The sequence below is a fragment of the Clinocottus analis genome, unplaced genomic scaffold (genome assembly GCF_023055335.1).
Source record: "Clinocottus analis isolate CAN_PGR_092001 unplaced genomic scaffold, fCliAna1.0.p SCAF_22, whole genome shotgun sequence".
NCBI lineage: Eukaryota > Metazoa > Chordata > Actinopteri > Perciformes > Cottidae > Clinocottus > Clinocottus analis.
The window spans coordinates 953,010-1,097,188 of record NW_027175954.1 but is presented as its reverse complement, the minus strand read 5'-3'; the positions used below and the strand labels follow the sequence as shown (position 1 = coordinate 1,097,188).

Genomic DNA, 144,179 nt, shown 5'->3' with positions numbered 1-144,179 from the left:
CGTTGACGACGGCGGCGGTGATTATGGCTGCGAGGAATGTTCAGCGTATTCGGTCTTTGTCATTCTTCGTCGTCGCTCAGAGGTTGTGATGCAACCCTCAAAAAGCCACGCAGACAATTTATTTTGTCAATTTTAAAGGACAAGGGATCTTTAGTTGGAGATAGCAACATGAGATTCGCTGTGGGGACCAACGCCGTCACACATAAGTACAATTGAGCTAATTAGATCCAGTAGAGTCTCAGCTTTACGGTTATATATTCCCCCCAAAAAGTACTTTTGATGTATACTGCCTGTTTTTTTTAACCCCAGACTGCGTGGGATTAGCATAAAGTGTCTCTCGACTCATAGACCCAAAGCACCTTTTAAGATTAGTGCGAACATACTGCAGCAGGCTGCCGTGCAAAGTGATCGCTTGTTAGTAAATTCAAACATAACGACACGGTAAACGCACAGACTGTTCGTCGTGTTCGAAAGTTGCTTTTCTTCGTTTCATCGGCGCATTAACTTTATTTCCTGGTTAATCAAGATGTGCAAGCCCCTCAGTGTGTTTACCATAAAACGTCTTGAATCTCAGACATTTTTGTAGACTTCAAAGGCAAAAAAAAAAAAAAAAGAAGTCGATCGATGTCGGCACCTTCGCGCTGTTGTTTTTCATCATTTTTTACAGAATAAAGTCGGAAGTCAGAATGTGTGCGATCTGAGATCAGAAGTTTGGGCCGTCAAAGTCGTTTTATATAACGTTGCAAACGCCACACAGTCGTAGTGAGGTTATGTGGATAAATGCTGTTTGTCAATTAACAACGGATGAATGCAATGTTGTGTTAAAATGCATGTGATGACAGTATTCATTTAGACAAAGTGTGCAGAACCTGCATGTCTGTGTTAGGCTAACGTGAGCGTGCGTGTGTGTTTTTTTTAATTTATTTTTAGCTCAACCCTAGGTGAGAGGGCTGATTAGCATCCGTGATTAGGTATTTATGAGGCTCTGCTAATCAGCGAGACGAACATCTTCGCTGTGGGAGCCGCCGAGTGTATTTACAACATTTTTCTCCAGAAGTTTGAAGCGGAGGGACGGCTCTGCTCGCGTTGTACAACGTTCATCCATTTCAAGGTTCAGAGAAACACAAAGTCCATACAAGTCTGATGTAACAGGACGAAGACTTTGCTGGTGGTTTAATTTGATTAGTTTGCAACAAAAAGAAGAGCAATCTTTTTTAATTTCCTCTTAACTTAATAGCAAAAAAAGGACAAAATGTTCATCCTATAAAGGCTGACGAGGCAAAATGAAGCGGCGCGTTCTTTCAGATGGAGAGTTGAAATTGAGAAACTCCAGTTGAGCCGTAATAGAAAACACAACAGAGGTACATTGCAGACAAACAAGTCCTCCAGGTTGTGTGTCTCTCTAGGTAATCTCCAGCAGCAGACTCTCTCCCGGCGTACACACCTCTGCTATTGATTAGCTCATTAACAAACAAACAAAAAAAAACGCACACACTCTCCGCCGCACTGACCGTAAAACTTCTGTGTTCCACATCGACCGATTGACTCTTCTGTCTTTTTTCTTTCTGCTCCTCCCCTCTCTGCTCTCCTACTTCACTTCCTCGATCACTCGCTCCTCGCCGGCTTTCTCTCCTTAATGAAAGGAGAAGATAGGATCTCGGGGCCGGCTCATTAACGCACACATCCCCAATTAACTGTCACCCTCGGAGGGATGGAGGGGAGGAAGAGAATGCACGGAGGCGCCGCGCAGACGGAGCAGGGACGCTTATTACAATTTTTTAAAAGAAGCAACATAATTTGCGACTGTGTGCGAGAGCGGGACAGTCAATAAAGTCCAGTTTATGAACGCTGTGTGCTCTTAACGACCTGGAGGATGATTGACGTGGGAAAGATGGCCGACGACGTTGTGTCCATTGTCGCTTTTTTTAAAAAAAAAAAAAACTTTTTAAAGCACGGCTCCATACTGTGAGGCTCGAGCCGTGCGAGCGCCCCGCCGTTCGGGGGAGCGCCGCGGCCCGGCTGGGCCTAACGGGTCCATCAGCCGGCGATAAGCCTGTTCGCTCTGCCTCTCTCATTTCCAGACCAATCAGCTTTAATGTCACTAGAGCGTTGGCGCCATTTGGAGCAGGCACTGCGGCGGCGGCGGCTACTTAACATGATTACAGCCTATAAAGGTATTTTCACGTTCGGCCATGTTTTATTTTTATTGAATAGAGAGTAAAGGGAAATGAGTGAGCTTATTTTAAACTGAATGGCACTCACTGCACCACAACAACACTATTGACTGCGGGGTGTATGAAAATAAAAATCGTTACGGCTGATTTAAAAAAAAAGAGAGGACATTTTAGAGAGCCATCAATTTATTCAAATCATCGTAGTTATCGTGTTGGACATAATCGAGCCGCCCCGTGATGCAGAATAAAGACCAGCGCAGTTATGAAAGAACGCTCCGTTAACATGCTGAGCCGAAGAGTTTTTGGATGAATGTTTTTCTTTAATCTTTCCCAGTGGAAAATGGTTTATTTTTGCATTATTGAAGAAAAAAAAAAGAAAAACCCTCTTGATCATGACTTTCATTTGTTTTTTGCTTTTTTTTTCAATCCTAAATGACTAAGTATGATCTCTACATGTGTGTTAGAGTTGAGATCAATACAAATAAATGTGAAACCGGAAAAAAAAAAGTCTGTTATTCAATATTTTTTGGGAGGAGGCTCACTTTGCTCACTGACTGAAACAAAACACTCCTGATACATCGCTGATGGCTATGAAGATAAACACGAGCAAAGCACTAATAAACAGTAAACACAGAGGGCTGATGGGAATACCAGACTGAATACATTAGCCGCTCGCTTTCCCCGCGACTTTGTGTTGAAACCTTCGGAGAGAAAATCTCCGAGTTAGTTTCTCCCGGAGAAAGCAGAGAATGTTGACTCTGATTTCTCCTGACAGTTTCCTGTCCTGCTTGCCCCCGGGGTGTGTGTGTCTGTGTGTGTGTCTGTGTGTGTGTCTGTGTGTGTGTCTGTGTGTGTGCGCGCTTGTCGGCGTCACCGGCTCCTCTGGTCGATCGGAACATATGTCTGCTGTCTCCATGGTAACTTGATACGCCGAAGAGGAAGAAGAAGAAGAAGAAGAAGACGGAGAAGAAGGAGAAGAAGGAGAACACAAAGACGAAGAAGAAGAAGACGAAGAAGACTCAAAAGAAGGAGAAGAAGGAGACGACTCAGAAGAAGAAGACTCAGAAGAAGACTCAGAAGACTCAGAAGAAGAAGACTCAGAAGAAGAAGAAGAAGAAGACGAAGACGAAGAAGACTCAAAAGAAGGAGAAGAAGGAGACGACTCAGAAGAAGAAGACTCAGCAGAAGACTCAGAAGACTCAGAAGAAGAAGACTCAGAAGAAGGAGAAGAAGATGAAGAAGACGAAGACGAAGAAGACGAAGACGAAGAAGACGAAGAAGACTCAAAAGAAGGAGAAGAAGGAGACGACTCAGAAGAAGAAGACTCAGAAGACTCAGAAGAAGAAGACTCAGAAGAAGAAGACTCAGAAGAAGAAGAAGACTCAGAAGAAGAAGACGAAGAAGACGAAGAAGAAGAAGACGAAGAAGAAGAAGACGAAGAAGACTCAAAAGAAGGAGAAGAAGGAGACGACTCAGAAGAAGGAGAAGAAGGAGACGACTCAGAAGAAGAAGACTCAGAAGAAGACTCAGAAGACTCAGAAGAAGAAGACTCAGAAGAAGAAGACTCAGAAGACTCAGAAGACTCAGAAGAAGAAGAAGAAGATGAAGATGATGTCAGAGGAGCTGGACTGCGTGTTTGCAAAGAGTTGTTGTACCAAAGCATTTTTCCTGCCGCGTGCGGTCGGATGACTGAAGGCTTGAACATCAGCGGGTGCGGAGGCGGGTAAAAAAGAAGCACGGTTACGACTCAAATGTGGCGGTCAACGGCATCGTGGGGGCGACGTCCGGCGCCGGGGCTACAGTGAAGCATGATGGGATGAGAAAAAGACAATTTTATTTACGCAGCTGCAACAATGCTTTTGTTTTTTTTATCAAGCTGAATTGGTGGAGTGACATTTTCTCTTCACTTTCCCCTCGGTAATTAAAGATAAGAGGGAAGCAAGGGGTGCAGATCTGTATCAAGGTTGCTGCAAAGCTTCATGCTTTGATTATTCTCTGTACACACACACACACACACACACACACACACACACACACACACACACACACACACACACACACACACACGTGTATTTATGTCTGCTTGTAATTAGCCAACTAATTTTATCGGCCCAAAGAAATGTCACTCTGACACACAGGCGGCGTTTGGAGAAGACTACTTAAGTGTCGTTAGATTTATTCACTTGATCTCGTCGCGATGCACTGGAACAAAAACACGATGTTTAAGCTTCAAATTTGTAGTTTGAGTTTAAAAAAAGCATTTTTTCATCTCGTACTGTGTGTCTTTATATACCTGTAGTCGCCCTGTGTCTGAAGTTTTTATCATGATTTATAGCATTATTTGTAATAAAATACATTCACATACTTTTACATTTTGGGAAAACACAATTGTTCAAATGGTTCTCACCGAATATCTGAAGCAAAAAGACACCGCGCGCTGTTCTCTTCAGAGATATTTATCAAGGCAAATGGTTTTTGGGCACAGGTCTTCTCAGGGTTATTTACCTATTATCTCTTTAATAAGCAAAGTAAAAAATAAATGACGATGGCCAAAGCGTAGACATACTCTAGTAGTTAAAGCCCAACCAAATGCAACCAAAAGAAAAGATACCTTTTTAAACAAAATGTGTGTTACATGCTGTTGGAGAGCGCCTGAGATGCTTACATCTCAACAAATCCCCAAATAGATGAATAAATAGCCGGAAAAAAAGTACCTGGAAAACTAGCATTCAGTCGTGATATCCATGTTGATGAACACAGTGCGACTGCACATTGAGTTCATTTAGAAAATCTCACCTGTTGCAGGAACTAAAACCCTGTTTAACAGCACGGTTAGTTTATGCTTGGAGTCCTAAACACATGCAGCACATCATGTTTTATTTTTTGAGCTCTGGCTGTAAATCCCCTCTGCATTAAGAAAAAAAAAAGAGAAAATATGTTGCCTGGGATATTAATGGTGAGGACTCCAGCCCGGTGGACGGGTTTATTCTGTAATAGTCCAGCCTTTTGTTTAATTCTTCAGAGGTCAGTCACTCCACTCATAACTAGCTGAGTAATAACCCGTCAATCACACATCAAAGGTGACGCTCGGGGCAGAGCCTTAATGCTTAATATATTTATTTTCTCCTCCGTGGCAAAGAAGTAATTAAAAACCAAACATTTGAAAGGAAAAACATGTGATGAAATTGCGGTTTAAGGCTTAAAGGCTCATGGGAAGGCACCCACAATCTTGATAAACTCCTGCTGGAGGTAGAACAAAGCACCCAAAATGTGTTTCATATTCTCTACATGCGAAATTAATACAATTTTCGTGACTGCAAAATAGGTTGCATTGATGGATATTGTGACACTTGTCACAATATCCATCCAGTTGTCCGATCGGGCGAGTGAAAAAATAACTTTACCTCTCATTTGCACGCCGGTACGCTGCAACAAATATAATTTGCTGTCCTGTTTTCCAGGTTGTGGAAAGATATTTAGAACAAGGCTTCCAAATGAGTTATAATTTAATTTCAGGTTTATTATTAGGTTCGAGTCAAAGATGGCCGCAACTCCACCTCCTCGGCCGCCGCCTCGAGGTACACGAGTATTAATACGAGCTGGAGGAGATGATTCATTTAGGCTGACATGTTCTGCATGACTTCAAGGTTTCAGGAAGAACTAGAATAAATATGATTGTCTGATATGAAATCATGCACTAATGCAGCTTTATCTGACATCTGATATTCAAGAGTCCACATTTAATGATCCTATTTTCTTGCACGGTTTGCGTGGGCGGCGTTAACTTTCATTCGATTGTTTTGTTTTACTCTGCTTGTGTTTACTTTTGATGTAATTAATTTAAGCGGCCGCGGGGCCGCCGCAGTCTCTGCGGGTTTGTTTTGGGTGGTTAGCCGCTCTAATGGAAGCTCGGAGAAGTGTGTAAGACTGCGCCTCTGCTCCCTGGCCTCGACTTTGTTATCAGATGACGCCCAACAAAAACAAAAGGAGAGGATTTAATTGCCAAATTGTGCAAATCTCTGTTGATTTTGATCTATTTGTAGGCCTACTTTTTTCCTTTTTCGGACGTGTCCCTTTGGCCGTCGGGCACGAACACACTTCAGCTACCTCCCCAAAGGGCAAGCGGCTGACGAGCGTTTAATGGCGAGCCCTCACGCTGTGAATAAAAGTGCAAGATAAAGCCCGGTTAAATGAAAAATATGCTTATACAAGTCTAATGTGACGGAGGGCATGGAGCTGCCGTACACAGGTGGAAAGAAGTGAATGGGAACACTTGAATGTCATCATGTCTTCATTTTATGATATATAGTTATTCTATAGCGTATATATTTTTACATATTTTGCACATTTTTATATATATATTCAGCTATTCTGTTATTATCAGATATATTCAGCTATATTCTGTTTTTTTCATACATTCAACTATTCTGTTATTTTCAAATATCTTCAGCTCTATTTAGCTTTTTTCATATATTTAGCTATTCTGTTCAGCTTTTTTAAAGCTATTTTAAGCTATATTCCACAATGTGCGGCTTTATTCAGCTATTTTTTTTAAAATATTTAAGCTTTAAGCTTCAGCCTTTTGCATTCCAACGCATTTTCAGCAGGAAATGCTCTTTCTAGTTTAAATTGAACTTCCTTATTGGGTGCAACAATTTTCCCCTTGGGGATTAATAAAGTATCTATCTATCTATCTATCTATCTATCTATCTATCTATCTATCTATCTATCTATCTATCTATCTATCTATCTATCTATCTATCTATCTATCTATCTATCTATCTATCTGACATCATGCTGCTCGGGTAAAAGTTGAGGCAAACATTTTTCAAAGTAATCAAAGGAGTTCTTTGAACCTTTAGTTGCGTCTTAAGTTTTCAAGTCGACAACTGCAACTAATCCCATGTTGAGTGTATTCATGCGTGCGAGGATCAGGTTGATCAGTCGTTCAGTAAGAACACAGTTCCCCCGTTCGATGTACACAGTCATTTGTTAATTACTGCCCAGACACATGAATACTGCTTTAAAGACGGTAAACAAAAAGCTGATTAGAATATAAATATGGATGGAATAAATTATCTGTTGGTAGCTGTACTCTCTCTCTTTCTCTGTCACCCTCTCGTCCCTCATCCTCCTCCTGACTGCAGAAAAATGCCAAAATCTGCATTTAAATTGAAAGCTATTCATCTGCATATTTCTGATTATTCAATTAATTTGCCTTCTGTTTTTTTTATTTTCCTTCTTTTTCTTCCACCGTACCAATCAGCAGCCCTGACATGCAGTGGAATTGTTTGTTGTTGACGCAGTCGCTGGGACAGTGTTTTGTGTATGAACCGAGGTATGAGGGGGTGGAGGTGGGATCTGAAAAGAGGCAAAGGTGTGAATGAAAACCGTATTGGACCCTTTTCGATTTTTCTATTCATCTCTGCCGCCGCTTTTCGAGGTGGACTGGCGAGAAATCAATGCAGCCGAGTGGATGAGGGAGGAGAGAGGAGAGGAGGGAACAAGAAGGAGACAAAAAAAAGAAAGAAAGTCCCCTCATTAGCGCCGGAGAGCGGCGACGGAGACGGGGTCAACTGATCTGTGACCTGCATGTCGCCACCTCACCAGAGGCCCATCTGTCACATCTGAGGCCTCTATTTCCAAAATGAAGTTGCAAAGATCGGTGCAAAGTAGCATGTAATGTCTGCAGGGACGTGGGGACGTGGGGGGGAGCTGTCTTGAAGAGCCTGGGAGAGTTCAAAAGTGAAGTGTGAGAGAGAGAGCGGTGATTAATCGTTACCCTCTCAGACAGCCGCAGATAACACAGGCGGCTCATCAAATATGGAAATGAGAATGCGGGGCGGCTTCTCCGGGTTGTGGCTTTTCTTGTGGCTTGCTTTTCTTTTCTTTTTTTTTTCCTGCGTCGCAATCATCCAAATTAGTCCCATTAAAAAAAAAAATTAAAAAAAAGTCCGTACAGTCTGTTACACCGACGTGATTAATACGGTTTCATTTAATCAGGATTGGTGCATTTACATTCATAAGAATAATGTGATTATTGGTGAATATTTTAAACGGTTCTCACGATGGGCTGTGAGAGTAAGTTACCGCCACAATGCGGCTTTATCTCCTCATGTCTAAATGAAATGAATATGTATGTTGTATGTGTTAAAAAAATGAATGTCTCGCTTTGGCTGTTGTTGCTCCTGGTAACCCGGTGCTTTTTTGGACGAGCCGAGTGTGGCAGACGGGGACGAGGGAGGGAGGGAGGGAGAGAGGGAGAGAAGGAGTGGGTGATGATTGACAACTAGATTGGTGGAAAAAGAAAGTCGTCTGTGTGTAGAAGTCTGCCGGTTATTTATCTGGCATCATTCTCGTGGTCTTTTTTCTTTCGTGTGGCACTTTTCAAACAGTACAGCATGTGTGCAAAAAAAAAAATTAGTGTAAAAAAACAGGTGAGCGTGACGGATACGGGGAAGAGCCGCCTGTTAATCCGTTGATCTTAAGCTGAGAACAGACGGCTTTACTGGCCTCCTTGTCAGAGTGACATCCATTTTGCATATTATATTTTTCCACGCCGCCGCTGTAAACGCATCCGCTCGTCGCAGAGATCTTAAAAAGATGACTGACACTCTGCATTACGACGCTTACTGGAAGACTTTTACGTTGATTGGCTGCGAGCAAAAACAACAACAACAACAACATATAAATAGTTTTTCTATACATGAGCAGTAAAAAAAGATTAAATGCAGTTTGACTGGAGAGGTTTCAATGCTACTTACGATCGCGTTATTTCGGTCGAAAGCGTCCTCCTTTCTCCAGGAACCATGGCATGTTTATTGCCCAGCGCGTGAAAAAACCATGACGGATAAATGACATTTCCACAAGGCTCGTACGTCACACGTTGCCTCTGATCTCGTGAGGCCTCGGCCGCGTGTTTTTCGACTTATCCCTCCCCCGCACGTTCGCGGCCTCCACTCTCGACTCTCGTGCGCTCTTGCGAGAGGAGCGCGATTGTCATTCGGGCGGCGTGCGGCTCCTCGGTTGGATGAGGTCACGGTGAAGCCCCGCCCTGCATCTCAAGCCGGGGACGTATCGATTTCCTTTAATTGGACGGGCAAATGAAAGGAGGGGGAAGATCGGGGTAGCGCTCCTCGTCTCCATTGTTGAGCTCTGTCCTTCTTGGCTTCAAAATCTTACAGCTATGATTCTTACCGTCGATGGCTGGGAAACAAACACACATGTTCTTCCATCTCGGCCTGTTTTTTTTTTTTTTTTAATATTACGTTATTTTCCTGCGTGAGTTCAGCTGACTGTTGTTTTCAGATATATAAACAGCACCGTGTCGTTGTCATAAAGGTCAGATATGGTTGAACACGCCCAATAAGGAAGCGTGAATATGCAGATGTGCATTGATAAGGTCGATATTTGAATAAAGCTGATTTTAAGAAGGCAACCTCTCTTGACCTTTTTCAGTAAATTGTTTGAGAATGTTTCCGTCCAAGAGGAAAGACGCGTGTCGCTACATGTGTGGCCCTTTGCATTAAAACCTGCTTCTCGTTTAACCATCAAAAAAATGCATTTTTTTCCACCTGTGACTAAACTTTTTAGCCCTCATATGCATTTATTTTAGATAAATCTGGCCTTTTAAAGGTGACAACAAGCAGAAATGACGCGACCACGTCAACATGTTACCAGCTGAGAATACAACGTCAGAACCAAGTACCTGTACCTTTTTATAGGACATGCATGCTAACTTCATTTAATTTAATGTGCGTATATTTGTGAAACAACTGTTCCTCAATTCAAGACTCCTCAACCAGTTTTTTTGCCTTCATTACAAACCGTAGCATGTTTTCCGACTTCCCTACACCCGTTTCAACACCTCTAGTTTGTGTACCAGCACAAGAAAGTTCTTGGTTTTATTATTTTGTATACAAAAACACGGCACATTTACGCGTGAAACGCACAAAAAGAGCAGCTGTCGTGAGGAATTCTGCATTTATGGGTTATTTTAAACGTGAAACTTCTGTGATGCCGATCACTAATGTTGAAGGCTTTACGCTGCGACGTGAAATGTAAAAGATCTGGACGGCAGAAGAGCATACAAGGAACTGATACGTTATGTACGACACCATTACACACACACACACACGCATGTGTTACAGGCGTTGAGAGCTCCATGGTAACTAACAGTGTTTTTCTTTGATGTGTGTTGTCCCATGTTCCCCGAGCCCCGTGTTCTAATGACACACAAACACACAAAGGCGGCCGCTGGATGCGAGCAGCGGCCTGAGCGTGTGTGGCAAAGCGTTCAGAAAGAAAGCACCAGGCGCCGTCGGGGGGGGGAGATGAAGCCACAGAGCCGAGGCACGATCGGACCGAGCGACGCGAGGAAAGCCGGCGTGATTAGAAGCGGCCTTTCGGTCCGGCGTCCGGGCCGTGAGGCGGACGGATTCAGAAGGAATTGAAAGCTCAGAAGCGTGCCGCCGCGAGGTTTAGTCTGCGTTCTTCAGATGCGTCGGCCGATGCGTTTTGAGACAGTCGTCTTACTTACGAGGCAGATTAGTGGAGACATTTTGAATTATTGGACTCCTTTTTTTTTTTTTAAAGAAAGTATTTAATTTCCAAAATATAACAGGTGGTTAACCGGCTCAATGTAAATTACGCTCACCTGGCATCGCGGTAGGTAGGTAGGTAGGTAGGTAGGTAGGTAGGTAGGTAGGTAGGTAGGTAGGTAGGTAGGTAGGTAGGTAGGTACTTTATTCATCCCCAACTGTGGCAGCAAGCAAAGTTACACACAAATATTAGGTATTAAAAATACAAATACTCAATTTAAGATAATTAAACAATAAAATGCAAAGTATATAAAGTGTATAGAAGTATATACAATGAAATAGAAGTACGTACATAATGTAAATCCTTCTTTTTTATATATTTGTTTTTACAATTGAAAATAGTCCTAACTTCTTGGATAATGAACCAATTAAAGATGGCAGCAGGCCACGTTTAAATCTCTGAAACACCAGCGTGGTCGTGTGAACTGGCGGCCCAGCGGTCTAAGGCGCTTAACACATAACCGCAACAAATCCGGCTGCAGTCCGTCGTTGCGTGTCATCCTCCGCCCCGCCCTGAATTTATTCTCTCCATCCTCTTGACTGTATGCGATCATGAAGGGCCAATAAATACTGAAGAAGAGGCGGCGTCTTGTCTTGCTGTGTCTTTTAAAGCACCTTGTGAACGCTTGTTTTTAAAGGCGCTATAGAAATAAAGGTAATGTGATTATAAATCTTATGTGGTAGCTTTAACTTTATTGTGATGTCGCCTTAGTTTTTAGGATGGGAGTAAAAGGGAGATTAGATTTTTCTGTTGAAAAAAGGCCAACACAAGTAACAGCTTGCAGGATAATCACTTAAGACTGGAATTAATGTTTTATATTAATAGTTTAGGAACTTACTTTAGGAAAAACAATGACAGAAATGTCTTTTTTCAACGACTAAAATATGTAGATTTCTTGCTTTTTTTCATATTTTTTCCCCATCATACTAAATTTACTCTCTTTGTGGTTTCACTGGCAAAACAAGACATTTCATGACCTCACTTTAAACTTTGGGAATGTTATTTTCTCGATACCTTTTGACATTTAATTAGCCGAACAATAGATCAGTTATTCTAGAAAATAATCCCCAGATAATGCCAATAATCGTAAGTTATCGCCCCGATTGGTTAATAGTATGATAAAGTGACTTATGGTGTCATTTCTCTAACTCGACAAAGTGGATTTAGTGTTAAATTATTCTTTAAAAAGGCTCCATGAAAGCAGAATGAACCCGCTGAGCTCACATTTAATGGGAATCCCACCAGATGAAGTTTTTTTTGAAGTGGAGCCGAAAACAAAACTTTTTAATGCCCTAAAAAAAAAAAAATCAATCAACCCTAAAACTTCTTTTCGCAGCGTGCTGGCTGGCGGTCAAGCGTTGCCCGCCAGCTACTGTTGCTGCATTTGTTTTTTGTACATTTGCTTTTTTTCAGAGCAGCGTTGAAACGGCAACGTCTTGGGGCGCGTTTCTCTGCAGCGGCGTTTAGCTTCGCTTTAGCATCGCGCAGTCAGCCGGCAAATGTCATTAGTTCAGTTCATCCTCCGCTTCACCCCGTGGAGATTTGTCACTGTTCACACAGAAGCAAACAGCCCAGTTCACCTCCGCCTGGTGTGTGTGTCTGTGTGTGTGTGTGTGTGTGTGTGAGGAAGCACACTAATTGGTTTATCAAGTAGGTTTTACTTTCTTTCTTTCTTCTTTTTTTCCTGCGTCAACGCTGCTTTCCAATGTCATATAGCTAAATTCTTTTAAATTCCCCAATAATAATGCTGAGCTCAAGTGGGATTAATTTTTAATATATATATATATATATATTTTTAAGTTATTCAGCTCCAAATCACATTGTGAACGTTAGCCTTTCAGTAAAAAAAAAAAAGTGTCTGTTCGAAATGATATAATGTCGTATTACAGGTTTTTTTTTGTCCTCTGAAAAGAAATTGAGGAAGACACTTAAGTCCAGCGTATTTCCCGTCGCCGTATATTTCACGAGCGTCCTCGTGATACTCGTCAAACGGAGATCTGTGCGTCTTCCTGGCGCGGGACATCCCCCTCTGACGCCTCGATATCTTTCCCGGCGTGTCGTTGGGACTCTGCTCCTCGCTACCTTCCTCCATCCCTGCGACGCTTTAATTACTTTATCCCTCGTTCTCTCTCATCCCTTTCTCCTTCACTCCATCGCCCCGAGCTGCTCCTCATTCCTTTTAATTAATCCACACAGATTTAGACACCTTCACCCTGCTGTGAATGAGACACACACACACACACACACACACACACACACACACAAACACACGCACTTGACAATCCCCTCTAGACAATAACAACTTTAAGTGTTCTTGCTTCACTTTGAAAGTTTTTCTCTGGAGATGGACGTAAAAAGCCAGGTCGTATTGTTTGATATTGTGTATTGTCTTTTGATAACTGTGTGTGTGTGTGTGTGTGTGTGTGTGTGTGTGTGTGTGTGTGTGTGTGTGTGTGTGTGTGTGTGTGTGTGTGTCTGTGTGTGTCTGTCTGTCTGTGTGTGTGTGCTCAGGGCCCCAATGGAAGCATGCAGCTCATGGAGACCGAGTTCTCCAAAACTCTGGGCGAGATGGTGGCGCTGCACCTGCACCACCAGAAGAGCATGCCGGCGTTCCTCTCCGCCGTGACCCTTGACCTCTTCAGCCGACAAACCACCATCTGAAGGAGCTCGACACCGACACAGGGCGCAGGGGGCCTCGGCAGACTTAAAGATGGGATTGGGTTTTGTAATTTCCTGTTTTCCCGCTCTCTTTCTTGCCTTCCTCCCCCGCCGCCCCTCATACAATATTCAGAGTGTTTCAACAGCTCTGACGTATGAAGTGCCGTCAGTGCCGTGTGTTGTGGGGGACGAGCACCTCCTTTGATGGAGTACTTCCATCTTGTATTAAAAAAAAAAAAAAGCTTTAGAAAGCAGCTCGGTCGCCCTATTTGTACGCTGAATATTTCATCAACGAGACATCGAGACGTATGTTCTTTCTCGACGTGACAGAGTTGTCTCTAAATGACTCGCGCGCCTCTGATATTCACGTTTTGGATCATGTTTTTTTTTTTTTTTTTTTCCACAAGTGTGGCAGTTTGGAGTGCGCTCCCCGCCGCGATAAACACACAGTGTGGATAAACGCTCATGTGGTCCTCTGGATGTGCACCAGGTGCATTCTGGTCTTCACCGCGACGGAGTCTTTGACTCTTTTTGTTCCCTCTTATTCAACATGTTTCACACGCGTGTGTTGTGGTTCCAAGCGGTCCGATCCCGTGAGAATACAACACATCTGTGTTCTTTTCTTCTTCTTTCCCTTCTCTCATTGGGAAGTATAAAACATTTTAATTTAGTTTTCTACCTTTTGATTTAGTCATGCCATAAACAGTTTTGTTGTATTTTATTTTTGAATCATTTTGTTCATGATTTATTTCCTTGAATTGAAGATAAAGTTCACTCAAGTTCCCCGTCCTTGTTTCTGTCCTTTTCCTCACCGTTAGAAGAGACTATTCAGCCCTCATCTATTGAAGGTGACGATGCAAATAAGGAGACAAAATAAGAAAATATTTTCCTTTCATCACATTTTAAACTTGACCGTGAGAAAAGAAACGATTCACTAACACGTCTGCAAACACCTCACCAAAGTCAAAGTGTTAAAACTTCAACCCGAACGGGTCGTTAGGCTCCTCGAAAAAGGAAGAAAACAAAAAAGGAATCCTTCTTTTTAATTATGCAACTGTTTCACAATTTCATTACTGCGTCATCGAATCTCTCTCATGCGAGCCAACGGAAAAACGCTTCGGTCCGCATTGAAGTTCTCGTTGTTCGATTCTGTTTCATCGTGGGGTTGAACGTCGTTTCCTCTCCCCACGAGCCTCCGACACACTTTGTTAAGAGCAGCAGATCACCAGGGACGCTTTTAAAGTCTGAAACTAAAAAATGCATTCATTCCTTTATTACTCTGTAACCTTTTTGACACAGGAAAACAAAGTCCTCGGTGAAGAACCGTCGACTCTTCCAGTTTTTGCATTTTCGCTAATGGTCTTGTGCGTCGGCGAGGGTACGGACTGCAGATGAGACGAGGGGGAAGTTTCCAACGACAAATGGCAGAAATAAACACGGGCTGGAGAAGAGGAAGCAGGGGAGCGCCGTCAAATACCACGGAGAAACAAAAGGAAGTGAGCGCGGAATAAAGCGCCGGTGTGAGAACTCCAGCTGGTGCAGCCATATGTCTCATGGGGAAACATATTCTCCTGCTCCGTAACATGCCACATAGTCTGCTTGTTTGTTTGTTTGTTTGTTTTTTTCCCCCCCCTCGCACTCATTCTTTTTCACAACACATCTTCCGCACACCCCCGCAGCTCTCGCCTAGAGGTAATATTCTACAGGGCTTTACATAAGCCGTGCCAGACACACAGTGCCGGAGCGATACGACGCTCTCGCGCAGGCCGGGTGTCACTTCCTGTGTCTTCCTCGTTCTCATTCAATAAAACGACTGTGCTGCCTGTCGAAGTGCAAACGTGATCGATAAAGTGTGTGTGTGTGTGACGTTAACTGATGATTAGCGCTCTGTTGTCTCTGTTCGGTCTAATTATGTTCTTAAAACAGTGACGCGATACAACCTCGAGTCGCCTCGGTCACGTTTACACGCCGGCGTCAAAGTCCGGGCTCGATTTTTTTTTTTTGCGGCTTTTTCCTTCCGCATCGGTCGGAGGTGTCACAACCCGGCTGTAACAAAAGAGGAAGACGACGAGCAGCTGCTAACGACAACAAAATATATATTTTAGGATGAAGTAAAGGAACAAAAGTACAAATCATCAAAAGATGCCAGTGTCCGTGACACACCGAGCGAGCCAAAGGCTGAGGGCCTTTTAAAGGCCGGGTCCAGGTGCGGCTCATCTCGACAATCAGCACCTGTGACAGATCATCGAAACAGCGACCCCTAGGGCACGGGAGGAGGGTCGTCACAGAGGCGTATGACCCCTGGCAGCCACCGTAGATGCAAAAACGTCATCATCCAAAGCGGCTTCCGAAGAGCCGATTCACTCGGTTCGTCGACACAAAAAGCGCTCGACCGAGTGAGGATCGCGAAACGAAGAATGCACGCACAATAAGACGGTCGTGGTCATTTCTCGCAGATAAAATCAAAATAAAACGCACGTCGAGGCCTCTTATTAAGGAAAGAGATGCAGAGCGATTGCATCCGGCGAGATGCCGCGTCGGCTATTCGTGCGTCTTCATTTCCATCGCAGGTAGAATCTGAATGCTGTTTTTTCTTCTCTTTTTTTTCTTTGCGTTGCAGTCATTTGAGGGAAACGTGATATGATATCCACCGCCATCATTTCCCCACAGCAGAGAAACTGAGCGGGATTCAAAGACCTCGAACCTGCCTGAACGCGGATGCCATGAACCTTCTTGGATGTGGAACGTGATGCATCGCCAGGTCAAGGTCACCTGTACGGCCACGGGTCAGCCAACAGGAAGCCGTTGAGCTGAAGCACGAGGTCACGACTCCTCTGTGTGGTATTGTGCTCACACGACGGCCTCCATGGTTGGCTCCGTGTCATTTAAACGGAGGAAGGTGTCGACGGCAGCTGAAGAAGCGACCGCGTTGCTCCTCTTGATCCTCCTCTTGATCCTCCTCTTCCACAGCTGTCTTCTTCTGTTCTTTGAGTTTTTGCCTACGGAGGAAAAAAATAAAATGTACGATTTTGTCCATCTCCCCCCCCCTCTCCCTCACATTTCATTATTCCACTACCTGTGTAACCTTAATTGTCGTTCTTCCCCTTCATCGTCTCCGCTCTGTCTGTCCACTCTTTTATTCATTCCTTTATCTTTATTTCATCAGCCCATCATCTCTCAGTCGAAAACAATTAGTGCACCCGCTGATATCTCATGAACTATAAATGAAGCGCGAGGCCGAGTTTTTTGAAATGCCAAAGCTTGAGCTTTATAAACTCTGCAGCGTGCGTCAGATTCCTCTCGCCAATCCTCATCAAGCGGTAAACAATCATTTCCAAAAAAGGCGTTTTTATTATTTTTTTTAAAATTCATTTTTTATTTGTGGCAGGAATCATTTCGAGGCAGCACTAAATCTTTAAAAGCAATCCTCATGCATGTTTAATTTATTTAAAAAAAAGTGTAGGAGTGACATTTCAACTTCATTGCTCAGAAAATTTTATTCATTTTATTTTTTCACCACAGAGAAATATTGATAAGCGAGTCCCGCTGCGAAGAGACATCCCCCCAGAACAGAGACGAGTCTCAGCTGGAAACAGAGAGGCCTCTGGGACAGAAGGAGAGAGAAGGAGAGAGAAAGAGAGAGAGAGAGAGACGGGGACCTGTCAAGGCTGCTCTCTTTCATCTCTAATCCCTCTATTCTCCCAATCCATACCTTTCCTCGCTAAATTCTTCATCTGGAATCGCACAGGAAGCTCTGCATCTTTATCTCTGAAGTGTTTCTTTCTCCCACTTCTCTCTCTCTCTCTCTCTCTCTCTCTCTCTCTCTCTCTCTCTCTCTCTCTCCCTCCTCTAAAGTCCCAGCAGACGGAGACGGAGCAGCTGTCGCGCTTCGGTTCAGATCCCAGTTTCTGTTCCTCGGGTTCCTCTAAGAGTAGAATAATCATGACGCTGTACTCGCTAAGAAAGCTGTGTGAGAGGAAAAGACAACAAGCCTGTGTACATGCAGGGATGTGTGGTGGGACATCTCCCCCATGAGAGCCGTTTTCACACTTTTAGACTCAACATTGACCTGAAGTAGCGGTTGGGATTGTCGCCGGGTCATATTTTCTATCTGTCGCAATAACAAGTAAACATCATCACAGTTTGCAGACAACATCCTGGTTCCCTGTCTGACCTGCTGTACTTCCTGTATCTGTGCGCTCATCCTCTTTCTCTTGTATATGTGGGATTATTTCCAACTGTGGTGAACACACACACACACACACAAAAAAAAGGGCAAAGTTTCCGTTTCACCGTCCAGATCAAGCAGGTAATTTAATCTGATTTAACCTTTTGACCTCTCTAGTGTCTGAACATCTGACTGCTGGTGGATTTCGTGCCCTCTCTGGTCTCCACCGTCGTCTTCACCCCCAGCAAACGCTGACTCGAGTAACATCACTGAAAGCAATTTATCAGATTTCACGAAGCTCCCTCCAGAGGCGCAGGAAAAAAAAGTTTACTTTTTCCTTGAGACATCCAGTCGTTCTCCCTGAGACTCTGATGTGTACAGTTGAGTTTCCCTTTGACTGAAATGACCTTTTTTTTTCAAAATGCAGGTGTAATTTACTTCATCAAATGTGCCTAAAGATGAACCACGACCTTTTTTGATTCGGGGCCTCAGTGTGGACATGAGACGTGAGCAAGGGCCCGTAGGTTTGGTCTCATTGTTAACGACACGGACACAAGCTGAACACGTAGCCTCGTCTGCACACGCATGATTTATCATAATTCAATTAAAACAGGTGCACAGTGTTGACGCTGTCAGCCGTGATGAAACTCCTCGACACAGGATCAAGTTAAGACCTCACCTGTAGCTCTGACGGTCCAGCTGCTGCTTCCTCAACCGGCACTACATCTGACCTGGATGTGTGGGTAGTTAGCCTACTGCTAGCTAACTAGCAAGAGGAAGCGCTTTCAACAACGTGCTCCTTCCTCATGACGATAACACGACAATAAAATCTTTTTCTGCAGGTGGATTTTTGTGCTTTTCTCCCGCTTGCTGACCCTTGAGGCTCCTCTGGAAAGACGGGAGTCTGTTCAGCAGCGGCGCTCATGGTTTTCTCTTCCCTCCCAGTGGACGAGCATCGAATTATTTACCTGCAAGGTTAAATCACGGAGAAAGCAAAACAGACCGCTCGAGTTTTTATTAGAATTTATTGGATTTTGTTTTTTTAAAAAGTACATATGAAAGCAAACTGAAAGATGCTTTAATGGCAACAAAAATAATAAACAAAGTCCCTTTAAGCAGCACGATGGAGCTTAATATGGAGATGGTTGTTTACAGACACGATCATCTTGACCAACAATGCTTGAGTTTCACAATATAATCTTCATAATCATCAAATACGCTAAAAAAACGGCACTAAACCCGCTGGAATGGCTTCAGCTTACATGTTTTTTAGTAAGAAATGTATCACATGATCGATAAGGCTGACAATAACTTCTTTTAAATCACTTGTTAAAACCCATTTTTATAGAATTGCTTTTATGTTTTTATTTTTTACTTTCATGATCTATTGTGCAGTTCTTTTGTCCCCATGGTTTTGTTTGTATATTTTATGTATTTGTTTGTTTTCTACAGTTCTTTTTGGCTATTTGTTTGGTTTGGTAGTGTTCAATGCTCTTATGGTATGGTCTGTTTTGTTTCCCGCCATTTGGGTGTTTAAGCTTTGCAGATATGTGAAAGCACTTTGTAAACCCTGTTTTTAAAAGTGCTATATACATAAAGTAGGAAACATACCTTATTTGTAGCAAACAAACAATCTTAGATTAGGTAATTCTGAATTATAAGGTATAAATAATAATAAATTGTAGTATTTTCTCGGCCTGTTCTTTCCTTTATGAACATTCCAGCGTTTTAATATCCTCTATCTCTCACTTCACCATAGAAGCTACAAGTTAGCTTTCTCCAAGTCACTCGCGATGATATTCCCGACTTATATCCCGATAACGCAAATTTACAATCAATCTTTTTAACGTTATCTTGGAGAAAAAGTCACATCATCCCACCCACAGTCGTCTAATTAGCCAATACATGCAGTAACCTGTCTGTTAGCGATGAGCTACGGACTCATGATCACCCTCTGGCGCGACCGCTAGCCCGAGGCTAATGGCGCGGTAATGCGCTCCGACGTGGTCGGGGGGGGTTGCGTTTTGGCCGGAGCGGAGTTCACCCCTCTGGTGATGGAGCGGCTCCACCGACACATCTCCCTCCCGTTCATTTACAACCTTTTTTCTTTTTTTTTTTGGTTTTTGGAGCCGTCGCAGCGGCGATGAACGTCTGGCAGGCGTGATTCTCAACAGCCGCCGCCTCTAAATCCTCGCTCCCCATCCGGTGTGCATGAGCGGCGGATCAGAGGGCCGGTGGAAGTGAGCGGGCGGGTCTCCGGGCAGACTTCAAGGCCGGCTGCCAGAAGCCGCGGAGTGACAGTTTGGCTAATTAGAGCGCTTTTAATTTGCACTGCCTTGATCTTTCGTCTTAACCTCCTTCAGTCTGGCGCCGCGTGCGCGCCGGTGTGCGTTTGTACAGTTTTGGAGCAAGTTTTCAGTGTCACCTTGTGTGGTAATTTGGAAAAAAAAAAAAAAAAAAGTGCAAGAGAGAGTCTGACGAAGCCGTCGGCTCAAAAGGAGACTTATCGGTCGTTTAGCCTTCGTCGCGCTTCGTCCATCCTCTACTCCTCGTTCTCTGCTTTTTTTTTTTCTTCACATTTTGCATAATATAGTAATACGCGAGTGTGATTCAGTTCAATGCTCTCACCCCGCGCTGCCTGTTTGTCTGCATCTGGGCCATAATTATCCGCGGGTACGCGCTGCTCGCGGTCTCTAAATGAAAAGCAGATCACTTTCAGGGTCAACGAGCTCCAGCTCCAGTTGTTCAGTCGGTGTCTTGCGTTTTTAAAACGAAACGCAATTAGCCTCGCTTTAAAAAAAAACAACAGCGTTTAGATCGTATCTCCTCGATGCTCGGCGCTCTTAAGATATTTAAACAGGAGCCGGTTAGATCCTTCCACCCGGTCAAAGAGGAGATAAGCACTGTAACCGCTGACCTAATAACTCATAAGTCATGTTGTTCGCCTCTCAGCCAGCCCCGACCTTTCCACAGTGTTCTCTCACTTACACTGTACATTATTAATGCTGCTCGGCCTGTCTGCTGTGTGTGTGTGTGTGTGTGTGTGTGTGTGTGTGTGTGTGTGTGTGTGTGTGTGTGTGAGATGCAGGCTCCTCTCTTTAGCGGCTTGATTTTAATACGTAGTAATCCAGCGGCGAGAACGTTTCCCCCGTGACGACTCTTAACATCGCGCTCCATCAAGCCGCCTCCTTTTTTTTTTTTCACGGGCTGACCCGCACGAGGCGCCGACGGCGAGCCCGATTCCCATTTTTTTAAAAGGTTATTTCACAAAGACAGACGCCACCCCGAGGCTCTCCAGAGATATCAAAACACTGGAAAATGAGCAAAGAACCCCGTCTCTGTGTCCTCGTTTATCTTCCTTTGCCCCTTATCCTTAATTCAGTTTCCTGCTTCTTTTCCGGGTATTTTCTTTTTTTTTTTTTCTTCTTCTCCAATTTGTTTTCTGTCTTCATATATTTTCTCCCCTCCGTCTCTGCCCGGAAGTGTCACCGCAAATGCCACGTGGAGAATGAGAGAGGGGGAGTTATTGTTCGTGCCTGGGGAGGCCTCTTTTTCTTTTTCTTTTTTTCTGTGCTCGTTGACGGCTGTCGAGTGATGTGGGAGGGGGTCGTAGACACACACACACACACACACACACACACACACACACACACATAAAAAGACAGATATGTTTGGTCACTACTACTTGTGTTCCCACTTCTTGACGGGCGGGCGAGCTGGAGGCGGCCCCTCCCTCTCTCCGCTCGCCGTCAGCCTGCTTTGATAAGACGGCGTGGAGGGAAAGGGCAGCTCCTCCTCCTCCGCCACCGACCGACCCACCGCCGCCGCTTCAGAACCGAGACTTAAGTGGTGCGGCTTCTCTGCCGCAATACCGCCAGTTGTTTGTCTGCCCTTTTTCAACCGCCCCGTGCGGGACTGAAGCCTCCCCCCCCCTGGGGGACGCTCTTCAATAAGCCGCACCGCGTCCCGACCGCGATCGCTGCGTTTCTGCAAATATCACGTGTTTTTTTTTTTTCAAAGTTCAACGACCAGAATCGTCTCTCCTGGTGGAGGAACTTTCAGGTGAAGCAACCGCGGCGTCTCGGCGTGTGAACGGGGGCGGTTGCGTCTTGTTCTCGTTTTGCGCGACAAGTGCGACGTACCCGAGCGCTTTGAGAGCTCGCCGGGGCTCTTGAGAGCGAGATCTGAGGAAAATGAGGTTTTTTTTTTGGTTTTTTTTCCGGGGGAAAAGAAAGATGATGTAACCGGGGAGACATACCAAACTCACCTGCCCTGGGTTAAAATCACACAGGGACAGATGGGAGATGTGAGGATAATGAAAAGAAACCTGTTAGGACATGTTCTCGCCCTGATCGCCGCCCGGCCCCCCCGCCGGCAGACCCGTAAGCCGCTTGTGCCGCAGCGGTGTGAAGATAAGGAGTAATGAACCTCTTCTGTGTTGGACCCAAGTGTCAATTTTCTCAGCTCACGATGGAATAGGACATGAATTACACCTCCATTATGAATCCAAGGGGCTATTTCACCTGGAGAGATAAGCCCGGTGCCGGCGCATTGTGTTGTCGGCCTGTGCCATTTTGCTTTGGACAATGACGTGCTATTAGAAATTACAAATGTAGCGTACTTTTTTTATGTTTTTGGAGGGTCTTCTGGATCAATTACATGCCCCTCGACTCTGAGAACATTTTTCTTTTAATAAAACCGACATTTGGGATTTTCCAAAATGGTTATTCGCCTAAAATGACAGTTGGATGAGAAAATCAATACCACTCTCTCTCTCTCTCTCTCTCTCTCTCTCTCTCTCTCTCTCTCTCTCTCCCCTCTGGGAGTCCGGTGGACTTTCTCGAAGCACATTTGTGTCCCTCTTCACAGGAGGGCGTGTGTTTGTACCCGTGTTGCACCCGAGTGTCGGCTCATACATGGAGCTGGAGCCCCGCTGTATCTTATGCATAAAATTACTCTACATATCTGGTTAATCTCTAACGCTGCGTTCACACCAAACAGTTCACCCGTTAGACAATAAAAGTGTGTTCACCTTTGGTGTCAGAGGGGGGCGTGGCTTATCTCCGTGGCTTTATATTAACCCCTATTTCCACGCAAAAATCGCTTTTTTTGCAACGCAGCGCGTCTGTGCATTGACTTTGCGTGTAATCTAATCGCGCGTCAAATTTGCGGCGCGTTTGGTGTGAACGCAGCATAAGAATACAGTTAGCGATGTGCTTTCTACGTGCTGTGTGTTGCTGTAGTTGTGCGATGCGCGTTACGTTCACGAGACCCCAGCGTTAGCATAGCTCTCGCGCGGCTTACAAGTTGCATCTGAACACAAACGTAGATAGCAATTTGGGGTTTCATGGATAATTGGCGAACCAACTGGGTGAAGTGACTTTAACAGACTTACCACTCGCCTCCGCTCCCAGTCTTTATGCTAAGCTAAGCTAATCACCTCGCGGCTGTACCTTCCTGCTAAACAGAGATTAGTTGGAAGAAAGCACATCAGCGTATTCCCCAAAAGGTCAAACTATACCTTTCCATCATGTTTCAAAGTTCTATAAAAGTCTGCATTTTGGAAAGTTATATCTGACAACAGCAATGTTTTTCATGCTGAACATAACTCTCAGACTGTACTGTCTCTGATGTGGGTCACGCTCCAAACACCCTGGAGTCTCCTGCATGCCACTATATTGTGTACATTGTGTTGTTTTCACAATGATACTGATGTCGGTGTCAGGAATCAGCTTGTTCCCGCGCTCATTTACTCAAACTCGTAACGACTGAGATTCACTAGATGCCACCGTGTTGCACTCATGCAGCCACTTTCCCACCGCATCGATTCGCTGAGCTGTGAGGTGGAGAGGGAGTTGTGCGATGATGAGTGTGAAGTTACGGCTGTGAACAGAGCGGTGTCCACTTTATCTGTCTGGGACTAAATGCTGCAAGTCTTCAAGAACAAAGTCTTGCTTGTAGCCTGCAAATGAAAGCTTTTTAATGTTGTAAATATCTTCTAACGTCTTACCGATGCCATTAATCAGTCACAATTCTTATTGTCACTTAAACAAGTGTCATGTTGTGTATAGATGTATATTAATATGTGTCATTCTGAAAGCATGTGTTATGTTCATCAGGTATTCCTTTGTTTTTAAGTCATATTTGGCACTATAATGGTTTTATTAAGTACTTATATCAGCACTTGGGGGGAAAAAAAGTGCGTCTCTGCCGAGTACTTTCTCACTTAAATACAGAAAAGCGGTTGTGTTTTTGTGAGGGTCGTTTCGTATTTAAAAAACAACTTTTTCCCTCAGTTGGCCGCAGCATCACTCCGCATCATAAGTGTTATAACGCGTGCGTGTGAGAGTGGAGGGCGGCGTCCTCGTCTTTGCGGCGCTTTCCGTCCCGCAGAGCGATGCACTTACCTGCTTCCCGCGCAGCGAAGCTTCTTCGTTAAAAGTCTCCGAATGAAATTGGACGGCGTAACGACAGAAAATTGGCCGCGTGGGAAGAAAAATATCAAGTTAAGAGCTCCTTTTTTTTTTTCTTTCTTCTCATCGGTAAAGGCAGCCTCGTTATAGATGATGACGGTTCAACCTCGTCCAACCTTTTGTTGGGCACAAAACATCCTGAAATAGCTGTAGAAGTATTGTTACATCACCCGCATTGTGTCGACCGGCTGTGTAGTTCCTTCACGTACACAAAAAAAACATTGTCTTTATGATTTCAAGTTATTTTAAATGCTTAATGTTCTCGGCCTATTAAACACCACATTCCTCATCCTGTACACTCCTCTTCAGATGGATCACTTGCAGCTGTCAAATAAAAATCCAGCAAAGCCAGCATAATAATTCATCTCGCCAAGGACACGCTCCGAATACTCCTTTCATCCACGGAGCCAATACAACATGACTTTACTTCCTTTTTCTCTTCTTTTTTAAAAAAAAAAGTCTTTCTCAAAGCAGTATTTGGGCGCCTCGGGTTTGTCAGTATCCATTTTTATCCCGAGTTTTGCTCGGGCGCATTTGGCTCACATTCGAAATTTACCCAGTTTTCGCTTGGACGGAGACATCCAAAAATGTGCAGATATGCCAAAAAATATTATTATTTCTTTTTTAAACATGGGTTTTTAAATTTATTTAACAGGATTATATTTAACTACAAGCCCAAAACTGTTCACAGATACCAGTCAGTCAAGGATTAACCAATTTGAATTATTCATTATTGGGGTGTTTTCATACAAACTGGCTACAAATTGTGTGTAAAAACATTAATTATTGACCTCTGTATGACTTAATAACATATTTGATGGCAGGACACTGTCAGATTAGTTTCCTCACTTGCCTCTCGTTGGAGTCGTTCAGATAGTTTTGGGTAAATTGGCCTCTAGGAGACGAGTAACAGACACATTGCTGTTGAACTTTTCCGCCACGCCGTGGGCTCTTTTGTCACGCAACGTTTCCGCTCGTCTACTCAAACGCCTCGACGTCTGCTCGGGTGATCGCTGCTCCGTCCCGTGCCGAGACGTTTGTAGAGATTCACACGGTGCCTTCAGGGTGGATCGGCCATAACGTCTCGTGGTCCCTCGGTTTGTTCCAAGTACTTTACCTCGTGTGGCAAAATACCTGCGACGCTCATGAATTCCCCACCGGCCTCAGTCTCGACGCCGTGATGAGCGCCTCAAACGCAGCGTCCTTCACCTTCATGGTGTCGGTTGGAGACGGGCATGGGGGACGAAACCCGGGGCAGTGAAACCAAAAACTGTCTGTGTTGCAAGGTGCCACTCGAGGTCAAGCTAGAAAATGTTATTTTTGAGCTCTGCGGGGCTGTTTGCTCTTGTCAGTTCGGCCCCGACGAGCCGAGCCGTGGGTCACAAACGGGTCCAGAACCTGCAGGATTTTTACGGCTAAACCATACGTCTGAGTCAGAGAACCTCAACTTCATTCACTGGAAGTATTGTTCTCATTTCACCTGTGTTGCGATCCCGATGCTCGGCCTTCAGATTCTCTCTACGGGTTCAGATTAAACCAAACCTCTTCTGAAGACGCAGCAAAGGGTTAAGTGATCCTGTGACTTTAACACGGACACGTTTTACACCTTAAACTACAGCTACGCTGCTGAAAGAGCCACGGCATGACTCTTATTGGCAGTTTTTTTTCATCATTCTCTGAAACAGTATCCTTATTATTCGGGATGTAATCCAGAATAATCTGGAACACTGACTATCAACGGCCTCAATGGCGCTACTTTTATTGGCAACTTTTGACGTGTGTGTGGTCTGTGGATTGTTCACAGCGATACGGAAGGAAATGTTTCTTTTGAAGGTAACTTTTCAACACTCGGCACCACAATTTATTTCCCCGGGGTCGTGGTGCGGTGGAAGCAGACATGTCAGAGACTGATATCTGGAAACCTTAACAAACTGCACCCCCCTGAAAACAAACGGTCCATTGCGTAATACCTGCTTATGATTTTGGCAAGCCGACACGTTGAGGACGTAGCAGAAATGTGAAAAGTCCTGAGTGTGTTTGGAAACTCCCGCCATACGTACGGTTTCTCCAGAAAAGGAGACGGTGAAAGAAAAGCTATTTTATTGTGCTCATTTAAATTTTTTGACATGAAAAGAAAGAAAGCCTTTGAGAGATCCTAGGGCAGAGCGTTCTCTCTCTCTCCTCTTTCTCTCTCGCTCTCTCGCTCCTGAGTCATTCACAAGAAGAGCGCAACACAAGCATCCACTGAGGATTTCCTTGCATCACGCTCTCCGTTGTTTCTGTCTGTCGTCAGTATAGGACCTCTATTTATTTCCACTTTCTAGGCATTTTAGTTTCAAAAAACAGTTTATGCTCTTCACGCTTCAGAGAACAGCAGCGCTGACGATGATGAGGGTCACTGGCGACCGGTCGCCTTCGTCGTTGTCCGCTTCCAGACGAGCTCTGCTACTCTCTGACGCGTGAACACATTCAGGCCATTATTGTTCATAAACAGAACAGGAAGAAGAAGAAGAAGAAGAAAAAAAACAGTACTATAATACATCGCTACATTGATATTACTGTTACTCAAAGAATGCTCAAGTGAGGCTTAAGAATCAAGCAATTAGAAAAAATTGCAGTCAGGAAAGTATAAGTTAAGAAACCAGGAAAGTCTTCGATTTTTCAAAGCAATGCTTCAGTTAAAAAGATTAAAGAAAAAGAATCGAATGTTTTAAGGCTGTTGTTAAGTTAAAGCCACAATCTGGGACGTGTGATGCAGAAACAAACCGCGGCTCGTCGGCCTCCTTTCGGATCAGAGCTGGATTGTTTGCAGCCGCAGAGGATCCGCGTTACAGCTGCTGCAGTATGAGGAGAGAGAGGGGAAAAGAAGGGAAAAAACTGTCTTTTTTTTAACTATTTTTTTCGGGAAACCACACTAATGAATGTGCTTCTGCAGCGCTCCAAACAGCTGTGGTGATTTCACTAACCCACGATCATGGCTTTAACTGGGCTTAATGACTTGAGCATTCTGAACTCATTATATAGCAGAGAAACAGTTGTATACAGTGTTTCCATTCAACTTTTTCATTGTTGTTTCAGTGGTGTCGTTTTTTCATCATTGGAGTCAATCCTGTCTCCATTCAAAGAGTCCTCGTGAGCGTTTTTTGTAACTATAAACTGGCGGTCAATGCCGTGAGAAAAACTTCAAGCAAATTCAAAATCCACTGAATTCGAAATGTTCTCGACTCCTGAGAACGCGTCCTCTGAAATGAGTTGCTGTCGCACAGAATACACAGCGGTATACTTTATCACATTTTTACTCCTCGCTCCAGCCTCCAGTATTCAGATCCTGCAGATATTGCAGATATAATAATACATGTTAGTCTCTTTTCACCACGCTAGTGATACTCGTCACGTTTCACTACAACACTTCTAAAATATCAAGAACATTTTCCCAGTGAAAACCTTCGATAAGGCAAAACCCCATCGCTATTACTTCAATAGACGTCTGCGGCGGCAAAATTTGGGGCGTCTCCGCGGCCAACATTTGGTTCAATTGGTGACACAAAACTGGTGTGAGGAAAGTCGTCCATGAGAATCTGCCCTGAGTGGTCAGATCTTGCCAAATATTCACTTATTTACGTCCAGTTTTGAAACCCGTCAGACAGATGAGAACACGGTTGGAAAACAGCTTGTACATCAGAAAACAGAGATTTCCAGCTGCGAAACGGTATTAATTTCTCAAAGAATACATTCATCTGTGTGTGTGTGGTTGTGTGTGGATACACATGAGAGTGTGTATGCGTGTGCTAGAGTTGTCACTGTGAGGATGATGGTGGGTAATTATCAGCTGGGGCCGGGGCAAGAGGGGGGGGGGGGGGGGTCTATAGAGGTCAATTTACTACCACAGTACTTTGGTCTTAGACATGATTGGAGGAGAGAAGGGAGCCGTGAGCCAATGGGGGGAGGGTTGTTTTGTGCAAATTGTCGTTCGTCCTGGCAAACTGATGTGTGTCGATGTGAAGGAGAAGAGGTCTGTAAATAGTATTTAAAATCATTTCAAATACTTGTTTGTGATTTGTCATGTTGGCACAATGGCACCACAGTGGAACCAGAGGAACCCCCCCTCAACCCCGACCCCGACCCCAACCCCAACCCCCCGGCACAAGTACAAACCTTGGAGATATGGGAGGATAGGAAACAAAAATAAATGATTTGTTGATAAAAACACAGTGGAGCTACAGTGTATCGGGAAGCTGAGAGTTTTAGCTCTTTTTTTTTCCTAAGAGTCGTTTTTTTTTTTTGATTTTTGAACAGTGCAGATATGTTTTTCCCCCTTCGGGAATTCAGAGACATTCATTTGAAGATTTAGAATTTTTTTCGATTTTCCAAAAATCAAAAACGTACCGTTGTAAGTGAGCAGGTAGGTAACTAACTTGGGATTCTCGTTTCTGAAAAGTCTGAAAGATTAAAAAAAAAACATGTTGTACAAACAAAACAGTCACCTCTGTTGCAAATATAGAACTTCTCTCTCTCATCTGTACAGCGGTCCCTCTTTAGGAGGATGAGGAGCAGGTGTAGCGGGGGATGGAGGGAGGAAGGAGGGGGTTCACCAAGAGAAACGACGGGCCTGTTTTTCCCGCTCGGCGGAGAGCAACGTTCCTCTCGGTGGGGGGGGAAAAAAGAAGAACTCAAATGTCTCGTCCGTTATCCTGTTTGTCTCTGTTGGCGTCCACTTCTCGGCTGAGAGGGTTGGTTTTTTTTTTCCCCGAAAACAGTCAAAAACACAGTCACACGACACGGAGCCATGCCATAGTCAAATAATAGAATACTAATGATGTGGAGCATTAGGACTAATAAGAAAGACCAGTAATGTAGTAAGAATAATTAATAGTAATAACATATCATTCTAGGTTTTTTTTTAAATCTCTATATAAAAACAGTGGCGAGGAGGAGTTGGTACACAGTTGGGGCTCTACTTTCCCCCCCACTTGGTGGATTTGGCACATTGAACTCACTTCCCGGTGAGAAGCTACCTACTCGTTCTCAGCACGGTTGAATATTACTGTTGCCTGGCGACCCATCCAGAATTTGTCATATTTGGATGTTTTAAATCTTTGAAAATGTCTTCTTTTTTTTTTTTTTCCTCAAAGCAAAACCGCCAAAAAAAGACAACCTTCCTTGGGAAAAAAAAAAAGCAAAAAATCGTAATCAATCCACCGCGGTGATAATAATTGGAGAGGTTAATCTGCCGCGGTCGGATTTGATGAACATCGGTCTCCGGGCAGATTAGAAGCGTCGCCGGGCTGTTCGGGATGGGTTGCCGGGCAACATTTAAGGTAATTCTTTTTTTCTTCATTCAAAACTTAGTACAAATAGCTACATAAGTCTGAGCTATAATGTTTATTACATTACAAAAAGTAACTCAGTCTCTCTATAAGCTATGGTTTCTGTTCAATATAATATATTTGTTTGGTCCTCCTTCATGTTCTCAGAAGCAAAGGCTCGGTTTGTGTAAAGTGTGTGTGTGTATATCTATTTATATATATAGATGTATGTGTGCAGTTTGAATCTGTAGATCCTGTAAGTTGTGTGTGTGTGTTTGTGTGTATTTACAGGTTGTTTTTTTGTATCAGTCTGTGTTGTTATTTTCCATCTTCAAAGTGTTTGGGGTCTTCAGGTCTTCTGCTGGGCGGACACGCCCTTCCAGTAGTCCAGTATGTCGTGAAGATCCTCGTCCTTGGCGAACTGGACCTTTCGCCGCAGGGCGTGTCCGGCCGCCACGTACCCCTCGTCCTCCATGGACGCCTGCCGGTGCCTCTTGCGGTGCAACTTGAACCGCTCCCACAGACCCAGGGTCGGGGTGCAGAGGAGCCCCTCGTCCTCCTCGTCCTCGTCCGGGCTGGAGCAGTAGCTGAGGTTGTGGTACTGGGGCGAGAGCGGGTAGTGCGGCGAGAGCTGGGAGTAGGCCAGCTCCCGCTGCTTGGCCTGCCTGGTGAGGGTGAGGGGGTCCAGCATGGAGGGCTTGCGGCCGCCCGGGTGGTGGTGGAGCTCCTGCAGGATCTGCGGGTGGTGCTGCAGCTCCTGGAGGTGCTGCTGGGAGCCGGGATAGGAGTGACGGTGCTCGTTGTACTGGCGGATCCTCTGCGCTTCGGCTCGCAAGATGGCCGCCGCCGGGGTGACCGTACGAATGGCCTCTCCGCCTCCCCTTTCTGCCCTTTCCGCCCTTTCACCCCTTTCTCCCCTTTCTCCACGCTCTCCTCGCTCTCCGGTTGAGCTCCTCTCGATGTAGCGGGTCTCCGACGAGTGGTAGCCTCCCTCCGAGCGGAACGAGCGAGGGCTCCGGGCCGAGCCAGGGGAAGAGGAGGTGCTGGGCCTTTTGGAGGTTGGAGGCGCCTCCATGCTGTGGTGTCGCTGCAAGGAGTGATGATAGCTTCGCCCCCTCTCCTCCCTTCCTCCTCTTCCTCCCTTATAGACCGGAGAGAGGAACTCGCTTCCTCGTTCTCTCTCCCCTTGCTCAGAGAGAAGCACCAGCTGGGGCTCCGCAGTAGAAACCGCCCCTCCGCCTGCAGAAGACGGGGATTTCATCCCCTGCTGGAAGGAGGTAGACTCCGATTTGAGGGCATCGATGCAGTTGTTGATGATCTGGTTGACTTTGTCAACTTCTTTCGCAATGGTCGAGATCTCCGCCACTGAGCCCTGGGGATTCGCTTGCGGCGACATCTCCCGCTCTCGCTCCCGCTCTCGGTCTCTCTCCCGTTCGATGCCGGACCCTCTCACCTCCATGTAGTTCAGTTTGGCGGGCTTGTGCACCGGCGTTTCGATCACCTCCTGCAGCTTGTACGGATCGATCTCGCCTCCCTGAGGAAGGTAGGGCATCCTGGACAGGCTGTCCCCGGCGCCGAGCTTCTGGGATCCTCCGCTCCCGCCCTCGATATCCCCCTCGCCGCCGTATTTGAGCTCTATCAGAGTCCTTTGGATCCTGCTCATCTTCCTCTCCTTCTCCTGCATGATCCTTTTCTTCCTCAGGCAGTGGACCACAAGGCCAAGAAAGATTAGCATGCCGAACAAACAGCCCAGAATAGTCATAATGTAGTGGGTGGCTGACGACTGATTGGCCGGGCTCTCTTCTCCGGCCCGGCGGCCAGTGGAGATGGTCAGACATGTGTGGTTGAAGCGCAAGGCGTTCCTTATAGAAACCACACAGTACGTGTAGTCGGTGTTGGGCTTCAAGTCCTTGAGCTCAATATCTTCCCTTATATTTTTCAGATTCTGGATATCTGTGAAGAAGCTGTTGTTATAAAGCACCAGGATGTACATTTTCCTGTACGGGTGAGGGATCTGAATCGTGATCACGGCCCTCGAATGAAGCACCTGCTTCAGCATCATGATCGGCTTGGTGTCGGAGAAAATGGGGCTCAGGTTGATGACCTCATCGGGGGGAGTCCCCGAAGCGCAATCGTCCAATCCGCAGGGGGAGGCGAAATCCGGGGGCAGGGTGGTGGAGTCCGCCATGCCGTTCGTGTAGTAGGTCGTCACGATGCTGCCGTCGTCGGTGCAGACCAGACTGAGCACGTGAAGGGCGTTGCGTTGGGAGGGCATGCGGGGGTTCTGGCTCAGGAGGTTGTAGCCGAAGAACCCCTGAGGGGAGTCGCACACCATCCTCTCGCTGGTCCGGTTGGGGAAGGCGGCGAGCCAGCGCAGGAAACCCAGCAGCTCGCAGGAGCAGTTGAAGGGGTTGGTGTAAAGTTCACACGTGGTCAGCTTCGAGAGGCCAGAGAACAAACTACCGTCCAGCACCTGGATCCTGGAAAAAGGGACAAAGGGGAAATCGTAAAATTCTTTAGATAGAAACTTCACACTCTCACAGCTGGGAATCTGTCAACAAATGTTTTCACCAACGAAGGATTGCACGTCAGACTCATGATGGACAAATGGGGCAAAAAATATGTACAATTTGTATCTGACAATACTCACAATGCAACTTGATCCCCAGCAGTTCAGAGGTTAGATATATATCATGCTTCTATCTACTATCATTGGGTTTGGCGGAGACCAGGGGCTCACTTCTGTCTGACTCCAAACCCCAAGATTTTATAATTATTCAAGCGTAGAAGTCTTCATACCCAAGTGATATCAATGGAGCCAATTGATCATACGTTGGATTGGTAATTTTTGCACGTTTTCCACGTTTGCAGAAGTGTTCCTCAAGACCTGGAAACAGACTTTAATGATCAAAAATCCGCAGGCTCTCGCTTTGAATCCACTTGTTGCTCAGTCTTCTTGTAAATATTTCCCAAAATACCTTCCAACAAGCCCCAAAGAGCTGTTAAACCTTCATTCTGCTGTTGCTATTTTAAGTCGAGAGATCAATACCGTTTACGGTACCAATCGTATGGAGAAGACAGTTATTCCCACAGAGAAAGAAGTAGCTCCACTTCTATTGGAAGAATGGCGTGTTGCGGCATTGGAACATGGTTTAATGAGGATACTGTCAGCAAGAGGGAAAAAAAAAACTTATTTATGCGTCTTCTGCAATGCTTTTCTACAGCAAGTCTGCAAAACATCAGTGCAAATCGGTGAATTTAGAAAGCAGCCCTTGATCTTTGATCATGGCTTGACGACACCAAGCCTGACATGTATTATCATGTTTCGGCTGCATTTAAGGAACTTAATATATTCTCCTATCTAAAAATGTTTCAAATCGTTTTAAGTTCGCATCATACACCAATGAAGTAAAAGTTTTAAAGACATCATATAGTATATTCACAGCAAGGAAACTCAGCAAATTATCACATCTTGACACAATCATTAAATTATTAAAAGTGCTGAGGATTCTTTCCTCAAAGTTACGCAATTGATTAATCGACTAATTGCTTCAGCGCCACAACAGCATGTTTTCCTCTCCTCATCTCATTAGACACGTAAACGCGGACCCAGGTCGATACCTGTTCATGGAGAGGTCTATGTTCTCTATGTTGGGGCACTCCCAGAAGGTGTTGAGCGTCACGCTCTCGATGAGGTTGGCCTGCAGGTAGAGGTACTGCAGCTTGCCCAGACCACGCAGCATTCCCTCCGTCAGGTTCCTCAACTTGTTAAAACCCATCTGGAGAACCTGGAGAGGCAAACACAAGTGGGATTATTCTAATCTCCCAAGAGCCGGCCAGCGCCAAGCATCACACGCGCTACAAGCTGGAAACACGCAGAAACAAACAGACGACGGTTCAGTACAATTCATGTTTCACATGCTGATCTAAGCCTCTGTGCTGTGCTCAATTTACTAAGATCTTTTTTGTTCACATTTTACCTCCTGGCACCGCTCCAGCAGCTCGGGTAGTGCATGTGTATGCGCGCCAGCTCATTATGGCTGCGTTCAGCTCAGTTTGGTGAAAAACACTTTTGCCCGAATGCTTTTCTGGAAGCCATAATGAGCGAGCGCTTTCTTTCTTGTTTTTCCTGTGCGTCCATCTGTGGGTACAATTCTGGAGTAAATTAGACGCTTTGCTCAAATAAAAGTAGCAGCAGTAGCACAGGGGGGGAAATACTCCCCTTGATACGTCCTTCATTCATAAATAGCAATCGTTATTATGAAGTATTGGGTGATATCAGAATTGCTTGAATATGAATAACTTAAGAATGTTCAGTAGCCACATTATCCCCTTTTTCTATTTAGAAAGTGATGCATTAATGTTGCTGCTCGTTAAAATGGAGCTATTTTATGCTAAACGAATATTTTATGCCGATCAACATTTTATGCCTAAAACATTAAGTATACTATGTATGTACAAATAAATGTAGATGGGTTAAAATACGTGTAAGTGTGTTTGTTGCGTAATCAAGTACACTGTAAAAACTGGGATTTGCTTTGATTAATATCTCCTAAATAAATAACAGTAACCTTTCCATAATAAAAATGATTATGTTCCTTTTTTAATTGCATTGAGCTTGATTCAAGATTTTTTAATTGTTTAATTATTAATTACATTTTACTTCATTTTGTGAGAATAAAATCAGCTGAGAATCACTGAGTAGACTTTAATTTTATTTCATCAGTAAAGTCCAAGATGCAGGAAATTGATGAATTTTACTTATTTAGAGATCTTTGTTTTTAAACAACGTCCACTTACGCCTATCGGTTATGCTACGTACTTGAAGTAAGCTTGTTACGTCATACACCACGTTAAAATAACTCAACACTGACTTTCGGTTTCACACAGGACATTAACAACGGCCTCCTGGGTGAAAGTCCTGCATGTTTTGATGCTACTGGTGCCATACCTACAAGAACATCACAGATTTAAACTACTGTGTTTAATATATGTATCCTAACATACCCAAATATCTCAAAACTGACCTAAAAACACAGTTTATGGTGAATGCATGTTCCTGTATCTGCATCCATGAAGGTCCTCGATGCCTCAGCTCACCTGCAGGTTGAATTGTGCCGAGAACGCTCCGTCTTCCACGTAGCTGATGTCGTTCTTGGTGAGGTTCAGGTAGGTGAGGTTGCCAAAGCGACTGAGCGAAGAATAATGGACCGATCGTATCTTGTTCTCATTCAGCCTCAGATCCACAATAGTGCTGTTGAGATAAGTGCGAAAGGCTTTTAGATTTTATTTTTGGACCACGAGGCAAAAAAAAAAAAAAAAAAAGTGACAATCGACGAGACTCTTTCGTCCTGAAGTTTCCTGACCTGTTGATGTGGGAGGGGATGGCCTCGTACGGCGGCTGGTTCATGCTGCAGATGGCCAGCCACACGAAGCCCTTCTCGCCTTCGATGAGCCAGCAGTCGGCCGTGACCGTCGGCAAGCGCGCTATCGACAGCAGGGCGAGCCAACACAGGAAGGAGCCGGCGGTGGACAGGACCGCCGACGAACCCCCGGCCACGTCGCGCCTCTGCCGTCCCCGCCTCGTCCTCTGGGCCATTCGGGACGCCGTCGCGATATCCATTGGAGAAAGCCGAGCGGAGACGCTTGCCATCTAACATTTATTCACGCAGGCCAGCGCCATTTGAAAAGGGGGAGCCGGGGCTTGTTTGTACAGTAATATCTCTTTTCTTTGAATCCGATTTGTGTCTATACCGCGATAGAAGTCACAGCATGGTTGAAATGTCCCCGTTTCCCTTTTCGCCCGACGTGTAATTGTACGTTAATAAAACTGGTGTCGGGGATCCGTGATTCATCAAAGCGGAAATGATAAATGCAGGAATGGGACGTTGCTCTTCATTGGCAGTGTGCGTGTCGAGGTAAACTGTATCAGCTGTTCAATTACGGGGTCGCATTTGATTTGTTATGTACAAATTGGCAGGAGGAAGTCGTCCCGGTGCCAGATTGGCTGCTGCTCATGTCTTCTGTGGCCGTCCGCATCTCTCATTGGACAAGCACCTCTTTTCTTTCTTCCTCATTGCTCGCTGCTCTGCACTCGGCGTGAGAACTCGTCCCTGGAGGGAAGAGGAAAAGGAGGGTGGGAAGAGAGAGAGAGAGAGAGAGAGAGATGGGAGGAGGGTGTTAGAAAAGACTTGCTAATGAAACACAGCGGTTTATACCAACAAACACAACCCTGTTACCAGCATGATGAGATCGGGGGTAGTTATTTCTTCTTATATAACCGGCTGGCACACAAACACACTCAAATGTATGCTTGCACACGCACTTCCTATGCTCAAAAGACCTTTCTTGACAAGTCCAATTAGCGCACGTTGGTGCAGAGACACAATAGACACCTGCAAATCTTTAAAAAAAAAACACACACACCACTCGTCGATGCACTTTTTTTTATTTGTGCCACGCTATTAGCCTCGGGGCCTTCATAGCCCCGGGCTAAGAATGGACCTTACCCCGATACTGTATCTAATTAATTAATCTGCTCTAAATAAAACACTTCCTGGGAGGAGGAGGGTGTGTGTGTGTGTGTGTGTGGAGGGGGGGGGAATAAAAACAGCTGATGCCTGATGGAACGGGAGGGGAAGAGGGAAAAAAGGGCTCGCAAAGAGCTGCAGAACAGCGAGGAGGAGGATGAAGCAGTGGGTGCAAGAGAGTGGCGAGATGGAGCGAGGTGGAGGAGGGGGGATAAGGCAGTAAGAAGATAAAGAGGCAGTGATTCTGTGAGAGAAAGAGTAGGCTTCGGGGGGGAAGAGAGAGGGGTGTAGAGTGGCTCTCTGTCTGGGAGATTTGCTGGAATAGTGGCTCCCCTCTTCTCTTTGAGAGGCTTTTTCTCAGCTGTAAGAGCAACAAACAGGATGTGACATTATGGAGGCGAAGAAGACGAAGGAGTGGGAAGGAGCAAAAGGTCCGGCCTCTTCCTCTCGAAGCCTCTCTTGGCCCCGCAGTTCCCTCCTTATTGATTACAGATGAATGCCGAGGCAGAGAGGTGCGTCACCTCTAATCTGTGAAGGAGAGCAAATCTCTCTTTGAGAACGGGACAAAGCCTCTCTGAACTTTTTTTTTTTCCGGTGTCCTTGTGGAGGAGCGAAAAGGCCCCGATGTCGCATCCTGTCTCGCCGCCGTTCCGCGAGCTTCAATGACTCCTTATCTCTCCGTAGAGAGGGCCTCTTTGATATTTCTTCTTCGCACCAAAAAAAACCACATTCATCACGTATACTCTCAGGCAATTATGATTTACTGTCGGTCCTTACAACACACTTCATTATCCACGATGTTGACCGAAGCTCCCTCCTTTTATCTTTCCAGCTTCTTAGCGGTAATCTCCGCTGTCGCCAACGAGACAACGGTTCTGTGCCGATGCTTTGCATGTGTAACGTCCTCCATGTTCACGATCTAATTGGTGCGCGTTATCGCGCTGCCATTTGCTAATTGGTGCTGAACAGAGCACAGCTGATGAGAATGTCTTCAGTTGTGTGGATATCTAGTTAGAAACCAAAACTATTTGACGAATTATCATTTTTTTTAGCCTGATGACGGCCCTAGATTAAAGGTAGGGTCGGTTATCTGCCTCTAAGACATTTTCGATAAAAAATCTCATTACATCCTGGCGGCAATCAATGAATTCAATGTTTGGAGAAAAAAAAAAAGAAAAAGTCTCGTATCTATGGCAGTCGCAGGACTTTAATGAGGCGGGCTGAGCGTGCTGATTGGACAGCCAGCTTCCTGCCTCTCTGTGTGCTCTCTTTGCTCTTCGTGGGAGTCTTCGTCAAGCTGCTAGCTTGACAGCTGTGAGTATTAACGATAGCCGTGTTTCTCGCCAAACTGTTTGAGCTAGCAAAACCCAGTAGGGCTGTTCTTTTTTTATAAAAATATATATATATCTCGGTCGGAGAAGCTTTAAAATATAGCTCTCAAGATTACCGACCCGAGCTTTTAAAAGTTAAGGGATTAACGAAGTTACCCAGCAGGAGTTTGTAGTTTGACACCTGGAGGAACAGAGGACGAAGGCGTTGAAATAAAACTCAACATGGCGACAGCTAGTGGCGCTAACAGCGCTAACGAGGCAACGCAAACAACAAAAGCAGACATCTTGATCTTTACACAGAAAATAGTTGTTTTCTGCTATGCTACTGCTCTGAAATTTGAATTTAGCACCTTTTAAAAGATGTGACTATCACCCAGACTGATGCCTCTATTGTAAATGTGAACAAAGAACGGTACAAAACTAAATGCTTGTGGTTTCTGCAATTAATTTGCTGGTAATGAAGACGCATTCAGAAGCCTTTTCATGATGAACGCCCCTCGTAAATCAAGACGCGTGGCTTTCCTCGACGCAGTAATAACTTACACACTTTTAATAATGCGAGCTATTAGCGTTGATGATCCTGGCCCTGGTATTACTTTGCGTTGCATGATCCAAACTATATTTTGTGACTTTGCTCGTCCCTCAAATGGCCTCCGAGAGTCGACCTGGTGACATTTAAACTGCGATCGTCCAGGTGTCTCTCTGCAGCAGAACCCAGAAGTCCGGACTTCATAGTCTCTCGATGTAAAACGTCCCCAAAAAAAAAAAAGCACACGGGCGTGTGTGAGCGTTTGTGGGTGTTTACGCAACAGCAAAAGCTTTTTTTCCACCCAGTCAGCGCAATCTATAATTGATGGTGAGACTTCCTTCCCACGTAGCGTGAGACAATCCACCCAGTAAGGCCACCAGAGAAAGGCTAGGAGCTGCTGCCAGCCACTCGCACAAACAAACAAAGGCACATATGCGCAGGAAACCGTCCGTTTCTGCTGACCGTGGGTTAATCTCGAGTAAACAAACGGCTGAGGACGGGGGGGGGGGGGACGACACGGGGGCGTAGCGAGGAGGCGGAGCGCCCGAACATTTTAGTTAACATGCAGAGACGGCGGATTTCTGCCTGACCTCTTTTATTATTTTCCAAAGGTAAAGCGACGTCTGCTGAAGGGCCGGGAGCCCCGGACGGGGCAGAAATAGATACCGGAGAGCGGTTACCGGTTTGCACTTGACCTCCTTTTGTAGTAAATACACTTGTTGTAGCTTAACGTGATGCATGCAGGAGGAACCGCTAAGAGTCTGTCGACCTCTTTTCCATTTTGCATCATTCATCGCCTTCCCACACACACACACACACACACACACACACACACGTGCTGAGAACAGCCGTGTGGAATATTCCAGCACTCGGCATCATGACCGTCTCGCTCTCCGGTCGTGTCACACTCAAAGATTTATAGTGTACAAAGCGTCACATGGAGAGAGAGAGAGGGAGAGAGAGAGAGAGAGAGAAGAGGTGGACTCTAACCTTGCTCTCCTGACAGGGTGACGGCGATGTGGCGTCAGGGAGGGCGAGGTGCTTTCAGGATAAATGTGTGTGGATGTATATGTTGTTTTTTTTTTTTTAGGGAAGAATGAAAAAATATGTGGAGGCGAAATGAGAAAAAAAAACACCCCGAGAGAGTGTGAAGAGCAGTGCTTGGCGACTTTGAGACAGCGGTGCGTCACCTTGCCCACACACACACACACACGCGCGCACACACACACACACTGCCGAGGACACTGAGCCTCTCTACTGTGTGTTTTCTGAGTAACACTCTTGTTTTATTCAGCACATCTACAGTACAGAGGCCAAAAGCAGCCAAACTGGCTGTAAACAAGACTGGAGATAAAACGACAAAGTCCAGTGTCCTTGGAGTCAACGAGTCGAGATAGTACTAATAAACTTCACATCTTCACACACTCCGTTGATCAGGATCTCAGCGATGGAAGCGCAGCAGAGGAGGGAATTTGAAATCAAAACCCGCCTTCTTCAAAGTTTGAAAGCTCCTGCATGGTTTATTGTATTTCCTCTCAGGCCTCTCGGTGTCACAGACGTGTCCGACAACGGCAACCAAGAGCAACACCGTGAGCCAGACAGAGTTGAGCGTGAGGAAATGCAATAAAGTTGTTGAAGGAAGGTTAGAGTTGTCTTCTTTCTCTGCCAGAAGAGCTGCATTTGCAGTCCTGTTTCTTTTTGATGCAGGTACTTAAAACATCTCGGGGACATCTGCTTGAAGGTTGAAGGAAGAGGTGTTTACATTGAGACGCATAGCTTTCATTTTTTTGTTCGATTTGTCCTTTTTTAAGAGGTTATTGTATTAAAATAGCAAAATTAGGGGCTTGTGCATCTTTATGTATGCATCCTCTGAAGCTGTTGCTCATTTAACCCCCAAAAAACCCTCAAATTGTCTTTATAATTAGTTTTTTGTACGGATTGATATGGTCTTTCTCTCATGGAAGTCTCCTCACCGTTCCTCTTGTCTTTCTCTCCGTCACAGTTCAAAGTTCAACGAGGCAAATCAAGTCTGACTTCATCATTATTTTGGCGGGAAACTCGTGTTGTTGCTCAACCGCGGTGATTTCCCTCCATCAGAGTTGAACCGGGACGTTTGCGACGAATGTTTTTCCCCGTACTTAGTTTCGTTGCATTTCTGAAACCCGCATGGTCGGATGTTCTCTCGCTGCTGAAATTAATGTAGTGTAACATTTCATTATCAGCCTAACGATGGCCAAAACTAAGTCGCGATGAACCCGAATTATCCGTTTACTTAAATAGATTTCCATCCCCGGCGTCCCACCCCGACACGCCGGCGTCCAGCCCTTCATTCCTCCGTGTGGCTGACGAGCAGCACTTAAGAGATGGGTTCTCCTCCGGGGCGAGTCTGAGAGCGAGGCAGAAATATGAGCACATCCATCACGGGCTGACGTTCATATGTACGCACATACACATGGACAGGAGAGCCATGACACACACACACACACACACACACACAGCAGTACTCCCATTATATGCCATCTCAAACCGGTGGGGGAAAAGAGCAGCAAGCAACAAAGTTACAAGAAGCCATCAACAGGAATATGAGGAGGAAGCAGGAAGACAAATGACCTGTGATGCCCACGTGTGTGTGTGTGTGTGTGTGTGTGTGTGTGTGTGTGTGTGTGTGTGTGTGTGTGTGTGTGTGTGTGTGTGTGGCTGTGTGTGGCTTCACACTAAATCCATAATGTATTTGCATGCAAGCAGAAATTCTCAGCCAATGCTCTCACGACGAAAGAAAAAAGTGGGCGTCGGCCTCCTGGCCAGTGTGGCATCAGGCCGCTGTGTTATTTATAAAGTTATAATCCCAAACCCCCCTTTTTTTTTTTTTTTTTTTTTTTTGGATACTACTTCCAGGCTGCAATGCGATAGCCGTTTAAAGTCCCTGGTTTTTATCGGTGGTGACGGGTTTCCTCCGTTCCAACGCTGAGTTCAGTGAATGCAAATAATCCGGCTCATTTCCACGTGATTGATATCGGGCCTGGCTGCTTACAGTTGGCTGTGTTTACACGGAGCGCCGCGGCGTTTCTGTTGATGCAAACACGACGTTTCCTTCTGCTGGTGTCTCACTTTCAACTAGCGGAAAGACAACAGAGTGCTTTTTTTTTTTTATTGCAGTGTTTTGTCATTGCAGTGAGTGTTAACTGGGATGTTAAGACGGCGTTTTATCGACCTTTGGTGTGTAAATACGGACTTAACAGCAACGACGGGTCTTTTTTTTAATTCCGGCTCACAGAAAAACATTTCTTAGGTCGTAGTTTACGCACATAAACAGCTGAAATAGGTCCAATGTGGGCATACAGCGAGTCGCAACCTGAATCTTACAGCTTTGGCTTGTAGGTGTAAAACCCTCCCAGTAGAATAGCGGTTGGCATGACATCGTTTTCTGAGGATGAGGAGGAGCGAATCATCCCGTTTTGTTGTGTTCAGGAGGCAGGATGATGATTTATTCATGTGAAGTTTTTATTCTCTTGGTTCATGATCAGACTCGGGGGTCAAAGCTCTGAATCGGTACACAAACTATTGACAGGTTATAATGTTCAGCGACTACGTCTGCAGGGTCTCAGTCATGTCATACAACTACACAAGGAGTTATCAGCAGTTTGCCGGTGGCGGATATCATTTTGGGCTTTCTTCTGTACATTGTCGTCTTGTTATCAGCTGATCAGAAGGCTCTGTCCTGCGGTAGTTATCTACCTTTTTATCTGTTGGTGAGTCGCGTTAGCTATTTTTAGCCGTTTGCCATCCTCTTTGCTTTTGCCGAGGAACGTTTTCAAAGACAATTGGGCACAAGAGACTCGTTCCTGCACACACTATTATTAGATATTATATAACTTATCCGTGAGCACAGGACGAGGGTGCGCGGGGGGGGGGGACATCATTTTTCTTCGACATCGTTGTGGCGAGTGTGGACTTTATACTCCTGAGAGACGAATCGTCAATCAAACGGGCGGCTCGGTGTCATTTACCGTGCACTCTCGCGCCCTCGCTTCTTTTCAGAGCGAAAGCTCGCGGCGCGGCCGGCGCGGCGCGACGCGCTGCAGGCTCCCTCCGTCTCCGACGCCGCGGTTGTTAAAACAGCAGAACTGTCTCGTATCAGACTCGTGTGATAAAAGCTGCGATGCGCTCCAGTCGTTGAGCCGCATCAGACATCCCCAGCACGTCTCCGGGCCCTTAAATGTCAGTCAAACACTGCACCCGCCCCCCGAGAGGCCTAACACACTCTGTTACAACATATAGTCCATGTCCAAAAATGATCCACAATAGCTGTTTTATAGTTTCATATTTCCGTTCTCCCTCCGCTTCAGCTCCCTCCCGCTGCTCCGCAGGCTCCCCGTCATCCATCTGCAGCTCCTCCTGATGCCGGATGTTGACGTATAGCGCTCTATTTTTAGGATCGCTCCCAAATAATTTAGATATTTCTTTATGTAACACTGAAATGTGGACGTTAGCCGCCGCGCACAGCGCTTCCCCTTTTGTTGCCCTCGAGGCCCGACGGGGACGCGAGAGAGGATCTTTGTGATGCTCCTCCGGCTGCAGCGTGTGAATGCGTCTGCCTTAAAGAGCTGGGAAAAAACTCAGAAACTAATTTCTCTGCCGGAGTTCAAAGCCTTTGTTTGAGCTGTTCCAGATGCATCCGTGAGAGTTGTCTTTGCTCTGATCCAGTTGTTTTCTGTTGTTTTGTTTTCTGATGCCCCCAGAACCACCTCCTCCTCCTCCTCATCCTCCTCCTCTTCCTCCCTGGTTCATGGATTTAAAACTTCTTCTATAGTCGCCCGCCTTGTTGCTGCGGCGTTTTGGACCGCAGAAGGTCTAACCCGGTCAGATATCGACTTCACCGCGTTCCCTTCGCCGGCTCTTTTAACTCCGAAGCTTATTGACGCGAAGATGTCGCGCTCGCTCGCGGACGAGCTCGTGGAGGAAGGACTCCGCTCTCGCCGGCCGCCTCGGGACTTCACGTCAAACCGCATCACGCAAAATGTTTCCGGGCGCGGCGCACGACGTGGCGCGTAAGAGCGCCCGCGCACGGACGCACTCGATGAACGACACGCGTGATTTCTTTACGATCGATGGAGGTGGATTAGATCAGATTAGGGAGCGAGAGGAAGTGAGGAGGAAACAAAGAGACGAGAGGGTCGGACCAAGAAGCAGCTACAACTACACTTCTCATGGCGAGCGTCTGGTTTGTGTGTAATTTGTTTTGACTCCATCCATACTCACCCCCCCCTCCCCCCACACCGCTCATCTATAAGAAGAGTGATTGACTTTTACAGAAATAAAGCTACAACATCACACATCCCTCGAAGGGGGAACGAAAGCCCTCTCGTCTCCTCTCTCCTCCGCCTCTGGGGTTTTTTTTTCTTGATGGCTGGTGGAGTTTTGGGGGGTTGAGCTGACGTCCAGACCTCGGCGTGATGGACATTTCTATAAGAGATATGAGAACACGGAGCGTGACGGACATTTCTATTATAGAAATATTCCACCGCCTGCTACGAAGCCCGTGGTGTCGACAGAAAGAGAGAGAGGGAGGGAGAGAGAGAGGGGAGAGATTCACGGTAGTTGAAGGCAATTGAGACAAAAATTGGGGAAAAAAAAATGCTTTTCATACAAGATTTGATTCTTCTCATCACGGTATAACATCTCCGTCTTTTCAGAGTCTCTCCCTGTCTGTCTCTCCATCTCTGTCTTTGCAGCGTGGGGGGGGGGGGGGGGGGGGGGTTATGCCAGAATAATAGGCACCGCCGATATGAATCTCCTCCACCGGCCCCGCAGTGCTCCACTTGTCACTCCCCTGCAGAGGGAAGTGAACATGTGAGACGCCGCGGATGATCCTCCGTGGCGAGGCGATGTGTGGTTACGTAACTCGTTTAGTATTCAGAGAGGGAGAAAAGAGGAGAGAAAGGGAAGAGAACGGGGACAGAGGGAAGATGGGGAAGGCGGCGGTGGGAAGAGCCGGAGCCGCATTGAAAAGGGAGTCGAGAGAATGAGAGCAAGGGGGAGTGGAAATACCTCTACGTGTGTGTTTGTTTCATCCTTTCGGTGCTTTTCATGCTCACGTTGAGAGATGATGTCGATGCGACAATTACAACGCGACAAAGCGAGGTTCATTCTGTGGCTTTTGTGGAGAAAATTGACCTCGAGGTGCGATTGAACCTCACGGATGCTCCGTGTGGTTGTTTGAATCGAGCCGGCCATCTTGTTAGCTGCCGCCGCTAACGGAGAGGCGTAGCATCCACTCGGGGCGGACGATGCGAGATTATTGTTCCTCGTTACATCGGTCCTCACGCGGCCACAAACACGCGTGTTACGCTCTTTACCGTCCCCCTCGCCTCTTTTCCCTCCTGCTCTCTCGGCGCTTCACCGCATCGCTTGAAAAGGAAGGAAAGAGTACAGCGACCGTCCGCCAGTTTGCGTCGCCGTCGCTAAACCGCTCCGTCCGGGAGAGTCAGTCATTAAACAACGCATGGATCTGGCCGTTGATGTCATTACAGTCCATGAGCACTCGCGTGCGCCCGCAGGTGAGACGAGGTGACCAGATGCAGCGCTGGAGACGGCGTGAAGGGCACATCCCAAAAATGACCATCATCACCTGACAAAGCACCTTCTTCCAAAAGCTGATGCACGAACACAAGCCTGCGCACAAAAACAAACACGTACACAGGTGTGTGTGTGTGTGTGTGTGTGTGTGTGTGTGTGTGTGTGTGTGTAGTCTGTCTCTCTGGGTAGGCAGTAGGCCAGAGAGGGTTTTAACACGCTTAATGGGATTTCACACTCCGAAGTACACACACGTACACACACTCTCGGACACACTAATGTTGAAGATAAACATGTCTGAAAGCTATGTGTGAACCCAGACAAATAAACACACACACACACACACACACACACACTCATGCACTCTCTGATATAAAAGGATTTGTCAGGCTCCCACATTGTACACATGCAAAACTAATGGACGCCAATATCCACACGGTAGCATCATTGTTGCTCCTCTCCAGAAGACGAGGCTTCACACACACAGACACACACACACACAGACACACACACACACCTGCCGGCATGGAAAAACGCAGACGCACAGGAAGCTGCATCCTCTGTGCGACGATGCCTTTGTGTGTGTGTGTGTGTGTGTGTGTGCAGTGGTCATTGTGGCCGTTAGCGTAGCTCTGTGTCGAGTGTGAAATACGTTTTCTTCTTCTTCTTCTTCCTCTTTTCTTCTCAGAGGATGAGGACGGTGGCGTCTTGGTATTCACAGCTGTTGCTATAGATCCTGACGGTGAGTCACGGCGACGCAAAAAAAGTGTCAAGACGTTTTCAAACTCTACTTCTGGAGCATAATCCACACGCGCAGCACAAGTGTTTGAATCCAGCGTGAGGCCCAAACCACAACACGCAGGCCAAAATCTACTCGCTCCAATGGACCCACAAATGAAGATTTGGTCGACGTGCAAGTCCACAAATGTGGACCTCTTGTGTACTAACTACACAAAAGAAGCTGCCGTCTTCGCGGCGTCATGGATCAACACCAACAACCGCAGCTTCACGGTGGGATTCTTGCGAACATAAGCGCCGCGATCCAAAGAAAAAGTGCAGAAAGAAAAGCATTTGAAATGACCAGCTGTGTCGCGCTGTGCCGGAGCGAAGCCCGGTCCACTAAACGCCGCGTTGTGCGACCGTGGTGTCCGTCGTAGCTGCTGTTGTCTGTCTGAGCTGGTGCCGCACCTCTTTCACCAGGGCGGCACATTCATTTCACGGCGCTCCGTTCTGGTCCAAGCGCTCGCTTAACTGCTGGGAGTCGACTGAAGCTGCTTCAAACTTCTCTCAGCCACCTTCTCAAGGCTGCAGGCGCTGAGTGTTTGATAGTCGGTAGATTGATTTTGTGTGTGTGTGTGTGCGTGTGTGCGTGTGTGAGTTATTCCACTAAAGAGCACACATCTGTTTAGACGGATAATCCTACGAAAACGCTCGCGTTGCGGATCAATCTCACCGCTCCTCCGGAGTAATAGCTCTCCGAGGAAAGCGGCGCCGAGAATTCGAACCGAGCGCCGCGGTTATTTGTTGTCTTCGGAGCGTGCGGTTAACACGTGGGACCCCTTTCGCCGAGAGAGAGAGAGAGAGAGAGAGAGAGAGAGAGAGAGAGAGAGAGAGAGAGAGAGACTTCGGGGTAATAGAAAGCAGAGCTTACGGCTCTGGGAGGTGGAGCGTGTTATGGCCTGTCTGAAAACTTTTGCAAAGTTTGGCTTTAGAACTTTGCCAGACAAATGACCGCGACGACATGCCATAACTCACGGAGGAAAAGCATCTCTCGCTCTCTCTTTCTACAGTATCTGACACACACACACACACACACACACTTGTGCACACACACACACACACAGCAGCAGCTGAAGTGGCATCACTCAGACACCTCAAGCTGTTCATTTCCCTCTCGTCTTGATACGTTCAGCCAACTGTAAAATGTTCTAAAAGCAACATTGGCGTGTCCGCTGAGCACTCACACACACACACACACACACACACACACGCACGCACACACACACAAACACACAAAATCCCTTTTCCACTGCCGCTTCCTGATAAACACATTATGGTTAGAAGTATTCACACGACCTGTAACTGCCGAGAGCACATGTTTGTGTGTCTGCGAGCCTGTCGGCTCGTGTGTTGTTCACTTTGTGTGTGTCTGCTTGTGTGTGTGTGTGTGTGTGACAGACACCGGTCCGTCGGCGACTGGTTGAAAGTAATGGACTCGCTGCTCACCTGCTCCCCTGCTGCGTTGACAGAGACGGAGACAACCTCTGCTGTGATGGTGGGACGGGCAATTGAGATAAATGATCCAAATAATGGAACACTGCGGTACACACACACACACACACACACACACACACACACACTACAGATAACATAGGTTCATTTTCATTTTGTGCCACACAGCCGCATCGTGACACGTCGCGGTTTCCCGGCGTCCGGAAGCCATCTTTCCTTCGGCGCTCAAACATTTCATCTTCCCAAACGGAGGCTTTGAAGTGAGCGTTGTGTGTCCATTGTGTCGTTTTTTTGCTGGAGCCCAAGCAGCCAGACTGAGGCAAAACGGTACAGGACGCAGGCTGCACACGGGGACGCGGGGTGTTGCGTTACTTTACACACAACAAAATAGTGATTGTGTGACTGTGAGCTTGGAATGAAGCGTCCTTTGATTTGTGTCAGTCGCAGTGTTTCAGTGTGTGTGTGTGTGTGTGTGTGTGTGTGTGTGTGTGTGGGGGGTCTTGATCTTTGCAATCACGCACACCGGCAATCTGCGAGGCCTTTAATGACCGTTAATCACGTCCCGCGGTGTCGTAACACAATGGCAGGACGAGGCTTGTCGAAGACGGGGAGTGAAGTCCAGCTTGTGGTCGAGAGACGGAGAGAAAACTCTTCACGTTATGAAAAGATTCACTTGAGATGAGAGCGGATTATGTTCACCCGGCTGCGTCAATTACACAAACACATTGCTCAGCTGATGCTGAGGCATTGTGTGTGTGTGTGTGTGTGTGTGTGTGTGTGGGCGGGAGGACACTGGATCCATTTCGACTGATGGCAAAACAACAACACTTCGTTGGGACAACACACACCAAATGCAGTCGGCAGTTCTTCTCTAACACGGCTCCGCTTTGTGATTTACGCTGCTGAAATGTGTGTCGTTTCACAGGAAAGTCCCACCCAGGAGCTCCACTAGCAATGTAATCAAACATTTCTAAAGTCTTCCTCGAACTCGGCATCGCACCGTGTTGCGAAGTGTGTGTCATCTTTCTCCAAAAAATCTAATAGTGTATTGTTCCCTCGTCTGCACTAAAACACAAATTGCCAAACAGTAGCTGCAGGGCAGCTGCAGTCTCCACATCGCAATGACACGACGGGATAATGGACCACATGCCTACACACACACACACGCACACGCACGCACACACACACACGCACGCGCACGCACAATGTGCATTAATTTGTGGTTGCTCGTGTGTGCAAATACAGTTGTGCGTCAGCAGAAAATGCACGTTCAGTACAATAAATACAGAGAAACACACACACACACAAACACACACACACACACACACGCTTTAGAAAAAAACACCCAGAGGAGCTTCAAGAGCAGAATTTAATGTGAACCCGTCTGAGAGTCCAGACACGCGAGTGTTGATGGTGATGCAGCGACAAACAACTGTATGCAATGTAAAGATAATGTAGTGGAGTCACTTATACCTGAGCAGGAAGTCTCTCTCTCTCTCTCTCTCTCTCTCTCTCTCTCTCTCTCTCTCTCTCTCTCTCTCTCTCTCTCTCTCTCTCTCTCTCTCTCTCTCTCTCTCTCTCTCTCTCTCTCTCTCTCTCTCTCTCTCTCTCTCTCCCTCTCGCTCTCTCTCTCTCTCTCTCTCTCTCTCTCTCTCTCTCTCTCTCGCTCAGTCGGGATCTTACAAAGAGCTTTTACTGTAGTTATTTTTGAACTACTGCGACCCCGTTCTATTATTATAGGGTACGTATGACCTACACACACACACACACACACACACACACACACACACACACACACACACACACACACACACACACACACACACACACACACACACAGCAGACAAGCGTGCATTTGGCTGCAATCCTTCAGGATCTGGCACCTCCCTGCAGGTCTGTAAGGAAGTGTGTGTGTGTGTGTGTGTGTGTGTGTGTGTGTGTGTGTGTGTGTGTTTATTTGTGCTGGAAGAACATAACCGCCGGGAAACAATCAGGAAAAATAACATTTTATTTTATTGATTTCCCGGCTTTGTTCTCACCGACGGCCGAACCCTTCTCTTCATTTACTCGCTTGCTCGACCACTGCTCTCTCTCTCTCTCTCTCTCTCTCTCTCTCTCTCTCTCTCTCTCTCTCTCTCTCTCTCTCTCTCTCTCGCCCGTTGAGCCGGAGAGGAAAGGCCAGTGTTAAATGTTTGTGTGTAAACGACATCAACGTGACAACACGTCACACCTTTAGTCATGTGACTCGTTCGTTATGAAGGTAGATTTGTGTCTTTTTCACTCGAGCAAATTTCTAGTTTGTATGTAAATTATCTCCAAAGTTTTGCTCTCAATTTCAAAAATTGCTCTAAAGAAAAAACGCCCTAAAAAAATATGCTTCCCAAAAAAAATGCTCTCAAAACAAAAATTTTCTCACAAAAAAAATAAAAAATATAAATATTTTGTTTTTTTGTTTTTTTGCGCGAATTTTTTTTTGAGAGCATTACATATATATATATATATATATATATATATATATATATATATATATATATATATATATATATATATATATATATATTTATATATATATATATATATATATATATATATATATTTATATATATATATATATATATATATATATATATATAATTTTTATAATTTTTTCTTCAGAGCAATTTTCTTTTTTTGCGAGAAAATTGTAGTTTTGAGAACATTTTTTTTAAAGCGTTTTAGGGCGTTTTTAAAAAAAAAAATATTTTAAGAAAAGCTCTTAAAACTAAAATTTGCTCTCAAAAGAAATTTGCTCTCTCTTTTTTTGAGAGCAAATTTTTTTTTGGAGAGCGTATATTTTATTAGAGCTTTTTTTTCTTTTTTTAGAGCAATTTATTTAATTGAGAGCAAATATTTGGAGATAATTTACTTACAATCTAGAAATCCGCTGGGGTAAAAAAATCTTCCTTCACAGTTCGGCCGCAGGAGCCGACGGCGTAACGTTAAAAACCGGCTGAACAGGACAACGGCGCTTGAGAGCCGTGACCTCGTATCGGCGGCCGGCGCTGGTTTCAGACATCGGCGGGTGACAAACACGCGTGTTGGTGAACGCGTCGGCGCTGTCCTCAGCACACGTGAGAGCCGCTGTGCGTCGGCTCGGGAGGAGGATGTTGTGTGTCTGTAATGGAGGAACCAGTGATTGATGGGAAGGTTAATCATTCCTGACAGACTGTGTGTGCTGCTAAATCAGCATTAGCTCAAGTCAGACCGCCTGTGTGTGTGTGTGTGTGTGTGTGTGTGTGTGTGTGTGTGTGTGTGTGTGTGTGTGTGCATACAACAATGTGTGACTGCCTGCTTAAGCTCTAATGAGCGGGTGTCCGTCTCTTGATTGGCCGTGAGGGGAGGGCGACTCAGCTCGCCGGGCATCATGGGAACCGGCAGCCTCGTTATTTTTCAGTGTGTGGGGACGCGAAAAAACAACAACAACAACAACAACAACAACATCGTACGCGCATCCTAACTTAAAGCGCGTGCGTGTGTGTGTTGTGGAAGCGGCTCCGTGACACGAGCCGCGAAGCAGATGGGAGTCGAGGTCGCACACGCCTCGTCACGCCGGGGCTCCGTCCGACGCCGCACACGCCAAGGTCACCTCGCCGCGGCAACAGCGTCTGGAGAGGTGAGGTCGGACCGACCGCTCAGGGCCGAGCTCAGAGTGCGTGATCTGATGAGACTCTGTAAACCTCGTGTCCAAACCTCATGAAATCTGTTGACCTCAGGACACGGCGCCACACGCACACACACACACACACACACACACGCACACACACACACACACACACAGCTTTAATGCAGAGCTCGTTGATCTGCTGAGAAGTGAGTTACATTGTAGCCACAATGCTTCCGAAGGCGCCACGTACATAAAACATGTTTGTGTGGAAACAAAATGCCTTCGCGCGAGCAAACTCACGCTCAGTCCCCCGAGAACACACACACACACACACACACACACACACACACACACACACACACAGAGAGGATGGAGGGGGAGGCGGCGGATGCGAGCCACGGTGTGTGATAAATGTGTCGTTACATCCCAGGACGCGCACCAAATCTCTCCCGCACAAACGCACGCAGCGGCGGAAGAGGAAGGCGAGCGCTGCGAGGGAAACCGAGTCAGCGGCGACGGAGGAAGAGACATCATGTTGTCGTGCGGCAGCGTCGAATAGATGCAGGCGCCAAAACACACCTTCAGAAAAAATGCAAACGGTTTGAGGTCCAGGAAACTGCTGCAAAAGGTCTTGGAGAGGGGAGGGGGGGGGGTACATCCCATAATAGTCGCAGATGGACGCCCTTAGTTTCAGAAGAGGAAACACATTGGCTTTAGAGTCCTCGAATGATCAACCCAAATCACAGCGAGCGGATCAATTCCCGCCTCCTATACTGGCGGACATCTTGGAGGCGGAGCTTCTCAGACACGTCAAGCTGTTAAACCTCCACATTTCCCCGTACGGTCTTTTAAATACTCGACGAAACGCTCTCACGCTGACAAAAGGGCCACTCGGCGTCACTCGGCGTCACTCGCATGCGTCGCGGCGGCCCGCCACTCTCAATACGGCGTCCGCCGAAGATCAAGCACGTCCGTGAAATCGGAGGTCGGCCGGTGTCGAAATCACAAAAAAAAGGGAATAATTCAACCTGTCAAATCTCATCAAACTGGAACCAGAAACTGAAGGGAACAAAAAAGACATAACTTTCCCTGAATCATCTTCTCCATCAAGTTAAATTCCTTCTCAATGATTTATGATGTTTTTTTTGTTGCGGTGGTTTCAAACAAAAACATTTTTATTTCCTCCGCAGATAAACCAGCTGTGTGTGAGTGTGTGTGTGTGAGTGTGTGAGTGTGTGTGTGTTTTCTGACACATGGGTCCTGATAGAAGTCAGCCTTCAGTTCATAATTCAGCTGCTTGACTTCGACACTTCTGGAGCAGCAGGAGAGACGCGCGGCGTTTGATGACTTCGGGCTCTTATCTCCGGAGGTGTCACGTTTGTCCTGAAAACATGCGACGCGCCGCAATGGAGGCCCTTCCAAAGACACTCCAGCTGAGCGCTACACACGTCTCCATCAATTCTCCCAGATCCCATCTCTCTCACACACACACACACACACACACACACACGCACACACACACCAGTGTCATGCACCAGCGGACCGGCCTGTTTCTCCAGCAGCAGGTGACCTTTGCGTGTGTGTGTTTGAACATTATTAACACAACAATGCGCTCTGATCCAGATTTAACGAGCCTGTACGTTTACTCATCTGCTCGACAGATCTCGGGTTATTGCATCGTTCTGCCACGCAATAAAACATAAGACGGTGTATTTTTTTAGTCCATCAGGTGGTTATTTGGAGGTTTGTCGGTAGTTGCTTTGAATATTGTGGCCATCGATCAGCTGTTCATCTTAAGTTTCAATGGAAGTTTAAATGTATTTTAACAAATACTCGGTATGATTGTCTTGACTTAAAGGTATAATTATGCAACACTTGTGTGTCTGTGTGTCCCTCCAGAGACCCTCTGCCTGTAGTTACAGGGTTTTAAATATTTCTTCTTCCCCTCATGGGGTCGGAGCCCCGAGCCCACGAGCAGGGTGTTGTTCTGCTTCACGGCTTTGTTCTCTCTCTCTCTCTCTCTCTCTCTCTCCCTCGCTCCCTCTCTTTCCTCTCTCTCTCTCGCTCACTCTCTCTCTCCCTCCCTCGCTCACTCTCCTCTCTCTCTCTTCCTCCCTCCCTTGCTCTCTCCTCTCTCTCCCTTCCTCGCTCCCTCCCTCTTCTCTCTCTCTTTCTCCTATCTCTCTCCCTCACTCCCTCACTCTTCTCTTTCTCTCTCTCCTCTCTTTATCCCTCCGTCGCTCAGTCTTCTCTCTCTCTCCTTCACTCTCTCTCTCCTCTCCCTCCCTCCGTCCCTCCCTCCCTCCTTCAGCTTTAGAGGAGGGGCATATTTTGATCTCTGTGTTCATAACCAACCAACGAAGGTGACTCATATTTAACCTTTAACCTTTTGCTGTATAAATATTTAGCGTGACGACGATAATGACATAACTTCACCTTGTCCAGTTGACATTCCCCCCAATCACAGACCACATGGAGTCATGGTTGTTTTCTAGCCGATGCGTGTGTGTGTGTGTGTGTGTGTGTGTGTGTGTGTAACAGTCACCCTGCTCTGCTTTCCTTCTCCAGCGTCTACAGATCATCAGCACTTTGTTTGTTCCTGCGGTGGATTATTTACAGCTTTGAGGCCTGACAACCTCTTTTGAAAGCGTCCTCCACACCTGAACCTACAACTGTTGCGCCGGAGGAAGAGCTCTCCTGGATGAATATGCATGAGCTGAAACACACGGCCGCTCCTCTAAATGCATTGCAGGTGAAGCGCCTCACATCCGTGCCGGCTGTGGCGGGCGATCTGATGCCGGGAACGAGCTCTTTCTCTCTCTCTCGCACCACAAAAGCGACGTCTTCGCAGTTTATTGACGGTTCCACGGCGGCGGGCCGGCATTGTTTCGGATTCCCGACGATCTCATCGTCTGGTTCTAAAAGCGAGGACGACGGGTCGGGGATTATTCTATTAGTCATTCCTTCTCACCAAAATAATGTGCTGGGGAAGATTTAATATGGTTTTAGGTGCCGGGTGGAAAAGATCTGACTAGGCTGCAGATTTACAGGCGAGGTTTTGACCGTTTTGCATAATCCCAAGAGACATCTGTCTGTGAGCGGGAGTCCCACCTTGCAAATTTCACGTTTTTAGATTTTTTATTTTTTTTTTTGTTGGAAGAATTCCAATGAGACGCTTGAGGCCAGGACACGCACACAGACTCTCGCAAAACAGACGCACATGCTAATTTCCAGCAGATAATCGGCTATTTGAGGCTCATCTTTGTCGCCCCGAAACATGTACGCACTTTGAAATCTGATGCTAATTAAAGCCGCGACTTTTGTTTGTGTGTGCGTGCGTGTGCGTGTGTGTGTGTATAAGTGTGTGTGTGTGTGTGTGTGAGAGAGAGAGAGAGAATGAAAGGAAAACCACCGACCGTAAACTTTCCAGCACTCAGTTTATTGTATTTTTCATTACGTTTTCCTAGTTTACTTTAGTGGATAATTATTTTTTCTTTAAAGCTATTTAAGGCCACTAAACACACACACACACACACACACACACACACACACACACACACACACACACACACACACACACACACACACAGGGCCACGAGGCCGCCGACAAGAACCTTCACGGGACATTTTTATATTTTCTGTCTCCAAAACCTCGGCCTTTGAGCACCTCCACCTTTAATCAGGTTAAACAAAAGGTACTAAGAGGATTGGCGGCTTCTTCGCGTTCTTTCCCTCTCAATCCCTCTAAACTTTCAGACATCTGGGGCGTCGACGCCTCCTGTACGAACTCCTCCCAGCTGGAGAGAAGCAGGAGCGATGCTCCGGCACAGAGTCGCTCATGAAAACTGTGAAACATCGGTTTGGTTCTGGACCTCTGCCGCTCCGCTCCAGGGTTCAAATCAGACGTTTCTCTTGACCTTTTTATGCATTCATTCAAACCTCCGTGTCACCGCCGCCCCGCTACATGCGGGCGGGCGCGTGGCATTTGCTCTTTTGTTGTCGTCTGAAGATTTCGACTCCCTTCTTTCTCTTCACGACCGTCAGCGTTTTGTTTGTCGAGCGAATCCCGAGGTTTACTCATCGGAGCGCGCCGCCCGTCTTCTCTGAGTCCTTTTTTTTTTTTTTTGTCCGACGGCTGAGTCACGGGAAGACGCCAATGTCTTGTTTTCTTAACACAAGTGGGAAAGAAGCGAGGTTTTCTCTGCGCCAGGAATCAACTTTTATCAAGGATTATGTGAGGAAAAAGCACGATTATCAATGAACGATGACAATACACGTCAAAACGTTCCTCACAAAACACATTAAACCGTTCATTTGTAGTGTCGGCAACGGGTTGAAACTAACTGCGCTGGCAGAGTTTTTTTTGCTTGTTTTTCGGTATAAAAAAAAGCGAAGAAAAAAAAAAGCATTTACGATAATTAATGACTAGACAATATGGAGATTTGTGCAGCTGCAGATAAACAGATTCATTGCTTGTGTTGGGAATGAGAAGGTTGTAGGAAATTAAATTACAACATATTTATCTTCTCCAGAAAACCCAAGGAGACTATAAATGTATGCAGATGTATGCCAGAGAGTGGCAGGAAAGACAGCAATTTATTATTTTTCGGGGGGGAAATGTGCACTCAATTTGAACTCAACACCACAAGCTACGGACCGCCTTCCACGTGCTCTGCTTTGTAATTGTGAGTCTGAAACAAACACACACAAAAAACCAGCGCATCAGTGCTTACAAAGGGCACACGTAGCACCTGTCCAGCCGGATGGATACGCCGAGGATAATTGGAGCGTGGCGCTGACGCCGTCTTGAGCGCTGAAATGTTTCCGCAGCTGCAACTGCGGTTTATCAATAAGCCCAGATGGATCTGCTCGGCGTGCTCGCTCCGCCTCTTCTGATTCAGTTGTTTATTGGAGCTTATACGCTCAACCTGAGAGAGATCGACGGGCTTTAATGGTATCTCATCAGGGCCGCGCTCACTCCTTCTTTCCTACTTCATCAAATCAACGGGGGAGCCGCATGAAAAGGGGAAATGCTCACTCTTCATCTTCGGCTCCTGTGTCGTCTGTGACTTAAGGAGTATGATTAAGTATCGCCGGCCAGAAGCACAAAGTGGACAACGTGCAGATATCGTCGTTTTCCCCCCAAGTTCCTAAAAACTTTTAAAAAGAAGTTTAACTGGTTAGATTTGACAACACACCCAAATATTGGCGTCTTTTCTGCTGCTATTTACTGGAGTGGGAATCACCAGAGGTCCCACGATACTTAAGTCTCGATACGATACTATCGCGATACATTGAGTATCGCGATATATTGCAATTTATTAGCTTTTTTTTAAAACCGCAAATTGTCCCCAAAGGAAAACTTTGTCAACAAAAAATGTATTGATTTTACTATTCTAGGACCAAAACGTTTAGAATTGATTAAATAAAAGATTATTACTCGGCTTCCGTGTATCGATACAATATCGCCACACAAAATATCGCGATACTATGCTGTATTGACTTTTTTCCCCCACCTCTAGTATTCACCACAATTTGTGGTCAATTATGTCGACAAAGAGAAAAAAACGTAGTTAAACTACAATTTGTTTGAAATGAATATTCCTGATGTGCACTGTATTTACTTTTTTTTCCATTTTGACTTCTTGTAAGCGATTAAAACAACCACATAGCGCATGACATATGCAGAGTTCACAGCCTCCGCCTCCATTAATATGTCCCCGGGCATAAACTTAAATCATCGTCGTCGCAGGGCATGGAAATAAGAGCCTCTCTCCGCTCGGTTGTGCTTAGTCAGCGCGCACTAACAGCCCCGCGGCCGCTGTTGTATCACTACGCACCATTACATGCTGCGAGTCGTAACAGCCTCGTGATTGATCGCTCAGGGATGGGTACAATTTATGTCTCCACGTGTGCTTTACTGCACGTTTCGGAGCGATGGTGAAGCCGTTTGCGCCTCGTCTGGCTGGAGTGGAAATCATACTTGTGGAGATTACACTGCCGGGAGGCTTTATCGAGACCTCGGGACTCGACTTGTGACCGGCGGTGCCTCGGCGTGATTAGTTTGCATCGCGCGCGCTCTTAAGACGAATGTTGGCCGTTAAAACGCCGCGGCGTCAGAGCGCTCCGCTTACACAGCTCGTGTTACACGCATCATGCACAAGCCCTGGCTTTTGCCGCCGTGTTTACTTTCATTGTTCCGGGATTTTGACAAGTTCAAATAAATAAATAAAAAGTTGCTTTCAAATCAAGTTTGTATGGAAGTCCATTTCCGCCACAAAATAAAGTCATAATTATGACAAAATTTTGATATAAAAAGTCAAAATTATAAGTTGTGTATTGTCCTGAATAAACCAGACAAAGAGCAAGATAACGTCTGGTAGCTTTCCTGACCGAGCGGCGCTACAATGTGCTTAAGACTCACTGCTGTTCTTCAAAGCAATGCTATTACTTGTTGAGCTAAAACGTCAACAGTTAGCTTGCATGTTTAGCATGTTTAGCATGTTTAGACTGGCGAGGGGGTGAAGAGACATGTGAAGACAACGCAAGCAGCGCATGCCCACTTACTATCTTAAAATTTCAACTTTTTTTCTCTTAATTTCAACTTTTTTTGTTGTCATAATTATGATTTTTTTTTTTGTCATTTATTTATTTATTTATTTTGGTCATAATTTGGATTTTTATTTGTCATAATTAGGATTTTTATTTTTTTGGGGTCTTTTTTATTTTTGTCATTTCTTTTGGTCATAATCATAATTGAAATTTTTTTTGTCTTTTTTTATTTTTGTCATTTTTTCTGTCTTTTTTAATTATAATTTAGATTTTTATTTTTTTGTCATTATGATTTTGACTTTTTTTTGTCTTTTTTAATTTTTTAATTTTTGTCATTTTTAAAAAAAATTTTTGGTCATAATTATGTTTTTTTTTCCGTCATAACTTTATTAATTTTTAAATGGTCTTCCATAAGTTTGCAACGAGTCACGTCTCCAATAAGTCTCAAGTCCTCACTGTCGTGACTTCCTGTGCACGGCTCACATTTCTGCTGGGTACATCTTCTAAAAAGCACAAAGCGAGTCATTAAGGGACGTTGTTATTAAAGCGTCTTTTATGACGACTGTGCAGTCGCTGGAGTTTGAGTCGGCACCTTCTGCCGGGTCCTCGCTCATCCCCGTCTCTGAGCTTTTATTGTGAGTTCTTAAGCGACCTCGTTTGCATCGGTGCTGGTGAAAGAAGCTGAAAGAAGAACCGAGGCCTCTAAAAACGACCACGCGGTCGAATCCACACGTCTTTAAGACGAAGCGTTACAAGCTTTCCTGAAGGGAGAGTTCTGAAACCACTGTTGTATTAGACTGCGTCAGTTTTAGCGAGGCGTACCTAATAAACTGGTAACAGAGTGTATCCTGCTCAAAACGCTGTCTCTCTCTCTTCTGTTCACACCCAACAACAAGCCCTCTCTCCTGACCCCTTTTTCCTCCTCCCATCTCTTTTCTTCTCTTTCTCACACACAGACACAACTGACAAGTTGCTAAATTTGAGCTTTCCATCTTCTTTCGCGAGCTCACACACACACACACACACACACACACACACACACACACACACACACACACACACACACACACACACTCGCACACAGAGGTAAACACAGCTTGGCAAAAATAGCATTCATCTCTGATTCTGGGCTCAAAGATGAGAATCCTTTGGCAGAACATTCTCTCTCTGTCACACACTCTCTCTCACACACACACACACACACACACACACACGCAATCCTCCTCTTCCTATCTCAACACATAAATTGAATCTGTGGTCTTGACAGGGCAAGAGGACAATGAGGACGAATAAGAATCACCTCATTACTCCGTGCAGACTTACACGGGGCCCCATCGCACACACACACACACACACACACACACACACACACACACAACGCAAACAGCTCATTCGCATGCGTTAGGGGCCGTAAATACAAACGCCTTGAATCCTGGTCAAACATGGTTTGGTGTGTAAACGCTGACGGACGAGGAGCAGGAGGCCACTCGGGAGCAGAGACGCCGTTTGTGGCGGCGAGGCGGGCGAGAGCGTAGCCGCGGGACGGCGGCGTGCGCGCCCGTGAAGGTTGGCATAATGTTGATTAGGATTAAAGCGATGCACGGCGAAGGTCACGGGGGACGATACGAGCGATGCGAGTGAAGATAACGACGACGCTCTCTCAATCTTTATCTCTTCTTTTCCCTCGCCGATGAAGCGGCGTGATTTTCTTCTTTTTCTCTTCTTCCCCGGCTGCACACGAACGTCTCCGATGGTCGGCGTGATAACTCCGGGTTTGACTGACGACTTCCCGCAGTGCGACCGTGACTGCAATTCAGAGTCCGAGGTGCAGCTGAAGAGATTATTGATCGCGGCAGACAGGTTAGATATTATCTGACGACTCCCCCGCTGTTAATTTGTTCTCCGAATCTTTATTTGCACACGGCTCTGACGGACGACGCGGCCTGGCAGGTGTCAGGAGTGAAAAAATGAATAAATTGGAATTATTGAGTTATGATGTCTTGCTTTAAGTTGATATGGGGAACTAATTAGCCAACAATTGTCCCGTCACACGTCCAACAGATGCTGAGCAACAATAACATTCATTTAGAGTTAACTTTATTACTTTATTTGGTTATTTTTGCTCTGTTTTGAGTCTCTACCGACCGCTGGAGCTGTAACTGTGGCTTACAGCTTCAAAGATGGCACAAGTTAACCCCTGAATCGGAAATCCCAACAAAACTTTGATTAAAAAAAACACAAAGTTAGAGTTAAGTCCACTTCGGACTGATATGATATGCTTAGGTTTCCCTGCATCAAAAGGTTGAGGAAGGAGAAGTGAAACAACGTTTTCATCACCAGTTCAATCCCCGCTGAGGGCTGTAGCTCCATTTCAGATAAGTCCCCAATCTTATTTATTCAATTAACTATTAGATTATATATATATTTTTGTATTTTACGTCCCAACATGAAGGTCCGGCATGAAGGCTTTGAAACATTAAGTCTGTATCAAAGCCTTCTCGACGCTGCCCGAGATAACATCCCGGAGGATGAATTATTGGATGTTTATCAAGAAAAGGAATCAAATTGAAACGTACACGGTCTCAGAATAAAAACACCCAGCGAGTGTTTGTTAAATCACAGACTAAAACTAGCCTCGGGTCGGCCAAAATTCCCAGAGAAAATAGGACAAAGACTTCGCCTCGGGGCCCTCGGCGACATCTGCAGCTCCGCCATGGGGCCGCTTCTGAGATGCCCTTGAGCAAAGGCCTCTGAACCCGCGTCAGCCTCGGCCACTGCTCCGACGCTCGGTGACCGGTAACTGTTACAATATTGATTTCAGCGAGTGGTTTGAAGACGCCTCGGCACTGAAGCGCAGCTGCTAGCCTGCTGCTAGCCTGCTGCTAGCCTGCTGCTAGCCAGCTGCTAGCCTGCTGCTAGCACTCTGGCTGCTCCTCCCTCACAGACGGGAGTGTAACCGATCTGATCCTTATCTCAAAGTCAGACCTCGTTATGCGGGAGGCTCCAACAATATATAGATGGCACTGTGATGTGTGTAAGTTTGTATGGATGGTTACTTGACACACACACAGACACACACAGAGTTTTAAGATGTGTGTACGTTTGAGCGTCTCTGTTTTTCTGGCACAAATCTCAGCCGTCCTTGGGTGGCTGTAACCCTTAAACCTTTGACAGCTCACAATTTTTCATGAAGGGAAAAGAAAATGGGATTTCCTACACCTTCTCACTCACACACACACACACACACACACACACACACACACACACACACACACACACACACACACACACACACACACACAATACAAAATATACTCTTGTATTTGTGTCAGGAATGTGTTCCCAAAGGAAATAACGGGTAAATCACATGATGAATATCCTGTTCAGCATGCCTGTGCGCCTGTGTGTAAGTGTGTGTGTGTGTGTGTGTGTGTGTGTGTGTGTGTGTGTGTGTGTGTGTGTGTGTGTGTGTGTTGCTGCATGCGAGCCTTGTAAGCTTACTGTAGGTGTAAAGTTTATTCTTAATATTAGCTGCATGCCAGTTTCTGTCTCGACTGTGAAAGCGGTGTTTGGTATTCTGCTGACGTCGCCTCTTCTGGCAGCTGAAGGTTGGCGCTCAGAAGCCGACGGACGGACGGAAAGAAAGACAGACGGACAGACGGAGGTAAAGAGGAAGGAGGGAAACGTCTTTACCTTCTGCGGAGGGAGGACCTCCCCCGAAAACCAGCAGAGCCAACCGCCTCGGCGCTCGGTTCACATCACTATCAAGAAGAGAGAAGATGGGAGGAGGAGGAGGTCAGAATGGACATTTAATATATATATATATATATATATATATATATATATATATATATATATATATATATATATATATATATATATTTGGCAGCAACACCGACTGACACACATTTAAGAAAATCCCCAAAAACCAGGATAGTTAAGCAACATCAGGGGAGAAAACCCCCAGATGTGGTGATTACGTTTGGTTTACTTGGTTGCTGGTTGTAAAGTGAAGAAAATTATTTATGTAACGCAATTAATAGGACACCTCGACGCTGTATGTGTGTCAAAGAGAAGGGGGGGGGGTATGGGGGAAGGGGGGGTGGACTCAGAAATGGGACACAGAAGAGAAAAAGGAAAAAGCGAGGGATTGTTGAAATAAGGGCGGTGTGAGGAGCTAACCGAGGGGGATTCCCATTAGAGAGACAGATGAAGGGACGGCTGAGGATGACAGCGGCATCTGACAGTCGGCGCCGGTGATGGACAGAGAGAGCGAGAGAAAGAGCTCTTACTTCCAAGGCTGAGCCGAGCCGCCGCCTCACAGGAAGAATACAGTTTCCTACAGAGAGCTTTTAGCCGTCTTCCTCCTCTCAGACGCCCGTCCTGACACCTCCAGGTGTCTGCTAGATGTTTGTGTTTAGTCCACAAAAGGGACGTAAAGAGAGACTTCAATGCTTCAGACTGGAGGCGGAGCCGTGCGAGGAGGCGACTTCCTGATCCACCTTGAAGTGGTGCTGTTGTTTTGTCCAACACGCCACCAAAAATATGACGAGCTCCTCCACAGCAGAAACTCAAGAAATGACTCGAGAACTTGATTCAACATATTGGAGCAAACGCCACAAATATGTCTTGATTTGCTGTAATGTGACGAACTATTCTATTACTTTCATTTGTGAGGGTCCCTGTGTGGACCTTCATGCAAATCACAGGTGTTATTGAAAGGAGGCGTGTCTTATTGAAAGGAGGCGTGTCTTATTGAAGGTGGGCGTGTCTTATTGAAGGTTAGTGTGTCTTATTGTAGGTGTGTGTGTCTTATTAAAGTTGGGCGTGTCTTATTGAAGGTGGGCGTGTCTTATTGTAGGTGGGTGTGTCTTATTGAAGGTGGGTGTGTCTTATTGAAGGTGGGCGTGTCTTATTGGAGGTGGGTGTGTCTTATTGAAGGTGGGTGTGTCTTATTGAAGGTGGGTGTGTCTTATTGAAAGTGGGTGTGTCTTATTGAAGGTGAACATGTCTTATTGAAGGTGGGTGTGTCTTACTGAAGGTGGGTGTGTCTTATTGAAGGTGGGTGTGTCTTACTGAAGGCGGGTGTGTCTTATTGAAGGTGGGTGTGTCTTATTGAAGGTGGGTGTGTCTTATTGAAGGTTAGTGTGTCTTACTGAAGGTGGGTGTGTCTTATTGAAGGTGAGTGTGTCTTATTGAAGGTTAGTGTGTCTTATTGTAGGTGTGTGTGTCTTATTAAAGTTGGGCGTGTCTTATTGAAGGTGGGCGTGTCTTATTGTAGGTGGGTGTGTCTTATTGAAGGTGGGTGTGTCTTATTGAAGGTGGGCGTGTCTTATTGGAGGTGGGTGTGTCTTATTGAAGGTGGGTGTGTCTTATTGAAGGTGGGTGTGTCTTATTGAAAGTGGGTGTGTCTTATTGAAGGTGAACATGTCTTATTGAAGGTGGGTGTGTCTTACTGAAGGTGGGTGTGTCTTATTGAAGGTGGGTGTGTCTTACTGAAGGCGGGTGTGTCTTATTGAAGGTGGGTGTGTCTTATTGAAGGTGGGTGTGTCTTATTGAAGGTTAGTGTGTCTTACTGAAGGTGGGTGTGTCTTATTGAAGGTGAGTGTGTCTTATTGAAGGTGGGTGTGTCTTACTGAAGGTGGGTGTGTCTTATTGAAGGTTAGTGTGTCTTATTGTAGGTGTGTGTCTTATTGTAGGTGGGTGTGTCTTATTGAAGGTGGGTGTGTCTTATTGAAGGTGGGTGTGTCTCATTGTAGGTGGGTATGTCTTATTGAAGGTGGGTGTGTCTTATTGAAGGTGGGTGTGTCTTATTGAAGGTGGGTGTGTCTTACTGAAGGTGGGTATGTCTTATTGAAGGTGGGCGTGTCTTATTGAAGGTGGGTGTGTCTTATTGTAGGTGAGCATGTTTATTGTAGGTGGGCGTGTCTTATTGAAGGTGGGTGTGTCTTATTGAAGGTGGGCGTGTCTTATTGTAGGTGGGTGTGTCTTATTGTAGGTGAGCGTGTCTTATTGAAGGTGGGTGTGTCTTATTGAAGGTGGGCGTGTCTTATTGTAGGTGGGTGTGTCTTATTGAAGGTGGGTGTGTCTTATTGAAGGTGGGCGTGTCTTATTGAAGGTGGGCGTGTCTTATTGTAGGTGGGCGTGTCTTATTGAAGGTGGGTGTGTCTTATTGAAGGTGGGCGTGTCTTATTGAAGGTGTGTGTGTCTTATTGTAGGTGGGCGTGTCTTATTGAAGGTGGGTGTGTCTTATTGAAGGTGGGCGTGTCTTATTGTAGGTGGGCGTGTCTTATTGAAGGTGGGTGTGTCTTATTGTAGGTGAGCATGTTTATTGTAGGTGGGCGTGTCTTATTGAAGGTGGGTGTGTCTTATTGAAGGTGGGTGTGTCTTATTGAAGGTGGGCGTGTCTTATTGTAGGTGGGTGTGTCTTATTGAAGGTGGGTGTATCTTATTGAAGGTGGGTGTGTCCTATTGAAGGTGGGTGTGTCTTATTGAAGGTATTGAACATTTCATGCCACTCTATGCCATGACTTTTTTTTTTAATTAATTCTTTATGACATTGTATTATGACTGTTTTGACATACTATGACTTTGTATTACTTTTTAAATACATTTTTAATGACACACTTTACATTTTTATTACATACTTTAACCTTTTTACATCATACTATACCCTTTTTTATAACACACTATAGAATGACTTTTAAAAAACACTTGTTTATGGCATAATATACATTACTTTTTATGACACCCCTCGCTATGACTTTTTATGTTATACTATCTAATTACTTTTTTTTTTGGCACCATAGCTTCCATGATTTTTACGACGCTGTACCACGGCTTATCAGAGGATGTACTTCCTGCGCCGTGCTCAGGATTTTCCTGCCACAGGAGCTTTGAATCAGCCAAAAAAAAACACACAGGAAGAGACTCCGAGGGTAAATCAGGTCTGCAGGAGAAAAAAAAATCTTTGGTGCAAACCGTCCCTTAATTCAGGAGTCGTACACCTCAGAGAGAGAGAGAGAGAGAGAGAGAGAGAGAGAGAGGGAGGGCAGGACACATCAATGCAGACCTCTCACACCCCGAAGACAACCGGTTTCAGCTTCTCAACCAAAACAAACGGACACGAGAACAGTGTGTGTGTGTGTGTGTGTGTGTGTGTGTCAGAGGCTTCCACCATGATGCCTACGAGTTCACATCAGTGAGCTGACGCTTCAGATTTAAAATGGTATTGTTCAAATACACACTGTTTTAGTATTTTATCATAAAAGCTGCTGTATGGACCTAATATACTGACACATATACTTGCATCTATGTTGTACATAACCACTTGTAACAGTCATTACGTATATAAATATATATATATATAAACATATTTTGACATTTTTCAGCATACCAAACTGAGTTTAAAAGACTTTATTTGACATACTGTACTATTACTTTTTATTATACTTATTTTATACTATACTAAGATCTTTTATGTTTTTGAGCCAATTATACTACACCTATACCTTTTATTAAATATTATATATAATCATATCTTTCTGACACACTGCATCATTAATTTTTTTACACCTTTTTATTATTTTTTCTACAGACTACACTTTGAATTTTAATGGCTTTTTTTTTTACATACTATAATTTTTCCGACCCATATATTATTCACGGTATCTCAGCTAATTGCATTAATATCTCTGCAGGGCTGCTAAATTGAATTATGACCCACGATGACGTGATGCTTTTGTTCATCCCTGTAAATCTATCAAACGTGCAGTTCTCATGATAATTTGTGTTATTTCATTCTCTTGCAGCACATTTTGCAAATCCCAACGCATGAGTTAGATTTGGAAATAAGGAAGTAATAATGTTAGCTAATTAATCTGATCATCTACTTTATGAATGATAACATAATGCAAATTGACTAAACGTTTGTATTGTGCGTGCACTTTTCTGACAAGTGTAGTTTTGTGTCACGGTGCTTCGCTGCATCCGGACCTCTTCATGATGTCACTTGGCGAGCACAGGTTGTCATCAGAGAGACACAACGTGGCTCAAAAGTGAGTTCTCCAACAGAAAACACAGAGTTCTTCATTTAAATGATAGTTGAGAGGAAATAACCTTTTAGTCATTGCAGAACAGACATAAATATACATCTCTATATATATTTTATGAAGCAAGGAAAGGAAAAATACATGCTCGATAGTCACCAAATGTGTATCTTAAGATGCAGAGGCAACTATTACACATGTTCAAACTGTTTCAGCATTCAAGGTCAAACCTGTGTTCAGACCTGAATGTGATTGTTTCAAGTCTCAGTGAAGTCGACTCCCAGAATAGTCGAGTGTTGATGTGTAAAGTCTACAGCTCTCGTCTCTGAACCGCATCTGTTCACCTACACTGCGACGGCGGCAGCCTACTAATCAGAAGAAAACGTAAAAAATAAAATAATTATGGAACAAACAGCTCTGTCACACAACTGAACGTACAGGAACACACACACGTGCACACACACACACACACTGCAGCTTTTTATTTTTTTAATTGGCAAGAACGCCTGAGGATGTCGCGCTGGACCGAACCAAAAAACGGGAGCGAACGACTGAATGAGGAAGAGAAGGATGCTGGGAAATAAGAGGAGGCCCGAGTGGAAAAAACAAACAGCAACGTGTTACAGATGAACCGCTGTTGAGTGTCATCGCACATGAAAGACACTGCGCAACACATGTAGCCACACTGGTGCGTGTGCGTGTGCGTGTGCAGCGCTACGAGCCCGTTGGACAAAACACACAACGCGACGTTTCGGTCAACATCCCCGAGCTCCTGTGCTCTGAGCGCCGCTGCAGACGTCAGTATCACAACACAAATGTTCTTTCATCACCGCCACGAAGACCAGCTCCTCCGATAGACAACTACACACACCCACAAACACACACACACACACACACATGCAGAGGACCGTGAGGACAATTTGGTCTCCGAAGGGGAAAGTTTGGCCGTGGTCCACCTGGCCGCTATTGCATCGACGTCATTTGACATTAAACATTCCACTGGAAACAATACAAATGGAAATCATTCAGGTGAAGCAGCAGGAAGTGGAAGAGGGAACAAGAGCAGGTTGTGTAGCTTTTAGTGGGGTGGAGGAGGGGAGGGGCGAGGGGGGGGGGAACAAATACAAAAACAAGAGAAACAAAAGAGGAGAAACACGAGGGGAGAGATGGATGAGAGAGCCGGCGGAAAAACAATAACTAAAATCCAAAGGCTCTGATGCATTATCGCCGGCAAATTAGCAAAACGACTACTATACCCTCCTGTCACGCACACACACACACACACACACACTCCCACACACACAGACACACGCACGCAGCACTCTTTAGCTATTCCTCGTGCATCGGCAGTGCGTTTGCTGCTCTGTGTCGTCCCCTCGGCCGAATGGAGAGGACGGCAGAGAGGAGGCCGGGTGTTCATTGTTATCCTCACAGACTAGTGTCTGTAAAGGCTAAAAACAGTGACCAGCGAGCCCCGGAGCGCTGTGAGTGAGTCACACTCAGCTGTTCTCTCCATCCGTGGGAGGAGGGCTGCAGCGTGGGATATCTGATTTGTGTGGGGGTGGGAGAGGGAGAAGAAGAAATAATCAAGTTGGCTGGAGGCGAGCTCCGGGTGCAGCGAGCCGGTCACGGCAGCCCGGGTCGACTCTTCTGAATGTCATATCTCTTGACCGCTAATTTAGCATGCGATGATGCCCGTGCTGTCTCACGATGCGACGGCGAGGAGTGGGACGAGGAGTAGACAGTGGATCAAATGCAAATAATGCAGAGATCATAGCAAACAGGCTGTATTGATCTGGTGAAAACAGATGAAATGGGTGAAACTCATGGATTTAACCCTCGTCAGCCTCTCTTTGGATATTTGTGCACGTACTGCACCGTCATCCTTCATTTTGCACTCACTTTGTGCAACGCAAGTTACCGAGTTACACGTCAGAGACACGAGCTGCGGCATCTTGCAGCCTGGAGATGATGCTGGATGCTGGATGCTGGATGCTGGAGGCTGGAGGCTGAGGCGGGACAAAGCATGACGGACGCTTTCAGCTTCGCTCCATTTCGTTGTGCTGCTCTGCGTTTAAAGTGTGTGAAGGAAGGAGGCACACGAGTAATATGTCATCAAAATGTCATCGTTTAGTTTGTCATATAAATGGTCATATTAGAGTATCTCATATATTGAGTAATACTATAGTATTAGTATCTCATATAAGTCAAAGTATAGTATCTCATATTTCAAGTATTAGTATAATATCACATAATAAATCATAGTATCTTATATCTCAAGTAATTGTATAGTATCTCATATAATAAGTCATAGTATCTCATATAAGTCATAGTACTATGACTTATATGAGATACTATGACTTATTATATGAGATACCATAGTATCTCATATAATAAGTCATAGTATATCATAAATCATACTATAGTGTCTCATATAATAAATCATAGTATCTCATATAAATCATAGTATAAATACTATACTATGACTTATATGAGATACTATGACTTATTATATGAGATACTATACCATGGTATCTCATATAATAAATCATAAGATCTCATATAATAAATCATAGTATAGTATCTCATATAATAAGTCATAGTATCTCATATAATAAGTCATAGTATCTCATATAATAAATCATAGTATCTCATATAATAAGTCATAGGATCTCATATAATAAATCATAGTATCTCATATAATAAATCATAGGATCTCATATAATAAATCATAGTATCTCATATAATAAGTCATAGTATCTCATATAATAAGTCATAGTATCTCATATAATAAATCATAGTGTGACTTAAATCTCTATTAGTTGATAAACAGAAGCAGGTGGTGAAGATTTCCATTTCCTTCCTTTTGCTTCCCGGCGCGTCCGTTTTGGCAGACGTTACCTTTTCCATTTAGATCCTGCCAAGACAAGCGCTTTCAGACGTGTGTTCATCATCTGCGCTTTAAAAGATGCTTCTTTTTGATCGGGGGTGACACCAGCAGCGCGAGTGAAGTCAAAATGAATCGTATACGCGAATATTTCCCAAAATCTTTACATCTTCGGCGTTTAACTCCCATGTCCTCGTCCTCCTGAGTGCAGGACGACGTCACCGTGAACGACTGGGCTTTCCAGGAAGCTCAACTCTTCTGTGTTCTTGTTGAAGCGGCGCGGATCAATATGGAGTGTTATCATAACCGGATGCTCCGAGTGAGGGTTGTGTGAGAGTCCTCACTCGTTGGTGATTAACATCTTTGGTTGCTCGCTGACTCCTCAGCAGTTTAGTGTCACCCTGATCGCTCTCATCAACCGCGTTCGAGCAGAAGAAAGCAGACTGGATTAACGACTCGCTCGCGAACACGTCGCAACATCCATCCGCTAATGAGTCAGATGCGTCCCCCCGGGAGTCGGAGGAGACCAAACCCGGATCGAACCGGCATCAACAACACCGTGACGTGGGGATTTGCTGGAAGCCGGAAACACGGGCCTGCAAAATAAACGCTGACTCAGTGTTTGTGCCCGGTGTGTAAAAGCCCCGCTGATTGCAAACGCGTTCACCTTAACAACTTCACCAGGTGATAACGTGTCAATGTTGTGGTTACAGATTGTTGAACTGGCCCCAAATGGCCACTTACTTGTTTGATGAGCTGTCAACGAGGGCACTTCATCTTATTTATGCACATGCAAAAGCAGAACGAGAATCTGCTTATGAAGCTCCATCGCCTTCCACGGACAAAAAAAATAAAACAGGCCGTGACTCGACGCTCCCTTTTTTCGCTTGTCTGGCGGGAAACCACGTCGCTGTCGGGCCCACGTGTGTGTGTGTGTGTGTGTGTGTGTGTCGGGTCTACTGGACCGTTAATGAATGCATGGACTTGAACCTGCTCTCCCACGGCATGGCGGATTACTTCAGCGTCTGTGTGGACACTCAACAAATAAAAAAAGCTGTTTTTTCAAAGGACAAACTCCGGATGACAAAGCCATCAAATCCCCCCTCTTTAAATAGAAAGAAGGGAGCTCTCAGGGTTGTTTTTTTTTGGGGGGAGGGGGAGGACAGGGAGGTGGTAAAAGTCTGTCCAGAGGGAGCTGAAGAGGAGAACGGAGAGATGGGAAGAACACCGACCAGGAGAGGACAGAAATAATCTGCAAGAAAAACAGTCTGAAGGAGGCGTGGAGTGCGGTGAGAAGACTCCAGCGGGCAGACGGGCCGAAGCCGAGAGGAGAACAAGTGGACCGCTTAGAGGGGGAAACAAATATCATGCAGACTGGGAGCCGGCACTCGGGCTCGATGGCCCTTTTCCCTTTTCCACTCGGCGAGCACAAGGGGATGCTCTGACGGCGGCGCTGTGGCGGCGCGTGGAGGAGGAGGGCGACGCGAAGGAGCTTGCTTTGCGTGGGACACGAGGAACACGCAGCCGGGGATGAGAAGCCGTCAGAAAGTTCGACGTGACTTTGAAAATAAACATTTCTCTTCTGCCCCGTAGCTTGTAATGTGCTGCTTTGTGTGTGTGTGTGTGTGTGTTTTGTTGTTGTGTGGTTTAGTCCCCGTCACATTCCGCCTAAATCTGCATTGTGTTTGACTTTGGCGGTGACTCACAATTTTCCCCCCGTCGGGCGTCGCACAGCCAAGACGTTGACGGGTTAACCTGTACTTGACCCACGTGTGTGCGTAGTTTGATTGACATTTTTTTAAAAACACAGCCGCCCGCCCGCCCGCCCGCCCCCTCGCGCGACAGACAGCTCGCCCTGCTTTCCCCTCACAGCCAGGGGAGAAAAGACAGATTTTTTTTTTTTACAAACGCGATCTGTCCTTCAGTGGTGCGACTTGAAAGCGAGAGCCGAATGAAATGCGGGACGTCGTCTCAATGTGCGGGCCACCTGGTCGCCCCAGGTGAAGCCCGTTTTTTTTTTTCCAGCGTGGAGAGAACATTGTTCTCTGAGCTCTGGAGTGGACGGGTTGACAGCTGTGCATTCAGGGACATGGACACGCAACGCAAAGGAGCTGCCGCTGGTCATTAGAGCCCACGAGGCGAAGACAGGCATCGTTTTTGTGAGAAGTGGGAAGAAGAGGGGCCTCCAAAATAACACTTCCTGCCACTTGGCGGCATGAAAATGTCCTGGATTCACCATTAAAAACGTGTCCATCTCGTCGTGCAATGAAAAATCTAACGTGTGTGCAGTACAAGCTCACACACAGGAAAGCATGAGCGGAGGACTACGACTCCCAAGGAGCATTTCAGTAGGAGACATCCAATCACTGACCGCTGGTACGTGTGCCGCTCGCGGCGAACCGAAGCTTAAAATCAAGGTTCCTCACTTCCTCACGAGTTAACCCCCCCGTGTTGCACTTTAATACAAAGTACAGTCAGAGCTGCGGCAGTAGAGATCGTATACTGAACGCCCGCGCCATTGTTGTTCCTCATTACTCCCAGCATGCTCTGCTTGGACCTTCCCGCTGTGGCATGACGCCAAACCCCGTTTCCCTCTGCGTCGCCTGCCAGCGACTGCAGAAACAAACAAAAACATATCTCTGTTTCCATCTGCATGCAGGAGAGAGAGGGAGGGAGGGAGGGAGGAAGAGAGGAAGGGAGGAAGAGAGGAAGGGAGGAAGAGAGGAAGGGAGGGAGCCGCTTCCTGCTAATAGCAGCGCCGCCAGACACTGCAGGCCCAAACGTGCTCGGGTCACCGATCGGCTGTTGCACACTGGGCAAAGTTAGGAGGCACTACTGCAACGCACAACGTCACAAAACAACACACACTCACACGCACACACACACACACACACACACATGCACAGACGCCTGGAAACACACTGCCTGAAAGCTGAATGCTGATTCACTAATGAGCTGTCACGGTGACAGATACTGCCATTTAATTGGCTGGTAACGGAGGCAATTAGGATGCAGTGCATAGATGCACATCACAGAGGGAGGGGAGGGGAGGGGGAGGCGGAGGATGAGGAAGAGGAGGAGGAGGAGGAGGAAGGGGGCTCTCTGTGCATTATGTGCGAGAGTGCGCGCCTTTAAAGTGAAGCCGCGCACCGGGAGACTGCAAGCCCTCGTGTCACTCACTGCTTTGAATTATTAATTCTGGTGATTCTGTTTAACTGCTGCGTGATCTGCGACTCGTGGGAGTGTTGAAGAGCGAGTGTGTTGGTTTGCGTTCGGCACTCGGCTCCGTCCTTTCTCGTCAGCGTCTTGAGTTTTCAAAAACAAGTCCCGCCCTCTGCCGCGTCGCTCTCACTCTATTGGTCACGTTTCAGCCTGTTGATGACACTCTTGCTCCGTTTCTCTCTCTCCTGTGTTTCCCTTTTTTTCCTTTCCAACTTCCAACCATCTGCTGGCTCAGAATGCAGCATCTGTCCCATCTCTCTCATTGTCATTCGCTTCCTGTCTTCGGTTGGACAACTTTGTCTCTCATCCCGCGGCGTTGCTCTTAGCGTTGCTGTCAATAAGCCTGAAGATGATTTATCGACTTTCTCTCTGTGGGTTGCCAGGTTTGTCTTTGTCCACCGGTCTCAGTGGTCAAGTCGGGGGTCGTTTAGTTCATTTGTGTGCAGTGAGATTTTGTCGTAGAAGTCCAGAGATAGATGTGCTTTTCTTTTTCTATTCTCTCGCTCTTCCTCTTTATTTCTCTTTGTCTCCAGCGCGTCATGCCGCCTCTGAAAAAACCTTAGTCTCAGGCCTCATGCATTATTTCAACAAGTTCTGTGCGTTTCCACATGCGTCATTGTATTTGCATGCATGTGTGTGTGTGTGTGTGTGTGTGTGTGTGTGTGTGTGCACATGGCGTCTTGTATGAGCCAGTAAGACCAGGCACGGATCAGTGACCTTCGCACTGTTACATTTTTAAAGCGGGCCGTGAATAATAGATCAAGTTGGAATGAAACAGCGAAGGATGAAATATGAATTAAAATAATCTGAATTACGGAGATGGGAGCCGAGGGAGGGAGGAGAGGAGGAGAGGAGGAGAGGAGGAGAGGAGTCGACGGATCTTAAAGAGAATGGACGAGTAGATGTAGATGAATGACACAACAGAGGATTGATATTTATAAAGACTCGAGGCTCGGCGGCTCTACCTGCAGCCCAACATCGTTACTTAAAGGCACAGTTCACCCAAAACAACGTGCACACACACACACACACACTGTGTGCAGAAGCAAGACGGTTTCAACACAGATTACTGTGATTAACAGTGTCTTTATTTGTGGGAAGAGACGTCCGTGTTTAACCTTTCAAATGTAACTTTGTGCTGTTTTATACATCATCAGATGCCACAGAATTATTGTTTTTTTTAAAATGTCAGACAAGTCATTGTAAGCAGAAACGTGATGTTTTTCTGTATTTTCTTTGACTGAAAGAAAAAGCTTTAAACAAATCAAAGCCAAAGGTTCACCTTGGAGTAAAGATGACGATTACTCAACTGGCCGAAATGTTGAAATGAATGTTGTGCGATCATGAATTGAAAACAAAATGTTTACCTCGCCTGATTTAAATCATTCAGAAATGAATCTGACCTCTTTTTTTTTCAGTCTTTCTAATATTCCTGTTCTGTGGGAGAATCGAGACTCCCGATAATGAATTTGTCCAGATTAAGTGACAAACACTCCAGCAAACAGAATGCAATTTTCAGGCTTTGCAGTCCAAACAGCCTCTGCAAACACACTCCAGCGGGCTTAATGCGCCAACGAGTGCAATAGTAGTCGAGATGCCAAGTTTGGAGGGTGAAATCGGAAATAAATTAAACTGTAATAACACTGGTACTCAACATGTCACGCGTGTTAAAAGACACCCGACACATCGTCTACAGTTTGTGCTCTTGGAGATGTTCAGTTTTTATGGCTTTTATTTTGCTATCACCTTTCAGCGCAGATGTACATGTACACAAAATGTATTCAAAATAATGAAAAATGAAGGTAACTCGCAGAGATAAATACTGGGAAAGTCAAACTGAGCACCAGTTAAAAGTGGCAACAAGATCTATGTAATTTATTTATCTATTTGTCAAAATTTGAAGAAAAAAAAATCGAAGCTTTGGCGGCAAACCTGCGGGTCTGAAAAGTGGCGCCATTGCTAAAGGGCCTTGAACCTGCATTCTCTCTAATGACCATCAGGGGGCGACCATGAGTTTATGGTCTCAATCTCTAGTTTCAAGTCTTCTTCAATACAGAATGATGTTCATTTAGTAAATGCGGATCCCGTTTAGAGAAAAATAGACGATAAAGCAGAGTACAGGCTTTAGGGCGGGGCTACTTTGTGATTGACAGGTCGTTACCCCGGCGTCGTGAGGTCTGAGTGTCGTCTGTTGTTTTGATCTTATAACTTTTACCCTGTCGTCAGTTCATGAAAGTGAGTTGGTCGTTTAAAAATGTCTCGTTCAGAGTTTGGTCGCCCTCTCGTGTCGCTTCTGGTTTTAAAAAAAACAAGATGGCGACGCCCAGAACGGCAGTACACACGTGAATGGGCGACCGCGCACATATACCGACTCTCTGGATGCTGCAAAACTTCTGATACTGCAGATCTTACAAGTTTAAAGATCTGCACGGCAGGAGCTCCTGCCGCGCGTTCAATACAAGAAGAAAACTCTCTCGAAATCAAAGATTCATTTGCAGCAACAAACTTTTGAAGCCAGTTCATTGGACTTCTAGGACTCGCCACCTGTTTGCCGTGAGCTTCTCCTTCTGTTTCCCTTTCTTCGTGCAATATTTAGGTCTCACTTTTCCTGTGACTTAAACTTTGATTCGACGTTCCAGGAGCTGTCCTCGCCACTCCTGCCTCGCCATCCGATAGAAAAATCCATCTCCACTTCCAACTTTGAAGTCCTCCAGATAGCGGATGATCAAAACAGGCGCGTTCTCGCTCATCAGCAAACCATCGACCGCTCCGCCGCAGATGCTCATTAAATTCTTCGAGATTGTTTAAAAAAAAAAAAAGAGCTCCGAGAGAGACAACCTCGTGGCCGCTCTTTGCCGACAAATGAGACGGGGAGAAGACTCGGAGAGAGACAAACCTCATCAGGACCACGTCATCCCGCAGGCTAAAAGCTCTCCCTCGGATAGTTAGCGACATGCTAAAGGTGCACTTTTTGCTTTGTTCCTGTTGAGTTTGCTTCACTGGGGGAAAAACCGCCTGCTGGTGACGACGAGCTTTTAGCCGGCGGGGGCGGCCGCGTCACGCTCAGTCGATCAATCAGTTCAGTTCATCGAGGAATCAATCAACCCGTCAGCTTACGCGCCACCCCTCCCAAAAAAAAGCTCAAGCGAATGGAAACAAACAGCGCTCGGCGCTCCAGCGACGGTCCAAATACAGTCTCCGGGTCATCAAGTGATAAATTGAAGTCACTCAGATGCCCCGCTCCCTCTGTACCTCTGCGCTAACTCCGATGATATATTTCATAAATCATGTCTCTCTTTTTTTTATTGAGCAGTGAGAGAGAGAGAGAGAGAGAGAGAGAGAGAGAGAGAGAGAGAGAGAGAGAGAGAGAAGCGCCATCGCAAAAAAAGAAGAAAAAAAATGGTCGCCGAGGGAGCACAGACTGTGGAAAGAAGGCAATTTAGGTGACATTGAGGATGAAATGCATTTCACTTCTCGTTGTCCTCAATGTGAAAACGACCACAGAGGTAGACTCAAAAGAAATTCCAATATATTCACCGTGCACTTCACGTCCGTTTGGGTTCAGAACGGCTGCAGAGGAAGCGCTCCGTGCGGCAAAATACAGATTACGTTTGCTTTAACTTAAAGTTTGAAAAACCGACGTCATAGTTTGCAGCGTTTCGCCAACATGCAACACGTCAAAAAGGCAATTTGTTTAAATGTCCTTCTGAATGTATTTCACATGAATAAGCGAAGCTTTTAATGTTTCTCGTGTGGCTGAATTTACATATTCAATTTACATATTCTCCATTATCGTCGTCCTTATAATCGGAACTGAGCGCCGCCGCTCTAATACAATCATTATGTAAAGACGCGTTGCCGAAAAAGATGTGACAAACAGGCTGATGAAGTCTTATCTTGTGCCAGTGTTGCCGACAGAAACCGTGGTTCGGTCTCACGATATCAGTCTCGGGTTGAGATTAGGGAGAGACGTGTGGTCACGCTTAAGATGAACTAGTAGAAGAGGAGGATCGTTGCCGCTGCGCCGCTGAACGGACACGTCGGCCATTTTGAGGCGGGACACATATTTTTCATGCACATTTTTTGAGATGTGAGGCTATTTCGCTTCACGCCACGTCTTCTTGCAGAATATTTAGCGTTAGGCAATGCCTGGTGCACAGCTGGAGCATGGCTCCTCATGTAAAACAGATTATGCATGTATGACGTATAATACATCGGTTTAGGGACACACTTTGCATGATGACTTCTTTTACTTTTCATACTCAAAGTCAATCTGGCTGCTAACGTGTGTACTTTTACATGAATAAGATTTTGAAAGCTTGAGTCTTTTTCCTACTTTTCCTTCAGTTAAAGACAGTAAGTCTTATTCCACAACAACCTCTGTCAAAGAAACTGAAGGCAGAAGTCAAATTAATCATAAATAGAAGAAGAAATACAAATTATTTCCTTTATAACTGCTCAAAATAAATAAAAATAGTGTAACCGAGGGTTCTTTTCCCGCCTGTACTGTGTGGTACTAATAAAATAATACTTATAAAACTTCTTTATTGACGTCTTTCCCTTTTTCATCACCAACATTTCTCCGCACCTCTCTTTCCGTTTTCCTCCTTCAAAATAAAAGCCCCGGAAACACAATACCAGTCTCATTGTTACATTAAATAAGGTTAAATGAAGGTAAAAGTCTCCAGAATCTAAAGCTAAACTATTTTAAAAGTTTTGGGCTCAGTGTCCCAGGGGTCCTTGGGGCTTGTTCCTCCTTTAAACTAGACAAAGAAGTCGCGAGCCCTGTTATCTGCACTCACACCTCCAGTACTGCATGTGGTAGGTGTAGAAGCGCTGGTGGTGTACTCGGTCCACAGAGCATGTTTGCATTTGAAGACATTGTGCACACTGAACAAATCCTCAATCAACGACGATCTTACAAAAAAGTTATTTTGTTATTGTAGCACCACCAAAACTCTCTAGTGAGTCTAAGTTACCGCTTTGAATTGAAATGATGGGTTTGGTCGGGTTTGTTTCTGTAACTTCTTCAACTGTGCTGCATTATTAGTTTTCAACACGAGTCATCAGTCGCCCTGCACAAGCAGTGTTGGGGCACAACAAGTAAAACAACTACTAAAAGATGGTTGTTTGGGATGGAATAACTAAGGAAGTGACGTTACTAGAGTACAGAAGATACGAGCCAGAAAAAAAGTCAATGTAGGTTTTCCCGCAGGACAGGAACAGCCGTCTCCTGGGTGAAAGTCCAGTGTTTTCCAGACCTCCACCTCCACCCTGACCTCGTCCTTTTGAAGCCGTTGTCGCTCTCGACGCTAACTTGCCCGTCCGTAAACCCGATCGGTTGCGTTGGTTGTATTACAAAGTCATCCTTTACACATCTCCCCGCGTGTTTCAAAGTCCAGACTGGACGTCACCTGCTGCTCCGAGTCTGTTTTCGTGTCCGTAACTCTCCTCTCCCAGTTCCCTCGGCCGCTCGCCCTCCGTCAAAAGAACACGCGCATAAACACACCTCCGATTTCACGTCTCATCGCCCCCCCGTGACCCACATAGACCAGGAACTAGTTCTCACAAGCCAGGGAGAGTCGGAGATAGAAATGGAAAGAGAAAAGTGACGGCGGGCGGACCGAAGCGAGGAGGACGGGAGGCCGGCGCTAAATGGGGAGAAAGCAGGAAGCCGAAGCGGCAAAGACAAGCAAGATGCTCGGGGGAGGGAGGAGGGAGGAGGAGATGAAGGAGGGGGGGATGCTGGAGGCGAGATGAGAGGAAGAATTGGGTTCGCCGGGTGAAAAAAAAAACCGAAAAAGAAGGAGGAGGAATGGAGCTGTATAATGTAGCCGGTAAGTGATAGACTGAGCAGCGGGAGAGGTAGAGCGAGGTCAGATGGAGAGATGGGTAGAAGGAGAGCGGCGGAGGGGTGGAAGGAGGGAGATTTGGGTCGGCGGAGTGCAACTGCATCGAGGAGAGAGCCGTGATGAGGAGGGGTGAAAAGGGGGAGACATAGAGAGAGAGAGAGAGAGAGAGAGAGAGAGAGAGAGAGGAGGCAGGAAATCAGTCGAGCAGACAGAATGTGAAGATGTGTAGAGGATAAATGGAGGGGGTGAAGATGAGAGAGAGGTGGAACGAGAGGAGGAGATGGAGGAGGGCGCTGCAGGAGGAACAGTCATCTGTATTCCAGCCTCGTACTCGGTTTCCAGCCAAGACAAATGAGAGCCAACATCAGGGAGGAAGTGGATCAGCTGAAAAACACACCAACCGCTCCCTCTGTCACTCCGCTGCCCTCCCTCCATCGCTCCATCCCTCCATCCCCTCCCTCCCTTCTCTCAACTCACTCCTTCCCCAAAAGAGAAGGAGCCTCATAGCCGCGGTGTGATCGCACCCCCGGGACCTTTTTTCTCTATCCCCGACGTTGCACAAACCGGCATCACGTCATGAATAAACCCGTCCGGGTGCGTCGGGTTCGCGCGGCTCGCAGGTCGGTGCAGCGGCGTCCTGTAATTAGAGGGAACATCAGTCTCCGCCGCTCCCTTCACTCGGCCTGAAAGACTTGTTCGAGGTGTCATCGTGTCGGGATTATTTATCGACGCTGTTTATTCACGAGTTTCAGAGTCTCGAGGGAGAGAAACGTATCTACAGATGTGAACCCAGTTCAGGACATGAAGAAGATACATTTTGATTTCTACCAGGAACAATTTCATCACTTGATAAGTTTTTCAAAAAAGCTTTCAGTGCTTTGCATACACATTTCCAAACACTAAAATAAGCTAAAAAGTATTGAGGGACTCCTGAGTTCATAATTGTTTTGCAAAAATTAACCTATAGCATAATAAATGTATGTATCTTTGATTATATAATTAAACATTGTCTTTAATAATCTTTGGTAATATATATACATATATACATATATATATGTATATATATATATATATATATATATATATATATAACTGTAGATATGTGGTGTTACAATAAGGTGGCTTTTAAAGAAGTAGGATTTAAGATTGATTCGGTGTATTAGGTGTATTTTGTGTGTATCATATATATATATATATATATATATATATATATATATATATATATATATATATATATATATATATTTCTACATCTTCAAGTGTCTCTTTCAGATTACACTGTGCATAGCCTGTAAATATATGCAGGTACAAGATTGCCCCGAACTCAACCCCCTAAAATATTACATATGATGTCACCGCTTTGTATTCGCCGTGGTAAGAAACATCTTCAGCAGCGTGATCTCAAACTGTAAAGCAGTTCATGAGCACAATGCCGCAGTTTCCTCCACAGCTCAACACACGCCGCTTCGCTGTTTGCATCCGCTGATCTTGCACATTTGTCGGGGTTGAACAAAGGTGAACCTGTTACTAGTCTGCCGGGGAGATTGCACCAAGATGGAGGAGGGGTGGGGGGGGGGGGGGGGGGCGTGTATTCGTCTGTCGTCGTTATAAACTTTAGTCGCAGCGAACGGAAGAGCTCGTTTTCACAGCGCCTGCCGCCGGAGCGCCTGCCTCCTCCGGGCTAACCCAGTCGTGTTCGCTGTGTGCACCGAGCTGACAGCAGCTGGAGTTCGACAGCGCTACTGACGCGGGATCCAAGGTGACATCAGAACTGTATGTAAAGCGCAACGAGGGGGGAGAGAGAGGGCAAACGTGTGAAAACTAAACTGCATTAACGTGACGCGATGAATCTAGCATCGCAAAACACTCTGGCTGCTCGCTAACTGACCTCCCACAGCGACCAGTAAAGGGCGACACACACTCTTGCAACTGCTGCTGGCCACGCAGTTGCATCGGCGGACTCGTTTTGGTTTGTGGTTCCCGCCTTTTTCCACACGCCAGAACAGCAGGCGGCGCGACGACCGTTCAGAGTCGAGCTGCACGCCGACGCTCACCGATATCTCCCTCCAGGAATTCACCTCCACCTGCGCGTCCTGATACTCCGTCAAACGGGTTTTATAACCGCTCATATTTGCAGGACTTCTTCAGCCAAACGTTCTTCAACGGGATCCATTGCTCGTGTTTCTGCTACGTCTTTTAAAAACGGCGATATTATGCTATGAAACCGCGAAATGCGAGACTCAGAAAGGACGTGGTTAGCAGACCAATCACAGCCTCGCGGGCTGCGAACGACTCGCGTAGCTTTTGTCGGATAGTCCGAAATTTTGGGGCGACGCACACAAGATGGCTGACGGGACGACGCAAGGGGCCCTTGAGGGTCTTGCGTGCTTGCGTCTCTGCGTAAAAAGTATAAAGCAGCCTTAAGTCACATGGGTCACCTGGTTTTTAACAAGTGATCTCTCTCTATTTCTAAACCTAGAACATACACGACAGTGCAGGTCTCCACCAGCTGTTTCTCCCTCAAGATGGAGGCAAAGATAACAAAAAAAAGCGGGGATTTATTCATCTTGCATCATGACTAATGTAAGTGGATCATAACGGAATTATTCTGCAGATGCTCCAGTTCAAAATGAGACCAAACTTTTCTCTGAATAAGAGTTTTACCAACCGCGGGAAAAAAAAAAAAAAACGCTCGGCAGACGAGACGGCGCTTGTTTCCAGGCTGGCAGATGAATGGGAATGAGGATCAGTCAAGAGTGAGGAGTGAGCAGTCAATAACGGTGTTAAACAGACGAGAGAATGGGTTATTAAATAATAAAAATCATGAATCACTGCAATCAAAAGAGGTCGCGGAGCAAATAGTCATTAATTAGTTCAGTTATTAGCCGGCTTATGGGTCCAGTATGTGAGATCAGCTGTGGACGGACGGACGGATGCACGCACTCTACTGATACCCTGATCTCCTGGCTCGTGCATTTACATTTAAATACGCATCCTGGTTTTCTTTATTCCGCTCTCATCGTAATTGGACCTCAATGTACACGAGCGTTCAAAGGTTTGTGGTCACCCAGACACAAATTTTCAGTTTCTTTGCAAGTTGTCACATTGAATATCCTTCATGTTAAGAACAAGAACAGACGCGGCGAGTTTCACATGAAAATTCTCTTTTTTTCGGCCATTTTGAGAGTATGACAGAAACCCACAAATGTGAAGCTACAGATACTCAACGAGCTCAAAGGAAGGCCAGTTTTATAGCTTCGCTCACCAGCAGAACTGTTTTCAGCTGTGTGACATCACTGCACCAGGGTTTTTTTGCACAATTAGTCTTCTAAGGCACAATGCACCGTTACGACGCTGGAGTGATAGCAGCCTCTACACACCTATGTGTAGATATTTCATTAAAAACCAGAAAATTCCATCTCTACAATAGTCATTTACCACATTAACAATGTATAGAGTGTATTTCTGATTAATTTAATCTTATCTTCATTGAAAAAAAGTGCTTTTCTTTGAAAAATAAGGACATTTACAAACGTTTGTACGGTCGTGTACAACAACACGTTGTCACAGCTGGCAAACCTGTGAACAAACGCATCAGATTGTGAATCAAAAGGCGGCAACGTCGCCGCCGCCGCCGCCGCCGCCGCCGCCGCCGCCGCCGCCGCCGCCGCCGCCGTCCCTCTTTACCGAGGTTAAAGGTCGTCATAGCAGGAAGACGAGGAGTTGAATTTGCTTTTTAATGGGGAGTTTTTCTCTTCTTTTTTTTCTTCGATAATGATCAAACTGTACAGATTGTGTTCACGCCGGGGCCAGAGACAAATGGAGTCGGACCATCTGCAGATTTCAGCCCACGCGTAACACCTGCAGTAACACGTGTTTTCCCTCATCCTGATAAGACTCCTAGACCCAGATTTACCTCCTTCAGCATCAGGTGTAATTGAGCGTTTAATGGAGAGTGCAAATGACTAAAAGGCATCAACGAGGATCTTTGTGGACCCGAGTCATCGCGCGTTGAGTCTGGGGTCTTTCATTAGTACACCATCGCACTCCATCGACGCGCTGTTACCTCCTGCAGCGATAGACATCGACTTAACAGACATGTATATTAAAAAACATTTCAAGTGGCTCCATCCACGACTTTTACTCTCTACAAACACGCAGCTTTTGCGTGTAAAAATGCCGGCTGGAGGCGGCGCGCTGCTAAATATACACTTGAACGCACGCGTTTCGCCGGCTTTGCTGATTGAAGGGTGTTAAGGGGGAAACGAACTGTGATCTCGATGACACTATCGCATCAACACGAGCCGGTCACATGATCCGGCCCCCGCCACGGCCTTCAATCAGCTTTGAGTTATCCCTTCAGTGTAATCTCCTCCCTCCTCTCCCTCCCTCTCTCTCTCTGAATAACACATCCAGCAGCACAGTAATGATTCCTCCCACTCCCTCTCTCTCTCTCTTTTTACCTCCCTCCCTCCCTCTCCCTCTCTCTCTCTCTCTCTCTCTCTCTCTCTCTCTGCCCCCCCGCTGGGTCGTCCTGCTCTGATTACTGTTTGTTCATATAAAAACAAAACCCACTGTAGGAAGGATGTACGATTCTGGCTGAAAGTGAGGAGACACCGATTTGTCATGTCTCTCCCTCTCTCTCTCTCTCTCTCTCTCTCTCTCTCTCTCTCTCTCTCTCTCTCCCACACACACACACACACACACACAAACACACACTTTGATGCAAGAGGATCAAATGGCAGTCGGAACATCTCTATGAATCATCACAACAGACCCACACAGCACTTGCCCCGCTCCCTCTTGTCTCTCTCATTAAAGGGGGATGTCTGGTGATATTCTATATATTTCTGTACCGTCAGCAAAACCCAAAAAGACCCAAAAAAATGACTTGATCCCACTAATAAGCACCGTCTGTGTCGCCGAAGCCTGATCCTTCCTCTTCCTCTGTACCATACAGCTCGGCTGTTGCCCCCAACACCATAAAAAAAAGAACACACACACACACACACACACACACACACACACATCAATGAGGATCATCGCCGCGCTGGGTGACATGTTCGTTCGTTAGCAGCTGAACGTTTCTGACCTCTTTGACTGTTGTTTCCTCCAGTTGGAGGAAGCGGAGCAGAGCTTTGTGGGCGGGAATAATCAAGTCGAGTTCCCGCTTGGCCTCCTGGTTACTTACAGAGCTCACGACAAGACCAAGAAGAGCGCCAGAGATCAACGACAACATCTTCATCTTCGTCGTGAAACACTTCTACCACAGCGTCCGTGTCAACAGGAAGAGGAGCCGGCTGGACGATGACGCCGCCCACGACCACGATGGACACAACGTCCAGTAAAATGATTAAAGTCCAACAAAAAAAGGGCGATTCCCTTTGATTATTCGGCTCCCACCTCGTCCCGCTGCTGCAAACGCTCTCGAGCACATAAAAAAAAGGTCAAAGTATTGAGAGGCGGAGCCGCGCTCTGTCGGTTTTTGACTGACTCAGATGCCTTCGCAGCTATTGGAGGGATTTGTGCAGCTGCACATGCGTCTCGCAGGATGAATTGTTAAAGTTTTCTTTTTAGTGGTCATCAGGTTAACGTTTCACTTTGCACAACACTTTGGTTTCTGGCTCAATACCTGCAAAATCTAACCCGTTTCCATCGGCCTCGGCTGTATGTTGAGTCGTAATACTTGACAAAAACATACATTACCTCACATTTAACTGACGCGTTTATCCAAAGTGACAAACTCAGAACAACAAGAAAGTACAATATCTTCAATAAGTGCGACCAGTAAGAGACATTGAAGTGCTTCTAATGTGATACCACAGATACCGTGATGGTATACCAAGATACCATGCTAACATACCATGCTAACATGCCATGCTAACATGCTGAACTCATGCGATGACGTCAGCGTGTCAGTCTCAACACGTTAGACTCTTCTCTCCTTCCTCACTTCCTCTTCGTCTCTGTCGCCGTTTCTGTTTCCCTTCGACAGAATGACATAATCTGAATCATGAAAATCAGAAAAATAAGGTTTTTAATTAAACAATATGCCTCCAGGAAATTGGCAAGTATTTCTTTAAAAAAATCAGCCTCTAAGCATTTATTTAAGACTCTATATTTAGACATTAATTAAAGCGTTGCAGCAGTGTACTGATGAGAACAACAACTCCACGCCGCTGCATTGTCCTCCTTGAAATAAACGACACACACACACACACACACACACACACACACACAAAACGCATTTACACACAAGTTCGGGCCGGAGTAATAACGGGAACGAGACGGAGGCAGCAGATTGTCTCTACTGTATCTTATTTGTAGCAGAGAAGATGAGCAATCGAACCGAAATTAAATGAAGGGGGAAAAGAAAAACAGCAGCGGCCACACACACACACAAAAACACACACACACACACACACACACATACACACACACAAACACACACAAACCCAAAAAAGTGTTGTTAAGTTGAATTTAAAGTGCTCTGAAGAGGATACGCAAGTAGGCCAGTCAGGAGGAGAGGAGGAGAAGTGGGAGGAGGAGAGGAGAGAATGGGTGGAGAGGAGGGGAACAGGATGGGGATTTGATAAATAGATCATTGTATGCACGGAGCTGCTCTGCCTCTCCTCTCCATCTTTTTCTCCCACGTCTCCAACTTACCCCCGCCGCCCCCCTGACACCAGATAAACAGAATTCATAACTCATCTGTTTACTGTAAATGAGCCTAAAGAAGGCCGGAACACAGAGGATTCACACACACACACACACACACACACACACACCAAACACACACACACAGACACACACACAACCAGCAGTTGTACTGTATAACGTTTCCACTCTTTTGTGTTTCTTGTCTTCTCGGTTTCTTCTGCAAATGAGCTTCTGTGTGTGTGTTTGCTCAAGGTTTTGACAGGACTCGTGGCTGAACACTTAACAGCACAACACACACACACACACACACACACACACACATGAAGGCCCTTTTCGACATACTGATAGATTGACTCTACTAGAGGAAGCGAGCTGGTGTGTATGATGTAATGTGAACGATTAGACACACACACACACACACACACACACACACACACACACACACACACACACACACACACACACACACTCTTCAGGGATTTAAACACAATAGAAACACTGCATGGCCGTACTGACTCGTCGCTGTGGTGGAAACACGATGTACAGAGAGATAAGAACACAGAAAAGGCTGAAAGGCACTTGGGAGAATTTTTCCCTCCGTCTCGACTTGCAGAAGCAGCTCAGAAACATTTTCACAGGTGTCGTCTCCCTCTGTGTGAAACCATTGCTGGCCAGCTGTTGGTCTGAAAGTCACACTCAAGCCGTTGTGGCCGCTGCACGATTCATGCAGGACGATCACGTTTTGATGGATGAGTTACGGGCGGTATGAAGCAGGGAAGGCTGGTTTTTTGGTTTTTTTCTTCCTTGTGTGTAAAATCTATAAACCTCAAAAGCAGCGAGAGCAAAAAAAAAAATCATAAAAAGAGTCAAGTATTCGATATAAATCTGATGTTCCAGCTTCTGAGAGTGACTTTTAGGGGCCTGTACAGAAAGTATTAAGGCTGGAACGGAGCTGGGAAAAGAGGAAGAGTGATGTATTTTTCATTTTCGCGTTTCGTGGTCTGATTTTTTTTTTTTTTGGAGGGGGGTGGAGGGAAGCAGAGGAGGGTCTTTTAATTTGTACTCATCTTAAATTTATATCTCAGGCTTCCCTCGCAAGGTGGAAAAAAGAGACGGGAATCAAATAGTCATTAAAGGGCTGCACAGCGGTGGCACTCCGTCTTGCACATAACACAACAATCCTATTTCAGGGCCACGTTTGTTTCCAATTAAAGTCGACTAATCACACTCAGGCAGTAATGAGAAACGCACAATACTGCAGCCACAAATTACTGATATTAGTCAATGAAGGTTATCTCCCCTCCGAATGAAACACAATATTTGCCCTGCATGACACACAAAAGCTTTTCGCTTGTTATGAAGGTAGGTTTGTGTCTTTTTTTACACGAGCAAATTTCTGGTTTGTAAGTAAATTATCTCCAAATCTTTGCTCTCAATTAAAAAAATTGCTCTAAAAAAAAAACACTCTCAAAAGTAAATGCTCTAAAAAAAAAAAAATTGCTCTCAAAAAAAAATTTGCTCTGAGAAAAAAAGAGAGTTTTCCAGCAAATTTCTTTTGAGAGCAAATTTTAGTTTTAAAAGCATTTTTTTTTTTTTTTTTTTTTAGAGCAATTTTCTTTTTTTGCGAGAAAATTTTAGTTTTGAGAGCTTTTTTTTTTTTAAAAAGATTTTTTTTTAGGGCGTTTTTTTATTTTTTTGAGCAATTATTTAAATCAAGAGCAAAGATTTGGAAATAATTTACTTACAAACTAGAAATTTGCTCGGGTAGAAAAAGACACAAATCTACCTTCGTAGCTTATCAGCAGGACGACAAAATCTCTTTCTTGCTTCTCAAAACGGTTTAAAATCGTCGTTGGAACATAAACGGCGTCCTGGAGATCGCTCGTTCCTCCACATCAATCCATGGCATGTTTTTCCTCTCAGTCTGGACCTCAGACTTTATTTGAAATGCGGTGGACGCCACAGAGAGCGTAGAACACACACACATACGTCACACACACACACACATACGTCACTGCTGCTGGGTTTGGTTATCGGTTCAGACGCGACATCTAATACAAAAATAATTTCCGTGCAGTTCCTCATAAAGGATTCAGTTCGACCCCTCAGGTCTGCTGATTCAGCAAAAACACATTTGCACGCTCCTTCTTCTCTCTCTCTCTCTCTCTTTTACTCCTGAAACGCTCCTTCTCTAAATACAAGGCATTTAAACGCCACCTGTTCTCCTCCTTCACGTCCCACCTCGCAGTTTTATTCGCCGCCGCGACGCACTTTGTTACAGTCGGGGCTGCGGCACTGCAGCAAATGAGTTTCTGGAAAGTGTGGAGGAAACAAAAACCTATTGAGTATGAACGATGACATATTAGAAACTGGATAATCTTTCTCACCTGAGCGAGGAGATTAAATCCATTTAGCTTCCTTTTTTCCCCCCCGCCGCACACACACAATCCATTTGTGCTCAGACGGAGGTCATTGGTACAGATAATAAGCGCTGTGGGCTCAGATTGGTTTACAGATCAAAAGGCGGCTGAAAAGTTACGATTTTGAAAGTTTTTAAATGATCATAGACGTATATTTTTGATTAAAATAATTCATTTTATGAATTGAAACGCATGCATTGAGAGTCATTGGGGATCAAGCTCACTCAACCTTTTGGAAACCGTGTGCGAAAATCCTCACGCGTCCATTTTAAGTCCCAGCATGCCCCATTCAGACATTCTGACATTCAGACTTTTGGCATAAAATATGTAATTTTTCCATTTTTGAACCAAACGACACAGTTTTTTTGACTGAAACTCCTTCCTAACAGGCCAAGGTTTTGTTTTATTGTGATTTATGTTGCAGATTCTCATTATTTAGGTGCTACTCTTTCCAAAAAGGTGTCTTATTGACCGCTCCAGGAGGCATTTTTGGAGAATCTGGCTCACATCATGCTGGATGTTCAGAGTTACAATCAAAATATCTTTAAAAAGTGATTTTTTTGCAGATATACATTTTTTTCCCAAGACTTTGCTGAACAAATACACACAATAAACACAAGTATTGGAATTAATTTGGCTTCCCTACAACGACTCAAACACAGGGGAAAAGAAGGTCTGGAGCCAGAATTGGTTCCACAGTTTTCAACGAGTTAAAGAGGAAAAGCTCAGAGAAGCAAACCAACCACCAACCGTCTATTTTTTTAACGACCAAACATCGGAGCCGAGCTCCAGCTGCCCCATTGTCCCGCGTCGTGACGCACCTGCGGCAACGAGCCTTTGATTGTGGCTCCATTTGGTGTTTCCAGGAGCCGCATTAACACCTGTATGCAAGGTGAGGCGCGCCCGTCATGTGCATATTCAGTTTCGAGCGAAAGCTTTTGTTGTTTGTTTTTTGGCTGATTATCTGAGGAGATAAACACTCGAACGTAATACTAATAATGATGATGCATTTGATTAGCGTAGCGCTTTAAAAGGCACTTGAATATGGAAGCTGTGGTTGTCTTTGTTTTAGCTTTGTCAGTAGATTTCACTGCATGTTCACACAAATGCAATTTGTATGTGTTGTATACATTTTTTGCTATCAGCTAACTACCAAATATACTCACTGTACATCCATAGATAACATGTACATTTACAAAATAAAGCATAATAACTATAACGTGTGTTTAACTGGAGCGCTGTGCTTCATCACCGTCTTTAAGTGAACTACCAGACGTTTAAAACCATGGAGGAAAAAACTCAAACCCCAATGTTTTAACTTATCAACCACTGACAAATGAACTCCCATGACCTCCGTCATCTCTGCCGAATTCAGAGAAAATCCGCTGCACGTCGTGCGCCGCATGGATCGCTCTGAATAGCACAAGAGGGGGGCGTTCGTGTGGACTCTTCTCGTGGATATGAAAAACACGAGCTCATTAAACGGCAGCCAGAGTTATTGTTATATTATATTATGGTGTACATTTCAGGCAAAAGATCTGAAAAGTTCTTCCACGCGTTGAACTGTTTTTCATCATACGTCTACACACATTTAACACCACCAGAACTACTTCATTGTTCATCATGACGTGAGATATCGGCACCGGGCGTCTCGCTTTTTGTATTCTGAACGCTTTAGTCGCAACATTAACCGAGAGTTTAAGGGATCAAAGGATGAAGTCGTCCCAACTGAGAGGCGTTCAAGACGTGCTGAGCTCCGCGCCCCTCGTTATTCAGCTGCTCATCCAAAAGGCCAATTTCAATCCAAGACTCCACCTGTTACTCTTTGATCACTTTGGACTGAACTTATAAACATGGAAGACGACTCTCTGCCTCTGCAGAAGACACAGAGGAGCGTTTTGCAGACTTTCTCGGTTCCTCGGCTCACGTCTCTCTCTCTCTCTCTCTCTCTCTCTCTCTCTCTCTCTCTCTCTCGGATCTGTCGCCTCGCATTATCTTGCTAATATTTCAGAGTTTGTTTCCTCACAGGAAAACAGCAGGGATTAATTTAGTATGCGGCTGCTCCGGGAAGTGCAAGAAGCTATGAAACGAAACAACAAAAAAAACAACCAATCTCAATCAATAGGAGATCTCTGATATTAATGCCCCTTGATTCACATTTCTGTCTGCTGCCGTGGGATTGTGAAATGTGGCCCCGCTTGTTGAAGGTGCGCTGAGCAAGATGTTTTATTCTTGCATAAAATCCCCCTAATATATATCTGCAGACAGGAGGAGGGGGGGTTGAATCAATACCAATGACTTAACGATTACTTTGCATGCTGAGATGCTGAAATGAGACTTCTGGCTTTTCCAAAATACACTTCTGTCGTAGTTTCACACACAGTTGGTTTAAAATGCGTCACAAAGCGTTACATCACAGTTCATTGTGAAGCCATTAAAAAAAAAAAAAAAGCAAAAAGCAAACCTATTTTATTTCACAGGGACCGCCGCGACGCCGGCGTCCTCGGCCCCAGCAGCTGGCCATCCTCGATAGCGCTCGTAAATGACTTTATGCTCTTTTTAAACGTCCTGCGAGGGGGAAAGTGGAGGCGAGCGAGACCTCTGAGCGCCGCTATGTGATACATAATAACCACGGTAAACAGTTGTGAATGAGCTTCCATCATCAAACACAACAAACGCAGACACCTGCTCCGGCTGACACACTAATAAAGTCCGTTCAAAGCAGCGTGGGGAAGCTAGGAGTCGCTATTTTAACGCCGTGTTCGCGTCTTAAAAAACTAAGCTAAAGCCTCCGACACACATTTTGACTTTGTCACAGTCGGGGAAAAAACAAAAGCTGTAAATAATAAATGTCCATGAATCCAGAACAGTTACAGGGTCCTGGCATTATTCACGCTGGCTCACTGTCACACTTTCATGGTTTACTGGGACACGAAAATGAGATTATCCCCGAGATGAAAACAGGCGCCGGAGGGGCCTTTACAGTTGGAACCGTATGGCCACCGACAAGGCGCCGTAAACATGAAGTAAAGATGCAGTCGAGGCTCCTGGAGCCCCGGATTCTTCTGAAAGGGTTTTGGTACCAAGATACAAATAATACACGACCCTCAATTAAGCGATTAAATGAAGCTAATTTAGAGGCTTGATGGCGTCAATGGAAAAAAAAAAAGATTCCCGCGAGGACGTGAATTCAGTGTGACTGCAGCCGATGGGGGGAGGGGAGAGAGAGGGGATGGAGAGGAGGAGGGGAGAGAGAGGGGAGGTTGTCGGGTACATTGCAAATGTTTCCACTGGAGCAGACGTTGCGTTTTGTGCTGATCCCAAAAGTTGTACGAGTCGACGATAAAAACAGAGACGAGAGAAGAAAAAAATGAAGAGGAGAGGATGAACGCAGAAAAAGCAGACGTTCCCACTAAGACTGAGCCCTCACACACACACACACACACACACACACACACACACACTAGTACACGCATTGCTGCTGTAGCCGGCTAACGGCTAACCTCTGTGAAATCTGTGCATCGGTTATTTGTGTGGCAAATAAACACGAGCCTGCAAATCACCAGCCACAGTTTGCACAGTGAAGATGATGATGATGATGATGATGATGATGATAAACTGTACAGGACTTGCAGAAAGCGGTCCAGCTGCTTCCCATCTTATCCGTTCCACACACATCCCCGCCACGCCGTCCATAACGTCGAGCTCTCCGCCAATTAAACTGTCGTAGGTCGTCGCTGGAAATTTATTCAGCGTGCTGCGATACTTTTTCGCACCATCTGCAATGTCACATAACTCGAGTAAACATTGCTCAGCGACCGACCTCGAACCCTTCACTCTGGCAGGAAATAGACGTCGCCGTTGAATACGGCAGCGTGTCATTTATTTAATGATTTACTTCATTTAACGGCGAACTGAATGAGCGAGTAAATGAAGATAAAAGCTTAAAAAAGTATTTAGACCTCAGTGTTTGATAATTGTGTTAGGAATATTAACCACAAACTCTAAATGCCAAGTGTTTAATAGCCAGTTGCAATTGAATAAAAGAATTAAATACAATAAAAAAGGTCAATTAAAGTCAATAAAATGCAATTAATGGAATAGCTTCTGTTTCTTTTGTCACCTTTTCTTTCAGCCCTTAAAATAAAGTCTTCTTTTCAAATGATGAGTGGCATTTCTGGAAATTGATCGGCGCTCTATAGCGCTGTACATGTGTATGAAACGACGCCGCGGAGGGAAATCTGTAGCGCTCAGTTCAATAGCTTAATGCTACAAATGTCATGTCGGCCACTGAGTACATCCCATATTGAGCCGCTCCATTTACCTCGCGTGCGAGCGCTTCAAACATTTTTTCGTGGAGGAAAAAGAAGAAAAGCAACAAAAAGCACCACAGCGGATGCCTCTCAGGAGAGAGATGATATGTTGCAGAGACGACGCAGGAAGACAGAGCGCGATCAGGTTTTGAAAAACGTCCGTGTTCTGCAAAAAGGGGCCTTTAAGTGGATTACCGGCGTAAAGAGAGCTGCTATACGAGGCCCCGGGCTAACATATCATACAGTATGTGGAATCTGGGCAGCCCACATACTGTACTAATGACTCCGAATTCAGTTCATTTTTCATCAAAATCTACAAGCCGCGAGTCTCTTAACTCCGAGTGTACACAACGGCTGTGAAGGCTCGCGGTCTTCAGAGGCGGGAAATTCTGCGAACGTCTGTCATCCCCCGAAATGTAAATTGGATTGATGCGGTTTGTTTGTCGCGAGCGTTTAAATGAGCAACTCGGATTTCTCCCACGAGTTAACGCAGAGTGACGACCACGGAGTCGAAGTGGCGGGAAGGGAGTCGGAGCGCCGGGTGATTCATGAGGAGATGCAGAAGTTGCGTTCGTTAAAATGCTAAGAATAGGACGGCTGGTCTTGGGGGGGGTGGCTCGGTCGGGTCACGTGACCATTTATACCTCCTAATGACTGTAAAAGGAAAAGATCTGCACTCATGTTCGTCTCCCATTCGCCATTATATTTAATTAAAAGAGGACACTTTGCATCGTGCTCTTGTCTTTAGTGTTCCCTCTTTTCCCTTCGAGAGGAACACACACACAATAAAAAGTCAAGGACACTAGACACACACTGACGTCGAGACAAAGCACAGACGATATAGAACATGTGCAGCCTGAAAAAAAATGACAAACTTTCCCGCCAAACTTTGCCGCCAAACTTTGCCGCCAAACTTTCCCGCCTAACTTTGTCTAAACTGACATGTACGAGCATCTATTTCTTGTAGTAATTCTATTTATCTCACAAGGATGAAACCCTTTTGAGACTTGTAAGTGTTTTGTTCTATCAGATAATCCCTTACTCTAAACAATGCATCACTCACAGTATCCACAGCACGCAGCCCTTTGAGGGTTTTTTAAAAAGCGGTGCAGTTTTTCAGTCTGATCAGCCACTTTACCCATTCACGATCTCAAAAGACTTGTATTGGCTCATCAAACCTTGAGCAAGTGGCCATTATTGCAACCTATTTGACGAAGGCCCTCTCTCCTTATCCGTGTACTTACTTCAGCCGTGGTCCTGCAAACACAGGCGGACGCGTCGGCCGGCGGCCCTCGGGGTCTCGGTACCGAATGCTCGAGTCTGTACGAGACAAGTAACTCGAAGGTAAACCCGTCTGTGAGCAGCTGGCGATGCATTTAAAAAGGTTCTCCGTGAAGAAAACAACTACTTGTTATGTAAAGACGGAGTGGAGCAATGTCTACCTGAGCAGAGCATTAAGTTGCTCTCCGTCAGTGCGCTGTAGCTAAAGCGTCTCTGTACTGTGTGTATGCCCAGGCAGTAAAATATACAGAGGAGGAGACCCTGTAGCGTTAGCTTAACGCACACCGTGCTCTTTTTCTGACCCCCAACAGCGCTGCTTTGTGCCTAAACACCAGCGCGCTCGTTTAAAGAGCCGTTACAAAACAACACATCGCCGGTTTAATGTTGAGGAATTGTCAGAAACTGCTCGCGCGGGAGCGACAAGGAGGAGACAACCAGTCACCCTCGCTTTGATTCCTCCAGGGGGAAAGAAGAAAAAAAAGGAAGTGCACTTGATTTGTACTCAACTAAATGAAAGTACTTCAAACTGAAGGTTGCCGTCAGCGGCTTCCTGAATCTTTCAAATGTATTTACAGAGCTGCGAGGACTTTAATGGGAAAAACAACACATGGAAATACATCACGGCCAAGAAGCCTGCCGCTTTTAGTCTGCGTGTCCGTGTGCGTGTGTGTGTGTGTGTGTGTGTGTGTGAATAGGGGAAAGGCACAATCACAGAGACACACACACACACACACACACACACACACACACACACACACACACACACGCGTCTGCATTAACAATAAAGCAGAGATTGGTTGCCTGAGGGCCAATCAATGCTGTGAGATCAATCGGGAGGCTTGTAACCTGACAATGTGAACCGCAATGTTCTGTGAATGCATCGTTATCTTCACTCGGAAGGAGAAGGAGGAGGAGAAGGAGAAGGAAGAGAAGGAGGAGGAGGAGGGGAAGAAGGAGAAGAAGGAGAAGGACAAGGAGAAGGAGGAGGAGAAGAAGGAAGAGGACAAGGAGAAAAAGGAGAAGGAGAAGGAGGAGAAGGACAAGGAGGAGGAGGAGGAGGAGAAGAAGGGTTTCCCCTTTCAGAGGACCGACCCGCTGATTGTGTATTTAAAGGAGCACCACGACATCCTGAAGTCGGGCTTCGAGCTGGTTGGCTGATTTCCAATTTCACACTTTTTTTTTTGTGTGTGTAACTTTGTGAACGAGGCCTCTGATCCTGAGAGTCAGGAAGATTATAAATTGTTAAAAAGTTCGACTGAAGTGTTTAAGAAAACAGTGAATCACTGAAAAGGTTCCCACACAGCGGAAAGAGCTTGAGCGAGATACTGTGTGCGTGTTGGAGGTCTGCTGTGTGTGTGTGTGTGTGTGTGTGTGTGTGTGTGTGTGTGTGTGTGTGTGTGTGTGTGTTCATGTATATGGATACTTGCAGAGCGTATGGTGCGTGTCATGAATTTTGGCTCGTTTGCTTTATTAAAACACATACATATACATATACACACACACACACACACACACACACACACACACACACGCACACACGCACACACGGACTGCTGCACCTTTTTTGGCTCCATTTCAAACCTTTCAATAATTCAACAATTCCTCTTATACATATTCATACTCAAATTTGTAAAAGACAGAGGGTGTGTGTGTGTGTGTGTGTGTGTGTGTGTGTGTGTGTGTGTGTGTGTGTGCGTGCATATGCGTGTGTGCGTGTGTACCCATGTGTGAAAGACAGAAACATCTGGTTTTATGTACCGTCTTTTGAACTTTTGAACGGCAAAATGAGGAAGTAGAGCATCCTTATGTGTGTGTGTGTTTGTGTGTGTGTGTGTGTCTCTATGCTACAGTTAACAAGCTGAGTCAGGTTTGTGCTCTCACTCCACTTAGTATGACACAGCCATTGGTCAAAAGGTCGAGGCCTATTTGTATCACGTGTGCGTGTAAATGAGAGAGTCACGTTATCTTGACATTCAAGCGGAAAGCAATAAAATGCAGTTTCAGTTCTGCACCTGATCATCTCTGAAACCATGAATATGTTGGCTAATACACATTGTATATGTAAAAGGACTTTTGTCCTCAATTATAAAGGCTAAAAACCAAAGTCAGACAAATTAAAATGGCAGCAAACAACTATTTCCTCTGCTCAGCGGCCTGTTCCTCCTTCAGGAAACCCTGTTAGCGCTGCGCTCGTGATTTTCACTGTTCCTGACATGTCTGCTAACAGAAACATCTCCGCATATCAGCTTTATATGCACTGCCGTTCCCTCCACTTCACCATGCGGCACATTAGAAGTATCTCAAGTGGGATTTACAACCTCCTCCTGTTCGTGTGTGTGTGTGTGAATATTGTGTCCATGCGCCTGCTTCCTACTGTGCCGGGGAGCATTTTTCTGCAGTAATGATAACTCACCATCATTAAGGTCTCCCATAATAATGATACGAGCGGTATAAACGGCCAAGCGGACGTCTCGGTAATCCTCCGGCAGCCTGCAGAGTCTCTGTGTGCTTTTTTCGTGAACCAGGTGAAATTCTGTGACTCCACACTGAAGAAAAACACACCGACATCGAGCCTCTGAACACGAGCCGGCCGGCGCCGACACCACGAACGCCTGCAGGCGCAGACGCTACGGGTCTCTTCACAGGGATAGTTTTGGTGGTTTTGCATGAGGTACTCACCATATAGTCATAGTGTATGACCTGCAGTAGATGGTTGGGATGTATCACGACTCTCAAGTTTTGAAGACAATAAATACGTGCCGCCGGACGGCTCCAGTCCCGCCTACATCTTACCCGGATACAACAGATACACAAGATATGTTTTTTCTGATGGTCTGATGAGTGGCACCTCGCGGCAGAACTCCAGGGGATTCGGGGGAGATGCGCTTGATCTCTCCGTGGTGAGGGCAACGCGACCAGGTCATGTTTGCGCGCTGCGGCACATTAAAAAGCCTGGATTTTTATTTTATTTTTAGCGTGAGAAACACGATGTGTGGCGGGAGGGCGGGACTTAAGACCGACACGAGTGACAGTCACGCTCAATGCGTGACACTTGAGAGCCCGGCTGTAAGAAAGGCCCGCCTCAAAAAAGCGTGAGCTATGTTTAGAATATTTTCCAACAGAGGAACTGGAAGTGAAAGAGAGTCTAGATGAGGTTCCCTTCTCAAAGGTTCCCCGTCTCAAAGGCTACATAAGGCGATGAAAATATAGCGTGTACGCTTTATGGATATTGATTTCCTTTTTCAGGCGTCTAAAATTACTTTATTCTGGTGCCTCCGTCCACATCGGCACATTAGCAGCGCATTAGCAGCGCAGTGGTTTCTGCAGACTAATTCACCGGCTATGGGTAAGTGTCTCGTACAACCGCACTTCAAAAAAAAATCCTTACTGCCCCTTTAAGTGTGTCGAATTCGACATTCATATCACACACACACACGGGCAACTGCACGAACTCAGAGAATCCATACACACAAGCACACACACACACACACACACACGTTCAAACACAGATACAGCTGCAAGGACAGCAATGTCAATCAATTATTATTCTCATGTTCCAGTCTGTCACTTCGCACTATACTCTGAACACCTGCACCTTGTGTGCTCTGAGCATCTTTCTCCCTCTGTCTCTCTCTCACACACACACACACACACAAACACACACGGGCGCACACAAACACACACGGGCGCACACTCAGACACATTTCCACCCTGCATTGTGAGTGACAGGCCATATTTGTGTCATCCAGAGAGGCTGAGACACTAAGGATGTTCTCTCGCTCTCTCTTTCTTCCTCCATCCTTCATCCCCTTCTCCTCTTCTTATCTGTCTTTGTCCCTCCCTCCCGCCCTCTTAGCTCTGTGTGTGTGTGTGTGTGTGTGTGTGTGTGTGTGTGTGTGTGTGTGTGTGTGTGAACACTCGCCTGACGCAGCTCCCAGCCTTTCATTGAAATGTTATTTAGCCAACCAATTAGATGTAGGGAACAGCAGGTGAGCCCTGAGCTCCATCCAATCAATGACCTTAATCCTCCCTAATCAACCAATTAAGATTCTATTATCGGCACAAAATCACACACACACACACACACACACACACACACACACACACACACACACACACACACATGCACAACCGTGCTGCAATGGCAGAAATGCTGCATTGCCTTATATCTCTGCAAAGATCTCACAGCAACTGATCGTGAGCTGAGAAGGAAGTATTATGTTCTACCGTCTTACAGATGGCTCAAAAACAAAGAGAGGAGATTAAGACTTTGTGCTTCGTTGAACTAATTGTTGGTTAATTATGAGGCGTACGGTCCAGAGAGTCCGGCTTTGTTGGGAGGATGAAATTGTATGGAGAGTCGAGCTTCTCCTGCCGGCTCGGGGTGATAAAACGCACACAGCGTCAGATGTTTCAAACGTTCAGCCGAGCACATTGTAAGCTATCATATCTGGTGGAAAAATTAGTTCTACTCAGTTGAAGCGGATTTCCCAGGGTGCAATGCGGCTTTCAGAGCCAAGACTTTTTTTCTTATTTTTTTTGGGGGGGTTGCGTTCTTTCGAGGAAGTTCGCAGCAGAAACGTCTCTGTGAGCACGCCTCGGCCTGTTTGTGTTGGAGTTTTTAATCGTCGTGTTTTGTGTTTGTCTGATTTAGTTTTAGAGAAATTACTGTACTGAATTAAGTTAATTAATATTCCCCTAAAAGATTGTAAAAGTAGTATTGCTTCCATAATGTTTTATTGTGTATTTGTTTTCAATGAAATCCAGAGCGATAAAACTGTAAACAATGATTCAAAGATAAATGGAAGCGTGAGAACAGTTCATGGACATTAAATACCTGAATAAAATATAATATGAAGATAAGGCAGCAAGGATTTGTAGAAAATAAATGAAGAACAATATCTATTGGTTCTTCAAAGAAAGAAATAGGTCAAATGTTTCATTTATTTACTTTTATCCATCGCTCTTGTGCATAGAAAGACATAAAATTCTAATTTCTCTTGAAAAATAACGTAAATTGTTGAAATTTTACATTCCAAAAATATTTTTCCCCGTTCATTTTCTCCCCTGGGTGATGATGTCATCCAGCGGTTCATCCACTTCCCCGTCCCTTCCCACTCTCTCTCTCCGTCCCCGAGCTTTTACTCTCTCACCCCACTGTACTGTTTAATGTAAGATAAGAAAAGCCATCAATGTTTTAAAATAATGGCGCACATGCGTCCTCCAGAGTGCGATGGGAATCGTTCTCCGGCTTCTTTCCGAGATCGTGGAGTTCCCAGTTGGGGGGGGGAAGAAAAAACGGACTCAAATGGAGGTTGCACTAATTTACAGCGCAGGGTGAATTATAGCAGGAAAACCACTAAAAATGCGTCGTGAAACAAACATGAACAAGCAGGGATTCATAAGAGAAGAGAGATTTTTTTTCTTCCCCCCGCATGAACAATAAAAAGCCCTCAGGCTCCGACAGGATTGTATGTTTTCTTTAGTAAATCCACTAAAAATAATTTCCCTCTCTGCCTTCAGGGATGTAATGTCTTTTAAAACAAAGCTGTGTCTCAGAAATATGTGGACATATTCTAATTGTCTGTTTCCATATAGGCAGAAAAAGACAGAGGCGGGGCCGAACCCTGACGCTCAGCGGCAGCGACATCCTCTTTGTATGCCTCTCGCTGCGTTTCCCTCTCTCTCTGTTCCTCCTCCACCAGCGGTACGTTCCTGCCTCGGCTGAGATCTCTGCATTTATTCAGATGTATTTTAGTCCAGAGCGCCTCCAACAAGGCAAGTAATTGTTTGCTCTGAGCAATAAGACTTGAGGAGGAGGGGAGCGGTGGGCATTAAGTGAGAGCTGGAACTCAGAAACACAAGGACGCCACGTGGATTTTGATGTGGCGGTTGAAGGTCGGTGTCAAGCCTGGACTGTAATGAGGACTCGGATGCAGAGAACGTCCGTGAGCACGCTTTATGTGTCCAAAATAACACTCTTATGAGGCTTGAACAACTCGAAAAACATTCTTTCGAGGCAAAACTACGAGTCTAAAAAGTGCAACCAAAGAAATCACTCTTTCACGAGGCAAAACTAGAACACAAAGTACGACAAGGAAACTCTCTCTGCGAGGCAACGATGTGGCAAAGGAGTGAGGCCGCATTGACACGTCGCCGGGTATTTACGGAAATGAATATTTCTGACCCTCCCGTTTCCAAAAATAACGTCGCACACACATGATCGTTTTCCAAAATGTTTCTTTTTACATGAATCCGTATTAATGCGCCACCGAGCGCCGTGATCAGTAAGCAAACTGTAAACAGAGGACGCTCATGTATGACGTGACGCATGACCGAGTGCACACGCAAACACACAAACAGAGTCTTCATACATCTCCGCGTTTTTAGAAACGATCGTTTTCCGTGATAAAATCTCCGTTTTCGTGTAAATGAAAGGCCAAACCGCATGAATGTGTATGCGTTTTCCTGCTCGTGTTAACGGCGCCTGAGACGCACACGAGACGAGACACTTTACCGCGAGCCAAAGGGAAGACGCAGACTGCAAGCACATCACGAGGGTAATGAGGAACAGGTGGAAACAATCAGACCGGTGACGCACGAGGAAGAGGAAGAGGAAGAGGAAGTGACCTGAAACGAGAGGAGAGTCAGGCTTTTCAGAATAAAACAGGAAATGACAAGACGGCCCCCAGCTGGGAAGCGTTGGTATCTAAAGTATCGTCCTTATTTACGCACGTGGAAAAGGAAAAAGAAACAAAACCGTCAAGGCGCTCGACACAGCGCCCGTACTGGTTCCCACTGCACACACGCTGCAGGTTTTCTCCATCCAGGAGCACATGTTGCCATGGCGACACACACAAAAGGTGAAAAGTAATTGCGGCCGCGCGACGTCCGGTCCACTTAAGTCGGTTTAACATTGTTGGTCCGCCGTTATTGGTTGTTATCGATCTTCGGTATTGAAGGCTTTCGCTGGAATTAGCTTATTGCCGTAGAAGAGAGAGCACCAGCGGGGATTTGGGTCGAACGCATGGAGAGAAACAGATTGATTTGTTCTGGAGCAGGAAATAAAATGTACCTATCTTATACTGAAATGAGGAAACAGTGAATTTGCTGCACGTTAATTTGGTGCAGGCTAAGAATGGTGCATGTGGGGTTTACTGAAGAACAAACCAGCGATGTCACACTGCACAGGCAACGCTTTTTATTGTCATTTGTTGTTAAAACCCTACAACATCACCTATTTATATTTGTTTGTGTGCATTTTTCTGTTCCCAGAGTCGTGTATCGTGACACTCAAACATATCTGGACTCTCATCCAAACACCTGAACATAGAAGAAAATGTCAGAGAAGACAAACGCACCCGGTAGCCTGGTTTATATTCGAATGTGAAACACACTGGATACTCCAGGCATTAACCAGGACCACTGACATGAGAGAAAAACATAATATGAATACGCCAGGCAATAACCAGGACCACTGACATGAGAGAAAAACACAATATAAATACTCCAGGAAATAACCAGGACCACTGACATGAGAGAAAAACACAATATAAATACGCCAGGAAATAACCAGGACCACTGACATGAGAGAAAAACACAATATGGATACTCCAGGTAATAACCAGGACCACTGACATGAGAGAAAAACACAATATGAATACTCCAGGTAATAACCAGGACCACTGACATGAGAGAAAAACACAATATGGATACTCCAGGTAATAACCAGGACCACTGACATGACAGGAAAACACAATATGAATACTCCAGGTAATAACCAGGACCACTGACATGAGAGAAAAACACAATATGAATACTCCAGGTAATAACCAGGACCACTGACATGAGAGAAAAACACAATATAAATACTCCAGGAAATAACCAGGACCACTGACATGAGAGAAAAACACAATATAAATACTCCAGGAAATAACCAGGACCACTGACATGAGAGAAAAACACAATATGAATACTCCAGGAAATAACCAGGACCACTGACATGAGAGTAAAACACAATATGAATACTCCAGGTAATAACCAGGACCACTGACCACTTTACAGCCAACAGGTTCGTTTCGTGACTTTTTAACTAACCATTCCTCTTGAAATAATGTTCGGCGTGTCGCCGTCGCTCACTTCTCGCTCTGTGAGTCTTTTTCACCGTTTCGTGCCAAAGCTTCACGCCGACATTTCTGACACGAGCTTTTAGTTTAATTTCAGCTCCCTGGCGTCCGTCACCCCCGCGTTGCCATGGCTTCCCTGTGTTTGTACACTTCCTATACGGCTCAGTGAACAACTCCAACTTCATTATGTAAGTCCATGTATTTTTCAACCACCCTCTTTATTGTGTGTGTGTGTGTGTGTGTGTGTGTGTGTGTGTGAGAGAGAGATGTGTGTGCTCTGCATTGCGTGTAACAGGGTAGCACATGCTGAGACTGGAGAACAGTTCTTTACATCTGCCTTAATTGAACCGCACTGAAGCATAAATTAGTCTGCCTTGCCAACTCTGCACTTTCTACTGTGTGTGTGTGTGTGTGTGTGTGTGTGTGTGTGTGTGTGTGTGTGTGTGTGTGGTGGAGGAGGGGGGGGGGGGGGAGTTACTGCCCACGCGTGTTTTTGCATTTTTTGGTAAACAAATTTATTTTCATTTTTGCCCGTTTTATGCCTCTCGGATTTGTGCACACATGCTCACTTTTAAGGCTTTTTAAAAAAAAAAAAAAAAATTAAAATCACAATGTGCAGTCTAATGAGTGGAAGTCAAAGATTAAGCATCCTTTTTGATGATTTTGATTTCAAAAGTTGAATAGAGAAACAGCCTCTCTCTCTCTCTCTCTCTCTCTCTCTCTCTCTCTCTCTCTCTCTCTCTCTCTCTCTCTCTCTCACTTCGTCTCCTCCATGTTCTCCTGCAGCTAAAAATGTCCACGTAAGTCGTCGTTGAGCTCAACCCTCCTCTTCCTCCGTTGACCGCCGAGCTCTGCGTGATTTCAGCCGCTCTGCGCCGTCTGGCTCTTCACAGCCGTAATCGTCGAGTAGCTTCCTGTCAAAACACCTTCCTCCCGAGACCTTTCTCCCTCTTCCAGACGCTTTGCTCACTTTAAAACACCTTTTGTGTGTCATGGCCGTCTTTTGTGCGCGTGTCTTTTGTCTCAAGTTAAGACTTAAGCCTCTCATTGTCTTAATGAGAGTTCAGTAATCTGCTGCATGTCATCCGGTTTGTTTACAACGCGGCGTGAAGCTAAGCTAACGTCTATTAGCATGCAGCGTCATGAGATATGTCGCAATGCGAGTTCCTCGAAAGTAACTTAGCATATAAATGTAAATTTACAAATAAGTGGATTCAGATTATCATCGCTCAGGGGAACAGGAAGATATGCCTCACATTATTAGGCGTGCAACTATAACCGTAGCCTATTTTTCAATAAAAGTAAAGAATAAAACATTGAATATGCACACCGGGGGTCTCCGGCTAACGACAGTTTATAAATCAACGCGCGGCTCTCCGGCCTCTCAACACCGAGTCTCACTGCTCTGCCACCTTCGCGGTTGAGGTTGTAACAGCGATACTTCTATTTTTCACGAGTTCATCGCGACACAAACCCGCCGTCGGAGGCGACCTGAGTGCTCAGGTGCGGGTGCAAGGTAACGTTCCATCGGCTCCTCCGCCCTCGCACAGTCTGTCCCTCGTCGCGCGGCATCACGTCTAGTCGCGAGGACAACAACAACGTTGTGTAACTCGGCCCAGGCGCCGTCATTGTGGGAGGAGGAACATCGTCAAGGACTCGTCTTGACCTCCTGTCACATGCAGCAGTGTGCGAGCGACACAAAAGCACCACAAGGCTCGAATCACGCATTCCTTTTTTTTTTTCTCATCACATATCGACGGCCGAAATGCAAAAACCTCCCGTCTGCAAACACCATCATGGAAAAGTGGAGGCAACCGCCTACCTGCACTTTGTGTATTTTTCTTCTTTTGGTGTTTTTTGTGTGTTATGTATTGGGTATACAAATATAATGTACATTTTCCAGATAGTTTTGCTCTTTGGCCACCAAGGCCACATGAACTAATTAGTGAAGTAAAGTAAAAAAAAAGATAGGAAGAGTGAAAAATGTACTCGACACTTGGTGGTAAAATCATGAATCAGGACATTTATTCATTGCGAGGAAGGAGCAGAGTCAGAAGTACAACAAGATCGACAAATTGCATATTCAAGACCAGTATTTATAATGTCACTGGTAACTGTATTATAAATGCAATAAGGGACTCAAGGCAGTACTGTATCCACAATAATGTACAGTTCAAGCTTCATTATTGTACTGCCTCTCGTACCTTATTGCTTAAATATTAAAGAAGGAACTAAATCTGTGTGAGAGCTGTGTTAAATAGCTGAAGGTCTTAAATAGCTGAAGGTCTTAAATAGCTGAAGGTTATCAATACACTGAGGCCACCGTGACGCCTTCATGGCTTCATCCCACCGTCACGTCTTCAGATCGACCTCGACGTGATGCGATAACGGTTGAATTGCACGTTCTTTCAGACAGAGTCGCACAGATTCTCCTGTCTCGCGGCTGTCAGGAGACGTGCCGAGCTCGTGTGTGATATTAAACAGATGAGTAAGATGAGACGTCTGAATATAACAGTGAAACAGTCACTCATTAGGCGTAAATAGATTTTTCTTCCTACAAAAAGGAAACCACCGTCCACTCTGTGGAGGCGGGATGCAAATGTCTGTCATCCTCGTCGAGGAGTCCCACACTCTGTCTGGTCTACCACATTTTAGAGACACAACTGCACACAAAGTCAAGGAGGGAGGGGGGAGGAGGGGAGGGGGAGCGCACAAATGAGCGACTGTAGAGAGAAGGGGTGGAAAAAGGGAGAGCGTTCGGGAGGGAAATGTCGGTCACAAGAGGTCGTTTGTCAGGATAGTGCAACGTCATTTTTAAGTACTGGTGAAGAGAGGTTTTGTCGTTTGTGGCGGTTTTGCGCTGTTGCGTGTACATTGTGTGCTTTTTTTTTTTCCATGATTCACGTCGTGAGCTTTTTTCTTTTGGTTTTTTTTTTCAAAGCGTGCATTCTTTGTCAGGTTTATTCTAGTAAAAACTGACTTCACTGAGATCCTTTATGACACGCGGAGAAGAAAAAAAACCTGCCTTCCTTCCTAAAATAGTCACACACACACACACACACAGACACAGTAACGCAATGCATATAAGTTCCTTCAATCAATCACGTCCTGCCCTCATCAGCATGCAGCCCTTAGAAAGAGCCACTTAGCCTCCTCTCCGGGTCACAATCAGTGCTCCTTTTGTCACCTCCCTCCCTCTCCTCCTCCTCCTCCTTCCTTCTCACCTTCCCTCATCCATCTCTCATCTCCTCCTCATCGCCACAGAGACGACGTGGCGACAGCAACGAGGGCTCACTTCAATCAAACAATCTGCACCGGCTATTTTCTCTCGCGCGTTCCTCGGGAGTCGAGACGCAAGGATCTCCGTTGATGGGGCCGATGGGGGCCGGGGAGTGCTTGTGTATCAAGAAGAAGAAGAAGAAGAAGAAGACAGGAGAGGAGAGGAGAGGAATGGAAGGCTGAGGCTCAAAACAGACAGAAAAAAAAAGCATTTTGAGTGCAGAGTCAGTTGAAGTGTTGTGCCGTTGCTCTCAGTCACACTCCCGTCTGGGAGGCATTAGTGTGTCAGGAGTGTGCCGGCACTCAGGTGATGGAGACAACTGGCGATCAGAAGCCGTCGGGTCATCAGTTTCCAGCCCTCGGCTCTGAAACCGGTTACTTAACCGCCTCTCGTCGTGAACGTGTGTCCGCGTGGAAGTGTTTCCTCTCGGTACACGAGGACGAAGACACTGCACATTGTGTGATTTAGATTTTTTTCTGCGCAATCTGGATGTCTAACCTCCGATTACCGGTCTTTTAGAGTAATGGATGCACGTACAGACACGACAGTGAGAGGTGAGAGTGCGAGGAGAGGAAGGCATGAAGTGAGAGAGTTGTTAAAGAAGGAAAAGCATCGTTGGGCGTTACGTGCGAGTACTTTTCACGCAAACAAGTGACGAAAGGGTTAATCATTTGAAATAGAGTGTTTAAATCCAGTGGTGGACGATAAGTCACGTCTACTACTTCAGTAAAAGTACCGCAGTGTAGAAGTACATGAGCAGAGTGATACAAATACACTCCTGAATTCAGATTTGTACTCGACTAGAAGCAACACAAAGGTGTTAAGCACCAACGTACACTTTAACCTGCTGGGTCTTTTTTTAAGGCTACTTTGTAATGTTGTTACATCGGGTTGCATCATATTGTGATGCTGTTTCTTCTATTTTTGTCCACTCTTTTATATATATATATATATATATATATATATATATATATATATATATATATATATATATAATGAATTAATGTAGGATGTAGGCCACATACTGTACATATGCTGCACTCACACACACACACACCCACACACCCACACACCCACACACACACCCACATACCCACACACACACACACACACACACACACACACACACACACACACACACACACACACACACTGTGGATCTCGTGGCATGCCTGGTTTCCATGGGGACTTGAGAGCCGATATAGAGCTGAGCACGGGCAGTACTCGGGCCGTGTGGGGCGTAGCTGTATTAAAACGGTGCCTACTACTGAGATTTATAATTTACATAACGCCGATCCTCTGGCCGACGGGAACGGCTCACGAAGGCAGAAGACGACGACTGACAGGTTTACTTTTAAAATTTCAAGCCCAAAAAAAGGAAAAAGGGAAGCGTCTCCATGTTGCATTCTCCCTCGTGGCCACCAGGGGGGCGACTCCTCTGATCCCATAGAAGTCTATGAGAAAACGACTCTACTTCTCTCATGATTTAGTAGCTCAGTAAATATTGCAAACATGAGTTTATGGTCTCAATCCTCTTGAATAAAGCTTGATGTTCATTTAGTGATATTACGGTGTAATTTAGAGTAAAATAGACGATGTGGCAGGGTATGCTTTGGGGCGGGGCTACCTTTGTGATTGACAGGTTGGCGACCACGGCATCGTCCGTGTTTCGTCTCAGAGGTTTAACCCTTTCACAGTGTGTTTTCTCTTCATTAAAGTAAATTGTAACATTTTAATTGTCTGAAAACATCTTATCCATTGTTTTTATTTTGAGCTCCGCCCTCTCGAGTCTCTTCTGATTCCAGAAAACAAAGATGGCGACGGCCAGAAGGCCTCAAAGCACGACATCAGCTGACAGCAAGTCAAGAGGGACCTGAACTGATAAAAACAATGATTAATATGTTCATACCAGAGCTGGAACAGAGAATACTTTCATTATGGATTAATATGTAGATTTGTTATAAACTGTGTTAATAAAAATACAAAAACCCTGTATTTTTACTTCTTTTTTTAAATGACCATTGCACTTTAATCCTTCTCAAATGGGTGTTTTGAGAAATCTAAAACTATCAAAAATGTTGTTGACTATTTTCTAAAATGCAAAACCAAGCATCTTTAGAAAGCCTAGATTTCTACAGAGATAGTCGATCCAAACTAGTGAACTTAATTATGAGATAAGTCAAATTCAGTTTGCACTAATTAATGAAGCTTTTCACTATAACACACAACTGTAGTCGTCTCAACCTGATGTTGTGCGATTAAGTGAATGAAGTTTTATAAGCTGAAAACGTTGTAATCTAATTATAAACCGCTGAAACACTCTCAGATGTCACTCTGAGAACATGTGACAAATTCTCTTTGCAATAATTTCTACATTCAAATGACTTTCACGCCATTTAAATGGCACATAATGTGACAAATTCTTACTCTCGTAGTGTGAAAGTCATTTTTTCAGTCCTTCTGAAAAGCCTCTTTTTGTTCCAGAGACGTCAGGCCGGGCGACCTTTCCGCTGTCGTGTTTGGCTTCGGGGGACACGAGTCAGCTTTTACCTGCAAACGGTGTCACTCTGACGCGTCGCAGTGATACCTCGACGCTGACCCGCATTCCCATTAGGCCGCCGAATGGCCGCCGCGTTATTATAAAATCAGCTAATTGTGCATTCAGCAAGTGGTCGTCCTCCTGCCAGTAAAGCAGTTAGCAAATCCCGAATTAGCCGCGGAAAGACTTGTCACAACACGTCATTCAGAGAAGCTAATGAACTGGCATATCACACGGCAACATGCGCAGGAAGAAACATGCTAAGAGGGACATTTAGGATAATGATGACACGACCGGCCCGAGTTTTTTTTTTTTCTTTCTTTGGCGGTGTCAGAGAAGAGATGGTGTGTCGGCGGCGTGCCGCGGGCGAAGTGCGGCGATCGTTGGTGCTGCTTCAGCATGGAGAATGTCCGAAAAGATGATAAGAAAAGTGTTTCAGACTTCAACTGTGACGTTACATCAGTCAGGACTCGGCTGGTGTTGCGGGACGGATCAGAGTCGGTGCATTATTGGCTTCATGTCGAAGAGATTTAGTTGATTTTAGCACTTGAATAATGTATTGACTTCACACTTATTACCTTGCATTTGAATCTGTGTTTGTTTTATTGTCGTGTGTTTTAATGCGTCTGGCTGCTCGTCATCCATCAATCCATCCTTCCAGCTATTGACTTGACTCTAAATAAATAAAATATTGACTTTGTGTTGTATAATTTATGTGTCAGCTGACCATATCGCCCCCCTCTATCTGTGAGTTGACTAGGATTGTCTGAATTTGACGCTTCCACTATAAAACGTCAAATTCAGAAAGCGTCTTTTTCTGAGTTTAATTGTAATAAACATTGTTCACATTCTGCACAATGTTGCTCTCTGAGCTTGCCGGGGTGGAAACAGATCCCCGAAGGAGTGTTCAAAGATTATTTATCACACAGCCTCATAGCTCTCACCGTAAGCAGGTGTCTTCTAATAAACAGGGTTTTGTCTGCCGGTTGTCGTCGCGTTCAGCCATTTTTCTGAGACGCCAAAAAAAAAGCTTCCCAAAAAAAAAAAGTCTCAGGGTGAGATGTTTACTGACGTGTTTTATGTCGCAGAACCAAGCGTTGAATTTCTTTTCAACTTGTGTGAACCACAGATCACTGAACCAAAAAGCCATTAAATTAAAAAAAAACCATTGACTTCGAGCCGAGGGACAGGAAGTACAAGTGCATTTCTAGGTTTTAGGATTAATTTCTGCAGCGTTTCGACGACGCCAACACGAGGACGTGTTTCAGGACATGCGCTGTGCTCATGTTCATCTGCCAGAAATCTTAATTTAAATGGGCTATTGCTTTATGTTAAATGTGTAATGAAGGGTGAGTCATCACACACACATACCAGGTCCTGGGCCGCGTGCTGCGTGATGTTCGGGGCCAACATTTGTGTTATCATGCTGCAACATTCTCAGCGTGTTTAGATTTTTACACAATTTCTACCACGTAGCCATCGGTTATATTGTGTATCCCAATTATATTCAGTTTTCAACCATGTGAAGTGCCGTTGAGTACCTTTTAACTCTCCTAAAGTGTTCATTTTTTTGTTACTCAGCAAGTGTTGTGGGTCTGTTGGACCCGCTATATTTTGTTTTTTTTTAATTCAACACAATCAAACAATTGATGGTAAAATGCTCAACAGATGTTTTCGTCATCCAATTAGAAGCAATATAAACAGCAAATATGGTTAATAATTTAATTTAGGGACACACTTTCCACACTTTTATTAGCCCGAACACTCTTTGTGTAATATAAATGTGTGTCTGATTTTTGTTCTTTGCAAAAAATGAGTCAAAGTTTAAATGAAAAATAATGAATCATATTATTTTTGCTTTGATGAAAAATCAAAATGGGTCCCACAGACCCGAATAGCATTCAATCGTTAATGTGCTGTACAAATACAATGTAAATATTAATATTGTATATCAGTTATTACCATTATTCACACACCTAGAATAATCGATCTAATAGACTTGACAAAGACGTGGACTTTTAAATTGACTTTTTTCACAAAAAAGCATGTGATATATGCATTTATTTAGCAGTTTTAGCTGATGACGCAACACATAGGCCTGTTTTAATACAGATTACATGTCGCATATGTTGCATTAAATAAAGCAACTTGTGTGAGCAACCAATACATTCCCCGCTACAGCAGAGCGGGAGCCACCTCGACTTTCAGCACCGACTAAAGCGCCGCCGTGGTTCTCTGCTCCGGGCGGACAATTGACGCGCGAGGAAGTTTCGGCGGCTTCTCAAATTCCAGATTAAAAAAAGGAAAATTCAATCAGACTGCAGGCACAACAATAAAGCCGTAAAAAGATAGCAGATTAGTGCGAAAGAAGAAGCGAATGCAACCTAAAATGTATTCCAAGTGTCGGCTCAAGGAAGAATAGAAATTTTTTTTTTTTTTTAACAATCATGTATTTTACTCCAAGGCCGGAGGAAATCGTTCTCTCTTTTTTCAATTACAGTAGCTCCAAAGACAAGGAGAAGATTTCCTGAACATATACTTTCGGTTGGGCACTGTATTTTAAAGATAGTTAAAAATATAGTCCAAATTTTTTTCAAAAGAGGGTATTTTAAGTCTTTTTTCTTCTTTGTGAAAGCAATTCACAAATATAAGATTTTCTTTCTGTCCCTCCTAGACTCACTGAGGGTGAACAATCTTTAAAAAAAAAAAAAAATCAATTAGAAAAGAGGAAATCCAGCCGGTTTCTCCCCCTAAGAGCTCGCCGGTCGGACTGAAGCGCAGCGCAGCCACGAGGCGCGCTCCCCTCGTCGGCGAACTGCTCGGCTCGTTGGAAAATCTCCCTCATGGGAGACGTATAGTCCGGTATAATTCACACCTGAACGACACCGATGCACGCCGGCGTCTCGGGGACGGGGGGGGCGACCGCTAACACGAGCTAAAAGTACACGAGGGCGAGTACATTACTGCACTTTATCGCTTACTAATCCTTATAATGCACTGAACAGCAGTGGGTGAATATGATGCAACTGTCTCTGAGGGCGAATTCCTCTTTAAGGCCCCTTTGCCTTTTTTATTCCGTTGAGCAAAGAAGCGTCCAAACAGAAGCTGTGCCGCCTCCAGCTTTCTGTCCTCCAGACCTTCAAGACCTTTTAGTGCACATTGCTCAAACCCTCTTGGTTCAGTTTAACGCGTGTTCGTGTGTCCTGCGGTGGAGACATTGGTGTAAACTGAAGACACTGCGTCAGGGTACGGCATGCTTCTGTGAAAATGGTTGAAATTATAGTAATTTAGATTATTTCAAAATCAAATCCTATCAAAATCTTCTGGCGCTTTATGAATCATTAACGGCCGCTCTTTGCAGAAGGTTTTGTCGTAACTGGTTGGCCTTTTTATTCAAATTGTGCATCTACACACAGCAGGGATTCACTGTAAATGATGCATGCTCGTGCAGGACGGGATGAGGAGGATAAAAAAAAGTACACAACTAAAGTAGTTGCTCGTCCCCCGTTGCAGACGTTTAAGTGTTAATGGCAGAATTAGGTTTGAGTTAGAGGCTTAGGAAATCCATTATGTCCTCAAGAGTCCTTAAAAGTATGCAAATACAAACATGAGAGTTTGAGTGTGTGTGGGTGTGTGTCAGATGTTGACTGTTAAGGACCACTGGTCTGATGAGTAACGCACATCGCATAGTCGACGAGCACACTTCAGAGAGACGGCGCTGTGGTATTCACCTTCTGCGGTGGAGATGAGAGAAGCGGAAACTAATAAACGCGTCGCATCCTCGTCCCTCTCTGGTGTGTTTCACGAGACTCCTCGTACGCTAACGTCGTCACGTCGACGAGCAGAACGGCGCGAGAGAGAGAGAGAGAGAGGAAAAAAGAAAAGTGTCTCGAGCTCGGGTGACGAAGTGAGCCAAACGACATTTGATTTAATCAAGTTGCAGCCAGTGTGAACATCTCTCGGGCGCTTTTGCAGCCATTTCACAGCGAGCACGGCGCCAATGGAGCGGCGCGTGCCTTTACAGCTCAGTCCTGACGCTCCTCGAGGAGCAAAACACTTTGATTTCACTCAGCCGGGAGAACATGCACATCTGCTAATGTTCTTTCTTTTCTTTCCTTTTCTTTTTTCCATTTCCAGACCTGGAGAACGCACGGCTCAGTCTTCGACATGGCATGTGGACAAAGCCCGGGGCGGAGCCGAGAGTCCCTCCAGCGGCATCATTTAGGTCTGCTGTTAGAAGGCATGAGGGACGCGTTGTGCACAATGCGAGGAGTCGGAGGCCTGTTGCCTTTCAGCCTGTGGCGATACATTAAATATGTAAAGTCATTTGGCCCGACATCACTCTAGAGTGCCAATACGAGAGCAGGAGGAGAGGAGGCTATAATAACTCCCTCTCACAGCAGTGAAGCAGCCGCTCCCTGGGCTGCAGGATGATTTGGACCTCACCGTGACCGCCCATACATTACTAAAGTGGAGAGTGAAATGAAAGCCAATATGTAGACAGAGGGCCTACAGTACCTTTTACTTCTTCGTTTTTTTTAATCACAGAAAAGTTCATCTCTGTCCGGCTCGTGACAGCGAAACAGCAGACGGACTTTAACAAGATGTGTGTACCAAATAAAATGCCCCCCCCCCCCCCCCCCACAGCCGCTAAATGAATAATGCAAGCGGTTTCTCCCCCTCATTATTCTCTCCGCACAAACGATCGCAGAGGCATTCCTTGGTTAATTAACACGCTCTCGTCACACAGAAGAAGAAGAAGAAAAAAAACGGCATCTATTTTGTTTGATGTTAGGAAAAGAAAAGAGGCGCAGAAAGTCCCAGATTATGAACAGCCTGAACTGTCTTTTCTTCCCCTCCCCCTATTGGTCTTTAACATTCCTCCCATTCCCACCTCTGTTCTGTGAAATATATCGCCCTTAGCACTTGAATATGTAGCCGTCCAGCCTGAAAAATGGCTTTCATCTAGGATTTGAGCTAAAGCAAATTACCCCTCGGGTGGTATAGATCACTTTTAAGGAGGTGGGATTTGACACATAGTGAGAGCGAGCGAGCGAGAGAGAGAGAGAGAGAGAGAGAGAGAGGGAAGGGGAGCAGCAGAAATACTGTATGTTGATAAAAGTAAAAGAGTTGTGGAGGGGATGAGTCAAAGAGAATACCGAGGAGCATTGACGGGTGAGAACAATTTGATCTCGTGGTTTTCGTCGCAGTTCGTTCCTTCTGTTCCCGCTCAGGTGGTCAAATGTGATAATTTCAAGCGAGGCAAACAAAGAACGACAAGTGAAGTTCTCTCGTGACGAGCGGGAGACACAAATCTCTTTTCCTAATATTTGTTTTGTGTCATTTCTCCTCAGCCTCAGGAGAGAAGGATTTTTTTTTTTTTTTTTTTTAAAAAGGCGACTGTCAGACACAAGTTGAATCGCTAAGCAATGAAGCTCCGGCACGGGAACTTTATCAGCGGGAAAAAGTTCAACATCCATTTTTAATTGGATTCACCGAACATGACAGGGGCAGCAGGAGAGAAGCAAGATGTCCGAGACGGGGAAAGGAAAAGAAAGAAAAAGGAGAAGACAAAATGAAAAGGGACAGAGAACGGAGAGAGAAAGGAAAGGACAATGAAAGGACGGGCCGAGAGACGGCGGAAAGAAAAGGGAACGCCGAAAGAAAGAGGACGGGACAGGCTCCCCCGGACAGGGAGAGAAAGGAACGAAGGGAAAGCAAAGGGAGCGAGCCGAGAGCGTCCATCGTGAGGGACAGGCGGCGCCAGAACAAAAGGAGCGGAGGAAGCGATAGCCTCCTGAAAGCGACGCGCACGCACGGCTATGTCGAGCCCAACAACAATTGTGCACAATTATCTGACGCCGAAAACCTGCTGGGAGCTCTCCGGTGCACGTCGACTCAGAGGCCCGACACGTGCCGCCGACGCGGCGCCATCCATCAGGCCGAGCGGCGGGTAATGAGGGGGGGCGGCGGCGGGGCGAGCCGGACGCGAGGCGCGTTTGACGGATGGTTGCCGGCAGCGCGGCGTCGGGAAAAAAAAAACCTCGTCTTTATCATTCACGCTGACCTCTCGTGACCTTCTGGTCGTTCTTCACTTCCCTTGCGGTTTGCACGGAGGTTTTTTTGTGTTTTTTTTAGAGCATTAACAAAAAAAAAGTGCCGAGATATTGAGTTGAAAAATTAGATCTGAGGAATAAGTGGGTTAAAATAGGTACAGATGTGCCTTTTTTATTGTTTTAAAGATGAGCGAGAGGAGATGAAAAGGGTGAGGTTGAGTAAATTATATAGAGTAAATTACAGAAACAGATAAAAGAAAGTAGAAAAGATAGATGAGGGAGATTGACAGCGACGCCCGAGAGAAGAGATCCAAGAAATGTGATGACGGAGAACGATTAAGAAAGTGAAATGAGAACAAACTAATTAGTTATTTGAAGAAATGAAAAAAAAAAACTGTAAATGAGAACAGAGAGCCATTAAATAAATGATATGATCAATATAAATTAGAGAAATGCAACGAGAACGGAGATGTAATACATTAAATATCATAAGAGCCTTCGGTCCGAGAAATTAGACACAATGCAAAAAAAAAAAAATGTGATCAAAGATATGAAATGGAACGGAGAAGCTGGATTTAGAAAATGTTCGAGATTGAGATTAAATACATGCGATTAAGACGGATGAAAGGGAAACAGATGAAAGAGATGATATGAACATAATGGGAGGGGATATAATAACAGATATTAAAAAGGAATGAAATCAAGGAAATAGGGGAAAAAAATAACCGAGATGCTAAATAATAAATGGATTAAAGGGATTAGAGAAATTGTGACGCGATGGAGGACATCGAATGGGATGAAAGCAAGATTACAAACCGGGCCACGCCCTCACCGGCCGCCGCAGAATCCCTCAGCAAGTTGCACATCTAACAGAATAAAATATTCCCTATATTGGGTTTTTTTTTTTCTTTCTTTCTTCGCGAACGCGCCCCGCTACAGCTTAAAAAAAAAACCCCGCACGACTCTCCTCCACCGTGTGGAAACGAGTTGATAAAGCCGACAGAAAACACAAAGTTCTGCGCTCGGGCCTCGTTGAGGAATTGATTGAAGCCGAGGGGGTTTTTGATCAGGATGAATATTTGATGCGCTCGCTGGGCGAAGTGAGAGGAGGGAGATCAACGGCGAGCCGAAAAAACTGAACGGCGGCTCCGAGAGGGGGCGGGTGGAGGGGGGGGGGGGATTGACAGACGGGAGATATGCGACGTCGTGGACTTTGGCGGCGGCGGCGAGGACCCCTCTGGGCGCCGTGATAAGACGTGAGGCCTCCCGAAATCCTCCTGTGCGCTTCTGCTTTTCACCCCCCCGAGACTTTTTCTTCCAGCTCCCCCCCCCCAACCCCATCACTCATGACATCACTTCCTGTTTTTTTTGTGTGTGTGTGTTTTTTTTAAAAAACTCTCCAGTTTCCATATCTCTGACTCGACGGCCATCTTGGCTTTGCTCGCTCTCCGCCCCAAGGACATCTGTCACGGATGCAAAAGAACGTAGAAGAATGTAAATTTCTCAGATCTCACGGCGTAAGCAGAAAAATATTTAGAAGGGAGAGATTAGAGACCCGAGGCGGCTCCTCACATCAAAGACATCACTCTCATCTCATCGCTCTGTTTCTCCGGCGCCTCGCTCTCTCTCTCTCTTGTCTTCTCCCTCGTCTCCATGCGTGCGACGCCGCCTGCCTTCCCTCCGCGGACGCGTGGGCGCAGACGGTTCCTATGGCAATGCCAGTCGTTTCCAAAGCTCGACCTATGTCCACCGCCACTTCATTAATAACACACACACACACACACACACACACACACACACACACACACACACACATATACGGCCGCGGACCGGCAGGTTATCTCATGACATTTATCGGATCTGCGCGTTTTAGCGATTTGCATTCGAGGCGCTTACACGCCACGACATGAGAAGAAGTATTTTGGTTTCAGAGACCTGGCTGGAGATACCACTTCGGAAGTACACTTTCCTAATTTCGCTGCACTCTTAAACACCTCGGTGCTGCGATGAGGCCGATAAGAAGAAGACTCCTCAATGATAATTAAATCAGCTGTTCGTCATCAGGGCCACTGATAATAATTAGCAATAATACTCGGTTAATTCCTTCAGGGAGCTCTCTCTCTCTCTCTCTCTCTCTGTCTCTCTCTCTCTCTCTCTCTCTCTCTCTCTCGTTACCGGTTCAAGGACATCCGCGGCCGACCGGACGTTCGCGGTGATGTCGCTCGCTTCCTCTCCAACCAGGTTAGACAGGCGAAGCGGGGGAAGACGAGCGCGGTAATCAAAGCAGTGGCGAGCGGCAGATGGCCCGGGATGACCCCCCCCCCCCCACACACACACACACACACACACACACACACACTCGGTGGACGTGGGGCGAGACGGGAGCCATGGGACGGGAGGCCTGATGGAGTGTGATCTCAACGGGGTGAGAAAACAGGTCAATTTACAGGACGTGTTTGACCTTTTTTGGGGCTGCGGCGCGAGTACGAGCACGGCGTGGAAATGATGAGCGTTTACGCGCGCTTTGCTTTTGCAGCGTTTTCCCTTCGGGCACCGAGACAGTGATGGAATATGAGTGCATTCACACAAGTTTATGCTTTTCACACTGCAGTACATTTTGCTTCTCACTCCCCTACATATGGATTTAACAGCCCGGCCAATTAGGGTTGTTGTTTTTTTACATTGCAAAACAAATGAAGATCACCCATTCATCATGTGCAGCGGCTCAGGCCCGAGAGGCGACGGGGACCCCGGCGACGGCCTATTACGGAGCGATAACACGTCATTTCACGTCATTAGGCCGTCGAGCGGGGAGCTCGGGGCGCAGATAACGTGGAGGGAAACCAAACCACCGTTCATTTGCACACACAAAAACACACACACACACACACATTGAAAAGGTTCCCCTTAGAGCCGGAGGTGTACTTGCTTTTAAGTGCAATTGATGACGTACTTGCCGATGTACAACGCGTAATACTGGATTCCACTAGAGGGCACACGGGAGATCTTTTAGAGGGACAGTATTTGGAAAAAAACGTACATATGGTGACACTCATGGCCCCGTAACCCGTTAACTTCAGGCCTCCTTTTCTCCCTGTGTTTGAGTCGTCGTAGAAACCCCAAATTAATTTCAATACTTGTGTTTATTGTCTCTATTTGTTCAGTAAAGTCTTGGTAAAACAATGTATATCTGTAAGTATGAACATCCAGCAAGATATGAGTCATAGTCCCCAAAAATGCCTCCTCCAGCGGTCAATAAGACACCTTTTTGGAAAGATTAGGACCTGAAAAATTGGAAAATGCAACGACAAACAAAGCCTGGGCCTGTTAGGGAGGAGTTTCAGTCCAAAAAACTGTGTCGTTCCGTTCAAAAATGGAAAAATTGCGTATTTTATGACAAAAGATTGTCTGAATGGGGCATGCTGGGACTTAAAATGAGGAGCGGGAGGATTTTCGCGCACGGTTTCCAAAATGTTAATCAATCACGACGTGTCACTGCACACCTACCGCTCATGAGCGAACTGCATCGAACTTGAACGACACTAAATGATCACATATTTCCAATTGTACCTTTTTAAAGTATTGTTCATGCTATGACTTGAGGTGTAAACGTGTTTCATTTTATTGTTTTAACCGTGAGATTGTTCTCTATCAACCTATTAACCCAAAACAAGATTTAAGAATGACTCATACCGGTCCAACCTCAACCAACCATCACACCTGCATTATTTTAACCTGCTAAAGAGACAAATGAGGGCGTGAAGTGAGCTCTTACCTCCGTGTTTCCTGCACGGTTATCCATTTGGTTTGAATACCTCTTCTCTGTATTGTCCTCCATGACTCCAGTTAGGAGCCGGCTTTAAACCTTGAACTGGTCCAGTGTCACAAATAGTGATGTATTGGTGGATAAAAGTGCCACATTTGTACTAAATAAAGAACAATATTGTGACCATCCTCCTCCAGCACCAGGCAATGCAGCTCACAACGTCCTCGGTGCAGTTAAACAGCCACTTGTTTGAGACAATTGTCCTTAATTTGCATCTTAAGTACACACGAGCTGTAGCGTAAATCATCGGCGGCTCATCCTTCACTCGATGGGAGACGAGCAAACCAGCTCGAAGTCAACACAATGCACACAAAAGCGCATACAAATCCTCGTGAATAGCGATGCTTATCATTTCAGCGCTCAACTTCTGTCACACAGCTCAGACAAGACGAGTTTTCTCACTCGCCCATGAATCAGGACGAAGCCTCCTGATCTGGGAAAACAAGGCGAGTGCTGGTCTTCGCCACATAAAACACAACCATAAAGCGAAAGAGGGATATTTATTGTATAATCAGAATCAGATAGAGATGAGTCTCGCGGTAAACCGTCCCTTCGGCTTTGTGTCGATGAGGTAAAAAGTCCACCGGATGCTCGCTGGTAAATTCGCGGGGCGCTCTGGGGCAGGAGGCAAAGTTCAGCGTCGTTTATTTGCACAGCACCTGCTCAAAGTTAGCCTCCAATTACTCCAACACATCTGGCCGAGCTCCATCAATTATTGCGCATGTTTCCCCTCCGCACCGAACGTGACTCTCTCATGGCGTTAACCAATGTTATTGCAACACCCACACACCCACCAGTGGCTCTTTTTCTTTTTTTTTTTAAGAGTTCCTTTTTTAGCCGTTTCGAAAAAAAAAAAAAGTCCCACGAGACACCAATTAAAGCGAGAGTGATTCTGGTGTGATGGCGTGCATATGTGTCTACTGCGTATGCACGTGTACATCCTCATAAGGACCGGCTCAAGCGGCCAAATCGCTAGGAATCCAAAGTGTTGGCTGCGTGGCATGATGGAGGCAGCATTTACACACTCGTTTAAAAACTCTCGAACCCTCGGATGACTTCACCCGCCGCTGCTTCAATTTTCATGATGAACAGAAGATGAAATGATCGATGGAATGAAAGAGTCCAGTGTTTTGCGTTTCGCGTTTTTTTTGGTGTGTTGGGGGGGGGGCAAAGTATAAGCAGCAGCCCTCGTCGGATTCTGATTGGCCGCCGGCCCACTGACACACAGCTGCTGGCTGCTCACATCAAAGGGCTGCGAGGCTGGAAGAAGAAGAAGAAGAAGAAGAAGAAGAAGAAGAAGAAGAAGAAGAAGAAGAAGAAGACGAAGAAGCCAAATATTCCGACGCTCGCTCAGTTCTAATTGTAGAAAATGCAAACGGACGGACAGTAGTCAACTGTCTGTCCGTCATAGAGAGCTCCATTCACACACACACACACACACACACACACACACACACATACACAGGACACGCTATAGCACACGCACACAGCTTCGCATGGCGCAACACAGCGCCATGCCGTCCACAATATGCGCACATCCCACAGGGCCTCATTAAAGTGATTGGCTTCAGGACCTTCTGCTGATCACGACACTCTTTTATGTTGCATTTGCATCTTAAGTGCATAAAGTGCCTTAAACGCACGTGTGTGTGTGCAGTGTGTGTGTGTGTGTGCAGTGTGTGTGTGCAGTGCGGGCACGTATGTTGTTTGGTGTGCGTTTGCTGTGAGTTATAGCGCAGCAGAAGCCAACCGAGAGGGAGACGGAGGGAGGGGGGGGGGAGAACAGAGGAGACTGTGAAGGGAGGAGGGGGAGGGGAGGGGGAGTGGAGGGGGAGTAGAGGGGGGAGGGGGTGCATGGTCAGAGAGGGCAGACGTGAGCCAAATAGCTGAGTTGGCAACTGTAGACCAGAGAGGGAAGACAAGGGTGGGTGAGTCACACTGCTGTGTGATGAGGTACAGTGTAAGGACGGGAGGCTTTTTCGCTTGTTTCTTCCTGTGGGAATATGCTCTGTGTGTGTGTTTGTGTGTGTGTGTGTGTGTGTCTGTGTGCATGTCGGCATTGTAGGAGGCTTGTTTGTTTATTGCATTGTGGCATTAAATGTCTGTAAAGCGCGAGGGGGACGACAGTAAACGGCGACAACGCTGTGTTCACGTTAATTGAATTCAGTTCTGTTCGCGGAGCGCAGTGTCACGATTAAATTCTGTACGAGGTGTATAGACGTCCTCGGTGGTTGGACCCCCACGTGAAAAGAAAAAGAGGAAGAGACCTCCTCGGGGAGAGCAGCGCCAGGATGGATGCCTTCCTCCTTTCATTACAAAAGCGACAGGACGATCACTCGCACGTGCGCGATTGCTCGGCGTGGCTCGTCGGGCCCGGCAGGGTCGAAACAAAGATGGCCGCACCTTTTTTTCCCCACAGTGCCGAGTTCCTGCATGAGCACGCCCGGCACGCAGGCGGTGTTCTGCTTCATCACAAAGGTGCTGGAAGCGAGAGGGTCGAGGCTCGGCTCTTTCACACCCGTACGAGGGGAAAAAAGACAACACATTTCTTTAGAGGCCCGGGTTTTTTGTGCCTGAGGACGTTGTCTCGCCCAAACAATAAGCAACGAGATTCCCCTTCGTTGTGAATTAGCGGCCTCGTCCTTGAGCATTAACGATTAGTCAATTAACAGGCGATCCCGGGCCGCGTCGGCCATCAGCCCGACAGCGACTCATCTGCAGCCAATGTTCTGGGGTCCGATGGTTAATCTCTGTGAAGCGATATCTGCATATGAATGCAGACAATTTTGGAAAGAAAAAAAAAAAAGCGAACAGAAAAGCTAAATCGTTGTCGGACAATAGCTGTTGGGTTCAGAAAATGCTTATATTGTTTTCCTTAATGCACTTAAATTCGGCTCAAACGGGATTGGTCGATAATACCGGGACTTCAAACGGACTAAACGGAAACCAGAACGCTTACGCGACAGATAGACATTAGCTAACGGGGACTTAATCAACGACCGTTTTGGTAATTATTCAACAAATATCTGAAGCAAAAATGGCAAATAATTGATGGTTTGGCTTATCATCCATAGTATATACTTGTATACAACAAATGGAGGTAGTCATTGGTTTGAGAACTTTGTTTTTGAAGCATTGAGTTTGACATTTTGGCCGTCGCCATCTTGTTTTTGTTCGCCGCCGACAAGTGTCGATATGAGAGGGTGGAGCCAAGTGCAACCAAATGCTGAATAAGACATATTTATGCCAACAAAATGTTACAATTAACTGTCATAAATTGAAAAAGTCGGGGAAAAAAGGAAAATGCAGACAACTCCCAGTCGCCGTGGTATCAACCTGTCAATCACGAGGTCGCCCCGCCCTAAAACATACTCTGCTTTATGTTCTATTTTAATCCAAACAGGACATTTATTTACTAAATGAGCGTCACGCTGTATTGAAGAAGACTCAAAACTAGAGATTGAGACCATAAACTCATGTTTAAATGTTTACTAAAGGGAATAAATTAAGGGAGAAGTAGTCATTTTCTCATAGATTTCTATACAATCTTCCTCCATCCAGAGGCGTCGCCCCCTGCTGGCCGTTAAAACCACTGCAGGCACTTCCACAAGGGGCTGTCTGTCATCATCTATCTTTAAATTATTCAGGAACTACTCATTAACGATCAATTTCCTCGCTAGTTCATAAGTAACTACTCTCCCGCATTGTAAAGTGTTATAGGGATATTTTATAGGTATTTCTAGAGGAAGACTTCTCCTTTATTCATGAGTTTATAGCCAGACGTGTATCTCACAGGACTTGCAGAAGCAACAAAAAAAAAGCTGTTTCCTTCGAGCCCGTCTGTATTTCCTCTAAAACACTGGTTACTTACATGGTTGTGTATCATTTATTCAGTTTAACATGCAGAGATGGCAGAGAAATTAGGTTTGATCTCCTTATTTGGTTGTGCATGCGCTCATCCTATAACTCCTACAGGTTGCAGACAGAGATTGCGTCTTCCATCTATCTGCCGTCACAGGTATTTCATGTTTAGCACCTGAGTTGCTGCCCCGGATGCTTTTTTTTGTCCGCGCGGACCGGTGCGGTGCATTAGCATGCGAGAGCAGCGGCGGTGAGAGCCTCCTCTTTTGTTCGCATTGTGTATTTTTGTGCGGTACAGAGACGGCGCCGGTGCACCCGACTTTGTGTGACACGCATACGAGACGCGGACCCGCAACAGAAAACCCACTCCCGCGTGTGATGTTTTTCCAGTTTACACGTCTCAATGTGTCCTTGGCGGAGTGACGCAGAAAAAAAGCTCTGCTCTCTGTGAAGTCCCCAACACTCACATCTCTCTCTCTCTCTCTTTTCTTTCTCCCTCGCTCCCCTCTCCCTCCCCCCTCCCACCCGAGCAGGCCTGTCTTTATTCTAAGGGACATATCTGGGATTTAATGCAATTTGTAAGGGAAGGAGGCAGAGGCAAGATGAATGATATATTGACTTCTATATAAAAAGCAGGGCTCGGGTGGTAATCTCATTTCAGGATGCAGTGATGAGATTCTGGCCTGTTTTCTCTCCAAGATGATGTGACTTCGGCCCTGACATCATCATGATGCTGCCGTGTGTGTGCGTGTGTGTCTTCGTGTGTGTGTGTGTGTGTGTGTGTGTGTGAGAAAGAGAGGGTACTCCATGCATCAAGATATGCTCCTCTGATTTCATCTGGATGTTCAGCTAAAATTGCACCTTTCTATTTTTGTGTGCGCGCTGGAGATAAAGCCGGAGCATCATTTCGGTTCTCTAAAGCCTCTCTTTGCTCTCCTAAACTCGAATGGTCGAGGGCTTCTCGAAATAACCCCCCCCCCCCCACACACACACACACACACACACACACACACAAGTCCAATAAAGCTTGCTTACCTTTTTATTTTTTTACATGCAATATAATATTCATGAGCAAGGCAGCGTCAACACGGGTCAGAAGGTGAGACAGCTGATTGACAAACATGGAGATATTGACTGGACGTTCATGTCTTCATGAGAGGCTGTTAGGTCGACATTTAATGAAAATACCCAAAATGATTGAAGTCAGGTCAGGTGGTGTGTTCACTGAAGTGGATTACTAATAAATGCAGACTTCTTCTGAAGCGAGCCGTTCATATTCAAGCTATAATTCCTGTTGTTCTGGTGTGTACGTGGTGCACTGTACGGTACCGTGTGTGTTTGTTACCGTGTGCGTTTGATACTGTGTGCGTTTGTTACTGCGACACTTGACGTTGTTTAAATCGTGAGTTCAGTTCCCCTCATTGGTCACATGTCAGACAAACGTCTCTGTTAAATATGTTTTTATTGCAAAAACAAAACGAAAAACAAACGTCATCCAGACAAATTAAGCTTTTTTTTTAAATTGGCTACTTTTGCATTTGTAGCAATTTGTTGCAAACAAACAAGTCCAGCGCTAATAAAAATAGCTGAATTTGTCGCGTCGGTGTTAAAATTGGTAATATTGTTTACTTTGATGCCGTGCTGCATTTCACACATATGCTAGTTTGTCGTCATTCGAGATAGGCGACAAAAAAAACTCTTAAATTAAATACTAAACTTACAAATACAACGATACCAGTCATTTCTCAAAAGGGTATGTCCATTTTTTGTCAGTCATGGTCATTTTCTTACACTAAAACGGCATAGCACACGGCCGATATGAACACATGTATAATAAAAGCAAACATAAGGAGGAAAAAAATAAGAGTTTGTGCCATTAAGTGGGAAAAAAAGACAGTCCAGTACTTTGAGAGATGAAAGGATAAGTCTCCTTGTGACTTTTCAGGGTTACGTTGTCGCTGAATGTTTTTGAAGAGGTTGCTCTTACGGCTGCGTGCAACTTTATTGTCACAAATAGGTCATCGTGCTGTATTTTTATCTGCAGGTGAAAAGTACCACACTGCGCTCCGTTTCCTTTCTGACATTCTCTCGCGTGTTTGATGTGCAAGTGTGCGACTGTGCGCCGCTGTGCACTCGCTACCCGTGTCACATTGATTCCCGCAGTCATGTGACAGTTTGTTTTTTTTGGCACAACCGTGGTACAAAAGAAGTATATGAATTGGATTATCATTATGTTTTAAGGGTATTGATCCACCTGTGCCTGGGTAAAGTGGGAGATATTGTCAAAACGACTATTTCATTACTTCACGTGTTATTTTGCATTCAATATTCTGAAGTAAAGTCTCTTTTTATTGATTATTTGCCGTCACCACGCAACAGACAAATGCTCCAGGACGTTACCGTTTCCAGCCAGAAGATAACGACGCACACGACTCGCCATTTAAACACAACAGCTGCGTTTTTGTGCGGATTAAACAAACCAGGGAGCTTGCGAGCTTCAGGTAGACTTTGCACGAAGCTAAGCTAACCGGCTACCAGGTCGTAGTAGCTTCATATTGACCATGAAGATATCCATCTATTCATCGAACGCTATGTAGGAAAGCAAATAAGCGAATTTCCCCAAATGTCAGTGTTGTAAAGAAGCCATTTGAGGAGATTTAAAATCAACTTGTCATTAAACTTGGATACAGGCAGAAACGATTGCCAATTAAATTGCTGTTAATCAACTATTTAATTAACTTGCCAACTATTTAGATGTATTCATTCATTTAGTCGTGTTATTTGGTTTATTATTACATTAATTATTCCTTGATTAAGTTAATTTTCAAGCAATAATGTCACCCATCCTCTGGTAACAGCCTCTCGGATGTGAGGATTTATTTACTGCTTCACTCTGTTTCCTAAAAAAAAAAATCAGATTCTGATGTTTTATCACCAAATAGACGACTGATTAATCAAGAAAATAACCATCGGTTGAAGCCGACGACTGAAAAACACTCACAATTCTGTTCACGCCTCTTCAGATAAAATGAAATTAAGGAATAAATTCTTCAGGTTTTGAGTAAAACTCTCCAAAAAACAACAATCTGAAGCCAGCGTGTCACATCACAGCACAATGTCTACGAGACGGAAAAGTCACCGTGACGAGGGGAGAAAATGATGGGTTGTCTCCAGGCCACCATTATAAAAAAGAATACACCTAATATGGTTTTCACACACACACACACACACATTTAAAACCTAGCATATGCCTCGACACACACACGCTCACAGAAATACACAGCTTGGCACATCGTCAACACTTAGAGAACCTCCTGCCAACAGCTGTCAGATTGTTTGTTTTCTGTTTCCTTTTCAACTCTCAGACACATGAACATACAGTATACTGTATATTTACACACACACACACACACACACACACACACACACACACACACACACACACGTGTCTGCAACTTGGCTACAAAAACTGGATAAAATGCACATTGCTCTGGGAAATTAAAGGCTTATAAGAGGAGAGATATTTTGTTTGTCTTGACACACACACACACACACACACACACACACGCACACACACACACACACACACACACACACACACACACACACACGCACACACATGCCAACATTACTTCCTTTCCACTCACAAACACACAGTCTATCCCAAATTGTCATAGACATACACACATGGCCTCTGACCTTTCTCGAACACGTAGTAACAAGAAGCTCTCCCACTCCTACTTTGGCATTTAATGATTCACACACACACACACACACACACACACACACGCACTCGGCTGCCAAGCGCTGGTATTTTCCCCCGGTGTTAGCGAGTGCTAATTGACAAAAGGTTGGTGTGGTTTAGCCCCCGTTGCGTTTGCCAATTGGCTGATTTCACAAAGCGTGTGAATAACCGGAGTGCTAAATTAAACACACAAAAAAAGAAGACAAAAAATAGGACACGTTACAAAAGCAACACAAACATCAATGAAGTGGAAACTCCTTCCATGTTTGGTCAGAGGACTTTAGAAAAGTCACCTCTAGCATTAAATGTGCGTATCATTATGCATCAGCTGACTCCGTTACGTTTACAGGCTGCAGCTTTGTGTTAAATATGCACACACTGCTTCTCTATTCAGTCATTCATCATCTAACAGTTTCATCAAAACAAGTGGAACATATACTTTACATTCTCAAATTGTACCTGCTTATCAAGCCGGCTTACAAGCGGATACTACTGATGAACCCAAAAGACTCAATTGAACTGTTTCCACGTTGTCGAAAGAGACGCCGCATCAGATTTATGTTTGAGTTAGTGGAACAGCTTCGTTATGGATATTTGTTTATTTCTTTCTTTTAATTTGACCCTTTTTCAGTTGCAGCAATCTGTTATATCCTGTTCTTTGTCTTTCAATATGCTCTCAGACATTTCTTTTATTAAATAACTGGGGAAAAAATGGATATAATTGTACTGCACTGGCAGATTTTTTCCCGCCATGTCAGAAAAAAAGAGCTTTTCAGGGCTCAATAATAGGCACAAAAAAATATGACAAGATTGCATTTTGTTAGTGTATGATGCATAGCATTAGCGCTAAAGCTGTAAACTCTATGAATCCCATTAAATGTCTTGATAATGTGATACGTGAGCTGCCCTTGTTTGTCAGAAAGTCTGGCGACACTGTTTCACTGCTTAACTTTGGCTGCGTTCAGACTAACAGTGGCGTTTCCTCATGGAACAAGGCCTCGTTTCTTTAATTTAACCCGCTGTGGGGGTGCAGTTGAAGCCGTTTCTCCCTCTCACACGAAGCTACAGTAGAAACATTCAACACAATGTCTCCACTGTGCACACATCTGAATGTTCTGCTGCCGTACGTACATGCTGGAGCGGTATAAGGAGACTGTCGTCTTCAATTCCCTCTCAAAGTTTGTTCCATTTATTGTGCGCCAACATTTTTTTGGGGGGGGAATCCTTCACGGTCTTCTTGGAAAGCTCGGGCTCGGAGTCGTTGCAGTCCCAGAATGGGATTTCGGGCTCTGCAAACAAACTTGACTTGACATGACTTGACAGAGTGAAGCCTTATTTTTTCTCTTTGTAGATGCAGTTCACACATGCATCACAAATGCACATATTTTCTAAGTACTAAGTGAATCCTTTTGATCCTACAACACACTCAAAGAATAGCTTACTTCTGATATTGGAGGTGTTACTGCTCTCCTGATGATCGCTGTTAACACTATTAACAGTTTGCCCCCATGATATATATCTTTAATCTCAGTAGATGCACATGAAGTAGCTTTTCCCTCGTAGTTACTGCTGCCGTGTATGTCAAGTTGTTTGATTATCTGTCATGTTTAAAGTGATAACATGGCAGAATTAACATTTATTTTAAACAATAGATCCTTCATTTCAGCAACAAATGTAATGTCCACATTTCTAGTCTCGCGGGTTGTGGCTTTTATCAGCTGCTACGACAACGCTCACGTTCATCAGCCGTATAGCTAGCTTCTTATAGCTACATATAGCTAGCTTGCTATATGTAGCTATAGCTAGCTACCAAGCTATAGCTATATATAGCTATAGCAAGCTAGCTAGCTATAGAATAAATGAGAATTGGTTCTCAACTGATTTTATCTGGTTAAATAAAGGTCAAATAAATAGCTAGCTAGCTAGCTAATTAAACTAACAATAGTAGTAGTCAGTTTAAATTGTTAGTCTCCTGACTTTTTCATTTCCAGTTGACTGGTTTTAAAAAGAGAACGCTGACCAATGCTGGTATAAAATGCACTAGATGGCTACATACATAATATGTTGCATAAAAAAAGACAGAGGCGTTAAATACAGTTCATTGAAATCGCGTTTTTTTTCAGACCCTGAAGGGCAATGACCAACGGGTTGGGAGTGAGACCAGGTTGTCTTTACGTCTCATTTCGAGGACAAAGATTGACAAACAAATCAATTCCAGCACTGTCTTCTTACATTTATCCCGTCACTAATCCGTGACACCATAGCATCACCTTACATGTTAGTCACAGCACAAGATACCAAAAGAAAGGATAAAACACAAGCACGCTGACACGACCACGGTCAGAAACTGTTGTGCTTCCCATCCGCAGACACCTGTTTCCCATTCACTCAGTGTTTCCCCTCAAACAACAAACACCATTACGGCTCCAACAGGATCGAAACAGTCCCTGAAATACAAAAGTTATCTCTTTGGCTAACGGAGAGAGAATCGTGTTCGACCTAATTCTCTGCCGGCGCTTCTGTCTCGGGATATTTCAAGCAACAGGAAAGGGGGATACAAATGGCGCCTAACCCTTAGAGAAATTTGTCACCAGAGAAGAGTGAAAACAGAGAGAAATGCCTGAAAGATAAGAGACAATTCAAAAACAATCTCCCCGTGGCTCTCCTGCTGCTAGTATCTCGGGGTTTGAACGACAGATATTTGTCGGGAAGTGGAGGAAGTGCCGATGTGATGCTCAGTCAGGAGAGGTAATGCAATTTCAAATGTCCAGTCTCGAGCAGCTTGTGGCTCAGCCACAGCGACTTTACCCCGTTAGAGCACCCGTTGACTGTATATGAGAAGAGGACGTAGTCGGCCTGACGCTGAAGTTTGGGCGTTGTTGGGTCATCTGCATGTTGGCTTTTTGGCGGTCGCCATCTTGGCTTTTTTTCGCAAACACCAGAGGTAACACGCGAGGACGCAGCTAAGGACAACCGACCTGGAAAGACGTTTTCTGGCAACCAAAAGCATCACAATTAACTTAAATGAGCTGAAAACACACTGTGAAAGAAAGCCAAAAACAAGGACAACGCCCAGGCCGTGGTAACGACCTGTCAATCACAAAGTAGCCACGCCCTGAAGCAAACCCTGCTATCTGGTCTATCCGACTGTAAATGGGCCATCACTTCCTCAATGAAGAAGACTTGAAACAGCGCTTGAGACCCTAAACTCGGGTCATTTTCTCGTACAATCGCACTTCTTTTTCGAGAGAAGTCGCCCCCTGAAGGCCATTGGAAAAGACTTCAAGTATAAAAGGTGTTTTCTTCTGCACTAGTTTTTCCTTTTCCTGAACCAGGAGCTGGAGCCTGAGAGCTCCTCAGAGCAGAACATCAGAGAGGGTTTTCATGCCGGGCCACAGAGTCTCCAAACCACCTCAGCAACAGTGGCAGTGTCTGTTTGCAGAACAGAGGGCAGAGGTAATGAAACAGAAAAGAGACGAGGAGGCCGGGGGAGAAAAACACATCTATTGAACGCTTTCTCCATCTTTCTCACCCTTTTGTTATTTCCTTTCCTCTGCTTTTTCATTTCACCCGATGGCACCCCCCCCTCCCTCTCCCCTCCTCCCCCGTACCCTCCTCTCTATCTATCTTTCTGTCTCCATCACCTTCGCCTCCTCTCCTCTGCTCGCTCTCTTTCTTCCTCTTCCTCTCTCAGCATACACGCCACGATCTCCCCTTGATTTCCAGAGAGAGACTGGTATAGCAGCAACCGGCATACAAACTAGCTGACTCAATACACACACACACACATGCGCGCGCACACACACACACACACACACATAGGCTGCATGGATAGGGTGTCTGCAAAGTGGACGGTATGGAAAGATGAAGGCAGAGATGAGAGAGAAAAGAGGAGGGGAGGGGAAAAAGGTGCTTGGGGAGGAGAGATTTAAAGAAAAGGAGAAGATGTGAGAGTTTAGGGCCGGGATCAGCTCTGGTTGTGTCGCGCTGGCATCAGCAAGACGTGCGTCAGCATACATTAAGCAGCTCATTCATCATTCACACTACGAACATGAGGTATGAGGTCACCGTCGGTATCGCCGTCTCAAAATGTATCGCTGGGGTTAATGAAGCCGGGCTCTCGGGGAGTCTTAAACTACGCGTTGAGACACAAAGTGATTCTAGTTTTTTTTTTTTAAAAACCATCAAAAACCATCAAGATTTGATGGGCCTCGGGCCCCAAAACATTCAGGCACCATTTCAGGCACAGGGAACGAGGTTTAATTCTGGGTTATGGGCCCGTACGTCCACAGATTGCTTCCCGCCGCCGCCGAAAAACAATGCAGGTGAATGGAAACCTCCCTCAGCAGTTTTTGATGGAAATGCTTCCCACTGAGGAGGCCGCTGTCTCCGGGAAGGAAAACTGTTACCGATGAATTTTTAAAATGTAATTTTTTTTATAACGCTGTGAGCTGAACAAACTATTTTCCATTCCATTACGTTATATTGGAATTGGGGCAGAAATCTCATGGTCAGATAATGCAGAGGATATGTTTTCCTTTTTCCTTTTTTTTAATCTTGCACGACCAATATATGGCATATATGCACAGAAGATATCTATATATAACTTATATATCGTGCAAAGTAAAATAACAATTATTATTTACCTTTGTGAACAACGTGAGCAATATCACAATTTTTGTGGCTCTTTAATCCAAATGATGCTTTTTAATTTAACATGTGTGTATGCACCTGCATTTCTAATGTTACTTAAGTAAAAGTAACAAAGTTTGTAAAATATTCCTCTCTACTTCTTAATGGAGTACAATGCAGAGTATTAGTACAAAGTAGAATTAACTGGAAATACTCAATTAAAGTACAAGTATGTGTGGAACAAAATTCTCCTGCTTTCAAGAGCACACAACCCCCAGACTGATTAAAACAGGAGTAACTATTTGCATATTGGATGTGTGGGTGTGCGCCTCTGTGTGTGTGTGTCTGTGTGTGTGTGTGTGAGTTGCAACTTGCAACAATAACTTCCTAATTACAGTTCCCCAGTGTTAGTGCAATCTTCCTGAAATGCTAACTAGCCTCCTACAGGGAATATGGTACATTATTAATCCATGTGCTCGCTTGAGTGTCTGCATCCAGTGCACGGAAGTGTGTGTCTGCAGCGTGCACGCACACGTCTGTTTGCATGGCTCTACACATGCCCTGCAATACACGCAATGTCTGTTGGTGTTGGTGTGTAGAAACGACGCACCGCATTCCAGCGCGTGCAAATTCGCCCATTTCTCTCACGACGTGAGGCCCAATCTGAGATTTGTTCGCGACTTATTTGTCGTCCAATTGTATTTCAGTTCCAACAAAACACAAAAAGGAATGAATGCAGCAGTGGACAATTTGTGTCAACAGTAAGGCAGAGCGACAATAGGAATGTCTTCACTTTTCAGACCCAGTCAGCGAGGAGGTTAACTCTGCATGCAGATCGGCCTCCGCACCGCGGGGGTTGTTCCCGCTCAACAAAGATCAGCAGCGTGACGAGAGAGACGGCGCTCGCTCGCCGCGCGCGACACGGAGAGCTGCTTCTCCGTTGAAATATTGATGGCTCTGACTAACGATCACTTGATGAGAGTTGATCCCCCCCCCCCCCCCAAAAAAAAATTTTAGCCTGGGAGTTTCGGCAGCTTCGTGCTTCGCGCCGCTCCCTCGCCGTGGAAGCTAAAAGGGGCAAAACATGCTCTAAATGGATGGCAGAGCGATGAGGGATCTCCCGTTACACAGCAGAGTCTCTTTAGTATTCCTGGGGAACTTGCCCCACAGTTATGCCTCTGGGTAGTAAGATTGTACCACGGGTGGATGGGTCTGAAGTAAACGATACGCGGAGAACAGAAAACCACCATTACAACTTCAGTCGAAAGTGAGAGCAACAACCCGGGGTGCGGCGACACGACGGCGCCGACATTAAACCCTTCCCTCTCCGTTCATTTTGTACTCGCAGACGTTCTGGCGGCTCCACTCCGCTGAAGTTGTCACTTCTCATTACGGCTGACTTTTAATGTTGCCACCTGCCTTATTAAAGATGTCACCATCAGAGTCCCACCGTATCTGACGTTTCTGCTGCGGCGGCACAAAAAAAAAAAGGCTTTTTTTTTTTAGCCCCGCACGGCCTCTTGAGCGGAGACTTTTAGTTTGGTGGTATTCGGCAAAGTTGTGGGCTCTCAGGGGTCGAACCGCCGGGTTCGGAGACCCCCTTTCCCCTCCGCTCTGACACCCCTCGAGACTGGGAAAGCGTGCCGCAGCGAGCACTGCAGTGCTAATGCAGGATGAAAGCAAGATGAGCGACCTCTAAGATAGTTATCAATGAATTCCCAGGACAACTAAAGACTTTGCTGTGACCGAGGATCCCCGGCTTTGAAAAGAGCCAGCCGACCGTTTCTCACGCCCAAAACGCATAATGTCCCTTAAAAAAAAAGGAGTCATTGAAGCTGTTTTTTTCTTCTCTTTCGTGGGACTGCCTCATGTCTATTCATGGGGCGAGAAAAGTGATACCCTGCTCCTCTCTCCCTTTCTTTCTTTCAATCTGCCCATCTTCCCTTTCATCGCCTCTCTCCCTTTTCTTTCAATCTGTCTGTCTTCCTTTCTCCCGCTCGCCTTCCGCGGTTTCTCAGCCAACAATTGGAGTCAGTCAGTGGAAAAAAAACTCTGTTAGTAGTCCATGCCCTGTGGGACAAAGTGGCAACAACATCCGTTACAACAGATAGCGAGGCAATGGGCAGGATGCACGGGGCCGAGCGGCCAACACTGAACCGGTTGAGTGACTCCGTGTTGCACACGTGCGCGCCGTTTTAAGTGCACATCGGGAGTGGATTCCTGCCGCACAGCTACATATTGTCTGGTTCGTACTTTCACGCCACAGTGGTGCTGGGAAGAAAAAAACAAAACACACACACTAACTGTCGTGAAGTTTGTCCGCCACCACATGTCACCGCTCTACTGGAGCGACGGGCGCCTTTCTTCCAGAAGACGATCGCCGGTTTTTGGCGGCGGCGGCGGCGTCGGATGGTGGGCGGAGGCCGCTTCATCTGACACGTCGCTAACAAATACACGCTGTTCACTTGGGCTGAGATCTGGTGACGGGGAGCAGGGATGGATTAAGGAACGGGCCTACCCGGGGGCCCATGGGCTCTGCACGACGTCGCTGTTATTACCTTTGTATTGATGTGATACGATGCGGCGTAGCCGCTACATGCTAGGCTTGAGTCAGTAACAGGTCCAAATAGTCCTACTCAGCGATGGGAACCTTAACTCTGTGTGGTGTCCCTGTTAAGTTATTTCCACTTTGAGCCGTGTGGTTGCAACGATTACAACATGTATTCATTTAATTCATATCACCAAAGTCTCTGCTATCGTATCCATACAGATTGTTTTGTGAGCGATGTTTTGTTTTTTTTTGCAGGGGGGGCTTGACACGTCCGGGCCCAGGGGCCCGCGGTTTAATCCGTCCATGACCGCGAGGCTGAAGCATCTCGTTCACATCGTTTAACCCGTCCATGACCCTCCCGGGTGGCCCTTCTGGAAGCACCTGGATTTGTTAAGTGTCTCCGCTCATTTATTCAGGTGTTTCACTTTAAACCAGCCCCGATTGTGTACTCGACACGACCCCTACACACAGCGTGGGAATAAAACATGTCATGATATCTCTGTAGAAGCCTGTAAAACATGTAAAACATGTCATGATATCTCTGTAGAAGCCTGTAAAACATGTAAAACATGTCATGATATCTCTGTAGAAGCTTTCAAACGTATAAAGAGGAAGAAAAAAATCCTGATAACTAACGGAAGATGCTTTGGAGTGGCGTTTCGGTTAATGCAGAATTTAATGACAGGGACTATAATTCAGGTTATCTCTGCCTCAATTTGGACCATCTGGTCCGTCTCCCATTACCCCCCCCCCCCTCCACCCCCCAAACTTGATCAAAATGCAAAACTGAACTGCTGGAGGGTCCCTTTCATTTCGCCCCCTGTCTCAAGTCTCCTGCGTTGCACGAGCGCTTGTGATGCTCTGCAGTGGATCTGCATGTGGAGACCTGCTCCAATCTCCCCATGGAGGATTCATCTTCTGTCCCCGACAGCTTATATATGAAGTCACGTCGGGGTTTTTGGGGGGGTGGGGGGAGGAGGGGCTTAACAGATCCAAGAAACATGCAGACCATAACATATACAGACGAAAACTAGCACTTCTCAGACATTTCTCAGAGAGGGAAAAGAGTTCAGAGGGTTGTTTCACCGCCTGCAGCCCGGCGAGGAGCCGCTGTCCATGGTGCTGAAGGCTCAGGCTGCTGGGCTGCGGTGCGGGGACGCAGCCCGTCCCGGGACCAACACGGATGAACCCCCCAAGTGACCAGCGGGCAATATGACACGTGTTTCAAACATATATATTCATATATTATTTGTTTTTAAATGCTGAACATGCTCGGATCAAAGTTGCAGAGCTTGCATGTACAGGGACTGGAGCACGGGACGTGCAGCCGCTGCACACACTCACCAGCCGACCATGCAAATGTGGATCTGTGTGTCTGCGTTATCAACGGACACACACCGGCTTTGAGATAACGCGAGCTAGGCTGCCTGCGAAGCCCCGTCATCCAGCACGACTCAAACAGACACACACACACACACACACGCACGCACGCACCAACACACGCGCACACAGATATCGGTTCAGAGTCGGAACCTTTCGGAGCCGCAGGAATGTCGCCACGAGCTGTTGGCGTATTTCAAAGTTGTCTGCATGCGCACCGCGAGGAGCGCAGCCGCCACCGGGCAGGCGGGCTCGTGAGCATGAAGCCAAAAGGCTTCGTGCACAATACAGATGTGTGTGTGTGTTTTTTTTGTTGTTGTTGTTGTGTGTGTGTGTGTTGCCACTTTACCTTGTTCCAGATGCCAACGTGGAGGAAGGTCTTCCTCGGTCTTCCTCGGCAACAAACGCTCCACTCGTTGCCTCTGGGTAGTGTATATATGTGTGTGTGTGTATATATGTATGTTAAAGTCTGTCACTGATTTGGTCCCACGCGTGTCTCCTCGGGAAAGAGCTCGGCAGCAGCAGCAGCAGCCGGCGAGGCGTCAAGATGTATTTAATTATTATTTTTTTGGGGATGTAAAACGGCGCCTGATGTGATGCGCTGCCTCCTCGCCGCTGTCTCCCTCGGTCTCCGTCTCCTCTCTCCTCTCAGTTTCTGCCTCTCACACTGCGTCAGGCTCCACTCCCCCCTCCTCTCTCTCTCTCTCTCTCTCTCTCTCTCTCTCTCTCTCTCTCTCTCTCTCTCTCATACACACCGGAACAGACGGTGATTAATTCGCTGGAATTCGGTTTCTCTCTCTCTCTCTCTCTCTCTCTCTCTCTCTCTCTCTCTCTCTCTCTCTCTCTCTCTCTCTCTCTCTCTCTCTCTCTTTCTATATGCGCCTCAATCATCCCCAATCCGTCGCCTCTTCCTGTGAACTGAAGCGACCGCCAGCCAGCTGTGCCGGTAGAGAGAGAGAGAGAGAGAGAGAGAGAGAGAGAGAGAGAGAGAGAGAGAGAGAGAGAGAGAGAGAGAGAGAGAGAGAGAGAGAGAGAGAGAGGTTTTCATGGCACTTGGAGCGCTGCAGACAGTCATTTAGATTAGTTGCTTTCCCCATTTTGGAGAGCGAGAAAAGCCCGATAAGGATACTGTACTGTATCCAACCCGAACCCGGGAAGTTCTTGACGAAATTGTATGAAATCCAGGATGAAACAGTCACAGCGTTAGAGAAACACAGTTCTTTTTGTGGTGGGAGGTGACATGTCTGGGTGTTTCTGCCCTCCAGCTGCTGGTGGAGGCATCAGGTCTTCCTGGAGGCAAAGGTATCCCAACCAGAGTGAACAGTCCCCATGTTGTTTGAAAGCTGGCTGTTTGCCGAAATGCACGATATGGAGCGACCTGATGTCCTGCCAGGAGACATGGTCAGATTAACTGCCTCTTTAGTTCAGCCACACACACACACACACACACACACACACACACACACACACACACACTGATAAATAAACAGAAATAAACAGAGATAAAAAAGAGAAATGAATGCATGACTAAACACACACACACACACACACAGAGACACACACATATACTCTTGTACAAAGTCTTTACTGCCCTTTTATGTCACAGATGACATAAATCCACGGTTGTATGTTCTCTGGCTTACATCATATGTCGCATTAGTGGACGTGCAGACTGCTCATAAACCCTGTAATCTGACGCCGGATGGCTGGAGGTGACGGCTGACATCCGCAGCCTCGTGACCCTCGTAATGCACCGTTTAGGAGTCGGGGTGAAGAGAGGCGGACGAGGTCAAAACATGACGGAGACATCAGAAATTCACATGAATTGCTCCTCTTGTGTGTCTGTGGGCAAACGTGATGGAGAGAATGCAGTCTCACAGACGCTGAAGCGTCCACGATGCACAAGCTCAACAACCTGGATCTTCTCGTGTGTGTGTGTGTGCGGGCGCCGGCGAGTAGTTGACCTTTGACCTGTCCTCTGGCCTGAGGGATAATTTCTCCACAGGGGATGAATGCACAATGCAGTTTCTGATTATTATTGATTGAATAAAGAAGTCGATTATATGACTGAATGGGGCCAAAACAGCCAAGAACCGAGGATGAAGAGGAGCGTGGAAGAAGTTCAGATCCTTCAATACCACACTGAAAACACTCCAAGTAAAAGTCCTGAATTGAAAAAAGTAAAAGTTTTATCATCATAATCTACTTAAAAAGTAAAAGTACTCAGTAAAAAGTACCACCAGTGTTTTTCTATTACATATCTGTATGATTTTACTGGATTCATATTTGTGCCACAATAACGTATATGTTTCATGCTGCAGATGTTTTTAACTTCTTCATACTGTTGGCAAGTTTAATCCACATCTTTGCATCCTATTCTGTTAGATTACATTGTTTTTAGGCGCAGCCGTGTTATTCTTAAACCAAAATGGTGTATTTTAAATTGAATGTACAAATTAATCGCGTGTTTAATGCAAGTGCAATGACGCTGGCATCAAGCGTCAGTGTGAGGAGTTCGGATGAGAACATACTGGTGACATCGCCAGTGGAAATATAAAGTTGCATCCCGTGGAAAGACTCAAATGTGTACTTAAGTGAGTGAGTTAATGTACTTGACATGCTCTACATTCTCAATATTCTGTGGTAGCTTTCACCGTTACTGGCGGAGTCCGCCAAACGTCCTTCCTCCTCCTTGTTGGGAGTTGTCGTCTCATTGGAAACCAGCCTCGCTGTGAAGTGAACCGGTCGCTCTGCCTCATGTGGAACTGAGCGGCTGTGACTTTGTGGCTTCACCACACTGTGCATTTGTAGCTGCACGTGTTGCACTTTGTACACTGTTTGTGTAACGCTGTCGTCGCATTCTTGTGCAACATAGTTTGGTTTGTAGGAGGACAGCGACAGGAGCTTCTCATTGTGAAAATAACTTTGTTTAATATGTGCACGTGACGTTAAAATTTCTTGAATCTTGAATCTTGAATCACGTGGAATCAGAGCTGAAGTTACTGACTTACCATCGAAACTGGCGCTCTAACGTGGAACCAGTCAAAATAAACTGCAGCGACTTCATCAATGAGGTTCGCGCTCACCACCATCGTTCACCCAACAAGGCGGCACTCATTTCCAGCATTTTCATTTTTGACAAGGCGACGGGTCGGCGATGAATTTTGTAGCGATTAATGGGCCCAGACGGCGCGGCCGCAGAGAGCCGTCACGTGACGCGCTGCGGGCGTCGGGCCGCACACCTCCGGCGCCTCGCCGGCGCCCGCTGCCGTGTGCGAAACCCGACTCAGCATGAAGCCAGATCACGGTTTGCTCGTGACATGATGGAAGAAGAAGGAGGGGAAAAAAAGGCTAATTAGTGTCTGACTTCTTTATTTAAACATGAGTTTGTTTGGCTGCACCGCTCTGTTGTCTTGCCCCTCAATGAACTCTGGGTAAGTATCGAACCGCCGGTGTCACCAAATTAGGTTTTAAACCTGTAAGTATACGCACAGTGGGTATTTTACAAGCCAGATTTTGTATTTTTGACACGATATATTTCAATTTTGACACTTTTGGCCCACTAAAACATCCGCGTTAGCATTTCTCCCCCTGAGTCTGCTTCCTGGCAGTCCTGAGAAATACATTAAAAACAACATTTAGACCTTCATGGTGTCATTAAAGTCTAATATCATTTGTTTAAGTATGTTTGTGTTATGAAATGAAGTTGTGGGGACACAAGACCTCAAACTTTAGTACAACCTAGTTTGCAAATGTAGAGAAATCCTCATGTAGTGAATAAAGAGCATCTCTGACATTTCATATGATTTGAAAAACATTGAATATGTTATCAGATACTCTTCTGCTGTAAACGAGGATCTCAATAATTAGTTTGTGATCAAGGTGTGTTAAACGGAGGTGTATTGATTCAACTCGTGCATTGCTTATACATTATGCCAACTTAGCACAAAGGATCTGCTCCAACATCATTTTTCACAATAATCAACACAAAACAAGCTGTAATAAATAAACTGAAGCTAAAAAAAATCCTCCCGCGTACCGATAACGAAGCTTCTTCAAAAATTGAAGTTCCTTTGGTTGTTTTCTTCAAGTATTTATCAATTCTTTCGTTTTATTTTAGGAGCTACTTCTGGGAATATCTTGTTCTGTTGTAAATAAATAAGCTGCGAAGAATAGAGACATTCCTCTTCTTATACATTTGATGAATAAACAATTTCATCCCGCCGAATGAAACCACAATTTTCCAAATAATAAAGACGGAGAAACATTCCTGCTCTCTCCAGTCGAATGTATTCACTGTGAAACCGGTGGTTTGAACCACCTGCTGTTACTGTCACCGTGTGCATTAGCACTTCACTCAGCCGGCCTCGTCTGTTTCCATCCTTCAGGTTTATTTATACTTTCGCAGAGTGACTCTCAACAACACCTGGAAAATTAGAAGGAAGATTGCTGCCTTCGGAGCTGCGAGTCACGCACGCCGACAGGACGCCGGGCCAGAAGCGAAGGGACGCCTCATTAGTCGAGGTTGCGTGAGGGATCGTTTGTGTTGCGCGTCGTGGTCGAAGGCGTCGACCCGCCCGTCGCGTTCGGGTCAAATCTGACCGATTCACCACTTTAATCAATCGTAAATATTGTGTTTTAGATTTGATCGCCTCCAGGTCTTTACGATGTCCGTCACGCGAGGGATGTGAACATATAACGTTGCTGCTGTGGCTTAAATCAACGTTGTAATGCCCATGGTGGTGTTGCCGTGAAAAGGGAGCGCCATGGCGGCTGTTTCGTGGATTTTTTTTTTGCCTTTTTATCCGAGTCAGCGGATGACTCGTGTCTTCCCGGAGTGATGTGTTGGTTTGTTTGTTGTCCGTACTCGTCAGTTACACTATCCCCCAGCAACATGAAGCTGAATGTACATGTATATGATAACCTGGCTGGGACAGCCATGTTCACATTTTCTGTCTGAATTATTTGTAAAATCAATAAAAAAAAAGTTTTTTTTTAAAAAAGGGAGCACCATAGCAAACGAATGGGAAACACTAGATTATGTCCATTCATCAGATGGAAAACAGCCTCATACACACAACTACACACACACACACACACACACGCACCTGTGTGAACACCTGTATAAACACCTCATGTATGAAGTTGTAAGCATTTCAAACTTCAAACAAAAGAATCAGGTGTTTGTTTTGAAGACCATCTCTACCCCCCCCCCCCTCACACTGCACTGCAACTCTTATTAATTTTATTTGTATTTTTCTTAACTGTTTTAATGTTTTTTAAATGGTTTTTAAATCTGCCTTTCATTTTTATTTTTCTTGACTGTCTTAATGTTTTCTTAACTGTTTTTAAATCTGCTTTTATGTGAAGCACTTTGAATCGCCTTGTTGCTGAAATGTGCCATACAAATCAACTTGCCTTGCCTCACATGAACCACACCTTCCAGACTAAACAAAGCGTCATATCTTCTCACTTTCCCCCTCAAACAAACCTTTATTTGCACCTTTCTCTCATTTTAACTCCGTGAACACGAAGCGTCGGCGACTGACGAGGCTCTGAAACGAATTTAGCGAAACATTTTCAGTGTCTGCTCTTTGTATGCTCGTGTAAAATCACCCATTTTTTGTGTGGACGTGAGAGCAGTTTGAACAGAAGACTGAAGCAAAGGGGGAGAAACGAACGCGACAGGAGGGTTAATCCTATCTGTTCTTCTCGGGTTGACGTTGTCGGTTTGATTGCTGAACTTCACTCTCGAGTCCGAACGATTACTGTTGATGCCTCAGATCACTTCAAAAATGTTTTCCACTCCCAGAATCTCTCGCAGCCGCGTAAGGAGCATGTCGGTGTCACATCACATCAGGATATTAAGCTACCTTGGGACAGTCTTCTGTGGAAACAAAATAAAAAAAACAGCATATGCTCTCACAAGAATCCTGTGATCGTTTCTCTGATTGTCAGAGGAAACTTTACACATAACGTGGGGATAAAAGTATCAACACCAAGATGTGAGAATACTCCAATAAATCCTGAATTATTAATGTTAATAAAGGGAAGACCCTCGAGGTGCAACAGATATATAGATGTCACAATTCGTTGATTACATGGAGAGTATTTTTGTTTAATTTAACAAGTTTTCCTACTTGTTAAGTTTCAATACGCAAAGGAGGAATTATCGTATTATTAAGTATGTGATCATCTGCACATTTTATGATTAGAAATCTAAACATTGGATAAAACAGGTTCAAAATGATTTATTTATTTTGTTGATAAACGCAGTGACTTTTGGATATGTTCAAAAATAAAAGCATTTTATAAATAATTGTATAAATAATGATACATTTTTATTTATATAGCGCTTTTCAAAATTCTCAAAGTCGCTTTTAAATGGTTAAAATCAACATAAAACATCATATAAAATCACAGCAATAAAGATTGCTACACGAACAATCCCTCAACTTCATAATATTAATAGGAAAGCAACCCGTGGCCTTAAATAGAGCAGTGTCTCCCTCCAGGATGTAGCACAGTAAAAGTATTCAAGTATAAGTACCTCTAAACTGTACAGCAAGTACATGAACTTGGTTACAGTCGAGCACCAAAGTCACAGATCTGTGTTTCCTCAATTAAACAGGATCCTAATGACCTTAATGTGTCGGAGCGCCGCGGGGCCGAAGCCGTCTCGTCTGACAAACTGTGATTTGATTCGTTATGAGTGGAAAGTGTCGTCTGATGGACGGTGACACGCACACAGAGGGAGGTCTGGTGAATATACGGCCCCACGCGTTCGTCCCAGTCGTGCCCACAGACGTGAAGTGGGTCTTAAAAACCTACAGGATGCATTAAACATGTACAGTGTGTCACTCGACTTCAACAAAACACAACTACACGCGCTCGCGTGCATTATTCATCCACATGAACGTGAGATTATGTCGACTGCCGCGACGGTGCAAGTCACGTCATCCCTGCACTGCTTTGTCGCGTTGTGTTTATTGTGTTGCGTTTGTTGCCTCACATTTGTTGTTTCCTTAAATAAACATGCAAAATATCGAAAGTGCATATTTGAGCATTTCCTTTTCTTACAGTATTCTCATCGTTTGACATGAAAAAAAACATATCTAGGTTTTTTTTCCTGGTATCTAAATATAAAAGCTCTCACGTTACATTTTAGTCACAGAGCTACACTTTTGATTTTATGAAATATAAACATACAAAAAGAAAGAAAACTTGCCCCCAGAAGTTTAAACAATAAACAAACCAAAAATAAGCTTGAAGCAGGAAATCACGTTTCCAAGCTAACTAGAATTAATTAAAATAACTGCACTGGTAAATATATTGCGTTTAGTTTGCTTCCAATACTTATATTCATTAAAAAAAGCTTTGATATTGTTATAGCTCCTGTTGCTAATCCTCCTTTATTTTGCCTGTGTGTTACAAAAAGGGGACATGCATGAAATTTATGTGATTTAAATGAATACTCCAGAAAAACACATGTATGTATCGTGAAATATGCATCCGTCATAATGTTACCCTCATATATCAATATTATATTATATAAATAGGAGGTCCCTCTTGTAAATGCACAGCAGGAAAAAAGTCACAGAAGCTAAAGACGTTCAAACCCCTCTATTATTATTATATATAATACTAAATATTATCATTGCATATGAATGTATAGTGTGATGACTTGCAACCACAAAAGACATTATGATACAAAGCTAGAGTTAGTAGTCTTCTGAAAGTGCTAGATATAGCATGGATTTTTCTATACTCATTGATTAGGGCCGAAATACATTTAATAAATGTTAATGAAGAACATTACCAACACCGGCTTTATTATATGTCCTTTAAACCGACACATATGTGATCAAACAGTATATTTCCTCTCTGTTTGGGTAAGATACACACACACAAACACACAAACACACACACACACACACACAGCAACCGGCTGGCGGATGGCTGGACAGGCGGAAAGACGTTGTGACAAGTGGAAGGTTTAAGATGATTGACAGCGCGAGAGAAGAGGAGGATGGAGGTGAGCAGTGCAGTTGTTGGATAACCTTCGACCTCCGACACCATACAGCTGTCAGGAAGGTCACTCTCTGTCTGTGTGATGTGTGTGTGTGTGTGTGTCGTTTCACGATGTGTACGAGCAGGTGCAGACCGAAAATATGAGACTTGAGGAAAATCTTAAAATGAAGAATTTGCTAAACCCAAACACAGCTTAGCAGCAGCAGATCAGTCGAGCTGTGGATTTGGAAAATCGACAGTTTATAGTCTTTCCGGTCTGTATGATGTCAATATAATGCATCCTGAAAACAAAAACACAGGCCTATAAATAGAAACCACATGGGAGTTTATGTGAAGCTAAAACTGAAAACTTAAACGGTATTAAGATGTAAATGAAATCTGGACGCGTGTGTGTGCACAAGATTGAAATCAGCACATTCAGAATAAACCAACTGATGCAAGTCATCCAATCCTGATGAATGCGTGTGCATGCATATGCATGCGTGTGTGTGTGTGTGCGTGCATGCGTGTGTGTTCATCTGCGCCTCGTGCGTCTGCGTCTGCCCGTCCCCGGAGGACCAAAGTCTCCTTTGATGACGGAGAAAAGACCAGCGGCCGAGCAGAGCGAGCACATGAAAGCACGCCGCCGTAATTATGTTTAACCCTCGCCCCGCGAGGAGGAACGTGGTGACGCAACACATCGCTCTGCCTTTCACGAGGACGACACGACACCAGCGCCTCGGTTTACCTTTCGTAGGCCTGGAAAAAACACACACACACACAAATATACACACAAACTGAAGGAATCGCAACCATAAAACACACTTGAATTCTCAAAAGCACTTTCTGTAAACGCTTCCACTCAGTAATTATACCCAACGCCATCGGATCGGGTTTGGACATCTCACCGCCTCCATCAACACACGCACACGTATGTGCCGGCACACACACGCGCACACATTTATCTCACACGGTTATAACACTAATGGTATCCCATGGGGACCTCAAAGAATAAAGGGGGGCACAGAAGGAGGAGGGTGGGAGAGAGGAAGAGTGAGAGAGTAAGAGTCTTCTTTGTGAACAGTGCACTCTCATCTCTGTTGGCAGGAACGCCATTTGTGAGTCTGTATGATGTTTAAATAGAGACAGCGGCTTGCTGGCTTGCTTGCGCGCGTGCACGTGCACGCTCTCGGGAACACGCTCGCACGTGTGCGCGCCGACTCGAAGACAGAGACTTGGGGAGTGGAGAAGAAAAGAGGATTTAAGCGACACTGGCAGGCTCTCACACTGTTTTTAGGTCAATGACAAGAAGCCTATTCAACAGACAGCCGCCTGCAGACGCACGAGGAGGACGCGTACTCAAACACACACACACACACACACACACACATGAGCTGTGCAAACACGAGAAATATACTTAGCTGCAGTTACTGTCAACCCTCCACAAAGCATCTCTGTAACAGTACTCCAAAGGCCCGACGGACATCACACCCTCGGCCTCTCGTGACGGTCCAACATGTAAACAAGAGTTCGCTGATGCTGTTTTCTGCATGGACCGGCTCCATTTCCTGCCCTGTTTTGGACACTGTGTGCTCCGGACCCACCATCTTGGCTGGGGTTCAAAGGGACAGTGTGTTTGTTTGTGCGTTTCTGTGTGAGTGTGTGTGTGTGTGTGTGTGTGTGTCAAGGGAGGGATACAGGAGCAGCCACACAGATCAAAGGGGGTTGAAAACAGTCTGTCATCCCACTAGGAAGCATCGACTCTCATACATATTCACCAGAGGATGTGTGTGCGTGTGTGTGTGCGTGTGCGTGTGCGTGTGTGTGTGTGTGTGTGTGTGCGCCCCACTCATTTGCTACTTCACTAATCACGTATCTAACCTCCTCTTCTGTAAAAATGGATCCAACCACATTAACTGCTAAAGTCTAATTAATATAATTTATGCGGGCAACTTTAAATCTTGACTTTTCGCCAGAGAGGAAACTCGTGGCTGCGTGTAGCTTCAACTAGACATGTGTATAGCTTGTGACTGCAGGTATTAAAGGTTGAATAAGTGTTAAAAGAAAAGGTTGAGCACACATAGAAGAGTAAGAAGTGGGCGTGTCGGCACCATGACTTGTGTGTTGAAGCCTCGAGGTCAACATTTTGGTTTCTTGTGTTTTCAGAAGCAGAAGTGACACGAGAGGGCGGAGCTAAGTACAAACAAACACTCAGTAAGATGATTTGGGACAAAATTTGCAACTTAACTTCCATTGCATACAAAAACACTGTGAAAGCCCAACAACCCTGTCAATCACAGTAAGCCCCGCCCTAAAGCATAACCCGATTTATTGTCTGTTTGACTCAAACTGAACCATCATTTTTCTAAATGAACATTGAATATTGAAGAAGAATATTGAAGAAGACTTGAAACAAGAGATTGAGACAACAAAGCACAGTAAAGTCGTAATCTGAAAGAATATTCCAAAAGCTAATCTGAGTATTTAGGTTGTTTTTTTTATCCATTTGGAAACTGACAGGTTGGTGAACTGAAGGCCAAACCGGAGAGACTCACTGTGGACGGTTCCTTTTGGGCAAATCAGGATATCCAGTAAAGCGAAGACAGAAGTTGGAGGTTAAATCCAGGCAGAAAAAAAGGTGAAGATTAAAAAAAAAAAAAGGAGAATCAATCACAGCAACTCCGGAGGATCAGCCGTCTGGCTGTCAACACTTGGTCGCCCAAGGAGGAAATGCAGCCGCTTCTGCACAACCTGGCACTAGCTAAATTCTTCCAAAGGTATTTTTTCTTTGGTCCTGTGGCTTTCCTTTCAGAGCTCAAAAACTCCTTTTTGTTTTAAGTTAATCGGCTCGTTCTAAATAACGGCACCTCGCCTCAAATGCAGACGAGAGCCGGCGGCGGCAGCGAGCTAATCTGCCTTGTTTTTTCTGTAACTTGTTCCTTTCTTTCCTCTGACACTCTTCCCGTCTCGACAAGAACACACACAGTGGTGCATTGTGTGTTTTTTATTCTGACAAAACCTGAAAACTTGTCCTCTTCAGGACGAGCGTGAGGCTTTTCTGTGTTTCTCAACGTTATAGCGTATGGAAGCTACGGAAGCCCATTTACGTCACACACACCCCCCAAAAAATTAGGACCAAAAATAATTAAATTAGGACCAAAAAATAAATAAAAAATTAGGAAAAAAAAGAGAAAAAAAAAGAATTTAGCCCCTGCCACAAAAAAAATTAGGACCAAAAAAAGAAGAAATAAAGAAATGAGGTAGATTTAAAAATAATAATAATTATTGACTTTTTTCTTTTTTTTGGTTGCCTTTTTTTGTGTTGACTTGAAAAAAGGCAAAGAAAAAAATGAAAAAGTTTCCCCTTTCATTCCAGGAGAGATTTATTATTATTTATTTTTTTTTGGTCCTAATTCATTTATTTATTTATGTTTTCGTCCCAATTTTTTTTATTATTTTTTGGTCCTATTATATATATATATTTTTGGTCCTAATTTTTATTTTTTGTGTGGCGGAAATGGGCTTCCATAATAGCGTCATTTAGTTTGTGGTTACAGACATGAACGTTTTTGATTTTCTTGATCAGTATCGTCAGCGAAACGACTCGGTGGTTTAGAAAAACCCTCGAGTGTTTGAACTCGCAGCCTCTGGGGAGAATGGATGCAAAGCAGGAGACGAAGTTAAGATTCCCTCAGTCGTCTGAGGAAAAGTTGTATTTGTTGAGTTCCTCCACATGTTAATGACAACAACATCAGCCGGTGCCAGAAGTAAATCTTTCCACTAACGTTGTCGACTGGATTCTTCATCTTCGTGACAAGAGCGAGAACAAGAAAAAAAACATCTTGTGCAGCGTAGTAGAGTCAAATATTTGCTCCCGGTGATGAAAATTCGAACAAAAAAAATCCCTAAATTCAGACTTTTTCAAAGAATTTCCCCATACAGTTGAGATAAGATCCTGGCAAAGATGAAAGGTATGCACGGAGCATGTTATCCCGTAAGAGCACTCCTGCGACGAGGAGCTGTTAGAAGTAGGGAGGACGACTTTCAAGAGGCTTTTAGAGTTCCTTAAACTGAGCAGGAAACGGTGGAAAGACAAAGAGGTAAGAGAAATATTCTCCAAACGCTGAATGACAGCGGGTTCATGAAACGCAACAGTTTAGATGTTTGTAGCTGATCTCGATAGAGATGTGCTCACATCTCCCAGGCCCACGTCTGGATAGGAACCAAATACTACGACGAGTCCCGAGTTCGCTGTTCGTTCTATGCCGACGATCACTCGGAGTGCATTTTTACTCCTTTCTCTTTTTATGGGACCAGCGCGTCACACGTCTGTAAACGAGTGCGTCGCACCGTCGCAGCGGGGTCCGACAAGCAACCTCTTCGCTATAAGGTCAAAGTTTCTGGCTCTCAGAGGGTTTGTGATCACGGCCCCTGGAGTTTGACAGTCGTGGGAGAGCCCACATCCCTGGGGGACGCCGGTGCCGGTGCCGGTGCCGGTTGTCTGGGTGCTAGATGGGATTTTCGTTGTTTTTTTCTCCGCTTTCTGCTGCCTCCAATCCGTCAGGAAGTTTGTGATCCCCTGACGGGTTGAAGCCGGGCCAGCGAGCCGGGCGAGTTTGGAGGATGACACGAACCGCGATCCTCGAGAGTCGCTGGCGCTCGCGAGGATCTAACGCAGCGTCGCGTTCACCGCGTCATCCAGCTGACCTGGTTTGCCCGA

The 144,179-nt window shown here is 45.3% G+C and overlaps 2 protein-coding genes across 7 annotated transcripts in view; one reads left to right on the top strand and one right to left on the bottom strand.

Moving 5' to 3' along the window:
- mad1l1 (mitotic arrest deficient 1 like 1) overlaps positions 1–19,306 on the top strand; it is a 56,570-nt gene extending 37,264 nt beyond the window's left edge. For 2 of the 5 annotated variants that reach the window (XR_011078189.1, XR_011078191.1), the window contains exons 18-19: positions 13,287–16,454; positions 16,956–19,306. Coding sequence is in view for 2 of the 5 variants with exons in the window: in XM_068589128.1 (XP_068445229.1) it covers positions 13,287–13,436 (150 nt within the window). In the remaining 3 variants the exon portion in view is untranslated. Of the gene's footprint in view, positions 1–1,643; positions 1,832–13,286; positions 16,482–16,955 lie in introns of those variants that run through there. The other 3 variants (XR_011078190.1, XM_068589128.1, XM_068589129.1) reach the window with 3 other exon arrangements.
- An 8,890-nt stretch (positions 19,307–28,196) lies between these two features.
- On the bottom strand, positions 28,197–132,176 carry LOC137793091 (protein ELFN1-like). Of its 2 annotated transcripts, XM_068589045.1 has the most exons (6): positions 131,799–132,176; positions 60,464–60,531; positions 34,747–35,493; positions 34,481–34,634; positions 33,002–33,168; positions 28,197–31,860 (listed from the first exon to the last, which is right to left on the bottom strand). In XM_068589045.1, exons 3-6 carry the CDS (start codon positions 35,031–35,033, stop codon positions 29,730–29,732), a joined length of 2,739 nt encoding a protein of 912 aa, XP_068445146.1. In that variant the 5' UTR covers positions 35,034–35,493; positions 60,464–60,531; positions 131,799–132,176; the 3' UTR covers positions 28,197–29,729. The 2 variants fall into 2 exon arrangements, with proteins under 2 accessions (XP_068445146.1, XP_068445147.1); XM_068589046.1 differs by lacking the exon at positions 60,464–60,531.
- Between the last annotated feature and the right edge of the window lie 12,003 nt (positions 132,177–144,179).

Excerpts from the sequence above, each read along its gene's own strand:
- LOC137793091 (XM_068589045.1), bottom strand. The coding sequence starts at position 35,033 with ATGGCAAGCGTCTCCGCTCGGCTTTCTCCAATGGATATCGCGACGGCG. Across the intron at positions 34,635-34,746 it reads ATCCCCTCCCACATCAACAG|CACTATTGTGGATCTGAGGC; the intron begins GTCAGGAAACTT and ends TTATCTCAACAG. Across the intron at positions 33,169-34,480 it reads CGGCACAATTCAACCTGCAG|GTTCTCCAGATGGGTTTTAA; the intron begins GTGAGCTGAGGC and ends TTGCCTCTCCAG.